The following is a 144,179-nucleotide window of genomic DNA, read 5'->3' as shown; positions in this document are numbered from 1 at the left end:
TGATGACACTCCTCATAGGTGCACAATTTTAAAACAAGACAATGATTGCAAGTGTTTGGTTTCATTCTGTTGAACCATGTTCTTTGGCCAAATTAAGTTCCAACTGTAATGGTGTGTTTGCCACAATATTGCTTGTATTTTCCCTATAAACAATGGCTTGACTTACTTTTGATATTACCCTAATAAAGTTTAAAAACTTTTGTGAAGGTTTGGTGTGGCTATTATTCATATTTAGCTACTGCAAGCCTATGACATTAAGGCAGTGTGACCGACGCTCCAGCTAACTCTTGAACTTGAAGTGAGGAAGAATGTTTCAGGCCTATCAGAGTTAGTCCTATAATCTAACAATTTTATGCTTATCCCTATACAAAATATTCTGATTGAAAATGTATGAATTAGCCTCCTTCTGTACATCTGTATAGCAGACGCAGTAGTCATCTGACTTTAAAAAAAATGCATCATGGTGTCATGGCATGCCACGGGCATATATCCATCTCTCTCTGGGGCTAGGCTTAAGCTTCTCTTCCTTTTATATAGGCAATAACTTTTTTTTAAATTAATATCATACAGTGGACACCTAAGCCTATAGGCCAATGCATGCAATGCCCTGATACATTTAGTACTCAAATCTCCAACACCATACGACATGTGAATGTTTTAGGAAGATTTTAAGATCAACATTTCTCCAAGTTTTCACCATCATTGTAAAACCCTGGATATTATTTTTGATTTGACAGTCATTTCTGAATATTAGTATGTATTTAATGTGATTAGTGATTCATTTGAAGGTAATAACAAAAAAGAATAATTGTCCCTCATTTTAAGGTTGAAGATAGCTAGGTGAGAGACTTAGTAAGCAAAAATGTCCCTCAATAAGTAGCTATCAGAAAAGTCAGTGCTAGTAAGAAAAGACGAATGGGAGTGTTCGTTCAAGAAGACAATAGACTGAAGGTAGGGAGGGGCATCACTTAGTCATACACACTGTCAATCTGTACCTACACAGTATGCTTGTTACATCCCTTTAACCTGAATCACACTGTAAGAGCCTGCAGTATAATGCCTATCTGAAGGAAGCAGCTGGTATTCAGAATGAAATACAAATTGTATTGTTGCCAGGATGGGTACTGATAAATTGCCTACAGGTGGAGAAGCTGACTTTCACAGCAGTTTGTATCAGAGGGCTGTCTACAACAGAGAGAACCAATGTTTTCTTATCAACTTCTTATCAGACCCTACTGTGCATTTCCATGTAAAAGGATCCATGAGCACCAACATGTGAAAGGAGCATAACAAATTGGATGTCAAATGAAAGCTAAGAATCTATATTTTTGGGGAAATGAAGGCATAGATACATTTTAACTATTTTCCATCTTTGAAATTAGGCATAAGTAAAGGCTTTGATTTCTGGTCAAACAGATGGAAAAGCTGTCTTAGGAAACATCTACTAGAAAAATTCTTAAAAGCTACCAGAAATACATCAGAACACAATAATGTTGACGTAAAGACTCCTGCCAACTAACATCAACACTTTTGGGGGGCGGGGGGGGGGGGGGGGGGGGCAGAAATTCTTTACCTTCTGTAAGTCTAAGAAATATTGCCTTCTGTGAAATATTGCCTTCTGTGAAATATTGCCTGGTAGACATTTCCTAAGACCCCTTGTGTAATTCCATTACCAAAAACCCACATATCTAAGATATTTTCATATTTGTCTCCCTAATGTGGAGGGAGGATAATGAAAGTTCACAGAAGTAACAAGTAATGGAAGACCTACCAATTAGTTAGCGATTTTACTGATATAATTTTTTTAATTAATTATTAAGTGGTAAAAATCTGTAAGGGATTTACTGCAGCTGAATTGGCAAAAATGGGAAATCATAAGTCACAAGCCACAGTTGTCACCTGCTAAAATCCTCCCTTCCACCGGCATAGTATTATGTTCAGCGGAAAGCTGTTTTCTTTCTCTTTCTGTCTTCTGGTGGTCAAACCAAGAATGTAACAAATCTGGACAATCCCTCCCTCCCTGTCTCTCTCTCTCTCTTCCTTTCTCTCCCGCTCTCCACTTACGGTCACCTCTCCCAGCTCTTACTGACACCTACCCATGAGTCCCCTCACTTTCCATTTGCTTTAACCAGTATCCTCACCCACTGAACACCAACCAACACTGGACTTCCATGGATGTTGAAAAGTGGTTGAAATTTGGTCAGTCCACCTTGGCCTTGATGTTAATGTCCACAGACGTACCAAATCTGAACCTATCATAGGTGTATGTTTCATAAGTTTGGATAGCACAGTAAAGTGAGTAGAACACATTAGAGTACAGTCCAGTATAGTACAGTGGTAAAGTTCAATACAGTAAAAGAGATTATAGCAAAGAAGAGTATAGTACAGTAGAGTATATTGTACTGTACTGCTATGCTCTACTTTACTGTACTCTGCTGTGCTGCACTGTCCAAACTTGAGACATTCATATCCATAATTATGCATTTCTGTGTAGTACAGATCAGGCACCCATTGATGTAATTCCGTTACCGGATGAAAACACACTTCACTTACTGTAACCAAAATAGATTTGTTCAAACTTAAGGTGTCATGTCATAGCTGACACCCCAGTCTTTCTGCAGACATCTTTAAATTGTAATTCGGGACAGATATTTAACAGAGTTTCTGAAAAACATGGTCGCATAAAAACCTGAGAGATGATCGTAATTCCTTTAACAAAGTTTGTGTCTGCACAGTTCTTCACTAAATGTGTTTTTGTACATTCTTCAGTGGACACAAGTAGTTCTTGTGCAAAGAATATGGTTTGTTCAACACTGAAATCAATGGATTTTGTTTGGCATACAGTACATTTTTAAGTGAAAAAACTGAGTCAAAGCATAATTCCATTATAGTGGAATTGCCCTACTGCAATATACTGCATCTCTCAAACAAAATACAGTGGTTGACTTGCTGCCGACCTCTGGAATGTAGTGTACTGTACTACTGGAGAACATGGCGTCCACGCTAAAGACCCTGGGTCTCATAAAATAGGCCTATACATTGGGTATCATAAGTATCATAAGGATTTTTTTTTTACGTCAAAGGGATTGAAAGTAGTGATGCACCGATATGACCTTTTTTGGCCGATACCGATATTTTCCTTGCCCCCCAAAAACGATACCGATATTTAACATTTTAGCGACCTTTTATGCATTCTAGTTCAGTTAAATAGTTAACACACACACGTCTAAGGCACTGCATCTCAGTGCAAGAGGCATAACAACAGTCCCTGGTATGAATCCAGGCTGCAACAGCCGTGACTGGGAGTCCCATAGGGCGGCGCACAATTGGCCCAGCGTCGTCTGGGCCGTCATTGCAAATAAGAATTGGTTCTTAACTGACTTGTCTAGTTAAATAAAGGTCTCTCTCTCACACACACACACACACACACACACACACACACACACACACACACCAAAAAGTTATTTTGTTGGCATTTATGTCCCCATTACCAGTAAAACATAATTAAAACCCATTTCTTTCACTTACTTGCTGTGCTGTTTCGTTGTTCATTTGTTCAGTCATTTCATTCTCAACCAGGATTTCTATGGAACGCAGTTTGGGTCTTTGCATGTCAAAAAAGATATGAAATATTTGACATGTCAAATGGTGTATGTCAAAACGATTCATTGATACGTATGCAATGATGCTGGTAAAGTTGTTTCGCGCATCTACAGTGCTGGTCATAAAAGAAAAGCTAGCTAGCTCATGGATGCAAACAGTGGCGGAAGGTAGCCTAGTGGTTAGAGCATTGGGCCAGTAACCGAAAAGGTTGCTAGATCGAATCCCCTAGCTGACAAGGTAAAAATCTGTCATTCTGCCCCTGATCAAGGCAGTTAACCCACTGTTCCTAGGCCGTCATTGCAAATAAGAATTTGTTCTTAACTGACTTGCCTAGTTAAATACATTTTAAAAAACAATGTTCTTCCCAAAAAACATAGCAAAATGACACTGTTTCAGTAGCTATAGTTAGCTAACTATATAGCTAGGCATCATCATCTAAAATAACCCTAATTTATAAGACAGTTCTTATTTGATTAATGGTGGTCGGACCCATCTATGTGAAGCTAGCTACAATAAGGATTAGCCACAATAGTGGACATTGCGGTTAGCCTTCAAAATAAGAGTATGGCATAATACTACTATTTGTATTCCTTTGCATCACTGTCAATGACAGTTTATTTTGAAGGCAAACTGCAAAATTCGCTATTGTGCCTAATCCTTATTGTAGCTAGCTTCACAACACATAACAGTCCGGTCGAGCCTCACTAGCCAGATGAAGCCAGCTGTCTGCTTATAACGTTAGCTTTGGGCAACAGGGTTAAGTAGCTGGCTAGCTATTTATTTTCATGAACTGAAGTTCAATTTCAATTGGCGAACAACAAGTGGCAACCTAGTTAATACTTACTCACAAGGACTCCTAAATCATTGCTAAGAATAATGAAAATGACCGCAGTTTCTACTGGTCATTGTTTTCAGACTGGTTGTGTTGTTGCTAGCTAGGTACCAAGCTAAAGCTAGCTAGCCCAGAAGTTGAGGTCGAACAAATTATGCTTTATTACCAACGCGGTATTGTAAACATCTTTCATGGTCGGTGTTTGCAGACTTTTTTGTACAGCTTTGACAGTGCTACTGTATCTTTTTTGACAAGACCCAAACGGCGTTCCATAGTATGCATGTCATGAAGCTAACAGCAGTGACGCTATTACTGTGTAACTCCGGTAGGGCAACATCTGAAAAATAGCGCACTTGGTAGTGTGTACCAGTGCTCGACCAGTCGGTGAAAGCCAACATCACCCATGACAGAGAACAGTTGATTGTCAAGGGCAATGCATTCCATTATCTTGGCTTTAATGGATTTCGCCTTTGAGTTGTCTCGCTGAAATTTTCTTACTCTTTCAAATGACTGCCCGACTTGTTGACTGCTCGATCCAAACAGCAGACATTGTGTGGGCTAGGTTAGGAATGCTGTGTTGCACGTGTAGCGCAAAATTTTATGTGGTGTCATTACGTCATGTTATATAGGTATGCATGGTAGCTTTGACATTCGTTTTTGACATCTGCGTTAAACTAGACATCGGGTGATACCGATGTTGCCAGTTTTAGCTAATGTCGGCCGATTCTGATATGGTCACCGATATATCGTGCATCCCTAATTTAAAGAGATTTTTTTTGTCATTGACCTACACAAAACACTCCACATTATCAAAGTGAAAAGAAAATTCATACATATTTTTACAAATTCATAAAAAAAAAGGAAAAAAGGATTCATCCCCTTTGTGAGGAGGCAGATAGCCTAGTGGTTAGAGCGTTGGGCCAGTAACCGAAAGGTTGCTGAATCGAATCCCCAAGCTAACAAAGTAAAAATCTGTCGTTCTGCCCCTGAACAAGGTAGTTAACCCACTGTACCCAGGTAGGCCGGCATTGTAAATAAAAATGTGTTCTTAATTGACTTGCCTAGGTAAATAAAGATTAAATAAAACATTTAATAAAAAAATCGTTTAGGCAAGCCTAAATTAGTTCAGGAGTAAAATGTGGCTTAACAAATTACATAAGTTACATGGACTCACTGTGTCAAATAATAGGGGTTGTGTAACGTCCTGACCAGTAAAGGGGTCATTTTGTTATTATAGTATGGTCAGGACGTGGCAGGGGTGTGTTTGATTTATGTGTCTTGGGTTTTTGGGTAATGTTCTGTTGTCTATTTCTATGTTTGAATGTCTATTTCTATGTTCAGGTTTGGTTTGGTCTTCAATTGGAAGCAGCTGTTCTTCATTGCCTCTAATTGAAGGCCATATTTAAGTAGGGTTTTTTTTGTCACTGTGTTGGTGGGTAGTTATGTTCCGTGTATAGCTGTGAGCCTTACAGGACGGTTTTTCGTCGTTGTTTATTATTTTTGTTAAGTGTTCACGTTTTTCCAAATAAATAAGGAAGATGAGCACTCACGTTCCCGCTGCGTTTTGGTCCACTTTTTACGACGCACCTGACAGAACTACCCACCAAACTAGGACCAAGCAGCGGTGATTGGAGCACCAGGGAGAGGGATGGACTTGGGGTGATGAACGACGATTCTGGGAGGACAAACTAAGGGAGCTAGAGGAGACCAGGGAGGCATCCCCCAAAATCATTTGGGGGGGGGGCACAAGGGGAGTTGGGCAGAGTCAGGATGCAGACCTGAGCCAACTCCCCGTGCTTATTATAGGGAGCGACGGATCAAGAAAGCACCGAGCTATGCGGAAATGTGCACTATATTGCCCAGAAGCATTCAAAGGCCGGTGCAATTGTTTAAAGCTCCTCAACATGGCCAGGCTATATGGAGCACTCAGCCAGGAAGGGTTGTGCAGGCTGTACGCTCCAGACCTCCAGTGAGTCTCCAGGGTCCAGTTTACCCTGTTCCTGCTCCTCGCACTAGCCCTGAGGTGCGTGTCACCAGACTGGCGCCTCCAAAGCCAGCCTCATGCATCAGGCCTCTAGTGCGCCAGCCCAGTCCAGTACGTCCTGTTCCCCGCACTCACCCTCCATTGCGCCTCCATAACCCGGTACAGCCAGTGCCTGCAGTGAGCACTCGCCCGCCAGTCCGGCGCAGCCAGAGTCGCCCGCCAGTCCGGCGCAGCCAGAGTCGCCCGCCAGTCCGGCGCAGCCAGAGTAGCCCGCCAGTCCGGCGCAGCCAGAGTAGCCCCCCAGTCCGGAGCTCCCAGAGTTGCTCCTCAGCCCAGAGCCTTCAGCGGGGGTGGACAGGTTAGGGACTAGGGCCGGAACCAGAGCCACCTCCGTAGCGGGGAGTTTGGGGAAAGGGGGGTGTTTGCACAGGAACCGTCGGTGACGGTGGCCACCCTCCCTTCATTTTTGGCCACCCTCCCTTCACCCTCCCTTTATTTTTATTGTTGGGGTCTTTTTGTTGGGGGGGGGGGGGGGGTACTGTCACGTCCTGACCAGTAAAGGGGTCATTTTGTTATTATAGTATGGTCAGGACGTGGCAGGGGTGTGTTTGATTTGTGTCTTGGGTTTTTGGGTAATGTTCTGTTTGAATGTCTATTTCTATGTTCAGGTTTGGTTTGGCCTTCAATTGGAAGCAGCTGTTCTTCGTTGCTTCTAATTGGAGGCCATATTTAAGTAAGGGGTTTTTGTCACTGTGTTGGTGGGTAATTATGTTCCGTGTATAGCTGTGAGCCTTACAGGACTGTTTTTTGTCGTTGTTTATTATTTTTGTTAAGTGTTTAGGTTTTTTCCAAATAAATAAGGAAGATGAGCATTCACGTTCCCGCTGCGTTTTGGTCCACTTTTTACGACGCACATGACAGGTTGACAATTTTTTAATGACTACCCCTTCCTCTGTCCCCCATACATACATCTGTATGATTCCTTGGTCAACCTACATGAAAATAAAGACTAGTTTACTAAAATATAGAACTATATAGTCAACTGTAGTATACTATACTACACACTAATATCCCTCGATCATGTGTAGTACTTATTGTAGAACTGACCAGTAAATACTACAGTATTATCCAAAAACAAAACACTATAAAATAAATTCTGCAAAAACCCTAATCCAACAAATCACTACACTTTTTTAAATCATTGTAAATACTACAGTATAGAAATGTAAAGACACCCTGATAATTCCCCTCCCCCATACACTTAATAGGCACTTATAGTAATTTCGAGATGAGAAAACTTGTTCAATTTAATATTAAAACGTGCTCTTTATGAAAGAATATTACAATTAGGTGAAATAAATGAATACAATATTCATCAAGTTACACTACTCAAGAGGCACCTAATTGGTGGAACTACCCAGACGCCCTTATACAGAGGGACTTACAGTTAGTGCATCCATCTTAAGATAGCTAGGTGAGACAACTGCATATCAGTCATAGTAAGCAAAACATTTTCCTCAGTAAGTAGCAACAGTATCAGCAAAGTCAGTGCTAGTAAGAAAATAAATGTGAATGTTACTTCAAGAAGACAATAGACTGAAGGTAGGGAGGGGCATCACTTAGTCATATACAGTTGAAGTTGTAAATATACATACACTTAGGATGGAGTCATTAAAACTTGTTTTTCAACCACTCCACAAATTTCTCGTTAATTAACAAACTATAGTTTTGGCAAGTCGGTTAGGACATCTACTTTGTGCATGACAAGTAATTTTTCCAACAATTGTTTACAGACAGATTATTTCACTTATAATTCACTGTATCACAAATCCAGTGGGTCAGAAGTTTACATTCACGAAGTTGACTGTGTCTTTAAACAGCTGGGAAAATTCCAGAAAATTATGTCATGGCTTTAGAAGCTTCTGATAGGCTAATTGACATAATTTGAGTCAATTGTAGGTGTACCTGTGGATGTATTTCAAGGCCTACCTTCAAACTCAGTGCCTCTTTGCTTGACATCACTGTAAAATCAATTTCCAAACGCCTGAAGGTACCACGTTCATCTGTACAAACAATAGTACGCAAGTATAAACACAAAGGGACCTCGCAGCCGTCATACGGCTCAGGAAGGAGACGCGTTGTCTCCTGGAGATGAACGTACTTTGGTGCGAAAAGTGCAAATCAATCCCAGAACAACAGCAAAGGACCTTGTGAAGATGCTGGAGGAAACAGGTACAAAAGTATCTATATCCACAGTAAAAAGAGGCCTATATCAACATAACCTGAAGGGCCGCTCAGCAAGGAAGAAGCCACTGCTCCAAAACCGCCATAAAAAAGCCAGACTATGGGTTGCAACTGCACATGGGGACAAAGATCGTAGTTTTTGGAAAAACGTCCTCTGGTCTGATGAAACAAAAATATAACTGTGTGGCCATAATGACCATCGTTATGTTTGGAGGAAAAAGGGGGAGGCTTGCAAGTCGAAGAACACCATCCCAACCGTGAAGCACGGGGGTGGCAGCATCATGTTGTGGGGGTGCTTTGCTGCAGAAGGGACTGGTGCGCTTCACAAAATAGATGGCATCATGAGGTAGGAAAATGATGTGGATATATTGAAGCGACATCTCAAGACATCAGTCTGGAAGTTAAAGCTTGGACACAAATGGGTCTTCCAAATGGACAATGACCCCAAGCATACTTCCAAAGTTGTGGCAAAATGGCTTAAGGACAACAAAGTCAAGGTATTGGAGTGGCCATCACAAAGCCCTGACCTCAATCCTAGAGAAAGTGTGTGGGCAGAACTGAAAAAGCGTGTGCGAGCAAGGAGGCCAACAAACTTGACTCAGTTACACCAGCTCTGTCAGGAGAAATGGTCAAAAATACACACAACTTATTGTGGGAAGCTTGTGGAAGGCTACCTGTAACGTTTGACCCAAGTTAAACAATTTAAATGTAATGCTACCAAATAATATTTGAGTGTATGTAAACTTCTGACCCACTGGGAATGTGATGAAAGCTGAAATAAAAAAAATTCTACTATTATTCTGACATTTCACATTCTTAAAATAAAATGGTGATCTAACTGACCTAAGACAGGGAATTTTTACTAGGATTAAATGTCAAGAATTGTGAAAAACTGAGTTCAAATGTATTTGGCTAATGTGTAGGTAAACTTCCGATTTCAACTGTACACTGTCAATCTGTACCTACACAGTATGCTTGTTATATCCCTTTAACCTGAATCACACGAAGAGCCTGCGGTATAATGCCAAACTAAAGGAAGCAGCTGGTATTCAGAATGAAATACAAATTGTATTGTTGCCGAGATAGGGACTGATAAATAGCTGACAGGTGGAGAGGCTGGGTTTCACAGCAGTTTATATGAGAGGGCTATCTACAACAGAGAGAAGCAATATTTTCCTATCAACTTCAAGACCCTACTGTAATATACTTCTCATACAGTTGTTGATTTGCTGCTGACCTCTGGAATGTACTGTACTCCTGGAGAATGAGTTCCACTCCAAAGACCCTGGGTCTTATAAGGCCCATATATAATAAGTATTCACACCCCTTGGATCTTTAAAATTGTTTGTTGTATTACAAATTGGGGTTGAAATAGATTTACTGGTCATTGATCTAAACAAAACTCCATAATGTCAAAGTGAAAAGAATTTTCTACACATTTTTACAAATGATTTGAAATTAAATAACTTAAATATAGTCGTTGCATAAGTATTCACCCCCTTTGTTTAGGTTAGGCTAAATTAGTTCAGGAGTAACATTTGGCTTAACAAATCACATAATAAGTTACATGAAATAATAGGGGTTGACAATATATTCCTCTGACCCCCATGCATAACATCTGTAAAGTCCCTCAGTCAAATACTGAATTTCAAGCACAGATTCAACTTCAAAGACCAGGGAGCTTTCCGAAAGCCTCAAAGAAGGATATTGATTGGTAGATGGGTAACAATAGCACATTAAGATATTGAATATCTCTTTAAGCATGGTCAAGCTAATGCTTATGCTATGGATAATGCAATAAACCACCCAGAAACATCAAAAAGATAGCCATCATTCTGAACTGTGCTGCAGGACAGGAAGAAAGCCGTTTTAATGGTGACATCCCTGAGCAGTTTAGTCGTTCAATGGCTGCGATGGGAGAAAACTGAGGACGGATCAACAGTAGTGACTCCACAATAATGACAAAGGGAAAAGAAGAATAGAAATATACAGAATAGAAATATTCCAAAACATACATCCTGTATGCAACAAGACACTAACGTAATACTGCAAAAAAACAAGGGAAATGAACATACTTTTTGGCAAAGCCTTATATTCGGGGCAAATCCAACACAACACATCACTGAGTAGCTGCCTCCTTATTTTCAAGCATGGTGGTGGCTGCATCATGGTATGGGCATGTGTGACGTCACCAAAGACTGGGGAGTTTTTCAGGATAAAAAGAAGTGAGGTGGAGCAAAGCACAGGCAAAATTCTAGAGGAAAACCTGTTTCAGTCTGCTTTACACCAGACACTAGGAGAGGAATTCACCTTTCAGCAAGATAATAGCATACAACACAAGGCCAAGCATACATTGGAATTGCTTACCAAGAAGACAGTGAATGTTCCTGAGTGGCCAAGTTACAGTTTTGACTTAAATCTGCTTGAAAATCTATGGCAACACTTGGAAATTGTTGTCTAGCCATGATCCCCAACACCTTTTTAAAAGAATAATGGCCAAATATTGCACAATCCAGGTTTGCAAAGCGCTTACAGATTTATACTAGAAAAGTCACAGCTGTAATAAATGCCAAATGTGTTTCTAGCATGTATTGACTCAGGGGGGTGAATACTTATCTAATCAAGGTATATTAGTGTTTTGTCTTTAATCTCTAATAAATGTTAGAAGTGTTCTTCCTGTAGATTATTGACAGAAAAGGACAATTAAATGCATTTTAATCCCACTTTGTAACAATAAAATATTAAGAAATCCAATACTTATGATACCCAATGTATATTTGTTGTTGTAGTTGAACTGTGGCGCCTACTGTGTGTTGGCCTGGAGGATATGCTGTATGTATCTAGTCAACTCCAAAGACCCTAGGTCACAAAGACCCTACAGTGGGTATTATTAAAAAAATAGTTGTGTAATTATAAAGCATATGATTGTGGTTCACCTAGATAATATGCTTTCCAAGTAGTGAACTCCAAAACATTCTGTGTTTAATTTAAAAAAATACAGTTGCTAAACTCTGGAATGTGCTGTATACAGCATAGATGGATGTTTACACCCAAATACCTATCGGCTATGATTTTCTCTGGTGTCATTATGGAATGCCTCAGGCTAGTCGAAACTGATTTCCTCTAGTCTGTTGTTTTGACAGTAGAATAAGTATAGAAAAGGTCAACTGCACTAACCTCTCACCTGTTCACACTCGTTTACAGATTGTAAAACAAAGTATACCCAATCACAAAGTCATCACAGAAACAGTTATTCTTTAACAGTCATATCATATTTGGTCATCACCAAAAGATGGACATAGCCTGTGTTAATCCTTATGTTTTATTATCTTCTGAAGAGTTCTGAAGTTATGTGCACAGAAAGCATCCCTTTAGTGCCTCTATTGTGTCCTCAATCCATAAATTGACAGCTTTGACAAGAGGTTTGCTGCTTTCAAATGCTTTACATTAAGTTTGAAAGGGCTGGCTGAATTTGCTTTGCTGTCAAGGCATCATTGATATTTCCATGGTATTTAGCCAGGTCTGTTCTTTCCTGTGTGTCATTCAGAATGGTTAATCAATACAAAAGTGTAATTTGTGCAGCTTCCAAATATGATATACAGTTAGAACTGACAATTAAAAAAGGTAATCTGTACTGAAGCACAGTAAAAGAATCTTCGAAATTGATTGATAACAATGATCAGGGGCATATTTCAGAAATGTATTTCATTATTACATGGGTTATTATTACTTTAGATGATGGCTGATGAATTTGGCACCTAGCGTCACCCTGCAAGAGTTTGTCAAATTAAAGCACAGCTGAACTCACCACTTCCAAATTCGTTGGTCGGCTGCTTATTAAGAAGAACAAGATTTGCAGCTTGGGGGTGTGGTTCGATGTGGGTGTTATATTGCAATATTATAAACTGGGTGGTTCGAGCACTGAATGCTGATTGTCTGAAAGTCGTGGTATAGCAGACCGTATACCACGGATGACAAAACATGTATTTTTTATGATCTAATTACATTGTTAACCAGTTTATAATAGCAATAAGGCACCTCACGGGTTTGTGGTATATTGCCAATATACCACAGTTAAGGGCTGAATCCAGGCACTCCGTTGCATCGCGTCTAACAGCTCTTCCCTGTGTCATTTTGCCATAGACCTCACCCCTTATTGCTTAATTATAAACCGGATAGTTTTGGTCCTGGATGGTGATTGGCTGAAACAGCATTCTGGCCGTGTGTGTGTGTATGAGACATTATACCTTGGGTATGACTTAAAACTACTTGTTTATTGTTATATTTATGTTGGTAAGCGGTTTATAATAGCAATAAGCAATGTTCCCTCTAAGCTGCGCCCATCAGCCCGTGCAGAGAAGCTCGAGATTGAACTTCTCAACTTTAGAGTTTACCATTAGTTAACACTATCAACATTTCGCTTTACTGTAGGAATTGTGATCGAATCAATGCAATATTAGTCACTTTCGAAGCAATATAACGAAACTAAATGAACTACTATGCAAGAACGCGTCGAAGTAGGATTCAATTGCATTGACAGGCACAACTCAGGCCCGTACTCTACACAGACCAGTGCACCAGTAGGCCTATATGCAAATAGACCATTGCCATATATGGATTTGTGCCATTAACTTTTAACTGGACTGTTTAACAGCATGAGAGGTTGCGATTACTATGCGCTTGTTTTTTTTTTAGATGAAAGCGAGAGCTGCATGTAGCCACGTGTGCACATTGGTTCATATTCTCAAATCAAATCACATTTTATTTGTCACATGCGCCAAATACAACAGGTGTAAACCTTACCGTGAAATGCTTACTTACAATCCCTTAATTAACTCTATTTTCTTAAAACTGCATTGTTGGTTAAGAACATATTTAATAAACTATTTTTTTAAAAAGTAACAAAATAACAATGAGGCTATATACACAGGGGGTCAGTGCTGAGTCAATGTGCGGGGGTGCAGGTTAGTCGAGGTAATTTGTACATGTAGGTAGGGGTAAAGTGACCATGTTCAGATAATAATGTGTGGGGGGGGGGGGGGGGGGGGGGGGGGGGGGGTCAATGCAAATAGTCCGGGTGGCCAGAGAGAGCAGTATGACTTGGGTGACTGGAGTCTTAGACAATTTTTTGTGCCTTCCTCTGACACTGCCTAGTATATGGGTTCTGGATGGCAGGAAGCTTGACCCCAGTGATGTACTGGGCTGTACGCACTACCCTCTGTAGCACCTTACGGTCAGATGTCATACCAGGCAGTGATGCAACCGGTCAGGATGCTCTCGATGGTGCAGCTGTATAACTTTGAGGATCTGGGGACCAATGCCAAATCTTTAGTCTCCTGAGGGAGAAAAGGCCCTCGTCGTGCCCTCTTCACGACTTTCTTGGTGTGTTTGGACCATGATAGTTTGTTGGTGATGTGGACAAACTCTCAACCCGCTGCACTACAGCCCTGTCGATGTGAATGGAGGCATGTTTGCCCTTCTTTTCCTGTAGTCCACTATCAGCTCCTTTGTCTTGCTCACATTGAGTGAGAGGTTGTTGTCCTGGCAGTGTCTCTGACCTCCTCCCTATAGGCTGTCTCATCGTTGTCGGTGATCAGGCCTACCACCATTGTGTCGTCAGCAAACTTAATAATGGTGTTGGAGTCGTGCTTGGACACGCAGTCGTGGGTGAACAGGGAGTAGAGGAGGGGACTAAGCACGCACCCCTGAGGGGCCTCCGCGTTGAGGATCAGTGTGGCAGATGTGTTGTTGACTACCCTTACGACCTGGGGGTGGCCCATCAGTAAGACCAGAGTCCAGTTGCAGAGGGAGGTGTTTAGTCCCAGGGTCCTTAACTTAGTGATGAGCTTTGTCAGCACTATGGTGTTGAACGCTGAGCTGTTGTTAATGAACAGCATTCTCACATAGGTGTTCCTTTTGTCCAGGTGGGAAAGGGCAGTGTGGAGTGCGATCTGTGGATCTGTTGTGGCGGTATGCGAATTGGAGTGGGTCTACGGTTTCCGGGATGATCATGTTGATGTGAGCCATGACCAGCCTTTCAAAGCACTTCATGGCTACCAAAGTGAGTGCTAGGCAGGTTACCTTCATTTTATTGGGCACAGGGACTATGGTGGTCTGCTTGAAACATGTGCAATGCCGGTCAAAAATGTTGGACACACCTAATATTTTATACATTGCAGAATAAAAGTGAAGACATTAAAATAATGAAATAACATATATGGAATGGTTTAGTAACCAAATAAGTGTTAAACAAATCAAAATTAATTTAATAGTTGAGATTCTTCAAAGTATCCACCCTTTGCCTTGATGAAAGCTTTGCACACTTGGCATTCTCTCAACCAGCTTCATGAGGTAGTCACCTGGAATGCATTTCAATTAACAGTTGTGCCTTGTTAATTTGTGGAATATCTTTCCTTCTAAATGCGTTTGAGCCAATCAGTTGTGTTGTGACAAGGTAGGGGTGGTACACAGAAGATAGCCGTACTTGATAAAAGACCAAGTCCATATTATGGCAAGAACAGCTCAAATAAGCAAAGCGAAGAGAGTCCATCATTACTTTAAGACATGAAGGTCAGTCAATTCAGAACATTTTAAGAACCAACAAGCGCTTTGATGAAACTGACTCTCATGAGGACCGCCACAGGAAAGGAAGACCCAGTGTTACCTCTGCTGCAGAGGATAAGTTCATTAGTTACCAGCCTCAGAAATTGCAGCCCAAATAAACGCTTTACAGAGTTCAAGTAACAGACATCTCAACATCAATTGTTTAGAGGAGACTGCGTGAATCAGGCATTCATGGTTGAATTGTTGCAAAGAAACCACTACTTAAAGGACACCAATAATAAGGAGAGTTGCTTGCTCCAAGAAACACGAGCAATGGACATTAGACAGGTGGAAATCTGTCCTTTCGTCTGATGAGTCCAAATTTGAGATGTTTGGTTGCAAAACGCCATGTCTTTGTGAGACGCAGAGTAAGTGAAAGGATGATCTCTGCATCTGTGGTTCCCACCGTGAAGCAAGGAGGTGGTGTGACGGTGCTTTGCTAGTGACACTGTCAGATTTTTTTTTACAATTAAAGGCCCACATTCTGCAGCGATACGCCATCCCATCTGGTTTGAGCTTAGTGGGACTATCATTCGTTTTTCAACAGGACAATGATCCAACACACCTCCAAGTTGTGTAAGGGCTATTTGACCAAGAAGGAGAGTGATGGAGTGCTGCATCAGTTGACCTGGCCTCCACGATCACCCAACCTCAACCCAATTGAGATGGTTTGGGATGAGTTGGACTACAGAGTGAAGGAAAATCAGCCAACAAGTGCTCAGCATATGTGGGAACTCCAAGACTATTGGAAAAGCATTCCAAATGAAGCTGGTTGAGAGAATGTGCCAAGTGTGCAAAGTTGTCATCAAGGCAAAGGATTGCTACTTTGAAGAATCTAAAATATATTTTGATTTGTTCAACACTTTTTTGGTTACTACATGATTCCATGTGTTATTTCATAGTTTTAATGTCTTCCCTATTATTCTACAATGTAGAAAATAGTAAAAATAAAGAAAAACCCTTGGTTGAGTAGGTGTGTCCAATCTTTTGACTAGTACTGTAGGTATTACAGACTCGGTCAGGGAGAGGTTGAAAATGTCAGTGAAGACATTTGCCAGTTGGTCTGCGCATGCTCTGAGTACACATCCTGGTTATCCGTCTGGCCCCGCAGCCTTGTGAATGTTGACCTGTTTAAAAGGTCTTGCTCACATCGGCTACGGAGAGCGGGATCACACAGTCGTCCGGAACATCTGGTGCTCTCATGCTTCAGTGTTGCTTGTCTGGAAACGAGCATAAAAAGGCATTTATCTCGTTAGGTAGGCTCGTGTCACTGGACAAAAACATATTTTTCTTTTGTAGCCTAATTGTTTGCAAGCCCTGCCACATCGGACTAGCATCAGAGCCGGTGTAGTAGGATTCAGTCTTAGTCCTGTATTGATGCTTTGCCTGTTTGATGGTTCGTCTGAGGGCATAGCAGGATTTCTTATAAACGTCCGGATTAGTGTCCAACTCCTTGAAAGCAGCAGCTCTAGCCTTTAGCTCGGTGCAGATGTTGCCTGTAATCCATGGCTTCTGGTTGGAATATGTCCGTAGGGTCACTGTGGGGGGGACGTCGTCAATCCACTTATTGATGAAGCCGGTGACTGAGGTGGTGTATTCCTCAATGCCATTGGATGAATCCCGGAACATATTCCAGTCTGTGCTAGAAAAACAGTCCTGTAGTGTAGCATCCACGTCATCTGACCACTTCCGTATTGAGCGAGTCACTGGTACTTCCTGCTTTAAATTTAGCTTATAAACAGGAATCAGGAGGATAGAATTGTGGTGAGATTTGCCAAATGAAGGGCGAGGGAGAGCTTTGTACGCGTCTCTGTGTGTGAAGTAAAGGTGGTCCAGAGTTTTTTTTCCTCTGATTGCACATGTGACATGCTGGTAGAAATGAGGTAAAACTGATTTAAGTTTGCCTGCATTAAAGTCCCCGGCCACTAGGAGCGCCGCTTCTAGATGAGCATTTTCTTGTTTGCTTATGGCCTTATACAGCTCGTTGAGTGTGGTCTTAGTGCCAGCATCCGTTTTTTGCTAGTTAGTGAGTTATTAGTCCAGTTATAGCTAATTTGTAGTCAGAAATGTGGGAGTGATTGCTTCCAACAAGAGCACAAAACGTGAACATTTCTAGCCAAAAATTCTTACACAGGGATACTTGAGAAATTGGTTTATAGAACAGCACATGAATAGAACACAGAAATTAGTTATAAGCACAAACATTAAAATTCCCATTACAGCGAGTCAGGTAAACAGGTAAACCTATATTATAATTAAGTCTATGATTTGATAGAGCAGTCTGACTGAGCAGTGGTCGGCAGCAGCATGCTCGTAAGCATTCATTCAAACAGCACTTTCCAGCAGCTCTTCGCAATGCTTGAAGCACAGCGCTGTTTATGACTTCAAGCCTATCAACTCCCGAGATTAGGCTGGCAATACTATAGTGCCTATAAGAACTTCCGATAGTCAAAGGTATATGAAAAACACATGGTATAGAGAAAATAGTCCTATAATTCCTATAATAACAACTACAACCTAAAACTTCTTAACTGGGAATATTGAAGACTCATGTTAAAAGGAACCACCAGCTTTCATATGTTCTCATGTTCTGCGCAAGGAACTTAAACGTTAGCTTTTTTACATGGCACATAATGCACTTTTACTTCCTTCTCCAACACTGTGTTTTTGCATTATTTAAACCAAATTGAACATGTTTCATTATTGATTTGAGACTAAATTGATTTATGTATTATATTAAGTTAAAATAAGTGGTCATTCAGTGTTGTTGTAATTGTCATTAGTACACACATGTATGTACGTACGTATATATGCACACACAAAAAAAACTATTTTGGTCCTCCAATAATCAGTATCGGCGTTGAAAAATCATAATCGGTCGACCTTTATGGCCAATACACCACACCTCCTCGGGCCTTGTTGCTTAATCGTGCCCTGGCAGTTATTGTTAAAAAAAATGAGCAGGATGGGAGACCCACGGTATAGGCGCCAACCGCACAGAGACAAAGCGTGTTTCAATAATCGTCAAAAACAAATTATTTTAACCTAAAGCATTTAATAAACACATGTATATTATGGGGAATTGGAATGAGAGGGTTACTTACACAGTGTTGGGAAAGGATCACAGCAGTGATTAAATGAGGGTATGAGGCATGAGTTGAGGTGTTCAGAGACTTGACTTCAGTGCAGGACAGGGGTTGAGGTGTTCAGAGACTTCAGTGCAGGACAGGCTCATTACGGATGGATGGATGGTGTTGGAGCACAGCTTAACTCTTCCACTAAGGGGAGGACAGGATTTGACTGGGGAGACCAAAAACCCAAAAGACCACTACACAGACAAAATATCAAAATATCTGTTAGTCCAAGGAGTAAAATCATTGATGTGTAATAATGTGATTGTGATTGACTACATACAGTAATGAGAAAATGTACAGGTCTACTCACTGGGTGGCTACTTTGTGAGATTTTTCAATGGTTGGAGAGGAAACATTCAATGAATGTGCCAGTGAATGTGTGGGCAATATGAGACGCGGCTTCAGTTAATGTCAAGAGAGAGTTGATAATGATAGTGGAGTAGAGTGGTCATCACCTCTTTACACTTTTCTGAAATTCACTGAGTAGGATGGTCCTTCCCTTCCTCCTCTGAGAAGCCTCCACTGTTGTGTATGGTTTCCTAGAAACAAGGGTGGCTCAACTTATCCCACTCCCCCTTATCACAATGTAAATAATTTAAGCATTAATAGGCCAATATTGAAACTCGGTAGAATCACCCATAATGCTCACTGACTGGACATCACAAATTACCATGGCAATTATGCATCACAATAGTAAAATGTACAGTATTTATGCAACAGTTCACTGTATCCATCACCTGCGCTGCTGCTGCACACAGCATTAGTACGCCCAAGCCGTCTGATCTTACGTAATCGCATCCTCTACAGCGTCAAGTTCCTTCTAATTGGCTTGAACAGAATGAGCCTATCCCCCAGAGCCATTGAAGACTCTTCTACATACGTTACTGTACAGCCAGAGAGAGCCTCCTTCATGTGTATTAGTGAACAGTCAAATCACTACTAGCTAATGTCCTGTTCCTTGCATCTATCAACTATATTTAAAGAAAAAGCGAGCAGGTCACACCCGGTAACTGGCTATATTATTTTACAAAGAAATCATGCTGTGACAAGGTGCTAGCATACTGAAAGACGAATCATGCTGTGACAAGACTATAGGCACTATTATTAGAATGTCATCACCACCTCCACAGTGTGAGAGTAGAGATCAATGTTAAAGACAAACTGGTTTCAATCAGTGTTCGAAAGTTATTATTCTGTAGGTCAGGACAACTCCTGTGGCGGTAAGTGATGTGAGTAGCTGAGTCATAGCCTCTGGACTGATTCAATACCGTTATTCACATACAGTTTTTACTGTTGTCAAGTTCAATGGTTCAGAAGTCTATACCTTCAGAATTGTCATGCAATTTTTTCCCCCCTTATTATCTGAGGTAATGGTGATAAGAAGTTATGGTTATGTCCCAAATGACACTCTTTCCCTTTAGGGGTGATTACTCATGAAACTAGAACAAAAAAAAAATACCTTGATATGGGGAATTTTCACTAAATGTAATCCATAGTGTTACATCTGCCCCTGCCACGCCCTCTACTTCTCATCCTGTCTCCCCCTAACCTGCCACCACTCCCCCAGTGCTCTCTCCCTCTCTGTGTATCTGATTGTGTGAGTGGAGACTGGTGTGCTGGAGTCAGAGCAGATCCCCACCAGCTCCAACCTGTTCCATAATCAAGACCTCTACAAATACTCAGCCCTGCCACTTCCATGCTGCCAGATTGTAGCCTCTGCTCAGTCAGACTGCATTTCAAGCTGTTTGTTCCTGCATAGAACTTATCTTGTGGTGCCTTCCCTAGCCTGACGCTGCATTTCTCTCCGCTACAGTTCCGTCCGCTCTGACTCTGGTCCCCGTGTCGCCAGTCCCGCATCTCGTCAGTCTTGCTTCCCTGCCCTGGACCCCCCACTCTACTGCTTCCTTGGATTCCGCTCCGGACCTGCTTACCCTGCCCCTACTCCCCTTGACCCAGCCTTAGTTCCTGGTTCCCTGCTACCCAACCGAGCTCCCCCTGGCCTGCACCCCATCTCCCCCTGCTTTTCAATAAATACCTTGGTCACCTGCTCCACCCCGCGTAACACATAGAAGGGTACTTTGGAGGAAGTGTTGATGACATTTGTATGTTAATAGAGCATAAATGAAATAATTTAAGTTGAAACGTGAGATTTTGGCCTTAACCAGACTTCCTTTAAGAATTGGTGTCATATGAAGCTTTACCACTTGTTCTGTAATATGAGTAGTGTTTTGATTTCAATTAAATTTAAAAATAAAAGTTCAAGAGTGCAACTTTTAGACTTATGATCCAATATTTAACCATTAGCAACAGAATGAAAATCGATTCAAAATGGTTGCCCTCTGCTGGCGATTTGAAGGACGTGCAATGACCAGTAAAAGGAGGGATGTTATTGTTACATTGCCTACCATGTCAATTTCTCTATAAAATGGGCCGTAACTTTCAAACTAGCAGAGATCCCACTGGAACTTTGATATGCCCGTAGAGTAGATATGTTCAACAATATATTTTTTTAAACTAGCCAAATCCAAAACTATACTGCTCAAAAAAATAAAGGGAACACTTAAACAACACATCCTAGATCTGAATGAAATAAATAATCTTATTAAATACTTTATTCTTTACATAGTTGAATGTGCTGACAACAAAATCACACAAAAATAAATCAATGGAAATCCAATCGATCAACTCATGGAGGTCTGGATTTGGAGTCACACTCAAAATTAAAGTGGAAAACCACACTACAGGCTGATTCAACTTTGATGTAATGTCCTTAAAACAAGTCAAAATGAGGCTCAGTAGTGTGTGTGGCCTCCACGTGCCTGTATGACCTCCCTACAACGCCTGGGCATGCTCCTGATGAGGTGGCGGATGGTCTCCTGAGGGATCTCCTCCCAGACCTGGACTAAAGCATCCGCCAACTCCTGGACAGTCTGTGGTGCAACCTGGCGTTGGTGGATGGAGCGAGACATGTGCTCAATTGGATTCAGGTCTGGGGAACGGGCGGGCCAGTCCATAGCATCAATGCCTTCCTCTTGCAGGAACTGCTGACACACTCCAGCCACATGAGGTCTAGCATTGTCTTGCATTAGGAGGAACCCAGGGCCAACCGCACCAGCATATGGTCTCACAAGGGGTCTGAGGATCTCATCTCGGTACCTAATGGCAGTCAGGCTACCTCTGGCTAGCACATGGAGGGCTGTGCGGCCCCCCAAAGAAATGCCACCCCACACCATGACTGACCCACCGCCAAACCGGTCATGCTGGAGGATGTTGCAGGCAGCAGAATGTTCTCCACGGCGTCTCCAGACTCTGTCACGTGCTCAGTGTGAACCTGATTTCATCTGTGAAGAGCACACGGCGCCAGTGGCACACGGCGCCAGTGGCGAATCCAGCACCCCACGGTATGGCTTGTTATACTTTTGTGTGCGTGTTTGTGAGGAAGATTTAACTTTGTTTCACAACAAAGCCACTTTCAATTTCCTTATGTTGGTGGCTTTCATCAAGGTAATTGTTGCCTGGTGTAATTTGACTAACATGACTTCTCTTTAGAGCGTGTGTCATCCGGTAGCACAACATTTCACCCTTTATAAAGCACGTTTGTCATATTCGACATAGTGGATTATGTCACATTTGACATTGGCGATTGTCACACAGTAATGCCACATTTATGAACCCTTTATTAATCATGACATAGGGTTATAGATGCTTTATAACACATGTAGTTCTTATGAAGGCATTATGAAGTCTTTATGAAGCCTTTATTAGCTGAACGTAATTTAAAGTGGGACCAGAGAATTCATAGAATGGACCTATACCTTCAGACCACTGCAATTTAGATGATCAACTTAAAACCAAAAAAAATGTTACTAACCTTTATTTTAGCAGGGAGTCCCATTGAGACCAATGCCCCTTTCCCAAGGGAGCACTGCATAAACAAAATTTAAGAAAAATGTACAACATTCAAACATACAACGTACACTGAGTGTACAAAATATTAAGAACAGGTGAACCCAGGTGAAAGCTATGATCCCTTATTGAAGTCAATTGTTACATCCACTTCAAATCAATGGAGACCGGTTAAAGAAGGATTTTTAAGCCTTGAGACATGGATTGTGTATGTGTGCCATTGAGGGTGAATTATTTAAGTGCAAAATATTTAAGTGCCTTTGAACATGGTATGGTAGCAGGTGCCAGGCGTGCCAGTTTATCAAGAAGTGCAACGCTGCTGTTTTTTTTTTTTTTTTTCACTTAACAGTTTCCCCATGTGTATCAAGAATGGTCCATCACCCAAAGGACATCCAGGCAACTTGACACAACTGTGGGAAGCAGTGCGGCGCACAATTGGCCCAGCGTTGTCCGGGTTAGGGGAGGATTTGGATTTCCTTGTCCCATCGCACTTCAGTGACTCGTTGTGGAGGGCTAGGCACCTGCAAGCTGACTTTGGTCGCCAGCTGGACGGTGTTTCCTCTGACCTAATTGGTGCAGCTGGCTTCTGGGTTACACCCTGACTACACCGCTCTCATCGCGTGCAAAATACATTTTGAAATCTATATTATTCAATTATTGCACCCACTGCGCGTGTGTGCCAATGAGCGTCTGCGTTGCCAAGGGCTAAAATAGAAGTTAGTGATATTTGTGACGCAATTCGCGCTGCAAGTCCTTCCTCTCCCATCTCCTCATTGGTTTATAGAAGCATGTACCCACGTGCCATCTCCTCATTGGTTATGCCCACGTGGGTGACTGAAAGACGAACGAGGTCGGTGGCGGTAATGCACCTAACTTATGAAAGTTGCCAATCGCAATATAAAGTCCAGAGAAGAAAAGGCCTGGAAGGAGAGATGGCTAGAAATGATTCGGTTGACCGTTGTGTGGATTAATTGTCGAACTAGAGGAACTTGTGCATTTCAGGTAAAATAACAACTCAATGTTTATATCCCAGGACCAATTAGCTAGTAACAGCAAGCTAGCTAATTTGTCAAATTAGCTAGCTTGCTAAATTGCGATAAATGTTTAATTCTTTTTCGACCTGTCCCCAAATTAATGTAATTGGTTCAGTTTGTTTTTGATATTTTAACCTGCGTGTCGTGATCGCGTTTGGTGTGGGGGTACAAAATAAATGTATGCACGATGGCGCACGTGCGCAGCCATTTTGGGGTCCGTGTTAAGCAAGCAGTGTGTCAAGAAGCAGTGCGGCTTAGCAGGGTAGTGTTTCGGAGGAGGGATGGCTCTCAACCTTTGCCTCCCCCGAGTCCGGAGGGGAGTTGCAGCGATGGGACAAAACTGTAACTACCAATTGGATATCACAATATTGGGGAGAAAGGGGGGGGGGGTACAACAACAAAGCTCTGCAGATCATTCCATACAAAGAGTGAGAGTGTCTCCTCCTTTGAAGAGGGGGATGACCGCAGCAGCTTTCCAATCTTTAGGGATCTCAGACGATACGAAAGAGGTTTGAACAGGCTAGCAATAGGGTTTCAACAATTGCGGTGGATAATTTTAGAAAGAGAGGATCCAGATTGTCTAGCCCAACTGATTTGTAGGGGTCCAGATTTTGCAGCTCTTTCAGAACATCAGCAACATGGATTTGGGTGAAGGAGAAATGGGTGAGGCTTGGGCAAGTTGCTGTGGGGGGTGCAGAGCTGTTGGCCGGAGTAGGGGTAGCCAGGTGGAAAGCATGGCCAGCTATAGAAAAATGCTTATTGAAATTCTCGATTATCGTCGATTTATCAGTGGTGACAGTGTTTCCTAGCCTCAGTGCAGTGGGCAGCTGGGAGGAGGTGCTCTTATTCTCCATGGACCTTACAGTGTCCCAGAATTTTTGGGAGTTTGTGCTACAGGATGCAAATTTCTGTTTGAAAAAGCTAGCCTTCGCTTTCCTGACTGCCTGTGTACATTGGTTCCTGACTTCCCTGAAAAGTTGCATATTGTGGGGGCTATTCGATGCTAATGCAATACGCCACAGGATGTTTTTGTGCTGGTCAAGGGAAGTCAAGTCTGGAGTGAACCAAGGGCTATATATGTTCTTAGTTCTAAATTTTTTGAATGGGGCATGCTTGTTTAAGATGGTAAGGAAAGCACTTTTAAAGAATAACCAGGCATTCTCTACTGACGGAATGAGGTCAATATCCTTCCAGGATACACGTACCAGGTCAATTAGAAAGGCCTGCTAGCTGAAGTGTTTTAGGGAGCGTTTGACTGTGATGAGGGGTGGACGTCTGACCGCGGACCCATTACGGATGCAGGCAGTGATCGCTGAGATCCTGGTTGAAGACAGCAGAGGTTAATTTAGAGGGCAGGTTGGTCAGGATGATATCTTGAGGGTGCCCGTGTTTACGGATTTAGGGTTGTACCTGGTAGGTTCCTTGATAATTTGTGTGAGATTGAGGGCATCTATTTTAGATTGTAGGATGGCCGGGGTGTTAAGCATATCCCAGTTTAGGTCACCTAACAGTACAAACTCTGAAGATAGATGGGGGGCAATTAATTCACATATGGTGTCCAGGGCACAGCTGGGGGCTGAGGGGGTCTATAACAAGAACAGTTTGTCGGGAGCTTAATGAAATGGGTTTCAATGGCCGAGGAGCCGCACCTAAGACTAAAATCACCATGTGCAATGCCAAAATAGGTCAACTTTGAAATCACCGCACTAAACTTTGAAATCATTCAAATCCAGACGGAAAATATTTACACAAGAAGCAACCTAATATCACAGTCAACTCTAGTCATTCAGTAAGTTCACCATTCTGCGATTCTCACTTTTAAACATTGCACAGTATTCAACACAATGCTCTTTATGTCATCCAAAAGTATAAAATCAAAAACAAGCAAATATAATTGTGTGGTATACACATTCCCCAAAAAAAGATAAATACACTCACTACATGACCAAAAGTATGTGGGCACCTGCTCGTCAAACATCTCATTCCAATATCATGGGCATTACTATGGAGTTGATCCCCCTTTGCTGCTACAACTGCCTCCACTCTTCTGGGAAGGCTTTCCACTAGATGTTGGAACATTGCTGCAGGGACTTGCTTCCATTCAGCCACAAGAGCATTAGTGAGGTCGAGCACTGATGTTGGGCGATTAAGCCTGGTTCGCAGTCGGCATTCCAAATTATCCCAAAGATGTTCGATGGGGTTGAGGTCAGAGCTTTGTACAGGCCAGTCAATTTCTTCCACACCAATCTCAACAAACCATTTCTGTATGGACCTCGCTTTGTACACGGGGGCATTATCATGCTGAAAGAGAAGAGGACCTCCCCCAAACTGTTGCCACAAAGTCGGAAGCACAAAAATCGTCTAGAATGTCAATGTATGCTGTAGCGTTTAGATTTCCCTTCACTGGAACTAAGAAGCCTAGTCCAAACCGAAAACAGCCCCAGACCATTATTCCTCCTTCGGTAAACTTTACAGTTGGCACTGCTTAGGGGCAGGTAGCGTTCTCCTGACATCTGCAAAACCCAGATTCGTCCATCGGACTGCCAGATGGTGAAGCATGATTCATTACTCCAGAGAACACGTTTCCACTGCTCCAAAGTCCAATCATTACACCACTCCAGCCGATGCTTGCAATGCATGGTGATCTTAGGCTTGTGTGCGGCTGCTCGGGCACGGAAACCTATTTCATGAAGCTCCCAACGAACAGTTATTGTGCTGACGTTGCTTTCAGAGGCAGTTTGGAACTCGGTAGTGAGCGTAGCAACCAAGGAAAGACCAATTTTACACACCTGTCGGTCCCGTTCTGTGAGCTTGTGTGGCCTACCACTTCGCAACTGAGCCGTTGTTGCTCCTAGACATTTCCACTTCACAATAACAGCACTTACAGTTGACCAGGGCAGCTCTAGTCGGGCAGAAATTTGACAAACTGACTTGTTGGAAAGGTGGCATCCTATGACGGTGCCACATTGAAAGTCACGGAGCTCTTCAGTAAGGCCATTCTACTACTGTACCAATGGTTGTCTATGGAGATTACATGGCTGTGTGCTCGATTTTGTACACCCGTCAGCAACGGGTATGGCTGAAATAGCCAAATCCACTCATTTGAAGTGGTGTCAAAATTTGTGGATTTGTCAATATCAGAACTTTTCAAAATGCACATAACGGTTCTTCGTTGCAAGGGTTAACCTTCCTCCAAAGGACCCTTTATGGATTCCGTTTTGTGAAAATCTCTAAAATCATGGTCTTTTTTGGTTCTAGTTTCATGAGGAATCACCCATGGTGCCTGGAGCAACACACGCTTATGCCAATATCATCTTCTATCAAGGACAGTGAAGAGTATTAAGTTTGACTCCTCAGTCCTCACTGGACTAGCAGTTATAAAATGAATTTTTCCATGTACAGTTTACAGTCAAGTGTAAATTGGTGCAGATACCTACCCATGTACTGAACTTTTAAGAAATGTGCTTTGTTATTTCTGACTATGGGGATAAAGGCTAATCTGTAGCGGCTCAGAAAGCCTTGAGTAACAGTGAACAGCGTAGCAGTTGAGGTAGACAATTCTCTCTGACACATCACCTCTGTACTCATCATCTCACTAAAGGAGTCGAAGCTGTCTCATTTCAATCCATCTTCACCTCAAATACAAGATAGAAGACGGGATTTCCACTCAACAGCAGCACGGTAAGGCTACTTGAGACTGAAACCATGCATCCTTGGCCAGTTCACACTACTCTTGGCTAAATGTCACCCAGTGTATTGTTACACATACCCACACTTTCTTGCACACACTGAAGCAACGACTCATATCTATATAGCATATACTGTATTTGGTACAGAGTATCACACTATTTTTTAAGACCACTAAGCACGTTTCCATGCAGATATGCGAGTTAAGTCATATCATTTATACAAAAATGAATGACAGCAGTGATGGATCAAGAAGTATAAATGTCAACTGATCATTTGTTCTTCACATGGTGGGATCTTTTTGTGTCGGTAAAATTCATTATGTGGGGGAAAAAGAAATCGGTGGAAACGCCATTATGCGGAAATATTGATATAATAAACATCATATAGAAGTACATTTGGAGTCACGAGATTATATATCGTGTGTGGTCATCCCACTACGATTTGGAAAACCATGCAGTTTATTAGGCTACAGTTTAAATAAATGATGAAATTCACAGGCTGGTGAAAGTGCGCGGTAACGAGTTCGATGGCGCTTTCCAAAAAAATATCGAGTTTTTTTTTTCTGGTGACATGATGATCGGTGCTTGAATGCCATTTGACGAAAACAAATATTCTCGCTCTTATCCATAATAATCAAATCCTTGACAACCCGCACAGTATCTGTGAGCTGTTGGCTAGAGCGCAGGTGCCAAGACCAGAGTAGGCACATGTTCTATTTAACGCAACAGTTTGTGACAAAACTATCAGTAGAGTTGAACATGCGATGGAAACACATTGACATTTAAGTTAATGTACTGAATAAAAATCTAAGCGAAAAAGTAGTTTGTGTGCACTACCTCGTGACCTGATTTTTATCCGCAACAAATCCATTTGGTGGAAACATAACACTGGCTTGGAAAATGCGCATATTTTCTTTATGCGGATTCTAGAATATTCATATGAAAATCTGTCTCCAATTGAATGGAAACCCAGTTACTGGTTTAAAAATACTAATCTTAAAAAAAATCTCTCCCTCTCTCTAAAGTGTAACTGATTTGAAAAACTGCCTCTTGAGGTGGCATGGGAATTTCAAATGAGGGGAAGGTAAATAGCCGAATTTTTAATACCCTAAAAAAATGAATATTTTCTACGGTCATATAGATGGAAAATATTGGATAGGAAATATTTATTCTGGCTGGCATAGCACACCAACCTAACATAAACCAATTTTTGTGCAAATGCCTCATTGTATGCAAGTAAAAGTAATTCAATATCTGTGAACTTATTGATCGTTTCGTCCCAAAAATATATTTATATGAAAATGTATTGCTTCAGGTCAACCTTTTTTTTCTGATTGAGAGTAATGCTACTTTAAATTACAGGTGAAACAAATTATACTCGTTTGGTTCGAAAACCCACGAAGCACAGCTACTAGCATGCGTCCAGAATCTTGCGGATAAAAAAAAAATACTTTACAAAGGTAATGCAATATTAGGCTACTTCTGAGAACATGCATGCGATTCATTGACAGTTGTTGACCCATGCAACAATAACGCCCAAAAATTTGAGAAAAAGCCTACCTTCTTGAGCGAGCGCTTCACTCCAATTACTTTGACAGAAGTTGAAAATAGTTATAAGCGATGCAGCTATGCAAATGTTGATGAATAAACACGCCACGAGTGGTTGTCGCAGAATAGCCTAGACGTTTTCCCAATTAAGCCAAATCGAGTTGGAGGAATTGATTATTCATTTCTGATCAAATTTAGCAAACTCAACGAGACATGCAGCTTGGCGAGGTAATTCCATATTTCTCATCTTAATGCCTCGCCTCTCAAGTCCAACTGAGCTACTGAGTTTATGGAGCTGTGTCAATCATATAAAGTCCATGGGAGCAAGTACCCACCTAACAAGCATACATGCCTAGCATAGCCTACTGTGCACGCCCTTTCCCCATACACACTCCCTCCACCCGGCACGCACGTGCACACGCACGCACTAAACCTCTCCCCTTGACAACTGAGGTGGTTCTGACACTGAATTCAGTAAGCCCTACAATAGCTATTTTTTCAATACTGTGTCAAATTGTTCAAGTTCTAACTTGCCAATTAAACTCATTCCCACAAGGGGCTGAAGCACATAAGCCCACACCATGTGGTGAATTCAATTCTCAGCTGGAATGGTGAACAAGGCTGATTCATTCATTGCTAATTCAAGGACACTATGAGAGCCAGATTCAAGTAAATCAGTATTGTCCAAAACTCAGAGCTCCACCACTGAAATACACCCTTTATTTTCACCCAGCAAACATTGCTTGATGAATGAATCATATTACCGTTGATTACAGGATGGGTTAGAGAGGGGACTTGGGGGGTAGGGAAGGCAGATGGGCAAGAACCCATGCAACATGCTAATTACACTAAAATAGATTTCACCCATTGAATTGTGTTTCCTTGCCAACTATCTATACCATGAATACTATGATCAATCTTACAGTATTTTCCTGAAATGCACAGGATCTGAATAAATCCCATGAGCGCACAAGCACACTGAATTTAAAAAATGTATTTAGCCAGGAATCTCATTTCGTAATGGGATGTAAACAGGGATGGAACCTAAGGATTTTGGGCACTGGCCAGCCGGGCTAGTAGACTGCAATTTTGACTATCCTGGGTCCAAAATCTGTGCCATTCGATATCTTAAAATACAACATTTCACTGGCTGGTGGGCTCATTGGGCACATTTTCTACATTTTCTACTACTGAAGGGCTAGCGGGCTAGCTTAATTTCCATCCCAGGATGTAAACAAATACAAAACAGATACAGTATTTCCATGTTCTTGCCCCCTCTTAGAGCAGCAAGAAGACCAAATGGAGGCTGATTGTTGCTAGATGCAATTATCTTTATGAAATTGATATTGATTGTGCTGCTGAATCTTCATTAATAAAGTCCATAGTAAATTAGATGGACAGTACACCCAAAAATAGTATTCTATCCATGTACCCACTGGGTGCACACTAGTTAAATCAACGTTATTTAAATGAAATTACATTGAACCGACGTGGAATAGACATTGAATTGACGTGTGCCCGTTGGGTATTGCTCTTCACAGACTCATTTCATCCGCAGACTAGTTCAGTGTAAAGACATTCAACAAAGTAACCACAGGTGGCCATAATTACTATTTCCAGTCCACAAGTAGTCACCCAAACGAAAGCTATTCTAAACAGGCAGGTAAAATACCAGTCTATGGATACATGACAAGCCACGGTAGGCAACCCAATTTGCAGTGTGTCCTTCTGGACATCAGTGTGAAGACAGGATATGGCCCTTGGGATGAAGAGAGTTTGACCACCCTTCCTTAAATGTTAAGAATGGCGCCGGCGGGGATGGCTGCAATTTTACGGGCTCCTAACCAACTGTGTTATTTTATTAGTTTTTTCGCATTGTTTGTAACTTATTTTGGACATAATGTTGCTGCTACCGTCTCTTATGACCGAAAATAACTTCTGGACATCAGAACAGCAATTACTCACCTCAAACTGGACAAAGATTTTTTTCTTTAACAAGACCGACGCGAAGGATAAAATGCTTTCTTGGGAATGTGCTCAAATCCCTGTAATTTGCGTGAAGAAAAGATGTAGAAAAAGAGGACGGAGGTCAGGCTGCCTTCTGAGAATTCGTAGGTGAGTGAGTAAACCTCCACTGCCATCCTTTCTTTTTTTTTATTTCACCTTTATTTAACCAGTAGGCCAGTTGAGAACAAGTTCTCATTTACAACTGCGACCTGGCCAAGGTAAAGCAAAGCGACGCAAACACAGAGTTACACATGGAATAAACAAAGGTACAGTCAATAACACAATAGAAAAGTCTATATACAGTGTGTGCAAATTAAGTAAGATTAGGGAGGTAAGGCAATATAGGCCACAGTGGCGAAATAATTACAATTTAGCAATTAAACACTGGAGTGATAGATGAGCAGAAGATGAATGTGCAAGTAGAGATACTGGGGTGCAAAGGAGCAAAAAAATAAATAACAATATGGGGATGGGGTAGTTGGGTGGGCTATTCACAGATGGGTTATGTACAGGTGCAATGATATGTAAGCTGCTCTGACAGCTGATGCTTAAAGTTAGTGAGGGAGATATGAGTCTCCAGCTTCAGTGATTTTTGCAATTCGTTCCAGTCATTGGCAGCAGAGAACTAGAGGGAAAAGCCAAAGGGGGAGTTGACTTTGGGGGTGACCAGTGAAATATACCTGCTGGAGCGCATGCTACGGGTGGGTGCTGCTATGGTGACCAGTAAGCTGAGATAAGGCGGGGCTTTACCTAGATGACCTGGAGCCAGTGGGTTTGGCGACGAATATGAAGCGAGAGCCAGCCAACGAGAGCATACAGGTCGCAGTGGTGGTGTCATAAGTTTCATCTTCTGAGGAGGAAGAAATATCAGACCAATACGCAGCGTGGTAAGTGTCCATACTTATACTTTTATTTAAACGTGAACACTGAAACAAAACAAGAAAACGAACGACAGTCCTGTAAGGTAACCTAACTATACATGGAACAACCACCCACAAACACAAGAGAAAATAAACCCACTTAAATATAGCCTCCAATTAAAGGCAACGAAGAACAGCTGCCTTCAATTGAAGGCCAAACCAAAACCCTGAACATAGAAATAGAAATACTAGAAAATCAAACATAGAAATACATAACATAGAACTAACCCAAAAAACCCAACAACACAAAACAAACACACCCCTGCCACGTCCTGACCAACTACAATAACAAAATGACCCCTTTACTGGTCAGGACGTGACAGTATCCCCCCCCAAAGGTGCAGACACCGAATGCACCTTAACCATAAGACACCAACAACAACCCACAACAACAAAAACAAAACTAAAGGGAGGGAAGGGAGGGTGGCCACCGTCACCGACGGTTCCTGTGCAAACATCCCCCCTTCCCCAATACTCCCCCCTACGGAGGTGGCTCTGGTTCCGGCCTTAGTCCCCACTCTAACCTGTCCACTCCTGCTGAAGGCTCAGGGCTGTAGCCCACCGCTGAAGGCTCTGGGCTGAGGGGCGACTCTGGCTGCCCCGGACTGGCGGGCGACTCTGGCTGCGCCGGACTGGCGGGCGACTCTGGCTGCCCCGGACTGGCGGGCGACTCTGGCTGCCCCGGACTGGCGGGCGACTCTGGCTGCCCCGGACTGGCGGGCGACTCTGGCTGCGCCGGACTGGCGGGCGACTCTGGCTGCGCCGGACTGGCGGGCGACTCTGGCTGCGCCGGACTGGCGGGCGACTCTGGCTGCGCCGGACTGGCGGGCGACTCTGGCTGCGCCGGACTGGCGGGCGACTCTGGCTGCGCCGGACTGGCGGGCCGTCGCCGGAAGCTCTAGACGGGGCACTGTTGCCGGAAGCTCTAGACATGGACTGCGCACTGAAGGCCTGATGCGTGGGACTGGCTTTGGAGGTGCCAGACTAGTGACACGCACCACAGGGCTAGTGCGAGGAGCAGGAACAGGATGTACTGGACTGGGCAGGCGCACTAAAGGCCTGGTGCGTGGGGCTGGCTTTGGAGGCGCCAGACTAGTGACACACACCACAGGGCTAGTGCGAGGAGCAGGAACAGGATGTACTGGACTGGGCAGGCGCACTAAAGGCCTGGTGCGTGGGGCTGGCTTTGGAGGCGCCAGACTAGGGACGCGCACCACAGGGCTAGTGCGAGGAGCAGGAACAGGGTAAACTGGACCCTGGAGATGCACTGGAGGTCTGGAGCATACAGCCTGCACAACCCTTCTTGGCTGAGTGCTCAACATCGCCTGGCCATACTGAGGAGCTTTTACCGATCGCACCGGCCTTTGAATGCGTCTGGGCAATACAGTGCGCATTTCCGCAAAGCTCGGTGCTTTCTCGATCCGTCGCTCCACATAATAAGCACGAGGACTTGGTTCAGGCTTATTGCCTGACTTACTCCAAAAATAACTTTTTTGGGGGTGCCTCCTCACCTCCACCTGCTTCCCCGGTAGGCGGTTGCAAAAGTCCAATAGCTGTTCCCAAGTCCGGTCAATTCTTGCCTCCAATTCCTCCAGCGACCAGGATGCCATCACCTCCCGAGCACGCCGCTTACTCCACTCCTGGTGCTGCTCCCTTCCACGCTGCTTGGTCCGTTGGTTGTTCTGTCATAAGTTTTGTCTTCTGAGGAGGAAGAAATATCGGACCAATACGCAGCGTGGTAAGTGTCCATACTTATACTTTTATTTAAACGTGAACACTGAAACAAAACAAGACCACGAACGACAGTCCTGTAAGGTAACCTAACTATACATGGACCAACCACCCACAAACACAAGAGAAAATAAACCCACTTAAATATGGCCTCCAATTAAAGGCAACAAAGCACAGCTGCCTTCAATTGAAGGCCAAACCAAAACCCTGAACATAGAAATAGAAATACTAGAAAATCTAACGTAGAAATACATAACATAGAACTAACCCCCCCAAAAAACAACAACACAAAACAAACACACCCCTGCCACGTCCTGACCAACTACAATAACAAAATGACCCCTTTACTGGTCAGGACGTGTCAGGTGAGTAGTATATGGGGCTTTGGTGACAAAACGGATGGCTTTGTGATAGACTGCATCCAATTTGCTGAGTAGAGTGTTGGAGGCTATTTTGTAAATGACATCGCCGAAGTCAAGGATCAGTAGGATAGTCAGTTTTACGAGGGTATGTTTGGCAGCATGAGTGAAGGATGCTTTGTTGCAAAATAGGAAGCCAATTCTAGATTTAATTTTGGATTGGAGATGCTTGATGTGAGTCTGAAAGGAGAGTTTACAGTCTAACCAGACACCTAGGTATTTGTAGTTGTCCACATATTCTAAGTCAGAACCATCCAGAGTAGTGATGCTAGACGGGCGGGCAGGTGCAGGCAGCGATCGGTTGAAGAGCATGCATTTAGTTTTACTTGCACTTAAGAGCAGTTGGAGGTCACAGAAGGAGAGTTGTATGGCATTGAAGCTCATCTGGAGGTTGTTAACACAGTGTCCAAAGAAGGGCCAGAAGTATACAGAATGGTGTCGTCTGCGTAGAGTTGGATCAGAGAATCACCAGCAGCAATAGCGACATCATTGATGTATACAGAGAAAAGAGTCGGCCCGAGAATTGAACCTTGTGGCACCCCCATAGAGACTGCCAGAGTTCCGGACAACAGGCCCTCCGATTTGACACACTGAACTCTGTCTGAGAAGTAGTTGGTGAACCAGGCGAGGCAGTCATTTGAGAAACCAAGGCTGTTGAATCTGCCGATATGAATGTGGTGATTGACAGAGTCGAAAGCCTTGGCCAGGTTGATGAATACGGCGGCACAGTATTGTCTTTTATCGATGGCGGTTATGATGTCGTTTAGGACCTTGAGCGTGGCTGAGGTGCACCCATGACCAGCTCGGAAACCAGATTGCAATGCGGAGAAGGTATGGTGGGATTCGAAATGGTCGGTGATCTGTATGTTAACTTGGCTTTCGAAGACTTTATAAAGGCAGGGTAGGATAGATATAGGTCTGTAACATTTTGGGTCTAGGATGTCTCCCCCTTTGAAGAGGGGGATGCCCGCGGCAGCTTTCCAATATTTCTATTGGCCAACGGACATTAAAAACTGTAATATCTTCTGTTTCACAGAGTCGTGGCTGAACGATGACACGGATAACGTAGAGCTGGCGGGATTTTCCACGCATCGGCAGGACAGAGAAGCTACGTCTGGTAAGACGAGGGGCGGGGGTGTGTATCTGTTTGCCAATAACAGCTGGTGCGTGATGTCTAATATTAAAGAAGGTATTTCTCGCCTGAGGTAAAGTAGCAGGAACCCACTTTGGTCCGTTGAAGTAGTTCCTAGCTAAGACAGTTTCTCTAGGGTTGAAAGCTCTGTCCTTTGCTCTCAGTTCACAACGTTTGACTTGACTCTCCTCTTGACGTAACACTGTATCCTTTGTGTTTGGAGGTTGGAATAGGTCGAAACTTGTATGTAGCTCTCTCTTCATGAGTGGCAAAGCCTTGGTGATTGCGTGAGGCGTGTTCCAGTAGGAGAGCAGGAAGCTGTTCAAGCGTTGGTCCAGTGTCCCAAAGATGCTTTCAAGGCATGTTTCATGGTCTATATGAAACTCTCCGCCAGCCTGTTGGTAGATGGATGATATGAGGCAGACCTGATAATCTGTACGCAATTCACCTGTAGGAACATGGCCATTTCTTGGGACACTAGCTGCGGTCTGTTTTCACTAACGAGTTGGAGTGGTGATCCGACCCGACTAAACACTTCCCCAAGCTTCTCTATGGTCTCCTGTGCAGCAGACCTTATGATGGCAACATTTGGCCTCTTGCTATGAGCATCCACGACCACAAGAAACATTCCTCTTCAAAAGGACCTGCAAAGTCAACATGTATGCGTTTCTTTACATCATCCGGCCAATCCCACTGATGAAGAGGTGCAAGTTTAGGTACGTTGCGAACCTTCTGACATGATGAACATGTTTTCGTTTTCTCCTCAATGCTTCCATCCAATCCAAGCCACCAAAAGTAGCTTAGTGCGATTTCCTTTATGCAAAGCATTCCACGATAATCTGAGTGTAGCTGTTGCAACACCGGTTTCCTCAGCAAAGGTAGAGTGATTATTTTCCTTCCCCACAGCAGACAATAAGACTGTACTGACAGCTTCAGTTCCAGAGCATCTCCTGCTGCTTTACCTTTCATGATGATGTCCATCACTTCAGATACCAGCAGGTCGTTTCTAGTGCCTCTCCGCACTTCTGTTGAAGTGACTGATGCATTTTCCACTTTCCTGAAGTAGAAGATAGATAGTGGTGGTAACCTGTAAAGATAGTGGTAACCTGGAAAGTCCATCAGCGTTGCAGTGTAGTTCTGACTTGCGTTATCCGAAAGCGGTCAGCTTCTCTGCACCGGAATGCATGATATGGGACGCAACTGCTCCACAGGCCTGGTGCCACGAAGGGGCAAAAGGGGGCAATGCCCCCTTAGTTGGAATTTTGTGCCCCCTCAGTTTTGTATCTCTATTCAGTCCCACAATCTGCCCCCTCCGTCATGCCCAACCAATTTGTCGTGTATGCTTCATTCATGCAACTCCCTTGCACGCATAATACATACAGTTGAAGTCGGAAGTTTACATACACCTTAGCCAAATACATTTAAACTCAGTTTTTCACAATTCCCGACATTTAATCCTAGAAAAAATGCCCTGTTTTAGGTCAGTTAGGATCACCACTTTATTTTAGGAATGTGAAATGTCAGAATAATAGTACAGAGAATGATTGATTTATTTCAGCTTTTATTTCTTTCATCACATTCCCAGTGGGTCAGAAGTTTATATTAACTCAATTAGTATTTGGTAGCATTGCCTTTAAATTGTTGAACTTGGGTCAAACGTTTCGGGTAGCCTTCCACAAGCTTCCCACAATAAGTTGGGTGAATTTTGTCCCATTCCTCCTGACAGAGCTGGTGTAACTGAGTCAGGTTTGTAGACCTCCTTGCCCGCACACACTTTTCAGTTCTGCCCACAAATATTCTATAGGATTGAGGTCAGGGCTTTGTGATGGCCCCTCCAATACCTTTACTTTGTTGTGCCATTCTGCCACAACTTTGGAAGTATGCTTGGGGTCATTGTTCATTTGGAAGACCCATTTGCAACCAAGCTTTAACTTCCGGACTGATCTCTTGAGATGTTGCTTCAATATATCCACATAATTTTCCTCCCTCATGATGCCATCTATTTTGTGAAGTGCACCAGTCCCTCCTGCAGCAAAGCACCCCCACAACATGATGCTGCCACCCCCGTTCCCCATGGTTGGGATGGTGTTCTTCGGCTTGCAAGCCTCCCCCTTTTTCCTCCAAACATAAAGATGGTCATTATGGCCAAACAATTCTATTTTTGTTTCATCTTGTGCATTTGTCCCCATGTGCAGTTGCAAATTGTAGTCTGGCTTTTTTTATGGCGGTTTTGGAGCAGTGGCTTCTTCCTTGCAGAGTGGCATTTCAGGTTATGTCGATATAGGAATCGTTTTACTGTGGATATAGATACTTTTGTACCTGTTTCCTCCTGCATCTTAACAAGGTCCTTTGCTGTTGTTCTGGGATTTATTTGCACTTTTCGCACCAAAGTACATTCATCTCCGAGACACATCGCATCTCCTTCCTGAGCGGTATGACGGCTGCGTGGTCCCATGGTGTTTATACTTGTGTACTATTGTTTGTACAGATGAACGTGGCACCTTCAGGCATTTGGAAATTGCTCCCAAGGATGAACCAGACTTGTGGAGGTCAACCATTTTTTTCTGAAGTCTTGGCTGAATTCTTTTGATTTTCCCATGATGTCAAGCAAAGAGGCACTGAGTTTGAAGGTAGGCCTTGAAATACATCCACAGGTACACCTCAAATTGACTCAAATTATGTCAATTAGCCTATCAGAAGCTTCTAAAGCCATGACATCATTTTCTGGAATTTTCCATGTGTCACGTCCTGACCGTAGAAAGCTGTTATTTTCTATGGTAGAGTAGGTCAGGGCGTGACAGGGGGGTTTTCTCGTTTAGTTTTTCTATGTTATGTTCTAGTTTTGTTTTTCTATGTTTGGTTTTGTTTGGGATGATCTCCAATTAGAGGCAGCTGGTCATTGTTGTCTCTAATTGGAGATCATACTTAAGTAGGTGTTTTTTCCACCTGGGTTTGTGGGAGATTGTTTTTGAGTTAGTGTATGTTTCTGAGTTAGTGTATGTTTCAACTCTACATCACGGTTTGTTGTTTTTGTTCATTCAGTTTATTGTGTATGTATTGCATAGTTTCACAGTGAAAATAAAATGTGGAACGACACACACGCTGCACTTTGGTCCGCTCCTTCCTACGACAGCCGTGACACCATGTTTAAAGGCACAGTCAACTTAGTGTGTAAACTTCTGACCGACTGGAATTGTGATACAGTGAAATAATCTGTTTGTAAACAATTGTTGGATTAATTACTTGTGTCATGCACAAAGTAGATGTCCTAACCCACTTGCAAAAACTATAGTTTGTTAATAAGAAATGTGTGGAGTGCATGTAAACTTCCGATTTCAACTGTACATCATACACATTTTACCAGTTGAAAAAAACACATTTTGATTGGCCGTCACAGTAGAAGGGCAGGGTCAATTTGACTGTACTGTGGGAAAAAACTGGCATTTTGTAGCATGTGATTCAAAGGCAGAGAGTGGCTGGAATATTCCTGCAAGGCAGATTTCAACAACTGTGAATTCTGCACAGCTTGCAAGAAATCGTATGTATTTGTCATTGATTGTGGACATTGGAATTTCTTGCTGTCAACGAGCTTCCTCTCAGGGGAACTTTGGATGCGATGGATGGCGATGTTGGATTATACACTTAGTAAAGACAAGGAACTTGCTAGTGCCTTAAGCACAATTCCCCGCAATGCCACATACACCTCATGACATCCAGAATGAAATAATGGGGCTCATGAGTGAGTTAGTCAAAGAGGAAATTGTGAAGGAGGTAGGTGATTCATGGTACACACTTAAAGTGGATGGGACTACAGACCCAACTGGGTGCGAGAACATTTCAATTGTACTCCATTACGTCGACGAAAACAATCTTGTTTGTGAGCGGCTATTGTAACTGGCAACGGGTAAAGAATGTGATGCTTTATCACTAACTAACTTGGTCCTATCAGAGCTAACAAATTTTGGCCTTAGCACCGAGAAGATTCTTGTTCAATGTTATGAGTGAGCCAGTGTGATGTCTGGTAAACATGGGGGAATGCAAAAGGTAGTGCAGGACAAGCTGAATCGGGAAGTGCTGTATGTGCATTGCTTTAACCACAGCTGCATTAAGTCATAGTGCACGCTATGTCTCTAATGTGTGTAATTCCCTTTACAAGATTCTCAGGAAACTGTGCAATATATGGGAAAGAAACTGAAACGGCTGCTTGAGCAGTGAAGGACTATTAGTGTCATTATAAAATCTCTGGATAGCATCATCCACCTGCACAGAGAAATCAAGAGTACACGCACCTACAGTACAGAGGTGCGACTTGAGGCTGTGGGCCTATTGAAAGCTGTTTCCGAGCCGAGCTTCAGATCCATTGCCTTCATGGTCCACAAAGTCCTCAGCCTGCTCGATCCCCTAACAAGTTACTTCAGGCTGAAGCAACTGATCTGTACACTGGCATCCGAGTCGTCCACAGTGCCCACAACTGTGTGGAAAAACTGAGACGTGTGTAACGGCTGTCAAATGGAGTAGACCAAGGCGCAGCATGGTTAGTGCTCATCATGTATTTATTTGATCTGAACACTGAAACAAAGAAACAAGAAACGACAGCCAAACAGTTCTGTCAGGTAAGTAATACAAAACAGAAATTAACCACCCACAAAACACAATGAGAAAACCCCTACATAAATATGGTCTCTAATCAGAGGCAATGAGATTCAGCTGCCTCCAATTAGAGACCAACCCCAAACAATTCCAACATAGAAACAGAAAAACTAGATATTCAAACATAGAAATAGAATAACATAGATCAACCCAAAAACCTCAAAACACACAAAACAAACACCCCTGCCACGCCCTGACCAAACTATCATAACCAAATGACCCCTTACTGGTCAGGACGTGACAACGTGACAGTGAGTTTGATGAGTTACGGGAGAAATACAAGCACACGGACACCCCCGCTCCAAGCAAACGGCAAAGAGTAGTGAGTAGTAATCTGAAAGAATATGTGGTCGAAACAACAAATTGGCCAGCAAGAAGAGGATAATTTTTCAGCCCTCTGGATGCTGTACTGGGAGAAATGTCAGCAAGATTTAACAAACGAAACAGCCAACTTCTTGAGGCCCTGTGTGCCTTGTACCCAGAGAATGAAACCTTTATGGATGTGGAAAAGGTGAAACCACTGCTGGACTTAATCTCAGGAGACTTTGTGGAAGCTGAGTTTACTGTTGCACTACAGTTTCTACAGACTGAAATCGCCCGATCTGGAGAAGAAAAATGGACTACGCAGAGCATTTTGGATAACTTTGGGCCTCTAACAGCAATGCCTACTGTGATGATGGCATTGAAGCTGGGATTAACATTTGGAGCATCCACAGCAACTTGCAAGAACTCTTTTTCAATATTGAAAAACATATTAAGTGAGCACAGATGGAGCATGTTGTACAGGAGGAAAGAGCAGCTGATTCAACTGGCATTTGAGTGGGATCTTACGAGCAAATTCTGTGGAGGGTGGAATGAGAGACTGCCGAGGAGGTTCAACACAGCCTCAAGGCGGCTGCAACTCTTTTGAATCTGGGTAAGAACAGGCAGCCTGGCTGGGCTTGTATTATTTTGTTATTTGCTAGCTTTTGGAAATGCATGGCAAATGTCATAAATAGGCGTAGATGTGATTTTCTTTATTGGCGTTGCTGCCAAGTCTACTGCTTGATTTCTGTGATTGGATTGGAAATGTTTGGTTTATAATATAATCAGATTGTTTTTAATGTTGTTTTATATGGTAGAAGAGGTGCTCTGCATTATATTGATGAGGGTGGGCAGACCTTGACTAATGGTTGAGTAACAATGTAGCTATAGTGTTGCCATAAACAACTCGTTGCCATAGAATACTAATTTCTCTGTTATCATACACAGCATAGTTCAACACTCTTGTGGGAAGACAGCTTGGTAGCTGCGTCAAAGCTGCATTGTACCGATAAGTCGTGGTTGTGCATTGTACATTATTGTTTCTTTTCTGCCATTGGAAATGGATTGTATTGGCATGGGAAGTGTTATTACGGTAATTAGCAACTGTTTTGCATTGCATTGATGGGTATTGTGCATGCAGCTGTGTAGCATTGTCATAACTTTCTCGAGATGGTAATGAATTGTCCATGTTTGTAAAGAGGTGCAGTAGCCTGTATTCTTGCGCAAGACAGCCGTACATGGCTGCAAATACATTGTGTGTAATTGTACTATTGATTATTATCCATCCATTGTTATCACCAAGCAAAAATAGTTGTGCCCCCTTAGTCATTTCTGATGCCCCCTTGCCGAGTTAATCCTGCCGCTGGGCCTACTACTCCAACACCATATGGACTAGCATCACAAGCTAGTTGGAAATGTATCAGTGCCGTAGAGTGTTTCCGTGGTTTTCACAAATCCTTCCTCGCATTGTTCTGTCCATTTCCATCTTTTGTCCTGACAGAGCAACTGATGCTTCATTGTTAAGCTGGGGATAAAGCGTCCATAGTAATTCGGTAACCCCAGGAAAGAACGTAGTTGGCTGACGTTCTGAGGAGCTGGGGCGTCCAAGATAGCCTTGACCTTTGACCGAGCCTTGTTAAAGCCTGTGGTGTCGATGACGTGTCCGAGGTATTCAACTGATGAGTGGAAGAATGCACATTTGTCCTTACAAACTCACAGTCCATAGTCCTTCAACCTCTGTAAGGTCGCATCCAAGTTCCGGAGATACAGGTAGCATTGTACTCCTGGCAATCCACTCAAGATCTGGTCCATCGCCCTCTGGAACAGCGCTGGCGCACCTGTGATTCCAAAAGGTAGACGACATTACCTGAAAAAACCCTTGTGTCATGACGGTCAGCAGCTCCTTTGACTTTTCATCCATGTGCATCTTTAAGTAGGCTTGGCAGAGGTCGATTTGACAGAATTTTTTACCCCCACCTAAGCCCACAAAAATGTTGTCGATGTGTGGTAGCAGATACTGCTCAGCGGACAACACAGGGTTCACTGTGACTTTAAAGTTTACACATATGCTGATTCCACCATCCTTCTTAAAGTGTGACTGCCTTTAAAAAGCAACAAATCCCTTTGGAAACGATATGAGTCAGAAACAGTTATTCTAGTCTCAATATTGACAACAAAGTGTAAATAAAGTCAGTCTAGTCTAAAATGGAGTTAGGAACATCCGTGAGTCACACCGTGTAAATGAAGGTTAGATTTTGATTTGACGAGGTCCATTTGTCTACTAACATGGGGTGAACAGCTGCAGTGATTGCTCTCTATCCAATGGCATAGACAGTGAGACAGACCTGCCCAGCAGCTCCAACTGTTTACATAAGATAATACGGTACGTTGGCCATTTTTTTTACATGAGAAATACTGCACCAAACACCTTCGTTATATGTAAAATTGCGTAACTAAAACATCCTCAGCCAAAACATCAAAATTATTTACACATTTCTTGAGTTCGATTTTGAGGAAGTGAAATAGGCTTCCGCGTCTACAGTGTCTCATGGGGGCAAACATCATTAACCAAACGCGGAATCGGTCAGGAAACACACCTCCAAGACTGAAATAAATGTTTTCTAATGAGTAACAGAAAAACGCATGTGCCAATTGGTGTGTTCAGTGGCCCTTTAAGAAATGGTACAATGGGCATCACCCATTCACTCATGCTGACCTGCTCCAGTACTTTGTCCTTGACTAGGGCGGCAGGTAGCTTAGCGCATTGGGCCAGTAACCGAAAGGTCGCTGGTTTGAATACCCAAGGTGAAAAATCTGTGAATGTGCCCTTGAGCAAGGTACTGAAAAATAATGGTAGTTTATTACATTTGTAAAGCGCTTTTCATTAGACAGAATAATAAATGCATAAAATAAAAACGGGATGGGAGGCATCCAAGTCAACCTCGACTTTTGTTCTCATAGCATATGGTACGCGTTGTGCTTTCAGGAACTTTGGTTTGGTGTCTGGCTTATTGCTAAACTTCACTGTAGTCTTTAATGCTTCCCAGCTCTCCATTAAATAATTATCCATGTTTCTTTAAGATGGAGGGTATGCCTGTGTCTTCATGTGTCATTGCATGCACTGATGGCCAGTCCAGTGTGATTTTCTCCAACCACAAACGTCCCAGTAGTGATGGATAGTCTCCTTTCACGATGTAGAGTGGCAGCTTTTCAGTTTGTCCGTTTAACTGAACTGTGACCTCAGTTATACCTCTCACGGCGACAGATTCACCTGTGTAAGTCTTTAACACGATGTGTGCTGGCTGAAGTGGAAGGTGTTTCAATGTATTTTTGTGGACTGTGTCTGAAACAAGAGCTACAGCTGCCCCGTGTCAACCTCCATATGATACTGGCTGCCCCTCTAGCAAGGGAGAAACATATTAGCCGTGCCCCCCCCCCCCAGAACCAGTCAGTATTTTCAGTGTGACTTCCTCATCTGAGTAGTTACTCACCTCTCTCAACAGCGTGAACACGTGCAATTTGTTCGATGTGGCCCTTTTACCACAGGCTCGGCAATCCATGTCCTTACACCAGCATGCAGACGGCTGATGTCCTACTTTGCCACAGCGGAAGCATGTACCTTGAATTCCCTGTCTCTGATTTTCAGTTGCAACTCGGTGCACTTTTCCTGAAGAACTCAACTCCCGAGCCTCTTTAGCAGCTAGTTCCATGGACACACTGACTTCAACAGCCTTTGCCAAGCTCAGATTACTTTGTCAATAGTCGCTTTTGTGAAGCTTCACTCTGTAGCCCACATTGTAGTCTGTCTCCAATGGTGTCATTTAGAACATCATTAAACTCAGTGCTCGGATAGTTTCTTTAAAGCAGCAGCAAACATTGTCACTGATTCTCCCTCTTCCCAATTTTTTCTGTGGAACCTTCAGGAATAACTAGTGGTTTTGGTAAAAAGTGTCCTTTCAGTATTTCCACAATATCCCCATATTGTACGTCTTATTACCTGGCCTGTCTGGCTGTAGCAGGCTGCATTGTAAATTAAATGTATTTGGCCCCATAACACAAAAATATGTAGGCACAGTTCTGTCCTCATCTATGTCATTTGCAAGAACAAAATAGTCAAACTTTTCTGTATATGAGCTCCACTGCTCAATACTTTCATCAAACTGACCAATGTTTCCAACAATTCCAGCCATTTTTCATTTCTCAATAAGCTCCTGATTGTCACTCACTTCAATATTGTCCTCAACCATGGCAATATTTTCTTCAGTCATGTGATCTTCATTCACTTACCAAACGAACGTTTCCTCCTCAAGTTCGCTCATTTAGCAGTTTTTAATTTCAAAGTTCATCTTCACATTTGAGCAAATGTCCTTTCCTTTACTCACTCTATATTCCTCCCTTTTAAATCACCTTGTTTTCCTTCTCCGAAGTCCGTCTCAAATCCTTTTTTGCAGTGACGATGCTAACTCTGTCTCTTAGCTAGCTCGACTATGCACTTGCTTCTGATAGCAAAACACTGGGCTAACATTAGCTTAGACTGTACCATGGAAGATAACAGTTTTAAAAACAACTTTTTCCGGGCAGAATAGTCACTGTAGGTTCACACATACTCTTCATCACTTTTGTTATGTTTCATGGGTTTCCTAACCACACAAAAAAATGTAATTCAATAATGATGAGACGGGAATCAGTTCAACCATTTAACTAGAAAGTGCTCATCTCAACGCATACAACCCCCATGATGCTCTGCAGCACAACTCCAATACACAACACTTGGCACTTCCAGGCAATATTCCAGGAATCTGTAATACTGTGCAGTCAGTGTCTATACGATTAGGTGTGAATATGCTTGTTAGGTGGTCTCTCGCTCTAAGTTACTCTAACTAGCCATTCAGCTACCTGCTAACCTCTGTAGTTAGCTTTGCTAGCTAGCTTGCAGGCTAACGGGATTGCAAACGGGTTAGCATAAAAATCTTATTTAACTCCAGCCAAACCCCAAAAATTGTTTTTCTAAATATTAGCTAGCTAACATTTATGAAGCCAGCAAACACGTTCCTCGCACACTAGGAACATATTCCCTCCAACGTTATAACAAAAAGGTGCAGCTTGCTCCCAAAACACAGGTTTTCTGGAGACTTGTGAGCAAAATGCTGATGAAATCGCCCACTGTATGCGTTTTTGGTAGACTGATTGTGTCCAGAACGAGGGTAAATCCACACACAATGCTTCTCTGACCTGAACACAATCAGACCTCAACGCAACTTTTGTGCATCTAGACTTTTCATCTTATTCTAATAGGAGAAGTCGCATGTAAGTGTCAAGTGTAGACATGCCCTCAGTGGCCTTGTGGTTAGAATGTCTGCCCTGATATCAGAAGGTTGGGGGTTTGATCACCAGTCATACCAAAGACTCTAAATATGGAACCTGATGCCTCTCTTGTTGGCGCTTAGCATTAAAGGCCCAATGCAACCCTTTTTATATCAATATCAAATAATTTCTGGGTAAAAATGAACTACCTTACTGTAATAGTTTTCCATTCAAATTGACAAAAAATTGCTTTTTAGCAGAAAATTTGCTAGGACTGTCTGGGCGTGATCTGAGTAGGGAAGTGAAAAATTAAAACTAGCTGTTATTGGCAGAGACGTTTGGAAGTCTTTGTTATTGGTCAATTAACCAATTTACCTCCTGATGTCACTAGGCAAGCCGAAACTCCGGCCCATGCAAACCTGCTGATTATCAGGTCCTGTGTACAGTGTTGTAGTGGAGGCTATACGCAGGTATACACCGTATACCCACTTATTTTTCAATGGGCATTGCGTCTACTCACTTCTTAAACCCCACAATGCATATCAAAGTAGTGTAGTGGAGGTATATGCTGTATCAATGAATAAGGTTGATAGAACAGATCAGGGCCCGGCTTCCCAAAAGTATCTTAAGGCTAAGTTTATCGTAAGAGCCTTCTTAGGAGCGTCATTAAATCTCAGCGCTGTTTCCCAAAACGATCGTTATTAATATTGCACTTGAAAACGCTCATAATGCCGGCCTCAGACCACTCGTAGAACAGCTAAGTGTGTGGTTAGATTCATGTTTTCCCCTCCCGCTTAATTCTATACACAGAACATATTCGCTAAACATAGAATCACATGGTTTATGCATCTCTCTGTGAAGGCTGATAACTTCAGAACAAAGTTGACTACAAATATACCGAACAAAAATATAAATGCCACATGTAATGTGTTGTTCCCATGTTTCATGAGCTTAAATAAAAGATCCCAGAAATGTTCCATGCACACAATAAGCTTATTTCTCCAAAATTTGTTTGTGAGAATTTCTTCATTGCCAAGATAATCCAGCCACCTGACAGGTGTGGCATATCAAGAAGCTGGTTAAATAGCATGATCATTACGCAGGTACAGCTTGTGCTGTCGACAGACATTCCTGCTGTTCCAGAGCTGTTGCCAGAGAATTTAATGTTCATTTCTCTACCATAAGCCGCCTCCAACGTCATTTTAGAGAATTTGGCAGTACGTCCAACCAGCCTCACAACCGCAGACCATATGTAACCACGCCAACCCAGGACATCCTCTCGGTTTCAACTGTACTGGGAAGATGGCGTTGTGTGGGTGAGCAGTTTGCTTATGTCAACATTGTGAAAAGAGTGCCCCATGGTGGCTGTGGGGTTATGGTATGAGCAGGCGTAAGCTACAGACAACGAACACAATTGCATTTTATCGATGGCAATTTGAATGCACAGAGATAATGTGACGAGATCCTGAGGCCCATTGTCGTGCCATTCATCCGCCGCCATCCCATTATGTTTCAGCATGATATTGCACAGGCCCACGTTGCAAGGATCTGTACACAATTCCTGGAAGCTGAAAATGTCCCAGTTCTTCCATGGCCTGCGTACTCACCTACATGTCACCCACTGAGCAGGTTTGGGATGCTCTGGATCAACGTGTATGACAGAGTGTTCCAGTTCCCGCCAATATTCAGCAACTTCGTACAGCCATTGAAGAGGAGTGGGACAACATTCCACAGGCCACAATCAACAGCCTGATCAACTCTATGCGAAGGAGATGTGTTGCGCTGCATGAGGCAAATGGTGGTCACACCAGATACTGACTGGTTTTCTGATCCACACCCCTACCTCTTTTTTAAGGTATCTGTGACCATTAGATGCATATCTGTATTCCCAGTCATGTGAAATCCATAGATTAGGGCCTAATTAATTAATATCAGTTGAATGATTTCCTTATATGAACTGTAACTCAGTAAAATCTTAGTAATTGTTGCAATGTCTTTGAAATGTATACAAACAAGCGATGTAGGCTATAAAAAGATACTTCAAATGAAAACCGAGATGACTGCATAAAAACAGTAGGCTATAGGCCTATTTCAATCATATTGAAATACATTTCATGTTCAATGAATTAAGTTCAATTTTACTACTTGTGGGCTACTGCCTGTAATTTGTCTCAATATATTTCATGATGTGTAGCCTAACAGGTGAGCAATAATATTCCAATAGGGTTAGGAGGTAATATCTCTCTAGGAGCTGATCCGTCATCAGTATTGTGAAATAATTCTAAAGTTATAGCAGCAATCAGCAGTTGAAACAATAACAAAGCACATCCCCGCCCCTTTTACAGTAAAAAGCTGAGGGATGGTGCTGGAGAAATTTTACCCCTCTCAAATTCATAGAGAGAACTATGGATTCAAGGACTGACCATCCATGATATAAAAATGATAGTTTAACCATGTTTTGAGGCTATATAGTGTTTGTTTACATTTACTTTCTTTACAAAAATTGGCGTAAAACAAGCTTATATTTTGGGTTCTGATGTGGTACGACAGTTGAAATAAGCTCATGAGGCATTTACACTGAGTGAACAAAACATTAGGAACACCTTCATAATATTGAGTTGCACCCCCTTTTGCCCTAAGAACAGCCTGAATGCTTGAGGGCATGGACTCTACAAGGTGTCTGTCAAAAGCATTCCACAGGGACGCTGACCCATGTTGACTCCAATGCTTCTCACAGTTGTGTCAAGTTGGCTGGATGTCTTTTGGGTGGTGGACCATTTTTGATACACACAAAAAACAGTTGAGCGTGAAAAACCCAGCAGTATTGCAGTTCTTGACACACAAATCGGTGCGCCTGGCACCTACTTCCATATCCAGTTTAAAAGCACTTACATTTTTCTCTTGCACATTCACCCTTTGAATTGTGCACACACAATCCATGTCTAAATTGTCTCAAGGCTTACAAATAGTTCTTTAACCCTGTCTCCTCCCCTTCATCTACACTGATTGAATTGGATTTAACAGGTGACATCAATAAGAGATCACCTGGACTCACCAGGTCAATCTACTGTATGCCATGGAAAGAGCATGTTTTGTACACTCAGTGTATAAGTTATATTCTTCAAGAATCAATGCATCCATATCATTAATTTACAAGTCCAAAAATAGATGTAGCAACTGCAGATTGCCTCTTTATTAAGGAAAGATTTGAATGGAGAAAACTGATCCAAGAGTAGCGCTCTCTTTCTTTTGATCATATCAGTATCGACACATGCTCCAACGACGCACTTAGCGACCGTTCTCTCTGCGTGGCATGTTACATCTTCGGCCGTTTGTAGGAAACAAGCATCGTTAAAACACTCGTAAGCAGTGTTTATCTCTATCTTAAACAGATGTTTTTTTGATGGGGATTTTTAAAATATGCTAATTCGATTCCCGAGGGGGCATCGACTCTAGGGGATAACACTCTAGGGGATAACCCTGCATCAGACTAGCTTCTTGTCCAGGGGGTGTACTTGTAAATCAAGCTATGTAACGCCAAAAACAGCCTATGGGCTGTCTAGCTCAGACAAGGCTTACTTACTGAATGCTTGTTGCTCTGTCAATCTAGGAGACCATGGTGCAGATGGAGATGAAACATCCCCCCACAGACAACAGGCTGCCAATTAAATTCAGGAATGTTTTTATTAATTGAACTGTGTCATGTAGAGCAGGTGGGCAAGACACTGCTATAAGTGACGCAGGGAGATGGATGATCGCGTTGTCATGAGTGGATGTTTTCTGGTTGATTTATTAATTATCAGATATTTTGGATGTTTGTATAATTGGGATGCAATTGTTGACTTGGCTATTCAATTTACGCAATGTGGTTGAGTTCAGATGGTTGGGTAGAGAGCATAAAGACACATTTCCATTACATTAAAAAAGGATTAAAAGCTTTCTTTCTAATTAATAAGTACTAGAATTACTATAACTTACAGCACTTTCATTAGAGCTCTTTACACAGGCCAAACTCTGGATTACGGCCTAATTACGCGTATTTGAAATGGTGAATTAATACCAAAATGGTTCATCTTTGTTTTCTTATCGATCTACACAACCTACTCCACATTTAAGTGAAAGAGAAATTACAGAAACATTTTCCCTTCACACCACAGAGTTAATACTTGGTCTAAGCACCTTTGGCAGCCATTACAGTCTTTTCTTTCCAGCAATGATTTTGCTGATAGTTGCTTTACTTAGAATGATTGTGCGTTATGTGGTGTCTTACCTAGCTACCTTATTAAAGCTGAATGCACTGACTGTAAGTCGCTCTAGGTAAGAGTGTCTGCTAAATTACCAAAATGTTAATGCAAAATGTCTATCCCATGTCCATTCCCGGAGGGATCACGTACGCATAGATCTCCTAAAAATGGATGCACTCTGTGTCCTGAAAGTCCCTTTGTAGACAGTATAAAGTGCCTTCAGAAAGTATTCACAGCTCTTCACTTTTTCCAGCCTGAATTAAAAATGTATTAAATTGTGATTATTATGGGGTCACTGGTTTACACACAATACCCCATAGCGGTCAAAGTGGAATTATGTTTTAGACATTTTTACAAATTAATACAAAATGAAAAGCTGAAATGTTTTGAGTCAATAAGTATTCGACCTCTTTGTTACGGAAAGCCTAAATAAGTTCAGGAGTAAAAATGTGCTTAACAGGTCACATAATACGTTGCATGGACTAGCATTGCAGTGCTAGAGGCGTCACTACAGACCTGGGTTCGATCCTGCTGTGTCGCAGCCGGCCGTGACTGGGAGACCCATGAGGAGGCACACAATTGGCCCAGTGTCGTCCAGGATAGGGGAGGGTTTGGCCGGCCAGGATGACCTTGTCCCATTGTGCTCTAGTGACTCTTTGTGGCGGGCCGGACCCATGCACGCTGATTTCGGTCGCCAGTGTACGATGTTTCCTCTGACACATTGGTGGGGCTGGCTTCTGGGGTAAGCAAGCAGTGTGTCAAGAAGCAGTGCGACTTGGCAGGGTTGTGTTTCGGGGGACGCATTGTTCTCGACATTCGCCTCTCCCGAATCCGTACAGGAGTTGCAGCGACGGGACAAGACCGTAACTACCAATTGGATATCATGAAAAATGGGTAAAAAGTACCACATAAAAAAATGAATGACTACATCATCTCTGCACATACAATTATCTGCTCAGTCAAGCAATGAATTTCAAACACAGATTCAACCACAAACACCAGGGAGGTTTTCCAATGCTTGCAAAGAGGTGCACCAATTGGTAGATGGGGAAAGAATTGAATATCCTTATTCATTACACTTTGGATGGTGTATGTATACACCCAGTCACTACAAAGAAGTAAACCGCTCAGGGATTTCACCATGAGACCAATTGTGACTTTAAAACAGTTACAGAGTTTAACGGCTGTGATAGAAAAAAAATGAGGATGGATCAACAACATTGTAGGTACTCTACAATACCTAATTGAGTGAAAAGAAGGAAGCAGAATAAAAAACATTCCAAAACATGCATCCTGTTTGCAACAAGTCACTAAAGCGCTAAAGTGATACTGCCAAAATGTGGCAAAGCAATTAATTTTTTGGCCTGAATACAAGCATAGTGGTGGCTGCATAATGTTATGGGTATGCTTGGAAAGGTTGTAAAGGACTGGGGACTTTTTCAGAAAAAAAAACAGAATGGAGCTAAGCACAGGCAAAATCCAAGAAAAAAAACCTTGTTCAGTCTGCTTGCCACCAGACACTGGGAGATGAATTCACCTTTCAGCAGGACAATAACACAAGGCCACATCTACACGGGAGTTGAATAACAAGAAGACAGTGAATGTTCCTCAGTGGCCGTGTTACTGTTTTGACTTAAATCTGCTTTAAAGTGAATGACAAGACCTGAAATGGTTGTCTAGCAATGATCAACAACCAATTTTGAAAAGAATAATGGGCAAATGTTGCACAATCCAGGTATGCAAAGCTCTTAGAGACTTACCCAGAAAGACATCACTGCCAAAGGTGATTCTAACATGTATTGATTCAGGGGTGTGTATACTTATCTAATCAAAAAATATTAGTGTATTTTTATTTAATTTTTTACAAATGTTAGAATTTTTCTTCCACTTTGACATTACATATTATTTTGTGTAGATCATTGACAAAAAAATTACAATTAAATATTTTTTAGTCCCACATTGTAACACAACAAAATATGGATACTTTCTGAAGGTACTGTATCTGCTAAGTAACATATACTATTATAAGTGACCCACATTTTAAAATAGTGATTGAGGTACTACAGATCCTGCATAATCTAGTACTGTATTTTAAATCCCGAAAAATTTCTGACGCGAAAGTCTACATTCTCTTCCAATTCTGTAACACTCTCACACAACATATTGATGTTAATTACTATTTTAATGGAAAAGTGCTCAACTGCATAAAAAAGGAAGAACAGTACACAACCACAACAGTGGATTCATGTGGAATAGTAGCCCGTTGTATAAAACATCTTATGGATTTCACTGGTCTCTCCTTGCTGATTTGGTTCTGGGCGCCGAGATTAGGGTTTCACTTAAGATGTTTTATGCAACTGGGCTTCTCAACCCTAAGACACCATCTGTTTAGTAGTCTGTAGCAGGGTTCTAGTGTGAGACAGACGATGCTGTCAATATGGGAGATGTATTGATGCTATATTGCTATAGGCTGCTCGGACAGCCCAGGGTTCTCACAGACTATTTGACTGATCTGGCATTGTGTCACCTCTGTCTTATGGATAGAAAGCCTGAGTCAAGCTAGGGCCCTTAAAATGGTCTCAGACTCAACAGGACACTGTGCAACTGTCCAGAGAGCATAATCAGGTGAGCTCTCAGGACAGTTATGAAAACTTTCCAACCTCTTTCTGAATGATGAATCACACTAACACTGTCTGGTGTGAAGGTGTATTGAACTGTTCTACTATAGCTAGACATCTGCCTTGTGTAAGTGATCAGGTCACCGACCTGGGTATGAAGACATGACATCTACATAACAACACCTCATACTCACAAAGCAACTTCCAACCAATCGCTCTAACAAAACCATGGTCTTGGAATGGTTGAACAAAGGAAAGTCTCAGGCAGGGTGAAGACACTGCGCAATGCTCGCTCTGGTGCTCGGCCAACCAACTAATCAAATCAAATCAAATGTATTTATATAGCCCTTCTTTCATCAGCTGATATCTCAAAGTGCTGTACAGAAACCCAGCCTAAAACCCCAAACAGCAAGCAATGCAGGTGTAGAAGCACGGTGGCTAGGAAAAACTCCCTAGAAAGGCCAAAACCTAGGAAGAAACCTAGAGAGGAACCAGGCTATGAGGGGTGGCCGGTCCTCTTCTGGCTGTGTCGGTGGAGATTATAACAGAACATGGCCAAGATGTTCAAATGTTCATAAATGACCAGCATGGTCAAATAATAATAATCACAGTAGTTGTCGAGGGTGCAACAAGTCAGCACATCAAGAGTAAATGTCAGTTGGCTTTTCATAGCCGATCATTGAGAGTATCTCTACCGCTCCTGCTGTCTCTAGAGAGTTGAAAACAGCAGGTCTGGGACAGGTAGCACGTCCGGTGAACAGGTCAGGGTTCCATAGCCGCAGGCAGAACAGTTGAAACTGGAGCAGCAGCACGGCCAGGTGGACTGGGGACAGCAAGGAGTCATCATGTCAGGTAGTCCTGAGGCATGGTCCTAGGGCTCAGGTCCTCCGAGAGAGAGAAAGAGAGAATTAGAGAGAGCATACTTAAATTCACACAGGACACTGGATAAGACAGGAGAAATACTCCAGATATAACAGACTGACCCTAGCCCCCCAACACATAAACTACTGTAGCATCAATACTGGAGGCTGAGACAGGAGGGGTCAGGAGACACTGTGGCCCCATCCGACGATACCCCCGGACAGGGCCAAACAGGAAGGATATAACCCCACTCACTTTGCCAAAGCACAGCCCCCACACCAATAGAGAGATAACTTCAACCACCAACTTACCATCCTGAGACATGGCCGAGTATAGCCGACAAAGATCTCCGCCACGGCACAACCCAAGGGGGGGGCGCCAACCCAGACAGGAAGACCACGTCACTGACTCAACCCACTCAAGGGACACACCCCTCCTAGGGACGGCATGGAAGAACACCAATAAGCCAGTGACTCAGCCCCTGTAATAGGGTTAGAGGCAGAGAATCCCAGTGGAGAGAGGGGAACCGGCCAGGCAAAGACAGTAAGTGCTGTTTGCTTAGAAATTCTAGGGACAATTAGGAGGCCTGCGTCTTGTGACCGTAGCGTACGTGTAGGTATGTACGGCAGGACCACATCGGAAAGATAGGTAGGAGCAAGCCCATGTAATGCTTTGTAGGTTAAAAACCTTGAAATCAGCCCTTGCCTTAACAGGAAGCCAGTGTAGGGAGGCTAGCACTGGAGTAATATGATCAAATTTTGGGGTTCTAGTCAGGATTCTAGCAGCCGTATTTATCACTAACTGAAGTTTATTTAGTGCTTTATCTGGGTAGCCGGAAAGTAGAGCATTGCAGTAGTCCAACCTAGAAGTAACAAAAGCATGGATTAATTTTTCTGCATCATTTGTGGACAGAAAGTTTCTGATTTTGCAATGTTACATAGATGGAAAAAAGTTGTCCTTGAAACAGTCTTGATATGTTCTTCAAAAGAGAGATCAGGGTCCAGAGTAATGCTGAGGTCCTTCACAGTTTTATTTGAGACGACTGTACAACCATCAAGATCAATTGTCAGATTCAACAGAAGTTTGAATCTGTTTCTTTGTTTCTTGGGACCTAGAACAAGCATCTCTGTTTTGTCCGAGTTTAAAAGTAGAACGTTTGCAGCCATCCACTTCCTTATGTCTGAAACACAGGCTTCTAGCGAGGGCAATTTTGGGGCTTCACCATGTTTCATTGAAATGTACAGCTGTGTGTCATCCTTATAGCAGTGAAATTTAACATTATGTTTTCGAATGACATCCCCAAGAGGTAAAATATATAGTGAAAACAATAGTGGTCCTAAAACGGAACCTTGAGGAACACCGAAATTTACAGTTGATTTGTCAGAGGACAAACCATTCACAGAGACAAACTGATATCTTTCCGACAGATAAGATCTAAACCTGGCCAGAACTTGTCCGTGTAGACCAATTTGGGTTTCCAATCCCTCCAAAAGAATGTGGTGATCGATGGTATCAAAAGCAGCACTAAGATCTAGGAGCACGAGGACAGATGCAGAGCCTTGGTCTGACATCATTAAAAGGTCATTTACCACCTTCACAAGTGCAGTGTCAGTGCTATGATGGGGTCTAAAACCAGACTGAAGCGTTTTGTATACATTGTTTGTCTTCAGGAAGGCAGTGAGTTGCTGCGCAACAGCTTTTTTTTTTAAATTCAGAGGAATGGAAGATTCGATATAGGCCGATAGTTTTTTATATTTACTGGGTCAAGGTTTGGCTTTTTCAAGAGAGGCTTTATTACTGCCACTTTTAGTGAGTTTGGAACACATCCGGTGGTTAGAGAGACGTTTATTATGTTCAACATAGGAGGGCCAAGCTAAGGAAGCAGCTCTTTCAGTAGTTTAGTTGGAATAGGGTCCAGTATGCAGCTTGAAGGTTTAGAGGCCATGATTATTTTCATCATTGTGTCAAGAGATAGAGTACTAAAACACTTTAGTGTCTCCCTTGATCCTAGGTCCTGGCAGAGTTGTGCAGACTCAGGACAACGGAGCTTTGGAGGAATACGCAGATTTAAAGAGGAGTCCGTAATTTGCTTTCTAATGATCATGATCTTTTCCTCAAAGAAGTTAATGAATTTATTACTGCTGAAGTGAAAGCCATCCTCTCTGGGGGAACTAATAGTTCTACATCTTAGCTCACACATGCACACATACAGTGAGGTCCGAAATTATTGAAACCCTTGATAAAGATTATAAAAAATTACTGTAGAAAATAAATTATTAAAATACAGCTTCAAAAAATGGGGAAGTTATATTATTTAATACTGATACCTCACCTTGCAAGGATAACGGCACTGAGCCCTTTTCTAAAATGTTTTATAAGTTAGAGAACACATTTGGAAGGATCTTAGACCATTCCTCCACACAGAATCCTTTCAGATCCTTGATATCCTTCACATGCACTTATTTATGGACTGTCCTCTTCAATTCAAACCACAGGTTTTCAATGGGTTTCAAGTCCGAAGACTGAGATGGCCATTGCAAAATGTTTATTTTGGGGCCAATTAACCATACCTTTGTGGATGTTGATGTGTGCTTGGAGTTATCCACAAGTTTCAACCTCCTGACAGAAGCAAAGAGGTTTTTTGCTAAAATGTCCTGGTACTAGGTAAAGTTCATGATGACATTAACCTTAACAAGGGCCCCCGGGCCAGTGGAAGCAAAATTGCCTCATAAAATCAAAGATCCACCACCATATTTTACAGTAGATATGGGGTTATTTTCTGTTCATGCATTCTCATTTCGAAGCCAAACCCACCACTGGTGTGCTTGCCTATCTGATCAAAGCACCAGTTCCAATCCAAGTGTCAATGCAGTTTAGCAAACTCCAGGCATGTGTTGGATGACATGAAAATAGAGCTCTTTGAAGCTCTGTCGCAATCGTTGGACCAACCAGAACAGAACCCCAATAGGATTAAGGTTTGAAACTCTTTCTGCCCTGGGGTAAAATAATATATTTCCCAGTACTTAAGTTTACTTTAGTTATTGCCTTAAAGGGACAGTGTTTAATTTGGGAGTGTTTGCCATGTTTCAGTGAACTTTATTTTGGGACATGAAGAGTTCCCAAGCTACCTGTTAAGCCTTTTGAGTTAATAAATCCCCATTTGAACAAAATCTCTTTCTCTCAGCAATTGTATTAGTATAAAATAGTTTAACTTCCCAGTTGTTTAGAGCATACAATATAGCTACATTTTATAGTCATTTTTTCCTATCTTTAACAAGGTTGTCAATCATTTCGGACCCCACGGTATGTATACACCCACGTGTGCAAGTAAGCATTTCATTGTACTGTGTACCATGTGTATCCTGTGCATATGACAAATACATTTGACTTCTATAGGGTACATCTGTTCCACTTGAGAGCAGTGGGTGTGTTTGACAATCTTAGCCTACAATCAACCTGCCATCATGGCTTAGAAATCCATTGGCTATGCTGCTTTTATCAATACTCTTAGAAAAAAAGGTGCTATCTAGAACCTAAAATGGTTATTTGGCTGTCCCCATAGGATAACCTTTTGAAGAACCCTTTTAGGTTCCAGGTAGAATAACCATTTTGGGTTCCATGTAAAAACCCTTTCCACAGAGGGTTGTACATGGGACACAAAAAGAGTTCTACCTGGAACCAGAAGGAGTTCTCCCTGGAACCAAAGGGGTTATCCTATGGGGACAGCCGAATAACCCTTTTGGAACCTTTTTTTCTAAGAGTGGTAGCCATAGCAAACAGACTCTATCTGTATAGATGTGCTTCAATGATTTCAATGCATATTCAATGCATCAATATGCTGCGCAACCATCTCAGTGCTTTGCCTTGCATTCCAGAATGTGCATCACATTCCAAGAGTTTAACGCTCCATTAAACAATGCTCCATCGAAGGGGCGTTTGACCTTCGATCAAATGTGTTATCCATTAGACTGCATTATCTGTATTTCATTTTTATTTTAGTGCTGTAGTCTAACCTTCCAATACATGCAGGCCTGACATTAGGATAGCTATGAGTCTCATGTGCGAGAAAAAAAACGATGATATTTTGGGACCAAATTAATGGTAAATTGATGAGAAATATATGAAGAAAGGTTTTTCAAGGGAAATGGCCTGGTACTGACATTTTCAGGGTTTTCAAGAATTGCTGAATTAAGGATATTCTCTGTGTTGGCTGGTTGGAAAAATGCTTCTAACATATAAAATAACAGGTGGGAACCTACTGTAGATTTGGCACCTATGTAAGCAATTGTTTATGTTTTTGTGACGGTTTATGGAATTTGAACGCTTTGGCAGCATGCCCAGTCTTTGGCAGCAGAGTCAACCCACTGGGCACACACTGGTTGAATCAACATTATTTCCATGTAATTTCAATGAAATTATGTTGAATCAACTTGGAATAGACATTGTATTGAAGTCTGTGCCCAGTGGAAAATGCCTCGTGTTATCGTGCTCTTGCTTTTGAACTTTAAATAGATTTTCCTCGATTGTCCGCTTAAAAATGACTGATCCCGGTCACTGTCATTACATCCTGCAGGGCTTTGACTTGCTAACTGTACAAAAAAATGGAGAGACACTCAGTCAATGACATTGAACAAAGGGCAAGTCTTCAGTTCCTATTGATTTTTGCCACAAAGTGGTTCTTGGCAACATATGCTTTTTGTACAATTATTTCCCATTGAAGACATGATTGAAGAAAAATAGTTTTTTGACCTCCCTGGACTGAACAATGAAAAAGGGCTGGAGAAAAAGAAAAAAAAGGGAATCCATCCATCCTGGCTCTTGAAACAGAGACAGTGTCAAGGTTGTCGTAGGAAGAAGCGGGCCAAAGTGCAGCGTGTGTGTCGTTCCACATTTTATTTACACTGTGAAACTATGCAATACATAAGCATAAATTAAGAACGAAACAACAAACCGTGACACAGACGTGAAACATACACTACTCAAAAACAATCTCCCACAAACCCAGGTGGAAAAAAACCCTACTTAAGTATGATCTACAATTAGAGACAACGAGGACCAGCTGCCTCTAATTGGAGATCATCCCAAACAAAACCCCAACATAGAAATACAAAACTAGAACCTGACAACATAGAAAAACTAAACTAGAAAACCCCCCTGTCACGCCCTGACCTACTCTACCATAGAAAATAACAGCTTTCTAAGGTCAGGACATGACAGTATCCCCCCCAAAGGTGCGGACTCTGAACGCACCAAAAAAAAAAAAAAAAAAAAAAGGAGGGTTAGGGAGGGTGACAAATGTCTATGGCGGCTCTGGTGCAGTAAGCAGAACCTTCTCATCCCATGGCTCCTCCAACAGAGGAGGCAGCTCCGGGTCGGGGCGTAACCCAACGGGATAGGAGGGGTTGAGGGTAGCTGAAGGATGGGACTAAAAACAAACAAAAGATAACTAATGTAAAATATACTGTGTCCGTAACATGTACAGTATATAGTATGTATAAACTGGAAGTAGAAGCCTAAATGTTGTTGTCTATTAGTTTACTCCAATTACGGGAGGAGTGGTAGGGTTAGGGGAAAATAATACAAAAAATACAGCACCAGTCAAAAGTTTGGACACACCTACTCATTCAAGGGTTTTTCTTCATTTTTACTATTTTCTATATTGTAGAATAATAGTGGACATCACAACTATGAAATAAAAATCATGTAGTAACCAAAAAAGGGTGGCTACTCTTTGCCTTGATGACAGCTTTGCACACACTTGGCATTCTATCAAACTGCTTAATTTGGAATGCTTTTACAACAGTCTTGAAGGAGTTCCCACATATGCTGAGCACTTGTTGGCTGCTTTTCCTTCACTCTGCGGGTCCAACTCATCCAAAACCATCTCAATTGGGTTGAGGTTGGGTGATTGTGGAGACCAGGTCATCTGATGCAGCACTCCATCACTCTCCTTCTTGGTCAAATAGCCCTTACACAGCCTGGAGGTGTGTTTTGGGTCATTGTTCTGTTGAAAAACAAATGATAGTCCCACTAAGTGCAAACCAGATAGGATGGTGTATTTCTGCAGGATGCTGTGGTAGCCATGCTGGCTATGTGTGCCTTTAATTCTAAATAAATTACTGACAGTGTCACCAGCAAAGCACCCACACACCATCACAGCTCCACACCTGATTCATTCAGTGTCCTCTGAACAGTTGATGTTGAGATGTGTCTGTTACTTGAACTCTGTAACGCATTTATTTGGTCTGCAATTTCTGAGGCTGGTAACTCTGATAAACTTATGAATGAACTTATCCTTCGCAGCAGAGGTACCTCTGGGTCTTCCTTTCCTGTGCTGGTCCTCATGAGAGCCAGTTTCATCACAGCGCTTGATGGTTTTGCAACTGCACTTAAAGAAACTTTAAAAGTTCTTGAAGTTTTCCAGAATGACTGACCTTCATGTTTTAAAGTAATGATGGACTGTCATTTCTCTTTGCTTATGTGAGCTGTTCTTGCCATAATATGGACTTGGTCTTTTACCAAATAAGGCTATCTTCTGAATACCATCCCTACCTTTTCACAACACAACTGATTGACTCAAACGCATTAAGAAGGAAAGAAATTCCACAAATTCCACACCTGTTAATTGAAATAGATTCCAGGTGACTACCTCATGAAGCTGGTTGAGAGAATGCCAAAAGTCTGCAAAGCTGTCATCAAGGCAAAGGGTGGCTACTTTAAGGAATCTATAAACTATCAAAATAAAGAAAGTTGCACACTTCATGTATAATCTCCCAGCAATTTAATGGGTATTTACCAGCATTTCGGCATCACTGTGCCTTCTTCAGGGTCAGTCTTATAAATTGAACCAATATTTTTACAGCTTATTAGCGTTCACCTAATATGTTCCCCCTGTTGATGATGCTCATTATATATTAAGGTTGAACTAATATTACATGTAACAAAAATGAAATATGAAATTATGTGAAATTGAATAAAACAATAATGTATGTTGACGCTAATATGATGTACAATATTCCATTATGTTTCTACATGATAACAATAGCGTAATATATTTCATATGCCATATACTATTTTTTAACAGTTTCACTAATTAATTTTAATTAACTTAATCATTATGACACCCCTCACCACTGTCATTGGTTACACTAATTGCACTGTGTGTCTACATAACATGGTTCAAGTATTCATGTCATTACCCTGAGGAAGGCACAGTGATGCTGAAACATTGGTAAATACCCATTAAATTGCTGGGAGATTATACATGAAGTGTGCAACTTTCTTTATTTTGATAGTTTATAGTTTATTCGCCGTTAGTCAGCACCTCCACACAAACTATTATTCTGGGTGTCACCGGCTCATGTTTTTTTATCTACTTTAAGGAATATAAAATATATTTTGATTTGTTTAAAAACAAATTGGTTACTACATTATTCCATATGTACTATTTCATAGTTTTGATGTCTTCACTATTATTCTACAATGTAGAAAATAGTAAAAGAAAAACCCTTGAATGAGTAGGTGTGTCCAAACTTTTGATTGGTACTATATATATATATGTGTGTGTGTATGTATGTGTGTGTGTGTGTGTGTGTGTAAAAAAATATATGGGGGATTGGAAATGATGCAGACAATTACATTGATGGAATCCACAATCTATTTGCAATATTAAAGCTGTTCCACCCCCCCTCAAATTATTATTATTCTTTTTAAAACAACTGGACCTTGTCTCTTCAGAAAGGGTTATTCTATTTATATGGTGCCTTCACCTTGCTTTTATTAAATTGATTTCTGGAGAAGCCTGAAAAATCACTGCGTCATTTGTGCTACACTCTGGCGGGCATACGTGCTGATCTGCCCTGAGTTCCCTCCAGATGTGAAAGTGTCTATTTATTTGAATGTATTCTATGCTTTTCTCATCTTCACATTTGAATGGCAGCTCAGCCCAGTGAATAAAATCATAATATTTTGCATATCATCATGCCTTGCCCCCTGCTCCTGGGCTCTTAGGGCCCGATTCAGAATTACTGTAGGAAATCTATTTATTTTTTACATGTTTTGATTTAAGCACTTCTCAGTAGTTGGTATACAGACTTAACATATTTTCAGGTGGGTAACAGGCTTTTCAGATGTTGTTCCCTCGCACTTGCTGAATAAATTGAATTCAACCACTGAAGCCGTCCCACTTGCTGGCCAACAAATTTTCTCATGGAGTTTTTATTCAATAGTGTTTTCAGTACATTTATCTAAAGCCATCCCTTTAAATAGGGTTTACCTTTAATTAGGATTTCCGGTAACACACTCAGCGTCATAACCATGTCATAATATGTCATAACAGCTGACATAACTTGTCTTAACCTGTCATAATATGGTCATAACACTGTCATGACCCATATATTTACATATGTTGTAGCATATATTGTGTTATTTTATGGTTGGTTATGACACCACACAAGAGTGTCAAAACCCACATTAATTCAAATATGTTTTTTCTCAGCCAAGAAGTTTTCTTTCATTTGAAAGTTTATTTATTTTGTCCCTTGTTGTGTTATAATAAATGTTTTACAGTCATGTTTTTTCATCATATTTTAAATAACTTGCAGGAAATGTAATTTATGACACTGTCATGAAGCATTATGACCATCCTGTGTCACTTTACTTCGACTAATAAAATACACTTTATGACACTGTCAAGAACCATTCTGACTATCATAATCATACAGTGCATTCGGAAAATATTCAGGCCCCTTGACTTCTTACACATTTTATTACTTTACACTCTTATTCTAAAATGTATTGAATAGTTTTTTCTCCTCATCAATCTACACACAATACCCCATAATGACAAATCAAAAAGAGGTTTTAAGAAATGTTAAATAAGTATTCAGACCCTTTACTATGAGACTCAAAATTGAACCCAGGTGCATCCTGTTCCCATTGATCATCCTTGAGATGTTTCTACAACTTGATTGGAGTCCGCCTGTGGTAAATGAAATTGATTGGACATGATTTGAAAAGGCACAAGCTTGTCTATATAAGGTCCCACAGTTGACAGTGGAAGTCAGAGCAAAACCAAGCCATGAGGTCAAAGATATTGTCCATAGAGCTCCGAGACAGGATTGTGTCGAGGCACAGATCTGGGGAAGGGTAGCAGAGCATTTCTGCAGCATTGAAGGTCCCTAAGAACACAGTGGCCTCTATCATTCTTAATTGGAAGAAGTTTGGAACCACCAAGACTCTTCCCATAGCTGGCCACCCGGCCAAACTAAGCGACCCGGTGGTCACTCTGACAGAGCTCCAGAGTTCATCTTTGGGGAAGGGAGAATCTTCCAGAAGGACAACCATCGCTGAAGCACTCCACCAATCAGGCCTTTATGGTAGAGTGGCCAGACGGAAGCCATTCCGCAGTAAAAGGCACATGACAGCCCACTTGGAGTTTGACAAAAGGCACCTAAAGGACTCTCAGACCATGAGAACCAAGATTCCCTGGTCTGATGAAACCAAGATTTAACTCCTTGGCCTGAATGCCAAGCGTCACATCCGGAGGAAACCTGGCACCATCCCTATAGTGAAGCATGGTGGTGGCAGCATCATGCTGTGGGGATGTTTTTCAGTGGCAGGGACTGGGAGACTAGTCAGGATCGAGGGAAAGATGAACAGAGCAAAGTACAGAGAGATCCTTCATGAAAACCTGCTCCAAAGTGCTCAGGACCTCAGACTGGGGCGAAGGTTCACCTTCCAACAGGGCAACGACCCTAAGCTCACAGCCAAGACAACGCAGGAGTAGCTTCGGGACAAGTCTCTGAATGTACTTGAGTGGCCCAGCCAGAGCCCTGACTTGAACCCGTTCAAACATTCCTGGAGAGACCTGAAAATAGCTGTGCAGCAACGCTCCCCATCCAACAGCGCTTCAGAAGATCCGCAAAGAAGAATGGGAGAAACTCCCCAAATAGAGATGTGTCAAGCTTGTAGGGTCATACCCAAGAAACCGCGAGGCATCAGCAACAGATCATGTTGGTAGATGCATGTCTGACATCAATTTGAGCGCAACTGCAATGATAATTTAATATGGTCAATTTCAGAAAATGTTATATAACATAAACATACTGTTGACCATTAAGTTATAGTGTAATGGAATGATAAAATAACTACCGTGGAAGGTTTTGTGGTTTTTGACACCGTTATGTAGGTGTCATAACCAGCCATAAAATAATGCAATACGTCACAACAGGTCTAATTGTATGTGTCATGAGAGTGTTATGATCAAATTATGACAAGTTATGTCAACTGTTATGACATGGTTATGACTTTGTCATAACGTTTTATGAAGCTGGGTGTCAAGTAAAGTGTTACCGAATGTTCTCGACCGACTCACTGGAATATACACTGAGTGTAATCTTTTATTTTTATTGGCCAGTCGGAGATACGGCTTTTTCTTTGCAACTCTGCCTAGAAGGCCAGCATCCCAGAGTCGCCTCTTCACTGTTGACATTGAGACTGGTGTTTTGCGGGTACTATTTAATGAAGCTGCCAGTTGAGGACTTGTGAGGTGTCTGTTTCTCAAACTAGACACTCTAATGTACTTGTCCTCTTGCTCAGTTGTGCACCGGGGCCTCCCACTCCTCTTTCTATTCTGGTTAGAGACAGTTTGCTCTGTTCTGTGAAGGGAGTAGTACACAGCGTTGTACAAGATCTTCAGTTTCTTTGCAATTTCTCGCATGGAATAGCCTTCATTTCTTACAGCAAGAATAGACTGACAAGTTTCAGAAGAAAGTTCTTTGTTTCTGCCCATTTTGAGCCTGTAATTGAACCCACAAATGCTGATGCTCCAGATACTCAACTAGTCTAAAGAAGGCCAGTTTAATTGCTTTTTTAATCAGCTGTGCTAACATAATTGCAAAAGGGTTTTCTAATGATCAATTAGCCTTTTAAAATTATAAACTTGGATTAGCTAACCCAACGTGCCATTGGAACACAGGAGTGATGGTTGCTGATAATGGGCCTCTGCAGATATGTAGATATTCCATTACAAATCAGCCGTTTCCAGCTACAATAGTCATTTACAACATTAACAATGTCTACACTGTATTTCTGATCAATTTGATGTTATTTTAATGGATAAGAAATGTGTTTTTCTTTAAAAAACAAGGCCCTTTCTAAGTGGCCCCAAACTTTTGAACGGTAGTGTATGTGGGTATAACTGACGGTGGCTACCGATAGTGGCTAATATTTAACATGACACAAATTGCAGTGAAAAGTCTAAGCATATAATTAAAACATTCTAGAAATCCTAAATCAGCTCGGTAGTTTTGGGGCTATAATGTCATTTGCAAATGGATACAGAAGTCTATAGCTTGGGTCTCCATATTTCATATCTGCAAGTTATAAGGCCAACGTTTCATTTACTGTGGAAAAGGTGATATGTTGATATGCTTCAGTTTGCTGCCATGTTACTGGTTTCACTTGTCTTCAGCGATTATAAAGGTAAAATGCACTATATATACACAAAATGTATGTGGACACCCCTTCAAATTAGTGGATTCAGCTATTTCAGCCACACGGTGTATAAAATCGAGCACACAGCCATGCAATCTACATAGACAAACATTGGCAGTAGAATGGCCTTCCTGAAGAGCTCAGTGACTTTCAACGTGGCACCTTCAAAGGATGGCACCTTTCCAACAAGTAAATTTGTCAAATTTCTGCCCTGCTGAGCTTCCCGGTCAACTGTAAGTGCTGTTATTGTGAAGTGGAAACGTCTAAAAGAGCAAAAATGGCTCAGCCGCGAAGTGGTAGGCCACACAAGCTCACAGAACGGGACCGCCGAGTGCTGAAGCACATAGCACATAAAAATCGTCTGTCCTCATTTACAACATTCACCACTGACTTCCAAACTGCCTCTGGAAGCAAAGTCAGCACAAGAAGTGTTCATAGGGAGCTTCCTGAAATTAGTTTCCATGGCCGAGCAGCCGCACACAAGCCTAAGATCACCATGTGCAATGCCAAGTGTCGGCTGGAGTGGTGTAAAGCTCGCCGCCATTGGACTCTGGAGCAGTGGAATCGCGTTCTCTGGAGTGATGGATCACGCTTCACCATCTGGCAGTCCGACGGACAAATCTAGGTTTGGCGGATAACAGGAGAACGCTACCTGCCCAAATGCATAGTGCCAACTGTAAAGTTTGATGGAGGAGGAATAATGGTCTGGGGCTGTTTTTCATGGTTCAGGCTAGGCCCCTTAGTTCCAGTGAAGGGAAATCTTAACGTTACAGCATACATTGACATTCTAGACGATTCTGTGCTTCCAACTTTTAGACAACAGTTTGAGGAAGGCCTTTTCCTGTTTCAGCATGACAATGTCCCCGTGCACTTGACTGGCCTGCACAGAGCCCTGATCTCCTCAACCCCATCGAACATCATTGGGATGTATTGGAACGCCGACTGCGAGCCAGGCCTAATCACCCAACATCAGTGCCCGACCTCACTAATGCTCTTGTGGCTAAATGGAAGCAAGTCCCCGCAGCAATGTTCCAACATCTAGTGGAGGCTGTTATAGCAGCAAAAGGGGGGGACTAGCTCCATATTAATTCCCATGATTTTGGAATGAGATGTTCGACGAGCAGGTGTCCACATACTTTTGGTCATGTGGTGTATATATAAAACAATTGTATTTATATTTACGATCCCCTTATCCAAACGGAATACTCATTTATCTAGCTCATATCAATTTGTAAATTGCAGTGTATGAAGAATGGTGTTATTTCTATCAGAGAAAAAGAAAGTAGATGTTGTTTTACTTGGAACCGACAGGTTGCTCGACCTTATTCATGGTTTCATCACGGGTAAAGGTGGTGTAATTATGAGGGAATTAAGTCAAGTTCAGAATATGGTGTACCTGTAGATACACCGTCACACCTTCATTTTTTGATCTCCCAAAACGAATAGCGTTTGAATAGCATGCTATTCTCATGCATAAGTTCAACGTCAGAATACACGTAGAGGAAGGTGCATAAGCAAAGGGAATAACATTCCATTTGGAATTGGCCCCTTATTGCACAAGTATATGTGCAGACAGACAGACAGAAAGACACCTATAAAACATCATATTGCTGTGCTGCCCTCATGTGGACATGAAGAGTTAACTGAACCATGGTTTGTGTGATTGTTATACTAGTTCAAAACTAATATACTATTTACTGTCATACAAGTCAGAAAGTATTCAGACTTTTTCCACATTTTGTTACGTTACAGCCTTATTCTAAAATGTATTAAATATTTTTTTCCCTCAACAATCTATACACAATACCCAATAATGACAAAGTGAAAACAGGTTTTTAGAAAATGTAGCAAATAAAAATAAAAAACAGAAATACCTTGTTTACATAAGTAATCAGACCCTTTGCTATGAGACTCGAAATTGAGCTCAGGTGCATCCTGTTTCCAGTGATCATCCTTGATTGGGAGGTGACCAAGAACCCGAGGCTCACTCTGGCAGTGCTCTAAAGTTCCTCTGTGGAGATGGGAGAATCTTCCAGAAGGACAACCATCTCTGCAACACTCCACCAATCAGGCCTTTATGGTAGAGTGGCCAGAATGATGCCACTCCTCAGTAAAAGGCACATGACAGTCCGCTTGGAGTTTGCTAAAAGGCACCTAAACGACTCTCAGACCATGAGAAACAAGATTCTCTGGTCTGATGAAACCAAGATTTAACTCCTTGGCCTGAATGCCAAGCGTCACGTCTGGAGTTAACCTGGCACCATCCCCACGGTAAAGCATGGTGGTGGCAGCATCATGCTGTGGGGATATATTTCAGCGGCAGGGACTGGGAGACTGGTCAGGATCAAGGGAAAGATAAACGGAGCAAGGTACAGAGAGATCCTTGATGAAAACCTGCTCCAGAGCGCTCAGTACCTCAGACTGGAAGGTTCACCTTCCAACAGGACAACGACCCTAAGCACACAGCCAAGACAACACAGGAGTGGCTTCGGGAGTCTCTGAATGTCCTTGAGTGACCCAGCCAGAGCAAGGACTTGAGCCCGATCTAACATCTCTGGAGAGACCTGAAAATCGCTGTCCAGCGACGCTCCCCATCCAACCTGACAGAGCTTGAGAGGATCTGCAAAGAAGAATGGGAGAAACTCCCCAAATACAGGTGTGCCAAGCTTGTAAACCAATAAGACTCGAGGCTGTAATCACTGCCAAAGGTTCTTCAACAAAGTACAGGGTGAAGGGTCTAAATACTTGTGTAAATGTGATATTACATTTTTGTATTTCTTAACCAGTTTTTGCTTGTTGTTATGGGGTATTGTGTGTAGATTGATGAGGGAAAAAAGTATTTAATCAATTTTAGAATAAGGCTGTAACGTAACAAAATGTGGAAAAAGTCAACGGTTCTGAATACTTTCCGAATGCACTGTATATAGCAAAAATGTTGATCATGACACTAATTATTTTCATTTTTAGTTTTGTTTTATTATCTCGCAACATAAAACAATATTGTGGGTTGTACCACATACATTATGTATTCACATAGTACACCATACAGCTACAAAGAGAGACTGAACAAAAACAAAGAAACAATTCTTTTTTTTTTTTTTACATACTGCATACTTGACATGAAAAAATAGAACCATGAACAATCTTTAAACTCAAAAAGGAATGTAGCTGCCAGATGTGATGTTTTGTTTATTTGGGACAGGATTTAAGCCTGAGCCCAGATTGAGTCCACCCTGAGCCCACCTTGAGTCCAGCTTGGAAGAGTGGGCAGATGGGGTGATCAATGAAGATCAGTACTGAGAGCAGAGTATACATCCTGATAATGTGTGTGTGTGTGTGTGTGTGTGTGTGTGTGTGTGTGTGTGTGTGTGTGTGTGTGTGTGTGTGTGTGTGTGTGTGTGTGTGTGTGTGTGTGTGTGTGTGTGTGTGTGTGTGTGTGTGTGTGGGCATGAGAGAGAGAGAGCGAGAGGGAGGAGGGAGAGAGGAGCGAAATACAAAGTATGAGATAAAAATAGAAAATATGTGAAGTGTGTATAGGTAAGGAGTTAGTGAGTGTATAAGTATGTAAGTAAATAAGTCTATGATGGAGAAACATGCAGGTTGATGTTAGTTGTCATAAGTCTTGCCCTGGAGGCAGAATTGAGCTGTTTCCGCTAGATGGGCCAGCTGAAAAGTCAAAATTGGCTATTTCATAGAAATGTTTGAAAGCAAAAAATGTTGGTCTTCAATTAAGGTAAGGGTTATGCATTAGGGTTAGCAGTGTGTTTAAGGTCAGGGTTAATGTCAGGTTTAAAATCCGATTTTATGACTTTGTGGCTGTGCAAGCTAATGAACAAACTGCAGAGCTGCCTCCAGTACATGAGTAATCTCAATAAATGCCAACCTGTGAGAAACATCTGGAGTTATATCTTAACATTCTCCCATCACCATAAAAATGTACAACATACCCAAAAGAGTCATGTATAATAGCTTCCAGCACATACACTGCACCAAGTGTTGAATTAAGATAACAGTCTGTTCACTTCAATGTAATATGATTCTTCAATCCCCATACCAGTTAAAGCGAGAATAGAGTTCCTTTTCAAGTAGCTTATGTGGACGAAGGATTAATAAAAGTTGTGTATGAACTGTGTGAGTGGTTCAATTCAACAGTTTTCTTCTTATTTTTTTATTACCTTGAACATGAATGGGAAATTCCCATTAAATCAGCACCGGAGTAGTTTCCCATCATTGAAACGGCAATATTCAAAGAAATAGTTTATCTTATCATTCTAAGAGCTCAGAAAAATATCAGTGATGTAATCATGTCACCCCCCATTTTATTCCACAGTGAAGTTAGGGAGTAGCACCATAGCATTAGCCTCCCAAAAAATGTTGTACAAATAAAAAATGTATATATATATATATATGATCAGCACCCATTATTACATAGATCATAAATATGACTGAGTCATTATAACTGTGTCGATCATGCATTGACGTTATTAAAGGGGGAGTTTGTTCTAACGGTGGGAATAGAATAGCCATATTCCCCCAGTCCCTAAATTAGTCAAAGTCCTGTTGGTCATGTCTGTGACAATCTACAACAACCAACAAAAGATATTACAAACTAAACTACCAGTTATTATCTGGTGTCTTCCATTAATACACTGTACCTTCAGTCTGGTACTACAAGTGTTATCATGGTTTTCCATTACTGTTACATCTTTTACTACTGTTAAAATCACTATCATTGATAATACCACATTAAAAACAAGTTACGGTGGTGACAACCTCTCACCTCAGTCTAACACAATGGACAAGACAGATTGCTGGGGCTACACCTCACCTCTGTCACTAGAGTTCTCTCATACAAACACTTCTGACAACTTTGATTCTGCAACTGTTTGATTCTTGTGTTAAAAAACAAGAAATACTTTGTTTCTCATTGGTTCTCAGAGTGGAATGCTAGATATCATACTCTGGCTTATAAATGGCCAGATTACTGATTAGGTCAATCTTTTCTCATGAAGGAAGGGTGGCTGGTTGGTTGCTGTCAGAGGTATCGTGTAGTACAGTACTTATGAAATCAGGACAGCAGTATTGAGTATACATCTACAGACATAACAACACATTGGAAATCACTGAGTTGTTTTCTGTTACTAAGGGCTGTCTGGCAAACTGACTGGACTAAAAAGCCTGGAATCATTTATGATTTAGTCATTATCCCTCAACAGTTAAATATTCTTACCTAAATATTTTAAATATGTACATTTTTTTATCTCTCTCGAGAAAATTTTAAAAAAAACGTTAAAAAAAATGAAGCTTCAAGTTGTCAATAATCTGTTCTCTTTTTTCTCTCAATGAAATCAAGATTAAAAGTGCTTTTATAAAATATTTTCTTCTGTATGTACAATTTCTATTAGCTATAACAAAACAAAAAAACAATAACAACAATCATCATCATTATCATGTAATAAATAATAAAAAAGTGGATTAAAATGAGTTTGTAGAGCACACGGGGAATCTGTGGACTAATTTTTATCATGTTCCTCTGACCTCAGTGGTGCCTGTGTGTGTGTTTGTAGCGTTTTGCAACCTTGACCAATGTCTCGGCAACGTTGAGGTATAGAGAGCTCTATCTCGACCACTTCATAAGCACCAAGATTTCTCATCTCAAAAGTGAGCCCCAAGCAGGCTCTGGCTCTGACACGCAAGCAATGCAGAAGCAGCCATGATTGGTGAATAAGGATTTACTGGCTCTGTCGTGACAGTGTGTGCATAGAGACAAACCTTGCTCTGCTTCAAAACGACTAACAGCACCAGGCAGAAGCAGGACTCACTGACTGAGCCCTTTGTGTGTCAACATGTGTAGGGAAAGCACCAGTGTGTTTAGGAGTGCATTTCTGTCCACACACTATTCCCATCAATGTCTCCGGTTTCAGGGTAAAGGGCTTGTGTGGCCCGTGCTGCCTGTGGTCATTGGAAGGGCCAGAATTTGGCGGCCATGCTTCGGTGGTTTAAAGCAGTAAGGCATTGCTCTGTGCTGGCTGGATGACAAGAGCTTTGTGTGTGTGTAAGTGAGAGTTGGTGTCTGTGTGTCAGTGCACCATTTTACAGGGTCACTGCTGCCCTCTTGTGCTTGAAATAGAAAGCGCTCACTAATCCCCACAGGAGCCATAGAACTGGAGGGATAGATCTCTCAACCAACACCTGAAGGAAGATGAGGACTTCTAGTGCCTGTTGTTCTCACTCTACATCTATGCTATAAGAGCACCCTTATATTCAGCATCTAGTGCCGTGAAGAAGAGATGGAGAGACTGATATCATCCCTGTAAAAGGGATAAAGATCAATGAAGCACCACAGCAGTAGAGTGAGACGGATCGGTGGGGTGAGAGTAAAATGGAGAGAGAAGAACCCTTCTCTTCACAGCAAGGCAGACAGGACAGGAGTTGGTTTAAAAAAGGCATGACTTTGGGGACGTTACTGAAAACCTTTCACTATGTGGGATGGTTCAGAGAAGTTTCTGTGGGTTTCTCTTCACTCTTTTGGTCAAAATGAATGATTCAAATGTAAAAGATGTGTATGTCATGCTTGTTGGAAAGACTGTCTTGAAGAGCCTTGCAGTGCTGAGGAAGGCCTTTCTCCAAGTACAGTTACAAACATTTCAAAAGCCCCCCAAAAAAAAGAAAAGGGCAGATTTACAGAAATATGGGAAAAAAGCAAGACAGACCCCTAGGTAAAAAAAACACAACTTAAACAAAATAATAATTAATAACAACATGAAAAAACAACCACATCAATAAACAAACAAATCAAATCAGCATCTTCATAATAATAATAATATCTGTAATAACAACATTGACAGTAACAATAACAATCGTAATAATATTGATAATAATAGTAATAATTAGGAGGATCATTAAAATTCTATGAAGAAGGAGAAGCAATGGAGTCCCTCCCGCAGTGGAGAGAGAAAGAGCACCACAGGCAGTGTGTCTGTCTGGTCCAGGGTCGGGCCCAAACTGCTGCCTGACATGAGGTAAAAAACAAACAAAACAAAAAGAGGAATCAAACCAGTAGTCCCCCTCCTTCCAGCCCAGAGCACCAGAGCGAGAAAACAGAGCAGGAGGAGGAGAAGGATGGAGAGAGACACAGGACTAAAAGAGGGGCTGAGATACTCATCTCTGTCCTGCTCAGCGCGCTCTCCCTCCACCAGCCTGTGTGTCCGTCTGTCTGTCCATCCTCACACAAAGTGGCTGTAGGGCCCAGTGAGTGTGGTAAAGGCATAGGGGGACACAGTGACCGTGGATGTGGTGTGGTGGGTGGGGGCCAACCGCGTCACTATCCCCATCACTGGCCCCTCCGTGGTCTGGCCAGGCCCCGGGCTGGCCCCTCCTGCCGTGGCCCCCAACTTGCGTTTCTTCCCAGGTTTGATGTCCTCGTAGGGCAGCCCCAGTAGTGCTGCCTCCTGCTGCCTCTCTCTAGCCCGCTCCGCCAGCATCTTCATCTTGGCCTCCCAGAGCCACTGGCCATGGCAGGGCTGGTTCATGTTCTTGTGCTGGTAGAACACCAGGGAGATGCGGGTGGGGTGAGAGCGGTCGGGCCTCTTGAGCGGCGTGGTGGCGTGCAGCTCACGCCGGGCACACTCGATCAGGATGGAACCGTGGGCGGGTGCCACCGCCACCCCTCCGATGCTGGGGTCCAGGAAGTTATGCTCGCTGTCCGACCACTGCTCTTCCTCATCCAGGTCACAACCTCTCTGGCTCTCGGCGTCGCTCGGGGTCTCGGCCCGGTTAGGGTCCCAGCAGGCCTCTGGGGCTGGAGACTGTGTACCTGCCATGGATCCTCCGAAAGACTTCCAGGCCTTCTCCTGGAGACCTAGGGGGGTCGAGCCCCGACTCTCGCCCGCTTTGGAGCATATCTTGTCGGGGAAGCCTCTGGCCGGGCTAGGGCAGTACCCAGCAGGAACCATGCCCGTGGGCCAAGCCTTAGGCTGAGGGCTGGGAGCAGGGCTGTCCCAGTGGCGGGGGGTGCCGGGGTGTGGGGAAGGAGAGGGTGACGGGGAGGGAACAGGGGAGGCCTTGGGGGTGTTGGGGCCAGGGTAAGAGTTCCACTGCTGGGGGTATGGGGAGGGCTGTTGTGGGGGATGCTGATGCTGCTGTTGGGAGTATGGAGACTGGGAAGTCTGGTGAGGTCCCTGCTGGTGGAGCTGCTGCTTGTCTGAAGTGAAGGGAGCCTCTGGGGGGCATGGTGGTTGGAGGTTGCCTTCCCAGCTGCCTGGTACCATACTCCCGTTGGGCTTGTTCCCGGGCCAGGGCCCTTCAGGCTGTGGGGCGGGGATGGGAGTGTCGGGACAGCTCTGGGTATTGCCCCCCTCGTACACTGGCACATCCATGGGCTCCTGCTTGATGACAGGGGTCACTCTGTGGGAGGGCTCTGAGGAGACTGAGGAGGGACGTGATTGGTTGTAGTCAGGCTGGTGGGGGTGTGGGTAAGCGTTGCATTGGTGTTGGTTGGCTGGGTCTCCATGCTGCTGCTCAGGGAGGCCTGGGCCTGAGTAGGAGTGTGCCAGCCTGGCCTGGAGGCTCTGAACGTCTGGCTTCTTGTCCACAGGGCCGGGGGAAGCATTGTGCCCTGCGTGATGCCAGGAGCTGTTGCGGCCCTCGTAAGTGAGCTCATGGGGGAAAAGTGTGTTAGGGTTGGGGGGAGAGTTGTAATAGCCGTAAGGCAGTGCTGAGGGTAGATTAGGGTGGTAGCCATTGACAGGGCCTGGTGGAGGTGGAAGTGGAAGTGCAGGGGGCTGGCCATTGGAAGGGGGGCCTCCCCGTGCGTAGTAGCCTGGGTGGGAGGGGTAGACGTGGTAGGGGTATTGGCACTGGTCCATTGGCTCCTTCTTTATGGTGGGCTTCACCTCCTGCTTAGGGATCGCTGTGGAGGAGAGTAGGCAGAGGAGAGAGGGGTGATAAGACATGAGATAATCACTTGCCTCTGCACAAATCTGTGTTTTTTATGGTTCACTTGGTTGGAGTTTTGCTTAGAACACCAGTAGCGGGTTTGATTCCTGAATGGGCTGCATACTGTATGCTGACTAGCTATAAGGCTTAACCCCGAGGTCAGTTTGGATTAAATATACTCTATGACCATATTATTATCGTCATATTGTAAAGTTGGCTGGAGTTTTGTTTAAAACACCTGAGTTCTGGGTTTATTATTAGCATAAAGCTCACAACACTCATGAAGCCACTCTCCCATGTTTCTAGTAGAGTTCAGGGGTCATCTCGCCTTTATTGCCGTGCTGTCTGACAGGGGAGCCAGCGTGCCGGACCTCCGTCTTGATCACCGTCTTATCCGGCGTCTCCGTGGGTGTTGGCAGCTGCTGCTTGGCCTTCTTCTTCTCCGAGGCACGGTTCTTAGCGTCCAGGCGGCGCTGGCGGCAGGACTTGGCGGGCTCGGGCAGCTTGCGGACCTCACGGCGGAAGTTGCTAAGCACCTGAATGGCGCCAGTGCGCATCTTTTGGCGCTGGCCCTCCTCGCTGCCAAACTCGTCTGTGAGGGCGGCCTTGTAGAGGGGAAGTACGTGGAGCTGCTCGTCCTCTGGGATCTCCCCCACTGTACGGTTGTCCTCTTTAGTCAGAGTGCACACCTTGGGGAGGAGGGGGGGGGGGGGGGGGGGTTAGTGTGGGACACACTGTCTGTACCATCCAAACAGTCTCTATACCACCATTTGCCCCTGCCACACATACACACATTCAAACACACACAGCAGAGCATCCATTCGATGTCCACACAAAGAGAGGGAAAGAGTGAGAAAGAAGACAGACTGAAAGCTATTTAGACAGTGACAGTGAGAGTGACAGAAAGAGAGAGAGGTAGGGCTGTGTGTCGTACCACAGTGCAGCCGTTGTAGAGGTTGTGCTGGTCCTTGTGAGCGTGGGCACAGAAATCCATGCAGGCAGTGACACCAGAGAAGGGCCGGCCCTCCTTCAGACCCAACCTGCAGTCTGGAGCCGTCACCTCATTCTGACACTGAGGGACAGGAGAGGGGACACAGCAGAGTAAGCATGGGAATACTCTACAGACTATGTCTAACACTCATATCATCCTTGAGTTTCTATTGTGTACTTTTGGGGGGAAGTATACCAAGTAATTCTCCAGGAAAGTGTAAAACTACTGAGGGACACAGGGAAGAGGATGGTTAGCATGTCAAAGGACACCATGTTACACAGACTATACATTCTGACACTGAGGGACACGGGGAAGAGGATGGTTAGCATGTCAAAGGACACCATGTTACACAGACTATACATTCTGACACTGAGGGACACAGGGGGAAGAGGATGGTTAGCATGTCAAAGGACACCATGTTACACAGACTATACATTCTGACACTGAGGGACACAGGGGGAAGAGGATGGTTAGCATGTCAAAGGACACCATGTTACACAGACTATACATTCTGACACTGAGGGACACAGGGGGAGGAGGATGGTTAGCATGTCAAAGGACACCATGTTACACAGACTATACATTCTGACACTGAGGGACACAGGGGGAGGAGGATGGTTAGCATGTCAAAGGACACCATGTTACACAGACTATACATTCTGACACTGAGGGACACAGGGGGAAGAGGATGGTTAGCATGTCAAAGGACACCATGTTACACAGACTATACATTCTGACACTGAGGGACACAGGGGGAGGAGGATGGTTAGCATGTCAAAGGACACCATGTTACACAGACTATACATTCTGACACTGAGGGACACAGGGGGAAGAGGATGGTTAGCATGTCAAAGGACACCATGTTACACAGACTATACATTCTGACACTGAGGGACACAGGGGGAGGAGGATGCCATATCCAAGAGCAACCTGTTACTGCACACAACATATCAAAAACTCATAGCATCCTGCAGCTTGTGTCGTTTACTATTGGAGGAATAGTCCACTATTTAGAGGGCTCTGGCACTATAACTTATCAGCTGCAGCTAGGTGAAAGTGGGTGTGAAGGCAGGTGTTACCTGGTTATTGTATGCCTGTGGGGCCAGCTGCTTGTACAGGGGAGCCAACTCAGTGGCCAGATCCTGGAAGTTATCCCTGAGTTGATCCTCCTGACACAGACACACACAACAGGTCAGCATAACCACATCAGTAACAGTTTTATCTTGGTGTGGTGCTGTCAATAATATAGCAGTGCTGTGAAGGTGGTATCAGAGTTGTGTGTTCCAGGAGCCCGTTCTCCACAATTAAGGTGCCACCAACCTCCTGTGAGATAGACCATAGATCTCGTGTTCCCTTACCTCTTGGGGGTGGTCTCCTGCCAGTCTGAACTTGCGGGGTGTTTTGCTGCGGGCGTACTTGCAGCCGTTAAAGTACATGCTCCAGGAGCAGCCGAAGGAGAAGGAAGCTCCACAACTGTCAGGGTCCTTGCCTTGGCACGCACACGTACGACTGCAGGCAGGCAGGCCAGGGGCGACAGAGAGCACGAACACAGTCATCAGACACTGACACAGTCATCTTCATCATTCTGGAACAGATGCCTCAGTGCATTGAATATCAGTAAAAAAAAGGATAATGAAGTGATCTGCAGTCCAGAAGTAGAACTAGAATAACATATTAACTTATTATATTATTTCAATCTACAACAGCGATTATCATGCACAGATGTTTCGGCTGAAAGCCTCCCTCAGTGTGCCATCTAAATGGCAACGCACTGCTCTGTATAGCCTCCTCAAGTTTAATGCTAATTTAACAGAAGAACATGAGCATATTCAGATAAGTGCTGTCCCTTATTCAGATGAGCCATGGGTCTGTGCTGTCCCTTATTCAGATGAGCCATGGGTCTGTGCTGTCCCTTATTCAGATGAGCCATGGGTCTGTGCTGTCCCTTATTCAGATGAGCCATGGGTCTGTGCTGTCCCTTATTCAGATGAGCCATGGGTCTGTGCTGTCACTTATTCAGATGAGCCATGGGTCTGTGCTATCCCTTATTCAGATGAGCCATGGGTCTGTGCTGTCCCTTATTCAGATGAGCCATGGGTCTGTGCTGTCCCTTATTCAGATGAGTCATGGGTCTGTGCTGTCCCTTATTCAGATGAGCCATGGGTCTGTGCTGTCACTTATTCAGATGAGCCATGGGTCTGTGCTGTCACTTATTCAGATGAGTCATGGGTCTGTGCTGTCCCTTATTCAGATGAGCCATGGGTCTGTGCTGTCACTTATTCAGATGAGCCATGGGTCTGTGCTGTCACTTATTCAGATGAGCCATGGGTCTGTGCTGTCACTTATTCAGATGAGCCATGGGTCTGTGCTGTCACTTATTCAGATGAGCCATGGGTCTGTGCTGTCACTTATTCAGATGAGCCATGGGTCTGTGCTGTCACTTACTCGTCGTTGAGTCCACAACGGCGGCTGGTGGGGTTGCCGAACTTGGTGATGGTGGCGGAGAGCTCTCGGTAGAGCTTGTCGCCTAGCGCCCGTGGCACGCCCTCCCACGCCATGATGAGGATGATGATGACAGCGTTGGGACAGTGGTGACCCGGCCGGGGACGCACCAGACACAGCAACTTCTCTGTCTCACTGCCCCGACGAATCACCTGAGATGAGGAGAGGGGGAAAGAGAGAAAGGGTGAGAAAGAGAGAGAGAGAAAGATCGACACCTGTCTTGTCTTCCCCCAGCTCCCTCCCACCTTGTGTCTATATTGTCACTAACAACCTGTCTTCTCCTCTACTCTCTCCATAGTGTCTGTTTTGAATCCATAACGCCATTAGCAGGGTGTCAGAGGGAGTGACAGAGGTGGAGAACCCCAACTGGGAGGGAGAGGGACCAGGGAGACCCTGCTGCTTTACTGTCTGTGGTTGAGACTGTGGTGCTGTGGTGTCTGAGGGGGTCATACTGTGGTGTCTGTGGGGGTGATACTGTGGTGTCTGAGGGGGTGGTACTGTGGTGTCTGGGGGGTTGAGGCTGTGGTGTCTGAGGGGGTGATACGGTGGTGTCTGTGGGGGTGATACTGTGGTGTCTGTGGGGGTGAGGTTGTGGTGTCTGTGGGGTTGAGGCTATGGTGTCTGAGGGGGTGATACAGCGGTGTCTGAGGGGGTGATACTGCGGTGTCTGAGGGGGTGATACTGCGGTGTCTGAGGGGGTGATACTGTGGTGTCTGAGGGGGTGGTACTGTGGTGTCTGAGGGGGTGGTACTGTGGTGTCTGAGGGGGTGGTACTGTGGTGTCTGAGGGGGTGGTACTGTGGTGTCTGAGGGGTCATACTGTGGTGTCTGTGGGGGTGATACTGTGGTGTCTGAGGGGGTGGTACTGTGGTGTCTGGGGGGTTGAGGCTGTGGTGTCTGAGGGGGTGATACGGTGGTGTCTGAGGGGGTGATACTGTGGTGTCTGAGGGGGTGATACGGTGGTGTCTGTGGGGGTGATACTGTGGTGTCTGACGGGGTGATACTGTGGTGTCTGAGGGGGTGGTACTGTGGGGGTGATCCTGTGGTGTCTGAGGGGGTGATACTGTGGTGTCTGAGGGGGTGATACTGTGGTGTCTGAGGGGGTGATACTGTGGGGGTGATACTGTTGTGTCTGAGGGGGTGATACTGTGGTGTCTGACGGGGTGATACTGTGGGGGTGATCCTGTGGTGTCTGAGGGGGTGATACTGTGGTGTCTGAGGGGGTGATACTGTGGTGTCTGAGGGGGGATACTGTGGTGTCTGAGGGGGGGGGATACTGTGGTGTCTGAGGGGGTGATACTGTGGTGTCTGAGGGGGTGATACTGTGGTGTCTGAGGGGGTGGTACTGTGGTGTCTGAGGGGGTGGTACTGTGGTGTCTGAGGGGGTGATACTGTGGTGTCTGAGGGGGTGATACTGTGGTGTCTGAGGGGGTGATACTGTGGGTGTGATACTGTGGCGTCTGTGGGGGTGATGCTGTGGTGCCTGTGGGGGTGATACTGTGGTGTCTGTGGGGTTGAGGCTGTGGTGTCTGAGGGGGTGATACTGTGGTGTCTGTGTGGGTTATACTGTGGTGGCTGTGGGGGTGTTACAGTGGTGGCTGTGGGGGTGGTACTGTGGTGTCTGAGGGGGTGATACTGTGGCGTCTGTGGGGGTGATACTGTGGTGTCTGTGGGGTGTTATTGTGGTGTCTGTGGGGGTGAGGCTGTGGTGTCTGAGGGGGTGATAGTGTGGTGTCTGTGGGGGTGATACTGTGGTGTCTGTGGGGGTGAGGTTGTGGTGTCTGTGGGGTGATGCTGTGGTGTCTGTGGGGGTGAGAATGTGGTGTCTGTGGGGGTGAGGCTGTGGTGTCTGTGGGGGTGAGGCTGTGGTGTCTGTGGGGGTGAGGTTGTGGTGTCTGTGGGGGTGAGGCTGTGGTGTCTGTGGGGGTGATACTGTGGTGTCTGTGGGGGTGATACTGTGGTGTCTGAGGGGGTGGTACTGTGGTGTCTGTGGGGTTGAGGCTGTGGTGTCTGGGGGGTTGAGGCTGTGGTGTCTGAGGGGGTGATACGGTGGTGTCTGAGGGGGTGATACTGTGGTGTCTGAGGGGGTGATACGGTGATGTCTGTGGGGGTGATCCTGTGGTGTCTGAGGGGGTGATCCTGTGGTGTCTGAGGGGGGGATACTGTGGTGTCTGAGGGGGGGATACTGTGGTGTCTGAGGGGGTGATACTGTGGTGTCTGAGGGGGTGATACTGTGGTGTCTGAGGGGGTGGTACTGTGGTGTCTGAGGGGGTGGTACTGTGGTGTCTGAGGGGGTGGTACTGTGGTGTCTGAGGGGGTGATACTGTGGTGTCTGAGGGGGTGATACTGTGGTGTCTGAGTGGGTGATACTGTGGGTGTGATACTGTGGCGTCTGTGGGGGTGATGCTGTGGTGCCTGTGGGGGTGGTACTGTGGTGTCTGAGGGGGTGATACTGTGGCGTCTGTGGGGGTGATACTGTGGTGTCTGTGGGGTGTTATTGTGGTGTCTGTGGGGGTGAGGCTGTGGTGTCTGAGGGGGTGATACTGTGGTGTCTGTGGGGGTGATACTGTGGTGTCTGTGGGGGTGAGGTTGTGGTGTCTGTGGGGTGATGCTGTGGTGTCTGTGGGGGTGAGAATGTGGTGTCTGTGGGGGTGAGGCTGTGGTGTCTGTGGGGGTGAGGCTGTGGTGTCTGTGGGGGTGAGGTTGTGGTGTCTGTGGGGGTGAGGTTTTGGTGTCTGTGGGGGTGAGGCTGTGGTGTCTGTGGGGGTGATACTGTGGTGTCTGTGGGGGTGAGGCTGTGGTGTCTGTGGGGGTGAGGTTGTGGTGTCTGTGGGGGTGAGGCTGGGGTGAGTCTGTGGTGCCATCTACTCTACTCTTATTCATTTTCGCATGTTTTTTTTACCTCATGGCTCTTAGTATATAGAAGAGAAAATCTTTTCTAGTCTGGTGCAGTGTCTGTTGGTTTTAAAATGCACAGACAATAAAGGTGTAACAAGTCTAATGAAACATTGTGTGATGATATGAAATAGTTTTTGGTTGCCTACACTAGTGTTTAATGTTAGCCCGACGAGGGCCAGTCTGTTTGTGCTAACATGCCAACCATTTACACTCATTTTCATGTTTGGCTTGACAATGACAACAATGGAGTTGGCAAGAGCCCAAACAGATTTGGGACCAGGCTAGTGTTGTGTAGGGTGGTTAGGCTTGGTTTGTTCTGTGAAAGGTATAGGTTCAGTTTGTTATGTATGGCTACTTGTACTCACCCACTTGGCGATGGGACATCCCTGAGAGCTCTTGCCTTCTCGGCCGGTATAGACCACCTTCTCAATACGGATAGCATCTCCCTTCTCTCCATACCTGCACAGAGAGACAGACAGCACAGTGTGAGTGTCTTACCGAACACTACAGTTTAACTGTATCGTATAGTGTTCATTATAAACTGGGTGGTTTGAGCCCTGAATGCTGATTGGCTGACCGCCATGGTATATCAGACCGTATATCACGGGTATGACAAAACATTTATTTTTACTGCTCTAATTACATTGGTAACCAGTTTAGAATAGCATAAAGGCACCTCGAGGTTTTGTGGTATATGGCCAATATACCACAGCTAAATCAAATGAAACTTTATTTGTCACATGCGCCGAATACAACAAGTGTAGTCTTTACTGTGAAATGCTTACTTACAAGCCCTTAACCAACAGTGCTGTTCAAGAAGAGTTAAGAAATATTTACCAAGTAGACAAAAATAAAAAGTAATAATAAAAAGTGACACAATAAGAATAACGAAGCTATATACAGGGGACACCGGTACCAAGTTAGTGTGTGAGGGTACAGGTTAGTTGAGGTAATTTGTACATGTAGGTGGGGTGAAGTGACTATGCATAGATAATAATTGTTCAGAACAGCCCTTAGCCGTGGTATATTGGCCATATAACACACCCCTGGTGCCTTATTGCTTAATTATAAAACTTTCACATCGTGCCTAAAAACACCCCTTAGCAGTGGTATATTCACAATATATCACACCACCTCTGGCCTTATTGCTTAATAAGCAAGTAGCCTATGTGCTTCTGCAAGACCATAATGTAAGCCTTTGGTCTCCATGAGAGTTGGACGTGTCTTGTCAAACAAAGACACCACAAGCTGGCTGACCCTGGCTGGCCAAGAGGAGTGTTCACAGGGCACCGTTGATATTCACAGAGGCATGACAGTAGCAGCCAAAGCCCAACATAATCAGACCTAAATCTGACCCTAACCATAACCCTTACTCCGAGCTGACAAAATCTGTCGTTCTGTTCCTGAGCAAGGCAGTTAACCCACTGTTCCACGGCCCCCCGCACCTCTGATTCAGAGGGGTTGGGTGGAAGACACATTTCAGTTGAATGCATTCAGTTGTACAACTGAATAGGTATCCCCCTTTCCCCTTCCCTTCAAACCTTTTAGGGTCACAGAGTGTTTCTTTGTAGTCTTAAACAAATCTACTTAGAAACAAAAGTATACACCTCACACACATTGTTATGGGCTTAAAAAAGAAGACACCTGTACCATGTCAAATATAACATATTACATTTTGAGTTTGCATCCCAATATTACATCACAGAAGACTGAAATATAACAAAATCGTTTGACATTTTGTTTAAATATTGTTTAGTAATTTTGAAATTATGAAAAATATTAATAACATTCCACCCATGAGGCCACTAGAGGGCGATTTGGTCATTTGACTGCAGGAAAGGGCTACTCCTAACCCCTACAGTAACCCTAGCAAGTGGTTGCATTTCAACAGAGTTTGTTGATATACTATCTGCTATCTAGAACCTAAGAGTGTGAGCATCTGTAGATTATATATAGGGGACTATCCAAATAAAGTGTAACCACACAAATGTGTGTTTGCTTGGTGTGTGTATGTGCCTGATTACGTTCTGGCGTGTGTCTCTCTCTCTCTACACAATGTGCAGGGGGCTGGGTTAACTACCAGCATTACTCAGATGTTCGCCCACAGCTCACCCTTTCCTCCCTGTGTATCATACATGTCATGTTGATAACGTCACCCCTGAGCGGGTCTACTATGATGGGACACATGTGGCTCTGTCCTGAATGGGAACTCATTCACCAATCACCAGCCAGTCGGAAGGAGTGGGCTCGGCCTCTATGGGGTGGGCCAATGGGGTCAGAGGTGGGTTCAGGGGTCGGGAGAAAACTATCGAGGGCTTTAGTTCTTAAGTCACCTCTCAAATACAAACAAAGAGAGATCTTCCCCTCTTCTCCTCACCCATCCCCCGCATCTGCTACCCTGCCCTCTCTCAGGATAGTGATGAGTCACTGGTCTATGGAAATAATCCTCTGTTACTATAATGGCCAGCCACTCTCGACCCCGGTCCCCTATACAACAATGTATGGGACACGCACTAAGCAGCCCTCCCCCCCATGTTTAGTCAGCAAAAACACTGATCCCAAGACATTCCAGCTGCCAATGAACTATTCCTGTTTTGTCAGTTGAGATTTTAGGGTACTGAATTGGTAAATGTGATTAAGTAGCTACTGTATGTAATGTTTCCATTCACTAGTTTCACGTTACAATACTCCTAAGAGAAAACCTAAAACCGAGTTTATCTATTTCCTAATGCAAATGTATCCCTGTTTGACTCTCTCTCAATTTCTCCCCTCTTCTTTCTCTCATCGCTCTCTACCTCTCTCCGTCTGTTCCTCTCCTCTGTCTTTTCCTCTCATCCCTTTATCTCATCTCTGCCTCTCCTCTGATTTCGCATTTCACTCATTTAGCAGACACTCTTATCCAGAGTGATTTAAGGAGCAATTAGGGTTATGTGCCTTGCTCAAGGGCACATAGACAGATTTTTCACCTAGTTGGATCTGGGATTCAAACCAGTGACCTTTCGGTTACTGGCCCAACACTTTAAACCGCTAGGCTACCTGCTGCCTCTCTCTCCTCATCTCCTCTCCTCTCCTCTCCTCTCACTGTGCCTATCCCTCTGTTCTGTCTAATCTGTTGATGCTGATAGTTCCTGTTCCTCCTATTGGATTCTGGGTCAGGGATTCCCTGGGGACAGGATCAGAGGAGTGGGGAGGGGAGAAGGGGATGGAGAAAAGGGAGAGGGGGATATACAGCAGCACTGGGGGAGAGGGAGAGAAATAAAGAGAGAGAAGGGGAGGCAGGGAGAGAGGGAGGGAGAGGGAGAGAGATAGTGATGCTAGCTCAAAGCTGTGGGAGGGTTGGATGCCAAGACAGCAGGCCAAAGCCAGCAGCTCTGGATAACCTCCTGTTCACAGGCAGAGGTGATAAGAGAGGGAGAGGAGAGAGAGGGAGAAAGAAAGGGATGGAGAGAGAGGAAGAGAAGGACAGAAAAGGAGAGATGGAGAGGAGAGGGAGAGATGGAGAGGGAAAGGGAGAGAACAGCTAACTCTGCTCCAGGAAAATCAGGAGGCTGCCATCAAGAGTTGTGTGGCTATAATCTAGGGGGCTAAAATCCCTGAACAAGCACACTACAACAGTATTCTGTAGTGTTTCCTCCACCCATCTATTCCCTAATATTTCCCCCCAGGTTAAGGCTATTTCAGTCCTTGCTCCTTTGCACTGTCTTATCTAGAGGGAAATACACTACATATACAAAAAAGTATGTGGACCCAGCACACAGCTATGCAATAAAACATTGTCAAAAGAATGGCCTTACTGAAGAGCTCAGTGACTTTCAACGTGGCACCACCTGGGTCAACTGTAAGTGCTGTTACTTTGAAGTGGAAACGTCTTGGAGCAACAAAGGCTCAGCCGCGAAGTGGTAGGCTGCACAAGCTCACAGAACAGGACCACTGAGTGCAGAAGCGCGTAAAAATTGTCTGTCCTAGTTGCAACACTTACTACCGAGTTCCAAACTGCCTCTGGAAGCAATGTCAGCACAAGAACTGTTCGTTGGGAGTTTCATGAAATTGGTTTCTATGGCCGAGCAGTCACACACAAGCCTAAGATCACCAATGCACAATGCCAAGCGTCGGCTGGAGTGGTGAAAAGCTCGCCGCCAACGGTCTCTGGAGCAGTGGAAACGCGTTCTCTGGAGTGATGAATTACGCTTCACCATCTGGCAGTCCGATGGACGAATCTGGGTTTGACGGATGCCAGGAGAAAGCTACCTGCCCCAATGCATAGTGTCAACTGTAAAGTTTGGTGGAGGAGGAATAATGGTCTGGGGCTGTTTTTCATGGTTCGGGCTAGGCCCCTTAGTTCCAGTGAAGGGAAATCTTCGCTACAGCAAGTCTGCTCCAGAAGTCTCACCTGGTCTCCATCAGCTCTCGTATGGAGGCCACAGTGGGCCCGGAGCCCAGGTGATTGTAGTACGGACCCTCATCCTTCTCCAGGACTTGCTCTGGGAAGAGGAGAGAGAGAAAATTACAAAGAGTTCACAATGCAATATATATAGATTAGTGCAGGGCTGTTCTGTGACATTGAAGGTATGAGAAGTAGTAGTGATTGCTTATTCATATCTAACAGGCCATGGAAACCAAGAGGGACCATAGATAGGTGTGACTGAAGATAGATGTAAAGCCACACACACTTCCTCTAACCTGAAACGGACTATGTTATGACTGGGGGATAGTCGGGGTGGGGGCACTACATTAGAACCAAGGCTGTTTGAGGGAGTGAATGAATCAGTGTGTGTGTGTGTGTGTGTGTGTGTGTGTGTGTGTGTGTGTGTGTGTGTGTGTGTGTGTGTGTGTGTGTGTGTGTACATGTACGTGTTTAACTCTTCTTGTGGAGACCAGAAGTCCCCACAAGAATAGTAAACAAACAAACATTTGACCAACTGAGGACATTTTGTTTGTCCCCACAAGGTCAAATGCGATTTCTAGTGGGTTTAGGGTTAAGGTTAGAATTAGGTTTAGGGTTAGGTGCTAGGGTTAGTTTTAGGATTAGGGTTAGGAGCTAGGGTTAAGGTTAGGTTTTGGGTTAAGGTTAGGGTTAAGGTTAGGGTAAAGGTAAGAGTACAGGTTAGGATTAGAGTTAGGTTTAGAGTTAAGGGTTAGGGAAAATAAGATTTTGAATGGGACTTAATTGTGTGTCCCCACAAGGGTAGCTGTAATATATTGTGTGTATGTGTGTGTGTGTGTAAACAGGGAGGCTAGAGGATGAGTGTGTGTGTGTGTATCTGGTTGAGAGGCAATGAGATCACATTCTAGTGACACAGTGCAGGGAGGAACCAAGCAAGGCGTGGTAAGAAGTAGGCAGGAAATGCTACATAGGACTACTAGCCTAAAATAGAACTGTGTGTGTGAAAATTGTTGTGTGCGAGGCAGAAATGGTTCCATTTTTGTAAGCAGCAGAGTGGAGGGAAGTGTAAAAGTATACTTGCTTCTCTGAGAGAGTAGGAGAGAGATTTGTTTAAAAAAGTATAATAAACCAATTTAATATACACCATCACAATAAATCCATGATTTATTTTAGTCAGGTCTAAAGAAACATTATGATATGAAGAAAATGTATTTCAGGAGAACAGAATATCAGTTGGCCTACTGTATGTTAGTTATCTGGCTATGCTCCATGCCATAGGCTGTAGGCTTGTTCATTTAGCTGACAAGATATGCTTATAAGTCCGCGCCATCATTTTTCTTTTATATGATTTTATAGTAAGAAGAATATAATTGAACTTCGCTGAATAAAATAGAAAGGATATTTTTCCCATTACGGAGCGAGTGCACATATGAAGTGGCTATGTTGAGTGTAAAAGTGATCATTTGAAACAGATCCTATAGGGTACGTTAGATTTAGAATTATTTGGCAACTTTAGTTGTTAATGATACAAACCTTAGAATGTCTTAGAAATCAGAACATATAGTATTTAGGCTGCATGATGTGACTATAGGCTATTGATGTTTTGATAAAGTAGCAAAAAAAGGTTGAGCTCTGTTCCATGACTCAGGCTGCACAGCTGTTCTCTCAAGTATTCATATTTTCAACCATGAGACTGTTTGCAATTTAATCTGGTGTTTACTAATATGTCAAATTAGTTTTGGATTCTAATTGGCCAAAACGGGCAGGAACAGGAGCAGGGGAAAAAAGACAAAGCATATTTTGAAAGTATTCAGACCCCTTGACTTTTTCCACATTTTGTTACATTCTATAATGTATGAATAAAAAAAATGTCTCATCAATCTACACACAATACCCCATAATGACAAAGCTAAAACAGGTTTTGAGAAATGTTTGCAAATGTATATAAAAAAAATTTGAAATACCTTATTTACATAAGTATTCAGACCCTTTGCTATGAGACTCAAAATTGAGCTCAGGTGCATCCCGTTTCCAGTGATCATCCTTGAGCTGTTTCTACAACTTGATTGGAGTCCACCTGTGGTAAATTCAATTGATTGGACATGATTTGGAAAGGCACACACCAGTCTGTATAACATCCCACAGTTGACAGTGCATGTCAGAGCAAAAACCAAGCCAGGAGGTTGAAGGAATTGTCCGGAAAGCTCCAGAGACGAGGCACGGATCTGGGGAAAGGTACCAAAAAATGTCTGCAGCATTGAAGGTCCCCAAGAACACAGTGGTTTCCATCATTCTTAAATGGAAGAAGTTTTGAACCACCAAGACTCTTCCTAGAGCTGGCGGTCCAGCAAAACTGAGCAATCGGGGGAGAAGGGCCTTTTTTCAGGGAGCTGACCAAGAACCCAATGGTCACTCTGACAGAGCTCCAGAGTTCGTCTGTGGTGATGGAAGAACCTTCCAGAAGGACAACCATCTCTGGAGCACTCCACCAATCAGGACTTTATGGTAGATAGGCCAGACGGAAGCCACTCCTCAGTAAAAAGGCACGTGACAGCCCACTTGGAGCTTGCCAAAAGGTACCTAAAAGACTCTCAGACCATAAGAAACAAGATTCTCTGGTCTGATGAAACCAAGATTTAACTCCTTGGCCTGAATGCCAAGCATCACGTCTGGAGGAAACCTGGCACCATCCCTACGGTGAGGCATGGTGGTGGCAGCATCATGTTGTGGGGATGTTTTTCAGCGGGTAGTGACTGGGAGACTAGTCAGGATCGAGGGAAAGATGAACGGAGCAAAGCACAGAGAGATCCTGCTCCAGAGCACTCAGGACCCCAGACTGGGGCGACAACCTTAAGCACACAGCCAAGACAACGCAGGAGTGGTTTCAGGACAAGTCTCTGAATGTCCTTGAGTGGCCCAGCCAGAGCCCGGACTTGAACGCGATCAAACATATCTGGAGAGACCTGAAAATAGCTGTTCAGCGACGCTCCCCATCCAACCTGACAGAGCTTGAGAGGTTCTGCAGAGAAGAATGGGAGAAACTCCCCAAATACAGGTGTGCCAAGCTTGTAGCGTCATACCCAAGAAGACTCGAGGCTGTAATCGCTGCCAAAAATGCTTCAACAAACTACTGAGTATAGGGTCTGAATACTTCTGTAAATGTGATATTTCCGGGGGGTTTTGTGGATACATTTGCAAAAAAATCGAACAACCCGTTTTTACTTTGTCATTATGGTGTATCGTGTGTAGATTGGTGAGGAAGAAAAACGATTGAATCAATTTTAGAAGAAGGCTGTAAAGTAATAAAATGTGGAAAAAGTCAAGGGGCCCGAATGCACTGTATCATCTGTATTCGCTATTTCAGGGCATGGAGGCCGCAAGCTTTTCCGCCAATCTGTTTTGTAGGCTACTTTGGTTTTATAGCGGAGCATGTGCTTAGTAGTTAAGCATTAAATATAAGAAAATGTATTTCACACCATACATCAACCACTATTTGAGGAGCATGCTCTCGCTGCCCGATGGGATATTCCGGTCAAACTCTGTATGCCATGGGCTCTCCGACCCTGTACACATGCTTAATTTTAGAAACCATGTGAAATCTGTTCGGGAAAAACACAACAAAACATACACTACATGACCAAAGGTTTGTGGACATCAGCTCATCGAACATCTTATTTCAAAATCATGCGCATTAATATGGAGTTGTTCCCCCCTTTGCTGCTACAACAGCCTCCACTCTTCTGGGAAGGCTTTCCACTAGATGTTGGAACATTGCTGCGGGGACTTGCTTCCATTCAGCCACAAGAGCATTAGTGAGGTCGGGCACTGATGTTGGGCGATTAGGCCTGGCTCGCAGTCAGCGTTCCAATTCATCCCAAAGGTGTTTGATCGGTTTGAGGAGATCAGGGCTCTGTGCAGGCTAGTCAAGTTCTTCCACACCTTTCGACAAATAATTTCTGTATGGACCTCACTTTGTGCACTGGGGCGTTGTCATGCTGGAACCGGAAAGGGTCTTTCCCAAACTTTTGCCACAAAGTTAGAAGCACAAAATCGTCTATAATGTCATTGTATGCTGTAGCGTTAAGATTTCCCTTCACTGGAACTAAGGGGCCTAGCCTGAACCACGGAAAACAGCCCCAGGCCATTATTCCTCCTTCACCAAACTTTACAGTTGGCACTATGCATTGGGGCAGGTAGCGTTCTCCTGGTATCCGCCAAGCCCAGATTTGTCCGTTGGACTGCCAGATGGTGAAGCGTGATTCATCACTCTAGAGAACGTGTTTCCACTGCTCCAGAGTCCAATGGCGGTGAGCTTTACACCACTCCAGATGAAGCTTGGCATTGCACATGGTGATCTTAGGCTTGTGTATGGCTGCTCGGCCATGGAAACCCATTTCATTAAGCTCCCAACTAACAGTTCTTGTGCTGACATTGCTTCCAGAGGCAATTTGGAACTCGGTAGTGAGTGTTGGAACTGGTCTACCACTTCGTGGCTGAGCCGTTGTTGCTCCTAGACGTTTCCACTTCACAATAACAGCAATTACAGTTGACCAGGGGAGCTCTAGCCGGGCAGAAATTTGGCAAACTGACATGTTGGAAAGGTGGCATCCTATGACGGTGAAACATTGCAAGTCACTGACCTCTTCAGTAAGGCCATTCTACTGCCAATGTTTGTCTATGGAGATTGCAAGCTGTGTGCTAAATTTTACACACCTATCAGCAACGGGTGTGCCTGAAAAAGCCAAATCCACAAATTTGAAGGGGTATCCACAAACTTTTGTATGGTATATTTACAACAGTTTAGTGTATTTAGTGTAGTTTAGTGTATTTCACTAAACTGTTGACAGCCCATCTGCGCGCTTGAGAAAGGAATAAAGGAGATCGAGAAGGAGATGGAAACTCATGGTGGTGAGATATTCTTTATCGCTAAAGGTAATCTGTCACCCATTTCATTATGAAAATATAAACAATTCCCTATTATTAGGCTACAACAGCATCGCCTAAGGCTATACGTTCTCTCCCAAACTCATGGATAGACATTTTGGAGCGTAGCATAAGCTAACCAGTCCATCCAGTATGCATAATAATACAGTCCACACTCAAAATTGTTTAATTTTGGAGTATAGGCTAGACCAAATATGTACCAAAGACATGTTAAATATGTTAAGTTTGATGTTTTTCTGCCATGCGTAATATGTGATAGGCTATGTATTGTATTACGGCACAATCATCATTTTAATTCAGATTTTTGGGGGGGAGCTTTGGCTCATAAACATGATATGCATAAGCTCTAATATGCATATGGATGTTTTGAATGAATCATCACATCAGAAAACGCTGTCCATTTCGTTGTGTTAGGCTTTGAAATAACATCCACAACAATCAGGTTTTACACTGTTTCAAACTGCTGTTGAACTTCTTTCTTTAAATTGATCATCACCGTGAGGTGTGTTTTAAAGTAAGATAGGCCTACTGTTTTGATGGTACGCTTTTGATGTGATATTCAATAGCATTTGCACTGATGTCAGTGGTTAGATGGACAATAGAGCCCTGAGTACCAGGCCATTAGGACCTGATGGTCATTAGCAAGTTGGGTTCTACCAAAGCATGTCCAGAGTGCATAAAAGGAGATTACCATGACTCAACGGTCACGCAGAATTTGACTCATGATTGCCGGAGTGGTGGTAATACGGTCAACAGCCCCAGTCAGGTTACACATGGGGTGTTTCAGTGTGGTGTTGTCAGGGGAGTGTGTAGGCTTCACTATGGAGACCCGATGTCTGGCGCCCTTGGCTTTTGGTAACAGCCTTACAGCACAGCAAGTGTTCCCTGCATCTCTCCCTAAAGGGCTTTATTGGCATGGGAAATATATGTTTACATTGACAAAGCAAATGAAATAGATAATAAACAAAAGTGAAATTAACAATTACAAATGTACAGTAAACATTACTATATTCACAAAAGTTCCAAAGGAATAGAGACATTTCAAATGCCATATTATAGGTATGTACAGTGTTGTAATGATGTGCTAATAGTTAAAGTACAAAAGGGAAAATAAATAAACGTAAATATGGGTTGTATTTATAATGGTGTTTGTTCTTCACTGGTTGCCCTTTTCTTGCTGCTGTGATAGCACATCGTGTACTCTCATGAGTGTCATGTTCTGGTCCAGTTCTGACATTTAGGTCGCCACAGACTAGTACATGTCCCTGAGCCTGGAAATGGTTGATCTCCCCCTCTATAATGGAGAAGCTGTCTTCATTAAAGTCTGGGGATTCTATTGAGGGGATATAGGTAGCACACAAGGACATTTTTCTCTGTTGACATCATTTCCTTATTCATTTCCAGCCAGATGTGAAATGTTCCTGTTATGACTAATTTAATAGAGTGAGTTAGGTCTGCTCTATACCAAATTAGCATACCCTTTGAGTCTATTCCCTGTTTCACACCTGGTCGCTTGGTGGATGGGACTACCAGCTCTCTGTAACCTAGAGGGCAACCAGTTGGTCCGTCTCCTCTATACTATGTTTCTTGTAGGATGATAATGTCTGTATTTCCAATTTCTTTGGTGAAGTCTGGGTTCCTGCTCTTTAGACCAAAGGCAGATGACCTTAGACCTTATTTATTCCAGGATGAGATGGAGAAAGTTTTGTGTTCCATAGTGTCTAGTGTTGTTTTCGTGTGGTTTAGGCTGGGACCATTACAGTAGGTGTGAGCAGAGCATGTTGAGCATCTGCTACATACCTCTTAGGTCACGGGATGGAGTTTGGGCGGGTGTACTAGTGGGGGTTGGGCCTGTTGCTCTGCTCACGGCCTGGGCATATGTGCGACTTTTATGTTGAGGTCCTTGCTGCAGGGGCGGGGGGCAGAAGGGGCATAAGACTGATCTGGGGGGCCTATATAGGGTGTTGCTAGGGTTTGTTTGGGGAGGGGTCAACTGGTTGGGGTGGGGATGTGGCTAGTGGTGCTGTGGTCTGGGTGTAGGTCCTCTTGGTGTGGATCCTGTTGGTGCAGATCCTCCAGGGGGATCACGCAGTTCTGGGAGAGTGTCTGGCTGGTCTGGGCGGGGTGTCCGTTTCTCTGTTGCTCCTATATGAGGTGCTGGGGCTGCGGTTGAGGGTGACATCCTTCAGGGTCCTGGCAAAGGTGGGGACTGCTGCCTTGTAGAGGTGGACCTGGCCATAAAGGCTGGTGGAGTGGTGGGTCAATTAAACATTTGGTTTTCAGGCACAGTCCCAGGAAATGATTGCATTCACCCGCTGTATAGTGGCAGAGTGAAATTATTTTTGTGGTAGCAGGGTGGAGATACAGTGAGGGAAAAAAGTATTTGATCCCCTGCTGATTTTGTACGTTTGCCCACTGACAAAGAAATGATCAGTCTATAATTTTAATGGTAGGGTTATTTGAACAGTGAGAGACAGAATAACAACAAAAAAATCCAGAAAAACGCATGTCAAAAATGTTAGAAATTGATTTGCATTTTAATGAGGGAAATAAGTATTTGACCCCTCTGCAAAACATGACTTAGTACTTGGTGGCAAAACCCTTGTTGGCAATCACAGAGGTCAGACTTTTCTTGTAGTTGGCCACCAGGTTTGCACACATCTCAGGAGGGATTTTGTCCCATTCCTCTTTGCAGATCTTCTCCAAGTCATTAAGGTTTCGAGGCTGACGTTTGGCAACTCGAACCTTCAGCTCCCTCCACAGATTTTCTATGGGATTAAGGTCTGGAGACTGGCTAGGCCACTCCAGGACCTTAATGTGCTTCTTCTTGAGCCACTCCTTTGTTGCCTTGGCTGTGTGTTTTGGGTCATTGTCATGCTGGAATACCCATCCACAACCCATTTTCAATGCCCTGGCTGAGGGAAGATTTGACGGTACATGGCCCCGTCCATCGTCCCTTTGATGCGGTGAAGTTGTCCTGTCCCCTTAGCAGAAAAACACCCCCAAAGTATAATGTTTCCACCTCCATGTTTGACGGTGGGGATGGTGTTCTTAGGGTCATAGGCAGCATTCCTCCTCCTCCAAACACGGCGAGTTGAGTTGATGCCAAAGAGCTCCATTTTGGTCTCATCTGACCACAACACTTTCACCCAGTTGTCCTCTGAATCACTCAGATGTTTATTGGCAAACTTCAGACGGGCATGTATATGTGCTTTCTTGAGCAGGGGGACTTTGCGGGCACTGCAGGATTTCAGTCCTTCACGGCGTAGTGTGTTACCAATTGTTTTCTTGGTGACTATGGTCCCAGCTGCCTTGAGATCATTGACAAGATCCTCCCGTGTAGTTCTGGGCTGATTCCTCACTGTTCTCATGATCATTGCAACTCCACGAGGTGAGATCTTGCATGGAGCCCCAGGCCAAGGGAGATTGACAGTTCTTTTGTATTTCTTCCATTTGCGAATAATCGCACCAAATGTTGTCACCTTCTCACCAAGCTGCTTGGCGATGGTCTTGTAGCCCATTCCAGCCTTGTGTAGGTCTACAATCTTGTCCCTGACATCCTTGGAGAGCTCTTTGGTCTTGGCCATGGTGGAGAGTTTGGAATCTGATTGATTGATTGCTTCTGTGGACAGGTGTCTTTTATACAGGTAATAAACTGAGATTAGGAGCACTCCCTTTAAGAGTGTATAAAAAACACCTGGGAGCCAGAAATCTTTCTGATTGAAAGGGGGTCAAATACTTATTTCCCTCATTAAAATGCAAATCATTTTATAAAATTTTTGACATGTGTTTTTCTGCATTTTTGTTGTTGTTATTCTGTCTCTAACTGTTCAAATAAACCTACCATTAAAATTATAGACTGATCATTACTTTGTCAGTGGGCAAACGTACAAAATCAGCAGGGGATCAAATACTTTTTTCCCTCACTGTAACCACTTATGCATTGGGGAAAATAGAAGAGGCTTTTTCAATCACTCCCTTGGGTGCTGTGGCCACACTTTCCTACTGAGCTCTCAGGTCATTTGTGCCTGTGTGTATTATAATGTGGCTGGGGGCACCTAGTCGGTCCTCTGACAGCAGCTCCAGGGGACGCCGGGTGTTCGGACACCAGAGTTTAGCCACTTGGTGTTTTGGAAAAAGTTTCCTCTCATCAACGTATTTCCCATTTGAGTCAATTAGGAGTACAATCTCTGTCTTTTGTGTGTCTTTTGGGTGTGGGGGTGTTGTCAGGAGAGCTATCCAGTGGGCTGACAGAGGGATGCCAGTTGGGGGAGTCTGCTGAGTTGGTGGATCCTTCCTTGTCTGTCCTGCTGTGGCGTTAAGGCAGTGGTCGAGGTCTAAAGTGGGCTGTTCTGTTGGCTTCTCTAGGGGGATGGCTAGCTCTCAGCTTTCTCACCTCCTCCTGCAGTGCTGCTAGCTGGGCTGTGTGTTCTGGGGGGATGCTCGTCTGGCGTGTGTGTCTGTGCTACCTAGACTGTGTGGACTAGCTCTCTGAGCTCCACCCTGTCTCCCTCCAGCTCTGTGAATTTATCCCTCTCAATGATGGAGGAGCAGTGCAGTTGTGGGACCTGGGTGTGTTCAGTGCTGGGGAGTGACTATCTTCGTCTGCAGGACAGTTTGAAGAGGTGTGATCAAACTCGCTCGGGGTGGGGGAGTCGTCACCAAGAGAACTTCTCATGCCATGCTCTCGCTTTGATTAATTCTGTCTCTAACTTCCTCTCTCTCTTCCCCACTGCGCTGAGCACACTAAACTGTTTAGAGAAACACTGGCTCTGCTTACCACTGCTGAACACTTACAAATGTTAAATTAACACACTATCAGACATTTAGACAACTGACACGGAACACTAGGAAACTTTGACAGTAGTGACTTACAGGACTACAATATATAAACATACACTGCTGTAGACTACATAAACTACTATCCAGGTCTACAGTATATCTACCACAGTACTTACTGTATATGTCAAGCTAGTCTCTGTATGTCAGAATCCGAGCAGTGGCCTAATTTTGACCAACGCACTAAATAGGAAATAGGGTGCCATTTGGGACGAAGTCAAAGAGACTGTATCCCACTCTGTCAGACATGTAGCCTAGACAGAGTGTCTGCTCTGTGCTGTCTGCCAGCCAGATCCACACAGCCACCCCACACAATGGACACAATGGCTGCCCTATTGTTACCGCTGTCTCTCTATGCACATTGCACTGTAGCTTACTGGAGAGTAGTGGCTCGGGACGCACATCCCGGCAACATACACACACCCACCCTGGCTGGCTAGCAACACACATTCTCAGACACACTCATTAGATGTCCAGCAAGAAGAGCTGGAGAAGAAGTGATTGGACCACCTGATGTACACCAAGCCTCTATACACCAAGAAAAAAGGGTTCCCACAGGAGAACCCTCTTAGGTTTCAGCTAGAACCCTTTTGAGTTCCATGTAGAACCCTCTGTTCAAAGGATTCTACATGGAACCGAATCGGGTTCTACCTGGAACCAAAAAGGGTTCTCCAAAGGGTTCTCCTATGGGGACAGCAGAATAGCCCTTTTTGGTTATAGAGAGTACCTTTTTTCTAAGAGTGTACATTGGCTGCTGTACAGCCTCAGCCTCTGCTGTACAGTATGTGAAATGTCTTCAATTAACACTAAATGTATGCGATCATAGGATACACTTCCACACTTCATCCCCTAGGTGGCAGCAACCGGGTCTAGGTGCTGAGCCAATGAACCCTCCAGAGTCTAAGCCCGGTCTAAGCCGGGGGAGGGTCTAAGCTAACATATGGAAATGTTTTAAGATGGTCATACATTTACATTTACATTTAAGTCATTTAGCAGATGCTCTTATCCAGAGCGACTTACAAATTGGTCATACCAAGGATCATTTAGCTATTTGATTTAACATTTTAAGATACCAAGGATCACATTGGCATTACTGCTATTAGCCAATAGAAACACATTGAATAACATATTCACTACAACAGGTAGTCTCAAAAAAATCTAAAGGAAGTTTATTCTGAAGTATTTTTTTTTTTACATGTAATTATCCCTTTATTTTAGGCACTGGCACTGTATACATAGGTGTGTCCAAACTAGTCAAAAGTTTGGACACCTACTCATTCCAGGGTTTTTCTTTATTTTTACTATTTTCTACATTGTAGAATAACAGTGAAGACATCAAAACTATGAAATAACATATGGAATCATGTAGTAACCACAAAAGTGTTAAACAAATCATGATATATTTTATATTTCACATTCTTCAAAGTAGCCATCCTTTGCCTTGATGACAGCTTTGCACACTCTTGGTATTCTCTCAACCAGCTTCATGTGGTAGTCACCTGGAATGCATTTCAATTAACAGGTGTGCCTTGTTAAGAGTTAGTTTGTGGAATTTCTTTCCTTCTTAATGCGTTTGAGCCAATCACTTGTGTGTGACAAGGTAGGGATGGTATACAGAAGCTATACAGCCCTATTTGGTAAAAGACCAAGTTCATATTATGGCAAGAACAGCTCAAATAAGCAAAGAGAAAGTTTGTTCATCAGAGTTACCAGCCTCAGAAATTGCAGCACAAATAAATGCTTTGCAGAGTTCAAGTAAAAGACACATCTCAACATCAACTGTTAAGAGGTGACTGCGTGAATCAGGCCTTCATGGTCGAATTGCTGCAAATAAACCACTACTAAAGGACATCAATAATAAGAAGAGACTTGCTTGGGCCAAGAAACACGAGTAATGGACATTATGTAGTGTACTTCAATAAATTATTTTAAACTGGTACCGGGGACCTTAGGAAGAGTCTTGTGAGGCTTGTGGGCATCCTAGAGCAAAACAGAGAACTCCATCATGTTCATGAGAGTCTCAGCTTTCCAGAGGGGTCATATTAGTGTAGGCCAAACCGTTCGGACGCTACAGACGATTTCGTGAGAACACCGATTTTCGGGATGTCTCACGGTCTGTCACCTTTCACCGCAGATGTGGTGGATTCAGACGCGACCCAAGCAAAAAAATATACCAAATATCTCTAGCTTAAACTGACAGATGATTTTGATGGGGATTTTTTTGTTATGTTAATTAGAATTCAACGGGGCCGCGCCTGTAGGCTAAGGGTTAAGGCTGCTGGTTTTGGTTGCCATGAGGCCTTTCGTTTGTTTTGAATCTTTAGTTTGGGCATGCCTGTTTGTAGTTTTCCATTTTGTATGTTAATTTTTGTCACCATCTGAACCAACAATAATCCGCATGGACTGGCCGACCAAGAGGTCAAGATAGACAGAGCAGGCCCTGGACCAAGGTAAGGTTGCTGTCTCCCTGGGCATCTAACACCGTCGTCAAATGCTGATTTCTCACATTAATGCACACATCAAGACCATGTACCTAGGCCTAAGACCCCTAGACATAACAAGTGCCGAAAAATCTGTAGGCTAGTTATATACTTTTATTATATTCCAAATATACCAAAAACATTTGTGTGCAGCCCAAGCCCACTCACTGGGTGTGTAAAGCCATGTGGAACTCTGCGGGGCCAACAGTGGTCTAAATGGAGCTACATTAAAACAGTTCAATACAAACACAGACACACACCACTCACCGACACAGTTGCAGGTGGGGAACTCAGCCTGGAGGTCCTTGGCGGGCATGTCTAGCAGGCTCTTAGTGGGCGTGTCCAGGTAGCGTAGTGGCGACTCCAGGAAGCCTTTTAGGGAGGGGTTAAGGGGGAATCCGTCTTTAGTGGGGGTGTCGTCCTCGCCCCCATCAGAGAATAATCCAGTGGTGGAGAGGACAGCTACGTTCCCATTGGTCTCAATCTTCATGCGTTTGGGCAGCGGGGACGGGGAGAGAGGCAGCTTGGTTGCCTGCCCCTGCTCCTCCATGGGGCTCTCAGTGGAGGGCTGTGTGGTGGAGGTTACTTTACTCATACCCCCTGACTCCTCCTTGTCCACCTCCATGTCCTGGTCTGCTGGTGGGGCTGTGGTAGGAGCTAATGGAGCAGCGCTGGAGGACTGAGTGATGGTAGTGCTGGATGGTGATGGGGGCCTGGCTTGTCCTGAGTTAACTTTGGGCTGAGACTCTGTCACCACAGGCTGGGCTGAGGCTGAGGGGGCCTGGTCCTGGGGCTGGCTCTGGATCTGAGAAGGGCAGGGCTCTGGGGCCGAGGATGAACTGTCCCCGAACTCTGCCTCAAACTGGCAGATCAGCTCCTCGAACTTGGGGTCCAGGGAACTGAGGCCTGGTATGGACTGAGAGGTGGTGGAGGTCTGAGGGGTGGAGGCCTGTGTGGCGCTGGCCTCCGCTGAGCTTGCTGGGATGTCCAGGGCTACAATGAGAGGCTGAGGGGTTAAGACGTCTGGAGTGTTTACAGACAAGGTAGAAGCAGCAACAGGGGGTGCAATAGAAGAGTTTAAAATGGATACCTGAGATTGGGCTGGGGCAGGGAGGCCTGCGGCAGCCTGAGTGGGGTTACTGAGGAGGGGGAAGGTAGGGAGAGGGAGAGAACCTGGGTGGGCGCTGGCCAGAGGCAGGGCTCCGGTAATGGTAAGGGGAGACGGTTTCAGTATGGAGATCTGTCTGTGAGGCAGGAAGATTGGCAGGGAGACCTTCTGCTTGGTCTTCTTGATGACTATCGTCTTGGGTTTGGGGCCTGGCTGGAACAGCATCCCACTCCCTGGGTGCTGCTTGAGGAGCGGAGATGTCCCCGCTGTGCTCTTCCTTCTCTTGGTCTCCTTGGGCTCCTGCTTGATGGCCACAGGGACGGGGTGGCCCTCGGGGCCCATCTGTTGGGGCCACCACTTGCGGAGGTTTTGGCAGGCCTTGGCGGGCCGCAGAGGGCAGAGGCCTGGGAGGCCGGGAGAGTTGGAGAAGAGGTTCCTCTTGTGGTGAAGGTGCTGCTGCAGCGCTGTCTGGGTGGAGTGGCGGATGGCTGCGCTGCCCGGGGATATAGGTGGACCAGGGTACCTAGGCTGCTGTTGGCCATTCATCAAGCTGTAGCAGCCCCCCATGGAGGCGCAGGCAGAGCTCTGGTACTCCCCGGAGTCTACCTCCTGCTTGACCCGAGGCATCCCTGGTTCCTGCTTGATGTGGTGGTGTGGGACGGGCAACTTGAAGGGACCGTTTATGTACTTTCCACTGGAGTCCCCCAGTAGCTGTTTGAGCTCAGACATGGGGTCGCCAGTGCTGTGGCCACCGGACGGAGGGGCGAAGCGAGGCTGCTGGGAATCTGAGTTCATCCACTGGTTCCTCTGCTCTTGGGATCCCCCAGGGCCCTGCTGCTGCTGCCACTGCTGGTGGTGAGGCAGGCGGCTGCCTGCCTGGGGCTGCCCGGGGAAGGGTGAAGTGGAGGACGGGAGAGGGGAGGTGTGGGCCGGATGGCCATGGGACTGGGGTCTGTGCTGCTGCTCCCACGACACAGGGCTCTGCTGGGGCTGGGGGTATAGTCCAGGAGGGACGGATTGTGAACGCGAGGAGGACAAAGAGGAGAGGGGGTTAGGGGAGGAGGGGACCAGGCGGGTGCCGTGCTGGAGGTGTGGAGGGGGGTGTTGGGGGTGGTGTTGAGGTTGGCTGGTGGAGGAGGTCTGGGCAGGAGGGACCACGGTCTGGGGGACAGTGGCAGACAGCTGGGTCAGGGCCTCGATGGCAATAGCCGTCTGCAGACTGACGTTCTTCTCCTTGGCGATGGAGAGGACCTGAGGGGAGCAGGGGATAGGGGCTAGGTGTTGGCCCTGTTGATGTGGGTGCAGTGGTGGACAGGAGGGAGGGTTACCTCCATTGACATGGGGTTGGGGGTGGGGGGGCTGCTGTGAGTGTGGGGGCTGTTGATGAGGCGGCGTGTCAGCGGTCATCTTGGAGCAGGGCATGTTGTTGTCCCGCCCCTCCCCTGCCTGTTTGATCCTCTTCTCCAGCCACTCCAGGTAGTCTGGGCAGTCTGGCCCATCACAGTCACAGTTGGGGGGCTTGTGGCCGTGCCGTGCCTGGCTCAGGGCATTCTGCAGGGTGTTCAGGTCCTCTGGGGGGCTAGCCTGGTTTCCTCCTTCTGGGGCTTGGAGTCTGGCTTGAGCCGCGGCCCCCTCACCAGTGCCCATCTCCTGGTTGAACTTCTCATACAGCTGGGCGGTGTGGGACTGGGGCTCAAGGTGACCTGAGGGGGGCAGGGAGCCCACACTCACGCTGGCTGAGAAGGCTACCAGATTTCGTGCTACCTCCATGTCTGCCTCATGGACAGGCTTCCCAGGAGTCCTACCACTACTGCTCCAGCCATTGCAGTGCTGCTGCTGATTGGGTTGGGTGGCTTTGAAGTGCCCAGGTACAGAGCCCTGTCCTGGGGAAACACTCCTTGACCGCTGGGGCTCCCGCTGGGGCTCCCTCTGGGGCTCCCTCTGGGGCTCCAGGCCAGCTCCACCCTCCTCATGGGTGTCCCTGGGATGCCGGCTCACCCCATTGGTCGGTTCCAGGCTCAGCAAACCGCCTTCCTCGATGCGGTCATGTGACCCAGTTTCCATCTGGCCTCCTCTTCTGGGGCCATCCACTGAACGAGCGTCCGAAACAGTCTGAGTGAGAGAGTGAGAGGACACAGGTTAGGGACAAGGAACCAGAAAAACTAAATAGGAACTTTGCATCAACATTGAATAAACAATAGCAATCAATATACAAAAAAAATATAGTTTATACATGTTTACAACTAGTTTCTTCAGTTGATCATCTTAATATAACATTATACTCAAACAAAACATTCCCAGAGAACAGACAAATAATAATGATTATGATAGGGCACTGGCTAGAAATCTCTCTCTCTGAGTGTTAAAGTCACATCATTGCACAGTAATATGCACACTACTACAGTAGTCAGACCATGTAAAGGTTTACCATCCCCCCCAAAGACACAAAGGATAATTGAAAAAGTAGTCAAACACACACAATTCAGGGCCATTATCTCAACATCTATTCTATATGAGGAAGAACAAGTGAAAGGCGAAGGAGAATGAGGTGAACTACAGCATCCATTGTATAGTGCATATCTACCATTCACTTCTATAGTTACTGGTAATAAACTTGCAACTCAACTTCTCCATTTGAATGTCAACATACTGTATATTACCAGTCTATAAATGTCAATTAGCTCTCTGTGTTGTCAACAACTGTCTACTATATTGGCCAAATGAACAGTGTTGTCTGAATCAGGTTAGCCAAGCAGGATTCCTGGTTTCTGATCCTGTGGTCCTGAAACTCCCCCCCTCAGGCCTTTATGACAAGGGACTATCTACTGTATCTACTGTACCTCTACAAGACTGCAGCATTCAACACCTGCATGTCATATCACCATAATGTAAGACTAGACACAATCAATGCATGATGTCTCAACAAATGCAATACACGTGTGAAGGATCGAGAGAGCAAAGATGTAGCAAAGAGTAGCTATTGTTAGTATATGGTTACGTTCTTGATGCCCTTTCACAAGTGTGCTTAATAAGATGATAGTAGCGACAGTCTTCGATTAGCATCCATTAGAGATAGAGCATAGTGCTGATGATCTCATCTGGGGGTTGAACCTGCTCATCCAATACATTAGCTGTGATGACATCACTGTTTACTTGACCTGCAGAAGGGAGGCTGCAACACTATGGACAGGATCTGGTCTGGCTGATGATTTTGGAGGGAAAAACTAAAAGGGACATTATGACAGTGCAACCAAAGCAGTGCTGTTGTCAAAACACTCTACACTGAGTGTATAAAACATTAAGGACACCTGCTCTTTCCGTGACATAGACTGACCAGGGGAATCCAGGTGAAATCTATGATCCCTTATTGATGTCACTTGTTAAATCCACTTCAATCAGTGTAGATGAAGGGGAGGAGACAGGTTAAAGAAGGATTTTTAAGCCTTCAGACAATTAAGACATGGATTGTGTATATGTGCCATTCAGAGGGTGAAAGGGCAAGTCAAATAATATAACTGCCTTTGAACGGGGTATGGTAGTAGGAGCCAGGCGCACTGGTTTGTGTAAAGAACTGCAACGCTGCTGGGTTTTTCACGCTCAACAGTTTCCCGTGTGTATCAAGAATGTTCCACCACCCAAAGGACATCCAGCCAACTTGACACAATCGTGGGAAACATTGGGAGTCAACATGGGCCAGCATCTCTGTGGAACGCTTTCAACACCTGTAGAGTCCATGCCCCAACATATTGAGGCAGTTTTGAGGGCAAAAGGGAAGGTGTTCCTAATGTTTGGTATACTCAGTGTACATGCTGCAGCCCTCTCAACATGACACTGACTTTAAAAAATGCAACAGATCTCTGCTTGAATCGTGTATCTGCACTGTTTCAAGCACAGTTAAAGGGATACTTTGGGATTTTGGCAATGAGAGAATGCCAAGAGTGAGCAAAGCTGTCATCAACGCAAACGGTGGCTACTTTGAAGAATCTCAAATATAACATTTGTTTAACACTTTTATGGTTACTATATGATTCCATATGTGTTATTTAATAGTTTTGATGTCTTCATTATTATTCTACAATGTAGAAAATAGTAAAAATAAAGAAAAACCCTGGAATGAGTAGGTGTGTCCAAACATTTGACTGGTACTGTATGTTCAACCACCTCTACACAGAGACACAAATCTATGTCACACTAAATATCAAAATAACCAAATAATACATTTAACATTTTTTATTTGCCTCTGAACATCTTCAAGTCTTATTCTAGAAGTTGTACCTCTACAATAGCCAAAACTAAATAAGGAAGTATTCAACATGGCACTATCTAATGGACCTGCCAGAGCAGGCAGGGCAGTGACATTGAGGCTACAGCAGGTAAGTCCTGCCCTATTGTTCAGACAGACAGACGTTAATAAAGCCTGAAGCATTGTGAGCTCAGACAGACAGAGCTCTATAAGGATTACACACAGTCATAATAATGTCCACCTCACACACATACAGTATGCTGTACACACACATGTACTACACACACATGCACGCACACACACACACAAACATTCACAGTTTACTGTACACAGATATACAGGTACACATAAAGGTAGGGTACACCATTAAACATGTCTAGAAGAGAGGAATTAGACTGGTTTGTTGTTTAAGTTATGACCCAACAGGTCTGTGTACAATGCTAGTCGGTTTACAATGCAGACTTGATCATATCTACAGTATGTTCACAGTGAGAACACAGCTCTCGTTTGTAGTTCCTATAGTTGGTTGACAGCTGAAGTAGAAAGACTGCTTTTCCCGTGGTTTGAATATATTTAAATGGGACTTTTGAAGTGTCTTATTGGACGGGCCGCTTGCTCAGGCCCTTATAATTCACCTTTTGTTCTGGGTGTCTGGTGGGGGTCCCTGGAGGGGTGGGGGGAGGACAGCCGGCCGACGATAAGTGAGAGGCCCAAGTTGGCCTACCGCAGACTGATCAGACTGAACTGAGACGGGGTTGTGAGTAACAACAGTTTGGATAACTAGTCTGTTGAATCAGCGTGGTCACTAAAATGCACAACCCACAGTCAGTCACATTGCTGCTCTTTTCTTCTTTTCACACAGTTGATACACCGACACTCTTTTTCTCTCTTAAACACATACAATAACAATTGTATCGTAGCTTTGCACGTCTCAAACCGAAACTTACAGGGATCACTGTGCAAACAATAACACGACCATAATGACAGTTCTCATAACCGGTTAACTGGGACTTTCGAGATACATTCCATTCAGCCACAAGAGCATTAGTGAGGTCGGGCACTGATGTTGGGCGATTAGGCCTGGCTCGCAACCGGTCTTCCAATTCATCCCAAAGGTGTTTGATGGGGTTGAGGTCAGGGCTCTGTGCAGGCCAGTTAAGTTCTTCCACACCAATCTCGACAAATAATTTCTGTATGGACCTCGCTTTGTGCACGGGGGCGTTGTCATGCTGAAACAGGAAAGGGCCTTCCCCAAACTGTTGCCACAAAGTTGGAAGCACAGAATCGTCTAGAATGTCATTGTATGCTGTAGCATTAAGATTTCCCTTCACTGGAATTAAGGGGCCTAGCCTGAACCACGGAAAACAGCCCCAGACCATTATTACTCCTCCACCAAATTTTACAGTTGACACTATGCATTCAGGCAGGTAGTGTTCTCCTGGCATCCGCCAAACCCAGATTCGTCCGTTGGACTGCCAGATGCTGAAGCGTGATTCATCACTTCAGAAAACACGTTTCCACTGCTCCAATGGTGGCGAGCTTTACACCACTCCAGACGACGCTTGGCATTGCGCATGGTGATCTTAGGCTTGTGTGTGACTGCTCGGCCATGGAAACCCATTTCATGAAGCTTCTGGCGAACAGTTCTTGTGCTGACGTTGCTTCCAGAGGCAGTTTGGAACTCGGTATTGAGTGTTGCAACCGAGGACAGACAATTTTTTATACGGTACGTGCTTCAGCACTCGCGGTCCCGTTCTGTGAGCTTGTGTGGCCTACCACTTCGCGGCTGAGCCGTTGTTGCTCATAGACGTTTCCACTTCACAATAATAGCACTTACAATTGACCTGGGCAGCTCTAACAGGGCAGAAATTTGACGAACTGACTTCTTGGAAAGGTGGCAGCCTATGACGGTGCCACGTTGAAAGTCACTGAGCTCTTCAGTAAGGCCCTTATACTGCCAATGTTTCTCTATGGAGGCTGCATGATTTTATACACCTGGCAACAACGGGTGTGGTTGAAATAGCCGAATCCACAAATTTTAAGTGGTGTCCACATATTTTAGTATATATAGTGTATATTTAGCCAAATGAGACTGTCACGAATACCTTCTCTCTCTTCATACACGCCGTACTACACACTGCACTATACACACTGTGGCACGCTCACACCTGCAGGTACCTACCACGGTGCATCTGACAGTGCAGACCACGTGCTCCAAAAACTATTTACAGCGTGCCAGAGCCTACTCTCTCCTGGCAGGACACTCAGTCACACACACACGGCGCTTCCATTCCAAAACATCAACACGCCAAACCAGAAGAGACTGCCTAACCTGTTAGACACCATAGTCACTGAGACTAGTCCCTTCAAACAACATGCAACTGTACCACTACACGTCCGTCCCCACATCCACCAGACCAAAACAGATGCCCTCAAGGTTGACAGCACAAAGCAAAACATTACGGAGGGAGGGGAGGAGGTGGGCATAAAGCCTGGGAGTAGACAGCTGAACATAAATCCACACATTTAGACACACTCCCTCCCTCCTTCTCCAACCCCCAACCCAAACCCCACTCCCTCCCTCCTTCTCCAACCCCCAACCCAAACCCCACTCCCTCCCAAGCTTCTCCCAACCCCACTCCCTCCCTCCTTCTCCAACCCCCAACCCAAACCCCACTCCCTCCCAAGCTTCTCCCAACCCCACTCCCTCCCTCCTTCTCCAACCCCCAACCCAAACCCTACTCCCTCCCAACCCCACTCCCTCCCTCCTTCTCCAACCCCCAACCCAAACCCCACTCCCTCCCAAGCTTCTCCCAACCCCACTCCCTCCCCCCTTCTCCTTCTCCTACCCCCAACCCAAACCCCACTCCCTCCCTCCTTCTCCTACCCCCATACCCACTCCCTCCCTCCTTCTCCTACCCCACTCTCTCACTACACCCACTCCTTCCCTCCCTTACTCCTTCTCCCACCCCACTCCCTCCCCTGCCTTGTCTCTCACAGAGAAACCGTGAAAGAGGAACCATGAGAAAAAAACAGCAAAGAGCCCCAGACAGCTCCAGTACTTACATGGGTCTAGACGTCCTGACAGTCGTAGTGGAGAAACACAGAGGGGAGAAGAGGTAAAGAGGAGCATGGAATAGTGGTGCTAGGACACTAGCAATCTGGTGGAGGCTTTTTTTTAATAGTCAGTGCGGCACACATTCACAAGAGCTGACGCGCACGCGCACACACACACACACACACACACCTCCCCCAACCAACCAACACACGCTCGCTCTCTGTCTCTTCTTACGGCCGTCGTCGCTTTCGGTTCTCTCCCTTTTCCTCTCTCATTATCCCTCTCTGATCCTTCCTTTCTCTAACGCTCACAGTCTGGTTCTCCTTGCAGCCCCCACCTTCCCCTCTCTCTCTCTCCCTCTGCTCCTCTACCTCTCGCTCAGTCAGTCTCTTTCTCCCTCTCCTCCCCCTCTCTCTTCTGTGTGTGCAGAGTGAGAGGCCATTTTCTGAGGCACAGTGGGCACGTAAGAGGGAATGGAGGAGGGTGCAGCTAGCGGCGAGAGAGAGAGAGGGGGGGGGTTGGAGGCTAGTGGCAGCCCTAGAAACAGCAGCACATTGCAGCAGAGCTGTTACCAGGCAATGCTCTCTCTCTCTCACACACACAAACCCTTATTGAAAACTAACACTTTGAATACATAACAGTGTGTTTCATAAAACATGATGTTATATGTTTTAGTCTATCTAGTAACGTCTAATCATTTGGATATCATCGAGCGGAGCGGTTTTTGAGGATGGAGGTGATGGAAGCCGCTAGACGCAGGCGAATGCCAATCTCAGCAGCCCTCTCTGGACATTAACAGGAACATTGAAAAAAATGAAAGAAAAACATCATAAGAATCTCTGTAGGTGGTTTGAATCTGATCAATTCAGACTCCTCTTTCTCCTGCGAGACAAGCTGTACTTCCATCTTTAGGTCTGTTTCAGTCATAGTCCATTGGCCGCCACAAAGCCGATGACCATCTCTCTGTTTGTTTCTCTGCCTTTTACCACAACTATGTTAATAATAACTATTTATTTATTTCTCTACAGGTCTGTTACCTTCACCGCCGGCAGATGTGTCGCTCACTGTGAGGTAATACCGGAGGAAGAGGAGCAGTCTAGGACTTGTGAAGGCGAGACAATGCACAGCGAGTCTCGCACATACCAGAGGATAGAGATGGCTTGAGATGACTTTAAAAATGTGCCAATACGTTTTACACTCAAGCCTTTCTAATGCCTTTCATTTCCTGATTCATACACGTGAAAGACGAAGAGAATGGAGGATTGAATGTGATTGAGAGAGAGGGATAAAGACTTGAGGACTAGAGGCTGGGGAACAGGACAAGCAGCGGTCGGCGACAGTTTGGCAACATACTAACCACAGGGATAAAGGAAGCTAGAGAGACAGTAGAGAGGAGAGGAACATAGAGGGGAGAATAAGGAGAGAAGTTGAGCTACAGAAATGCAACACTCACACACACATAACAACCAAGTAAGTTGTCTTATTCATGTGACTTCGGCTCTAGCAAAAGAGTAAACCATGGATAAGAGAAGGAAGAGGGAACAGAGATCGAGCGGCTTGTCGCTTGACAGAGAACGTCCGCAGTGACATGGTGGTACTAGAGACGTCGACAAACAGCAACATCATTTGCACCAAAGCCTAAGAGGACAGAAAGGATTCCGGCGTCTCTCCTTCTCCATGGCGTGGCTGCTTTCCCTCTCCTTCCAGTCGGCCGGGTTGGTCTTTCAGTCTCACTCGGTTCCTCCAATGTTTTTCCAACGTTATCCCCTCACCATTGCTCAGCTTTAGCACCATCGTCGCTGGCTCGCTCCACTTGTTCATGCTACCCCTCTGACCACCCTTCTCTGCACCTTCTCTTCTCTCTGTCCTCACTCTCTCCTTCAGCAGCACTGCTAGAAGTTTGGAATCGGATTTATGGAAGAGGGGGAAAAAACATGGCCGACGTCTCTTCTCTCCTCCATACAGATGAGATCGTTGTCAGCTCCTGCGCAGTTTCGTTCTCTTATTATCCCTCACTGAGCATGCTCTGCGCTGCGCACTTGCTGGATTAACTTGAGTAACCTCTCCCTCGATCTCTCTCTTTCGCTCTCTTTTTTCGCTCCCGTTTTCTCTCTCTCTAGTTCGGTTTCTGTCCCTTCCTTTGCTTTCCTTCACTCCAGGTTCATCGCAGACAGTGTCTCTCCAACCCTTTCTGAGGCTTTTACTCTCTGGCCCTGTTGTTCACAGTCTTCCACCAGCGCTGTCTGGCACACACTCACACACACACACACTCACACACACAACCCAAAGACAAACACGGCACAACCCAAGCCGGTGCCTAGTAAAGGGAAGTTTGTTATGTCACATGCCCAGGAAGCACCAATGAGAGAGAGAGAGGGCAAGTGGGCGTGAGAGCTAGTGAAAGCATGTAGTTATGACATAGCTGTTACATCATCAGAATCTCACAACCTCGCTCCCACCCTGCCCACCCGCTGCACAGGCTGGGCGGATGTGTCATATGACAGTGTGTAGACCCCCCCTTCCCCCATCACACAGACACACACACACTCTCATTCATCCACCCTCCTGACTATGCTCGCTCTCTCCCCCAGTACAGTGACACAGCATTTCTTGCGCTTAGAGCGAACTTAACCCTCTCCATTCTCTAGAATAACACACACTCTCGTTGGCTTCGAGCAGATGAGCATGTAAAACAACAACAAAATAAGCAAACTGTGTGCCACCGCGTACCACTCGCCAGTTTTTAGAACCATAAATGCTACATTATTTGACATTTGAATATGAATTCACAATATGAATTTGATTAGCCAAACCTATTTCTAAAAAGCTGTTCTCGCTATGTCATATAGACAGTTCTCCCGTAGGAAAAAAGTTGGGAGTTCGGTGAAATAATCGTGATGCTTTTAAGCAACTAGTTGGCCACAAAATACAGCAGATGCATCTACTAATAGCAGTCTACACTCCAATTCTCCTGTCAGAACTATACTGTTTTTTTATTCATTTATTTCCAAAAAAAAGTAAGCAAACATAATCAATGTTTGTTACGGTAACCCTGAGGTAATTTTAGGTTAGTGCTACTGTTTTGTGATAGGCCGCCTGGGAAGAGCAGACCAGCAGCCATCATACCTCAGACAACAGACCTACTTATCTAGTATGGCAAGACCGCCACCTCCCTGATGAGCCCTATAGGCCCTGGTAGTCACCTCAGTACGCCAGAGTCACTTCAAAATTGAAGGCCATGTCCAGACTGTATTGTGGACCCATAAAGGGCTGTTTTCTGGACACAGATTAAAGAATTTCCATTGAGTTTGTTTCTAGTCCAAGACTAGGCTTAATCTGTGTTCACCAGTGGTGCGTATTCATGGATGCCAAGGGAAGCCAGGCTTCCCATAAAGTAACACACTCCTCCCCTCCAGCTTCCCCAGTGATTTTACCCACGCACCCTTACTGGTGTCCGGTAAACCAGCCGTTTATGTGTAGGATGGGGACAAACTAACATCCAGTCTTTTCAAAGTGAAATGTAAATAACACAGTTGAAATATTATGGGGTATTGTGTGTAGATGATTTTGATTTGTTAGTATCCCCATTAGCCCAAGCCAATGGCGACAGCTAGTTTTACTGGCATCCGACAATGAAAAATGACATTACAGACAAAATAATTTACAATTGACATGAATTTAAAAACATGAACATGTAGTGTGCGTGCATCTATCAGTTCCACATACATGTCAGTACATTACACACAACAAGTAGGTCACTTGGGGGAGAGGTGTTGTGCCGTAATGTATTTTTGTATTTATTTTTTATGAAACCAGGTTTGCTGTTCATTTGCGCTATATATGATGGAAGGGAGTTCCATGCACTAATGGCTCTGTATAATACTGTACATTTCCTTGAATTTTTGCTGGACCTGGGGACTGTGAAAAGACCCCTGATGGCATGTCTGGTGGGGTAAGTGTGTGTGTCAGTGCTGTGTGTAAGTTGACTATGCAAACAATTTGTTTCTTAGAAAAACAAGAAGTGACGCAGTCAGTCTTTCCTTAACTCTTCGCCAAGAGAGACTGGCATGCATAGTATTAGATGAGTGAGAAAAAGTATCAATATAATCCATTTTGTATTCAGGCTGTAACACAACATAATGTGGAATAAGTTAAGGGGTATGAATACTTTCTGAAGGCCCTCTGTGTTCTCCTAAAGCCCTAACAGACATAACAACCTTGTTTACTCTCTAATCACAAAGCACACAACTAGCACATAGACGACTTTCAAGGACTTAACAGAAAATAGAAAAGTGAGCGCTCTGCTCTCAAAGCAATACAGGGTAGTTCCATAGCAACAAATGATAAACTGACGCCCTAGTGAATAATAACAACACAGGTGCTGGTTTGATGAGACACCTAAAGGTGAATGTGATGATTCCAAAAACAGAAGGACAATTCAACACGTACAGTAGGATTACTCTATTTGAACATGAGGTGCGTGGTGTGTGGTATCTCAGAAATGAAATGAACTTAGTCAGACAATCATCAGGAGGTGTGATTCAACATCTCAACTCCTCCATCTCTGTCTCTCTCCATCTCTCACTCTTCCACACACACACGCACAAAGCAGAGTATTGGCCTTGTAGGAGTGCTGACAGTATAGAGAAGTGGAGCTGTGTTCACATTTTTACCATGACTACGAGCCTGACTCATCTTCTCATCCAACTATTCACCCACACTGACAAGAAAACAACACACACACACACGTATGTACCTACTTTACCAAGACCAGTGGAGGCTGGTGGGAGGAGCTGTAGGAGGATGGGCTCATTGTAATGGCTGGAATGGAATAAACGGAACGGAGTCAAACGTGGTTTCCATATGCTTGGTGTGTTTGATACCGTTCCATTTATTCCATTCCAGCCATTACAATGAGCCCATCCTCCTACAGCTCCTCCCACCAGCCTCCACTGATCAAGACAGGTGGGGTGAATCTCAACGATGTAAATGACAAAACCTGACAAACAGAGCATATGATTTATTTGTACAGGGTACGGAGGAGCCCAGCTCTCCGTGTAGAAGATGGCAGGTGTAAGACATCAGGTATCCCTAGCAGATGATGCAAGGACTATGCAGTATACAGTGCATATCTTCTTATGAGGAACACAGCCTAGGTCATCAATAGATGACAGAGTCCAGACGCCCAAATCAGATCATTGCTCTGTGTTCCTGACAGAACAGGCTCCAACCCCCACCCTAATGTCTTCCTGTCACTCCCTGACCCACATTACCACATTACACACCCTCCTCCCCTCCAGCCTCATACCATCAAGGTCATCTGTTCTGACACACATGCTCCATGTGGCACACACACACACACACACACACACACACACACACACACACACACACACACACACACACAGACATGCATAAGCACACAGGCAGAGAAACAAACACAGGCAAACACACTAAGGGTCACACAAACAGGGGAACACACGCAAATTAACATTTAGAGGATTGTTCCTCTATCTGTACACAGAAGAGTGAATACTGCAGAGTACAGGCTGGCTGGCTGGCTTGTGTAACACATTGGATTGTGCTCTCACTCACACACACACAGTGACAGAGGGTCAGTGGGTGCATTGGTGAGGATGAATGGTGAGTGGGACTGAAAGTGTAGCATAGAAAACAGAATAACAAAAATATCTGAGAATCTATCCTCATCCATCTTTCTGCTCACTAGTTCTGTTTTTCCTTTCTTTCTTTTGTTGATCCCTCTCTGCCAGTGATTTCACTATTCCTCTGTCTCCCTCCCTCCCTTTTTTACTCTGACCCTGTCCTCTCCTCTGTGTTGTCCCTGACCCTGTCCTCTCCTCTGTGTTGTCCCTGACCCTGTCCTCTCCTCTGTGTTGTCCCTGACCCTGTCCTCTCCTCTGTGTTGTCCCTGACCCTGTCCTCTCCTCTGTGTTGTCCCTGACCCTGTCCTCTCCTCTGTGTTGTCTCTGACCCTGTCCTCTCCTCTCCTCTGTGTTGTCTCTGACCCTGTCCTCTCCTCTGTGTTGTCTCTGACCCTGTCCTCTCCTCTGTGTTGTCTCTGACCCTGTCCTCTCCTCTGTGTTGTCTCTGATCCTGTCCTCTCCTCTGTGTTGTCCCTGACCCTGTCCTCTCCTCTGTGTTGTCCCTGACCCTGTCCTCTCCTCTGTGTTGTCCCTGACCCTGTCCTCTCCTCTGTGTTGTCCCTGACCCTGTCCTCTCCTCTGTGTTGTCCCTGACCCTGTCCTCTCCTCTGTGTTGTCCCTGACCCTGTCCTCTCCTCTGTGTTGTCTCTGACCCTGTCCTCTCCTCTGTGTTGTCTCTGACCCTGTCCTCTCCTCTGTGTTGTCTCTGACCCTGTCCTCTCCTCTGTGTTGTCTCTGACCCTGTCCTCTCCTCTGTGTTGTCTCTGACCCTGTCCTCTCCTCTGTGTTGTCCCTGACCCTGTCCTCTCCTCTGTGTTGTCCCTGACCCTGTCCTCTCCTCTGTGTTGTCCCTGACCCTGTCCTCTCCTCTGTGTTGTCTCTGACCCTGTCCTCTCCTCTGTGTTGTCCCTGACCCTGTCCTCTCCTCTGTGTTGTCCCTGACCCTGTCCTCTCCTCTGTGTTGTCCCTGACCCTGTCCTCTCCTCTGTGTTGTCTCTGACCCTGTCCTCTCCTCTGTGTTGTCTCTGACCCTGTCCTCTCCTCTGTGTTGTCCCTGACCCTGTCCTCTCCTCTCCTCTGTGTTGTCCCTGACCCTGTCCTCTCCTCTGTGTTGTCTCTGACCCTGTCCTCTCCTCTGTGTTGTCTCTGACCCTGTCCTCTCCTCTGTGTTGTCTCTGATCCTGTCCTCTCCTCTGTGTTGTCCCTGACCCTGTCCTCTCCTCTGTGTTGTCCCTGACCCTGTCCTCTCCTCTGTGTTGTCTCTGACCCTGTCCTCTCCTCTGTGTTGTCTCTGACCCTGTCCTCTCCTCTGTGTTGTCTCTGACCCTGTCCTCTCCTCTGTGTTGTCCCTGACCCTGTCCTCTCCTCTGTGTTGTCTCTGACCCTGTCCCCTCCTTTGTGTTGTCCCTGACCTGTGGGCTCCTCCTCTGCTCTAGGCAGGAACAGAAATGGGCAGAGAGGGACAGAGAGGGACACAGAGAGAGGGACACAGAGAGAGGGACACAGAGAGAGGGACACAGAGAGATGTAGGATGGCGGTGTAGGTTATCCACCTGACTCTGCCCTCCCTGACACGAGGCATGTGCAAGTCAGCACGCGCACACACAGCCCACCTGGGGGTGTGAGGTCTGCCTGCCTGCCCCACTCCACCACTCCTCAGAAAGGGAGAGAGGAGAGGAGGGATGAGGAAGGAGAGGAGGGACGAGGAAGGAGAGGAGGGATGAGGAAGGAGAGGGGAGGGAGAGGCCAGGGTGGAGCCACCAAAAACACTCCAGCACCAAGAGAGGGGGAGGAAAGTGAAGAAGGAATAGTGTTTTTAAAAGAGTGGTCTTTGTGGGAAAGACTTGGGACTGAATGGAAAATAGAGGGAAATATGAGGAGGCAAGGAACGGGTGGAGGGAAGAGGGTGGAGAGAAGAGGGTGGAGAGAAGAGGGTGGAGAGAAGAGGGTGGAGAGAAGAGGGTGGAGGGAAGAGGGTGGAGAGAAGAGGGTGGAGGGAAGAGGGTGGAGGGAAGAGGGTGGAGGGAAGAGGGTGGAGAGAAGAGGGTGGAGAGATGGGGGGAAGAAAAGGTGAAAGGGTTTAAAGTAGTGAACAAAAGGAGGAAATAATACCCTTACAAACAGTTCAAATACTGTATTTGACAAACAGTGGAATGGATAGCAGATGATGTCACTGTAGTTAGATGAAGTCATACTGTTTAAATCCCACAATAGCACTTTCTTTCAGTTGGAATACTTTCAGTTGGATTACTTTGGGTAGGAATCTGACCAAGACCCATACATCAAAGACAGACAACAAACAGTAGGCTACAGCAGTACAGTGAGGGAAAATATTAGAAAATAATACAACTATGGTGCAACAACTTAACACCAATGGGGGTGAGCTACAGAGAGAGAGAGAGAGAGAGAGAGAGAGAGAGAGAGAGAGAGAGAAGTGGGAGAGAGTACTAGAGAGAGGAAGGTGAGAGAACTAGAGAGAGAGAGGGGTGGGAGAGAGCTAGAGAGAGGGGAGAGAGTGAGAGAGAGAAGGGAGAGGGAGCTAGAGAGAGAGAAGGGAGAGGGAGCTAGAGAGAGAGAGAGAGAGAGAGAGAGAGAGAGAGAGAGAAGGGAGAGGGAGCTAGAGAGAGAGAGAGAGAGAGAGAGAGAAGGGAGAGGGAGCTAGAGAGAGAGAGAGAGAGAAGGGAGAGGGAGCTAGAGAGAGAGAGAGAGAGAGAGAGAGAGAAGGGAGAGGGAGCTAGAGAGAGAGAAGGGAGAGGGAGCTAGAGAGAGAGAAGGGAGAGGGAGCTAGAGAGAGAGAAGGGAGAGGGAGCTAGAGAGAGAGAAGGGAGAGGGAGCTAGAGAGAGAGAAGGGAGAGGGAGCTAGAGAGAGAGAAGGGAGAGGGAGCTAGAGAGAGAGAAGGGAGAGGGAGCTAGAGAGAGAGAAGGGAGAGGGAGCTAGAGAGACAGAGAGAAGGGAGAGGGAGCTAGAGAGAGAGAAGGGAGAGGGAGCTAGAGAGACAGAGAGAAGTGGGAGAGAGAGAGAAATATAAATATATAGAGAGGGAGTTAAAGGGGAAGAATAGAGAGAGAACCTTCCCCTGCACAGTGGCATGTTGCCAGCCTTGTCTCTCCCAGGAGTCAGGCTAAGATTAGCTCCCCATATGTTCAAGTCAGGCGTAGCCCGTTTTAAAGGGCCAACGCTCGCCTTGCCTGTAGCACTGCAGAGAACACACCATCCATCCCTGTGCTCTGTCATGCTTTACATCAACCACTACATACCATACATATCCAATAACCACGACGTTTGTTGTAAAATATCTAACGTTTTCCAGACAAATTGTATTGTCTATATACCAAGCTTGTAGCCTTGCAGATTGTATCCATGTGTTTAAAACGTTTCCATAGAATCATGAACAATAGACATGTCACTTTTGGAGCTGCAACACACCAGACAAGACACCAAGCAACACACCAGGCATGATACCAAGCAACACCCCAGGCATGATACCAAGCAACACACCAGACATGACACAAAGCAACACACCAGGCATGACACCAAGCAACACACCAGGCATGATACCAAGCAACACACCAGGCATGATTCCAAGCAACACACCAGACATGCCTCCAAGCAACACACCAGACATGCCTCCAAGCAACACACCAGACATCCCTCCAAGCAACACACCAGACATGCCTCCAAGCAACACACCAGACATGCCTCCAAGCAACACACCAGACATGCCTCCAAGCAACACACCAGACATGCCTCCAAGCAACACACCAGACATGCCACCAAGCACCACACCAGACATGCCGCCAAGCAACACACCTGCAACACACCAGACATGACACCAAGCACCACACCAGCAACACACCAGACATGCCCCCAAGCAACACACCAGACATGCCTCCAAGCAACACACCAGACATGTCTCCAAGCAACACACCAGACATGTCCCCAAGCAACACACCAGACATGACTCCAAGCAACACACCAGACATGCCTCCAAGCAACACACCAGACATGACTCCAAACAACACACCAGACATGCCCTCCAAGCAACACACCAGACATGCCTTCCAAGCAACACACCAGACACGACTCCAAGCAACACACCAGACATGACCCCAAACAACACACCAGACATGCCTCCAAGCAACACACCAGACATGACTCCAAACAACACACCAGACATGCCTCCAAGCAACACACCAGACATGACTCCAAACAACACACCAGACATGACTCCAAACAACACACCAGACATGCCTCCAAGCAACACACCAGACATGACTCCAAACAACACACCAGACATGCCTTCCAAGCAACACACCAGACATGCCTCCAAGCAACACACCAGACATGCCTCCAAGTAACACACCAGACTTGACCCCAACCAGCACACATCAGACATGATTCCAAGCAACACACCAGACATGACACCAAGCAACACACCAGACATGCCTCCAAGCAACACACCAGACATGACCCCAAACAACACGCCAGACATGCCTCCAAGCAACACACCAGACATGCCTCCAAGCAACACACCAGACATGCCTCCAAGTAACACACCAGACATGCCTCCAATATTGTACCATGAAAAGTCAAAACAAAGCTACAGGGATACGTTCTAAATCGTGACGTGTGTAATCATGGTTTGGCAGGATTCATGACAGTACTGAACACAAACAGTTCCCAGTCTGAGAGGGAGAGTAGCAAGCAGAGGGGTGAGTTAAACACATGCCACTACAGCCTCTTCCTCCTCCTCCTCCTTCTCTTCCTCCATTCATTTTTCGTTAACTGCAGCAGGCACTGCTGGCCCTCAGCCATTCTGTACTCCAGGAGAAACCAGACACTGGCCAGCAGGGGCAAGAGCCACAACACTACAACCATGCTTCAGGGCACCGTAAACTTAGGCCAAGCCATGGGTCCTCAGTCAGCCCCACAGACGGGTCCGATGAGGGGGAAGAGACACCACTGGCAGGAGCGTCCATTATAGAGCATTCATTAGAGCAGAAACATGCAACAGGGATGCTGATGATACTCAATCCCTTCTTGACGTTTGAGTGGTCCCTGTAGACTGCATCAGGGGAGGAGACTGAGTTGGTGAATACAGAACATGAGTCAAAATGTCATTTAGGTTCCCACTGAGGCTCAATATGTTTCATGCACATCTTGGTTGAGGAGTATTATGGGGTGACAGACACTTGATTTCAAGTGGTATTCATACAGGTTTTATTGATAATTAAAGAATATGACGTAACCAATGGAAATACAACCAAAAGGAATAGTTGTTCTTCGTGCTCTACAGATCCGTTCCTAAGAACTGTTTTGTACAGAAGACAGGTGCATTATGATTCTTCATTGAAAGCCCTGACATTTGTTCTCTACATGTGGGCAGTCTGTTCAAAACTCCACCTTCTCAATCCAACAAACAGTCCATGGCCTATTGCCACCAGGCATCAGTTGACAGTGATAGGTCCAAGAAAACAAGCTGAATAGAATAGCTATCCTGAAACACCTCACGCTTCCTGTAAATACTACATACACACCGCTCCCCCGCACACACGCAACCCATCTCAACACATGACCATCCTAGAGGGAGGGAGAGCTATTACAGGGTTAAAATTACAGCCATGATGTCATCTGCCACTCACTGTTGCCCCAGAAACGAGGTCACTGCTAACCCTTTCTAATCAAGGGAGGGGATTCCGCAACATGGCACCATATTCCATATATAGTGCACTACTTTTGACCATGGCCCATAGGGTGCCACTTGGAACACACCCTGGTTAAACCAAACCTGCTAGCACTGTACTTTCCATCTGTAGTCAGAAACACAATGACTCAGTGTCTTTGTTCCATCCACCTTTCCGGTTTACAGTCTACGTGTATTTGCGCATGGTGCAGGTGCACATTTGATGAATGTGCACCTGCATTTGAAGAGAAATCACACCAGCGCAGTCTGTGGTAACTAACATTGCTCTAGCATTTCCTGAAAAGCTACTACAAAGTGTTAGAACCATACTACAAAGCCCAGTATAACCCTTCTAGAATGTATACATTGTATAGAATGTATACATGTATACATTGTATGCGTATATTTCTATATCGTATGTATATACAATGTAGAATTAAAGAGTGAAAAGCAGATTTTTATAGAGTATGCTGAAGTGATTCTTCAACAGGAGGATGTTTGTATGGATGGTGTGAGCCGGCCTTGACTATTTTCCAGAATGACGTTTTAGCATTTGTGGCAAAAATCCCATTCAAGTCATGGGACCGATATTAGCATTTTTCGCACATCATGTCCAAATCATCCAAAAATATCTCAAATTGATTGCGAAGCTCACCAAAGTCACGTATAGATGATTTGAACATGCGCGAACAATGCTAATTACGGCCCCATGACTTGAATGGGAATTGTGTCACAAATGTTAAAATGTTAACATTTGGAAACACTGCCAGACACTGCCAAATAAACTAAACCCAAGCATGGATTGCGGTCATACCTTGTACATAGACTGCTTACAGGGTAAGGAAACCAATTTGTCATTTTGTAATTTGGGTGAACTATGTCTTTAATCAGGACAACAGATGGTGGCCAAGAGCCTTAGCTGATAAGAATGTAGCCTATCAGCAAACCTGCGGAAGTTCACTGAGGTCAAAACTAACATGACAACCATTTCTCTGACTGTCTGAACATGTCTAACTGAAACCGTGAAGACAGTCAGTTCAACAAGAGAAGCCTACATCTAAATTCTGCCCAAAATAAAGTGACTATACAGAGTGTACAGAGCTATACATGTCAAAACTCAACATTGACAGGCTAACAATGACAGAATGCTCCAAAAACAGACACGTGTCAGAATATTGGACATTGATCAGCTTTGCCAGTCTCCTGCTATAAACAGACTGCCAGTTCAGGAACAGCACGGACAGATTCTTCTGTCTGAAACCGTAGCAGAGATTCACTCCGTATATAAACACACAAGCGTGCCACGACTTGGTAGACCAGGGAACAGCAGCCTGCCAGCGCTTAGAGGCCACGTGCTACAGGTTACTACACACACACACACACACACACACACACACACACACACACACACACACACACACACACACACACACACACACACAGCCAGACAAACACATGCTCATGCGTGCCTGTGTGACCCACTAACTTTTAGCTCGGCTGACTTCAGAACTCTGAGAGGAGGGCCCGCCCCCTGTCTCCTGAGCGTACGGTTCCTCCTCCTCTCCTCTCCTCTCCTCCTTCTCCTCCTCTTCCTTCTCCTCCTCCTCTCGCTGGCCACCTTTCTCAGCACATGCCTGACTCTGCCGCCAATCGCCACCCAGCCCGGGACGCTTTAAAACCCGACCCAGCCTTAACGCCAGCCACTTAATCACAACATCCTAGTGCACAACGCAGCCGTCAGAAAGCCTGAACGCTGAACTAGCAGCCATGCAGCGAGCTAGAGGGGGAAGAGAACTAACTACACACTGCACTACAGTATGTGTTGGTTTGCACGCCTGATTTTAAACACCTCTCCTCTATGACACAGAGCTCAGACAACTCTGAACACAAACCAAACATGGGCACCAGCGTGAGCGCCAACAGACAGATGCCATGGGCACGACAGTGGATGTCTATTTACTGTCTGTCTGTCTGTAGATCAGGGGCTAGTGTAAAGCTCACTAATAAGATGCATAAACATGAACATGTGCTTAAAAAAGCTGCAGCACTATATAGCCTACCTCCCTTCCCAATGTATGGAAACCTACTACTCTAAACCTACTAAACTACTCTTCTTTATTTTAAACCAACAACACCGAGACAACAAAACAGACAAGGGACATCCCAGACAGATGAGAGACCAGATGAGAGACCAGATGAGAGACCAGATGAGAGACCAGCAGGAACACAAGGACTGAAGCTCTCCAATCAACCTAATAACAAAGAAATAGAGCAGATATTACACCCACCAGCTCTGTCTATCTGCCCCAGGTCGAATCTCTCTTACCTCTGTTGCCAGACTGGCCTTTACAAACCAGGCTTTACTGTTGTCCTCAATATGTCCCACCTTTCCAGCCATTCAAAACAGGTAGAAAGAGAAAGGGAGAGAGAGGAGGGAGGGAGGGAGGGAGGGAGGGAGGGAGGGAGAGAGGGGGGAGAATAACAATCAATAGAATAATATGAGCTTTTTTAAAGAGGTGTCAATCCACACGACTGCCTAAAGAATATTTATATTCATTCATCTTTACCTATATAATCCCATTCTCATATTCTCCCCTCCTGACAGAAAACAACCCTAACACATCACTTCTATTTGTCTTCAAATGCCAAGCTGGTGCTTCCCCACTGCTATGAGCAAGAGTAAGAGAGTGAGAGAGCAAGGATTCTGTTTTAATGATAAAATTATGTAATGCATCGTGAAAGAGGATATTGTTTAGCTACTGTATGTGCCTTTAAATATCACCATGACCTCATATCAATTTAATATTTCAGGTAAATGGTCATGCATTATTACATCTTCATAATCCATATACAGTTATATTCATGTATAGATTACTGTCAATAAGAGAATAAAAGCAACGTTCAGACACTGCAATGGGGTTGTTACATTTACAGTAACAGCAGTAATCATTTAAGTAATGAAACAATAGCAGCAGTTTACATTTGTCCCCCTAACCCTACCCCCATCTAGCTGTTTAGAGTGCCGGCAGTGTTTTGTCTCCAGCTAACCCTCCTGGTCTCTCCGCCCCCCTCTACTCTATCTCAAATATACCCCCCTCCAGGGCCAGGTCAGGCATTCTGCCTGGTAATTAATATTTACCCAGTGAGCCAATCTGCCTTGGTGTGCTTCTCTCTCTCTCTCCGTCGGCTGGCCGTATCCCCATCAGAAGACTCAAGCTTCCTCTCGTCTAACCCCTACTATCACTCTCTCTCTCTCGTCTTTGCTCCAATCCATTCAGGAAGCCATCTTGTGTTTTAAATCCTGTTTTACTTCAGCCCAAGTACAAACACACATTCTCTCTGTCCCTCCCTCTCTCTCTCGCTCGTTCCCCTACACCAATAGGTCTACCGCGCACACACACGGGAGAGGATTTTTTTTTAAAGCCAGCCTCTGTGATCGCTTTCACTGCTGCACTACACACTACCTCCTCCCACTCCCTCTTTAATCTTTTAACCCCCCTCCTCCCTCTGTCTTTCCAGCGAGTAAAGCTAACTGCATTTGTGTTGTGAAAACTCCCCCCTACCCCTTCTTCAATCATACACTCGCATGAAAACACACACACACACAACCGGCGAGACGTCACGCTACACATAGCACACAAAGAGAGTCAAGCAACCAATCAGCAGCCATCCTGAGCTCTGCTGCTAGGGTGAAAGAAAGAGAGAGAGAGAGAGAGAGAGAGAGAGAGAGAGAGAGAGAGAGAGAGAGAGAGAGAGAGAGAGAGAGAGAGAGAGAGAGAGAGAGAGAGAGAGAGAGAGAGAGAGAGAGAGAGAGAGAGATGGAAGGTGGACTGGGGGATGGGACCTCTCTATGGCTGTCAATTATCTCCTGGAGCTCGCCTTTCCTAAACAATGACTCTGGTATGTGGTATCACTGAAGACCATCTGTGTCAGGGCTGCCTGCAATAACTGGACTGGACTACACAGTGCAGAGTGCGCATGCACACACACACACACACACACACACACACACACACACACACACACACACACACACACACACACACACACACACACACACACACACACACACTCCCTGTGTAGCAGGGAACAGACACTTACACAGCACCACAGCCATTTAAACATGCTGACTCAACATCCACATACACAGACAGTGTAATGTAGCAAACACTGGTCATTGACAAAAGTTAAGATGAAATTAAAGAAAAAACATTGATTATTTTGTATCATTCTGATAGACAAAATAACCCCCAAGGTTATACAATAAAAGTGCTCCCCCTCCATTCTGCAGAGGAGTTTCTCTTTTAGGAACCTGACCCTGCGAGACCAATACACCGATCATATCTAGGAGGTCTGTGGGGGAAGTGTTTTGCTTATGTCAGTTTAAAGGGAGAGAGATGTCCTGCTAGTACCGTCTCAGACCCAGGTAAAAGGTTCATATGCTCTCTGTTTAGTTTTTACTGACACTAGTAATGGGTCTGTGAATGCCAGTGAACTATTGGCATGAGCAGAGTTGTATCTAGGGTATAAGTTTCTTATACTTCCCAATCAGAGTGCCAGGCAACAGATGCTACGATATACTGTATATGGGCTTACCTGGATATAGTGTTGCTGTATAGTGTCAACATTTCTTTCTTTTTTTACAAGTGACAATTCTTTGTTGAAAAAGCACAAATCACCAAAACAGAATGACGAAAGAGAGAGTAGGAAACGGAAAAAAATGGCAAAGAGAAAAATTACTGAAAAAGAAAGGGTAAAAGTAAAACGGAGTGAACAAGTTCATGTTGAGAACAGACAGAGAGAAAGAGAGAGAGAGAGAGAAAGAGAGAGAAAGAGAGAGAAAGAGCGGGACTGGAGTGGTAGTAAAGCAGTCAGTCAGTGAGTAACACAGCGTTTGTAATGTCTGTTTGAGCCACAGCCTCTCATATGGATGGTGTGTGAAATCCCCTGCTCTGACGTCACTCACTGGAGACGCCCGCTGCCGCGTGTGTGAGAGTGTGTGTGTGTGTGAGAGAGAGTCTGAGAGTGTGAGTGAGTGTGTCATGTCTTCTCTCGCTCTTCCCCCCCCGGGCGCTTGAGGGCGCCAAGCTGCCCTGAATCACGCACTCCTGCCATCTATTACGCACACCTGCCTTCCCTCGTCAAGCGCATCAGCGATATTGGACCTCACCTGGACTCATTCATCACCTGTTTATTTCCTCCCCTATATTTGTCAGTTCCCCTGCTCTGTTCCCTGCTGCTGCATTCATTGTTTTTGTCTTTGTTACCCTTGTGCTGACGCTGTTCCTGTCTCGTTCCATGTCCGTTCCTTATTAAATGTTTGACTCCCCGTACCTGCTTCGTCTCTCCAGCGTCATCCCATGTGACAGACTGTGCGTGTGGGGGACAGCGAGAGCAGATGCGCAGCGTGGCTGTGATATGGGTGGTGACCGACCAACATCATCATGCATCTGACAGCGTGCCATGGCTTTCTTGTGTGTCTGTGGCACGCGGGAGAGCATGCTCTCCCTCTGCAGCGCTTACATTAATCGAGTGTTAAAAATAGATCTATAATAAAGTCTGTTAGACATGCGACTCTGAGTCGAGACTAATGCAGAAGTGTGTGGACTACTCAGTCTCACGTAATGTACCGTATATCTCCAACCCATCTCAACACTCAGTACTGACTGAGCTGGTCACACTACACCTGGCAACCCCAGATGGCCCTCACCAATTCTTTACACACACACACATGTAAAATCCCATCTGCTCAATGACATTACTGTAATCCTGATATAAAAAAACAAGCCCCCCCCATAACTAAATCTCAGCGTATTCCCACGTACCCTGTCAGTCAGTCTCCCTCACCCCCACTCACACAAATGACAGTGCCTGGTAACACAGGCCTCACCGTCCTCCCTATTAACCCTGCTTATACCAGACTGAACAAATTAAACAAGAATGAGTGGTGTTCAGTCTGGTGTAAACAGGTTACCAACCCCCGAACACTCTCCTCACTCACCCAGACATGTGACAACCCACCTCCACACCCCTCTAGACTGAGGAACAGAATCAGGGGGAGGGAGACTCATTGCAACCACTTCAATGATGAGTTGTAAATATCTACAATTCAAAGGAGGGAGGGTGGGGGGGGTGGCCGGCTGTAATTACAACACTATTAACAGTAATATTTCAGGTCTGACTCCATCCACCCTGTCCTCTCATGTGACCATGCCTCTGGTCTCCAGAGCCTCTGGTTAATCCCTAATAACAACCACTCCCCTCCCTCTGCAACAACACACACACCACTGGCTGTCACCCATCAATACATTGGACTAAGAGAAGTGTGATCGCTCCTGTCATATGTACTCACACAGCTTACAGCTTATTAGGCCTGGTTCACAGTCGGGTATGTGATCAAAACCTGCCACATGGTTACTGTAAGAAGATGTCTTCTAAGTGACTTACTTTTGAAAAAAATGTTTAACTTGGCTTAATACAGGCTAAATAAAAGAGGCAGTAGACCTACAAAACACCATATACATCTTTAAATATGGAGTAATGTACAGTTGAAGTCGGAAGTGAACATACACTTAGGTCGGAGTCATTAAAACTCGTTTTTCAACCACTGCACACATTTCTTGTTAACAAACTATAGTTTTGGCAAGTTGGTTAGGACATCTACTTTGTGCATGACACAAGTCATTTTTCCAACAATTGTTTAGACAGATTATTTCACGTATAATTCACTGTATCACAATTCCAGTGGGTCAGAAGTTTACATACACTAAGTTGACTGTGCCTTTAAACAGCTGGGAAAATTCCAGAAAATTATGTCATGGCTTTAGAAGCTTCTAATGGGCTAATTGACATAATTTGAGTCAATTGGAGGTGTACCTGTGGATGTATTTCAAGGTCTACCTTCAATCTCAGTGCCTCTTTTCTTGACATCATGGAAAAATCTAAAGAAATCAGCCAAGACCTCAGAAAAATAACTGTAGACCTCCACAAGTCTGGTTCATCCTTGGGAGCAATTTCCAAATGCCTGAAGATACCACATTCATCTGTACAAACAATAGTACGCAAGTATAAACACCATGGGACCACACAGTCGTCATACCGCTCAGGAAGGAGACGCGTTCTGTCTCCTGGAGATGAACGTACTTTGGTGCGAAAAGTGCAAATCAATCCTAGAACAACAGCAAAGGACCTTGTGAAGATGCTGGAGTAAACAGGTACAAAAGTATCTATATCCACAGTAAAACGAGTCCTATATCGACATAACCTGAAAGGCCGCTCAGCAAGGAAGAAGCCACTGCTCCAAAACCGCCATAAAAAAGCCAGACTAAGGTTTGCAACTGCAAATGGGGACAAAGATCGTACTTTTTGGAGAAATGTCCTCTGGTCTGATGAAACAAAAATAGAACTGTTTGGCCATAATGACCATCGTTATGTTTGGAGGAAAAAGGGGAAGGCTGCAAGCCGAAGAACACCATCCCAACCGTGAAGGACGGGGGTGGCAGCATCATGTTGTGGGGGTGTTTTGCTGCAGGAGGGACTGGTGCACTTCACAAAATAGATGGCATCATGTGGGAGGAAAATTATGTGGATATATTGAAGCAACATCTGAAGACATCGGTCAGGAAGTTAAAGCTTGGTCGCAAATGGGTCTTCCAAATGGACAATGACCCCAAGCATAACTCCAAAGTTGTGTCAAAATGGCTTAAGGAAAACAAGGTCAAGGTATTGGAGTGGCCATCAAAGCCCTGACCTCAATCCTATAGAATATTTGTGGGCAGAACTGAAAAAGCATGTGCGAGCAAGGAGGCCTACAAACCTGACTCAGTTACACCAGCTCTGTCAGGAGGAATGGGCCAAAATTCACCCAATTTAAAGGCAATGCTACCAAATACTAATTGAGTGTATGTAAACTTCTGACCCACTGGGAATGTGATGAAAGAAATAAAAAAGCTGAAATAAATCATTCTCTACTATTATTCTGACATTTCACATTCTTAAAATAAAGTGGTGATACTAACTAACCTAAGACAGGGATTTTTTAATAGGATTAAATGTCAGGAATTGTGAAAAACTGAGTTTGAATGTATTTGGCTAAGGTGTATGTAAACTTCCGACTTAAACTGTATATAGGCTAAAGTAGTCTTGCGTGGCCATCCTTCCAAATGATATGCCTGGTCTCCCGAGGCTTTGGCAATAAGGGTGTAAACACCATGAGATGTGTGGCCAGCTCTCATCTGGAGAGGACAATGATGGATGGAGATATAAAATAAATCTATTATTATTTATTGCTCTTTTCATACAGAATCTCAAAGTCGCTTATAAAAAAAACAAAAAATTAATTTAAAAAATTCAGCGAGCTAGTAGTTGATGGGAGATGGCCTTCCACAGCCAGATCATGATGCAGTTCAGTACAGGAGTAGCGTGAGTGGAGGTGTTGACGATGGTTTAGCCAGGGAGGGAGAAACATCAGACAGGCAGGCCCGGAGCTTTTCATCAGGCACCTCTGTCTCTGAAGTTCACAGCTAGTACTTCTCCTCTGTAGGAAGGCTGGAACATCCACTACCAAAAGTGTAGCACGCACTTGTGATGCTTCGGCAGCTATAAGCGCCTGAGAGACCACCACACCTCGACAGTAATCTGTAAGTGTCCTACGAGGCGAGCCTCTGTCATCCCCTCACACAGTCCACATCCTTCCAGAAACAGGGGCAGGTGGAATAAAAAGCCAGTGCTATGTTGATCAAGTGTTGATGCATCATTCGAATTAGATTGGTCAGCTAGCTAGCCAAGCCAAGCAAACAGACTTCCCATCATCAGTCCTGCAACTCCATGGGTCACCACCAGATATTTTAGCTCAACCTTCAACAGGTTTTCACCCCCCACAATTTTTATTTTATTTTAAATGCAACAAAAAACCCACTTAAAACTAACAAAAATATGTACAATATTTACAGAGCTCTCTGCCAAGGCTTCCTCATGGCTCCATGGCAACCACGGATCTCAAACGAGATGATGGGATGTGGTTGCCAAGGCGATGGGGACTCAGAGAAGACAGAGGTGAGGGGGATGGGAGCTGTTCAACCTCTGTGCTCAATACAGTTCACCTAAAGAGCACAGCTACAGCCTCTTCTCTGTCCATCCTACTCATGGCTAGCCATTACAATCTTATACTGTAAATACAGTCCGCGTATTAGCATGGCCCATACAAACACCCACCGCCCACACACTCTATCCCTGTGTGTTAGGTGTGTTGAGTGACGGGGGAGGGGATTCTCAGGTTCAGACAGACAGACAGACATTATTAGTCACACATCACCTATAACTCTGATATCTCTAATCACACTGTTACCAGGGTGCAATGGTTTGCTTCTAGGAGAAAATCACCATCAATATACAGGTAACTACCAAAATAAAGGAAATACTCCTGAATTTGCATAAAAATGACCAATTGGCCATTATTTTGTTTACCATGGCTAGAAGAAGAGATCTCAGTAACTTTGAAAGAGGGGTCTCAAAGGACCATAGGGGGTTTAAAGTGTGTGTGTGTCTCAGTCACCAGATCTCAACCCAATTGAACACTTATGGGAGATTCTGGAGCGGCACCTGAGACAGCGTTTTCTACCACCAACCAACAATTGTTTTTTTTATTGAAGAATAATGGTATCACATTCGTCCAATAGAGTTCCAGACACTTGTAGAATCTATGCCAAGACGCATTGAAGCTGTTTTGGTGGCTTGTGGTGGCCCAACACCCTATTAAGACACTTTATGTTGGTGTATCCTTTATTTTGGCAGTTACATGTATATACACTGTTAATTTGTGGGTCTAACTTATAATTAGATCTACAAAGCTAAAAATACAGATACAGTATAAGACAGAAACAGACAGATACAGATCAGTATTAATGGTTAATATAACTGATTTAGGACAAACATTAGTCTGGATCAGACCCTAGCTAGGCCTACTCCAGGTTGAACAGAGGTAGAGTTCCCCTACGAGGTCACTGGTCTAATCTATGGTGGCCATAAACATTCTACTTCTAACAACAATGGGACTGAGTGAAAACCTCTGGCATAGGATCATATATCCAGTCCATAAACACTAGCTGGGCTGCTTCTGTATTCCTCTCTGAGACAGATAGAAGAGGTCATCATGAGTATCATGTTAGATATAGCTGGGTGCTTCTACAATGTTGGTCCCTGAATATACAGTTACTGTAAGTCAGGGGTGTCAAAGTCATTCCATGGAGGGCCATGTGTCTGCAGGTTTTAGTTTTTGTCCTTTCAATTAAGACCTAGACAACCAGGTGAGGGGAGTTCCTTACTAATTAGTGACCTTAATTAATCAATGAAGTACAAGGGTGGAACAAAAACCTGCAGACACTCGGCCATCCCTGGAATGACTTTGACAAGTGCTGTAAGTGAATGCAGGATGATAAATTAGGATAAATCCATGAATTGAAGTCATTCCCACTAAAGCAGGACTACTGAAATGTCTGGGTTACAAGTTACAACTCCTCTCCATGACCCTCATCTTAAATATGACCACATTTGAGGTCTAGGTAACCAATCACAGACTGGGAAAGTGACCGTGTGAAAACAAAGAGGACAGAGTGACAGAGCAGGGGAGGGCAGTCCAGGAGGTAAGCCAAGATTTCCTGTGATTGACTGAACCTCTTCCCCCCTCCTCAGATCTTTTCTTCTGTCCCCAAGGCTATAGGCTACCATCTCGAAAATGTTGTTCATGTCTCTGTGTACAGCCCCCCTCCCCTTTCTTAAACTCAAACAGAGAGGGAAGAAGGGAGGAAAGAGTAGATGAGCAGCAGCCTCTTTCCTGTGGCCTTGCCTAGCCAGTTCAGTTTTTCCTGAGTCCTTCCTCCTCACTGCTGACTATTTATTTACATTCTTCCTGTCCTCCTGCCTCTTAGCCCCATCCCCATCCTGTGTACTCACCCCCCCCCCCTCCTCTCTCCGGGGCCCTGGTTCTAAGGTCAACCCCCACACCCTCCCTCCACCGTTGCACTGACCCTAAGGTCAACCCCCACACCCTCCCTCCACCGTTGCACTGACCCTAAGGTCAACCCCCACCCTGATCCTACCTTTTAACCCCATCCCCCGTCCTGCGTACGCACCGCACAAACACCCTCCCCCCTCCTCCCTATGTGACCCTGGTCCTAAGGCCAACCACCACACCCTCCCCCCTCCTCCCTCTGTGACCCTGGGCCTAAGGTCAACACCACACCCTCCCCCCTCCTCCCTCCCTGGCCCAAAGGTCAACCCTCACTCTGAGTGCCAGTGCGGGGCCTCAGGAGTCAGGGGAGAAAACGCAGAGGGAGCTAGAAGGAATTCTACACTGCTGCTGTTTGTTGAATGGAAGGAGGTACCAAACACAACCCTCATCTTCATTATTCCACAAACAGAGCTAATGGAGACAGTTGGGGTGGTTGCTTACATTGGCACAAAACCTCAGTACTTGGCCAAACCAAAATGTAATGTATTAAGCTTTCTAGAAGTCAAAATCTTCTACAATACATGTATATCTAGTTTTTTTTATGTCTACACACGCACATTGCCACAGGCACACACACTTCAGTGGACATCTCATCTGTTTCCCTGACCTTTAATGACAAACCGCTGGTCAAACAGGCTGGAAATCTACTGAGTAATTATGACTGGTTTACAACTGTCACGCCCTGACCTTAGAGTAGAGGTCGACCGATTATGATTTTTCAACGCCGATACCGATTATTGGAGGACCCAAAAAAAAACTGATACCGATTAATCGGACAATTCTTTCATTTTTTTATTTGTAATAATGACAATTACAACAATACTGAATGAACACTTATTTTAACTTAATATAATACATAAATACTATCAATTTAGCCTCAAATAAATAATGAAACATGTTCAATTTGGTTTAAATAATGCAAAAACAAAGTGTTGGAGAAGAAAGTAAAAGTGCAATATGTGCCATGTAAAAAAGCTAACGTTTAAGTTCCTTGCTCAGAACATGAGAACATATGAAAGCTGGTGGTTCCTTTTAACATGAGTCTTCAATATTCCCAGGTAAGAAGCTTTAGGTTGTAGTTATTATAGGAATTATAGGACTATTTCTCTCTATACGATTTGTATTTCATATACCTTTGACTATTGGATGTTCTTATAGGCACTTTAGTATTGCCAATGTAACAGTATAGCTTCCGTCCCTCTCCTCGCTCCTACATGGGCTCGAACCAGGAACACATCGACAACAGCCACCCTCGAAGCAGCGTTACCCATGTAGAGCAAGGGGAACAATCACTCCCAAGTCTCAGAGCGAGTGACGTTTGAAACGCTATTAGCGCGCACCCGCTAACTAGCTAGCCATTTCACATGGGTTACACCAGCCTAATCTCGGGGGTTGATAGGCTTGAAGTCATAAACAGCGCAATGCTTGAAGAATTGCGAAGAGCTACTGGCAAAACGCACGAAGGTGCTGTTTGAATGAATGCTTACGAGTCTGCTGCTGCCTACCATCGCTCAGTCAGACTGCTCTATCAAATATCAAATCATAGACTTAATTAAAACATAATAACACACAGAAATACGAGCCTTCGGTCATTAATATAGTCGAATCCGGAAACTAGCATTTCGAAAACTAAACGTTTATTATTTCAGTGAAATACGGAACCGTTCCATATTTTATCTAACGGGTGGCATTCCTATGTCTAAATATTGCTGTTACATTGCACAACCTTCAATGTTATGTCATAATTATGTACAATTCTGGCAAATTAATTACGGCCTTTGTTAGGAATAAATGGACTTCACACAGTTCGCAATGAGCCAGGCGGCCCATACTGCTGTATATACCCTGACTGCTTGCACGGAACGCAAGAGAAGTGACACAAATTCATGTTAGCAGGCAATATTAACTAAATATGCAGGTTTAAAAATATATACTTGTGTATTGATTTTAAAGAAAGGCATTGATGCTTATGGTTAGGTACATTGGTGCAACGACAGTGCTTTTTTTCGCAAATGCGCTTGTTAAATCATCACCCGTTTGTCGAAGTAGGCTGTGATTCGATGAGAAATTCACAGGCACTGCATCGATTATATGTAACACAGGACACGTTAGATAAACTAGTAATATCATCAACCATGTGTAGTTAACTAGTGATTATGTTAAGATTGATACTTTTTTATAAGATAAGTTTAATGCTAGCTAGCAACTTACCTTGGCTTCTTGCTGCCCTCGCGTAACAGGTAGTCAGCGTGCCATGCAGGCTCCTTGTGGAGTGCAATGTAAGGCAGGCGGTTAGAGTGTTGGACTAGTAACCGGAAGGTTGCAAAAACGAATCCCCGAATCCCCCCTGAACAAGGCAGTTAACCCCCGTTCCTAGGCCGTCATTGAAAATAAGTATGTGTTCTTAATCTGACTTGCCTAGTTAAATAAAGGTGTAAAAAAAAGAAGAAAAAATATTTTTTTAAATTACAAAATTACAAAAAAATAATACAATTACAAAGAAATTAAAATTAAAATAAATCGGCAAATCGGTGGCCAAAAATAACGATTACCGATTGTTATGAAAACTTGAAATCGGCCCTAATTAATCGGCCATTCTGATTAGTCGGTCGACCTCTACCTTAGAGAGCCTTTTTATTTCTCTATTTGGTTAGGTCAGAGTGTGATTTGGGTGAGCATTCTAGTTTTTCTATTTCTTTGTTTGCCGGGTATGGTTCCCAATCAGCGGCAGCTGTCTATCGATGTCTCTGATTGGGGATCATACTTAGGCAGCCTTTTTCCCACCTTAGTTTGTGGGATCTTGTTTTTGGTACTGTGCTGTATGCCCTACTGAACATTACGTTTTTGTTTGTATTTGTTTTGTTTCGGTGTTCCTTTAATAAATGAAAATGTTCGCCTACTACGCTGCACCTTGGTCCAATCCTTCCATCGACGAGCGTAACAACAACGTCTGTCTGGGACAAGGACAGGTCCACTAGTTGCTCAACAACTTAGCTTGAATTTAGTATACGTTGTCCATTCAGACTTGTTATTTGGCGCACACCAGAGGTCCTACCTCCCCCATTGTTTTGTACTAAACAATGACAATGGTAGAGCCTGGGTACCAGTCTGTTGAGCTAACATTCCACTCCTTGTACTCTGTGTCATATGCCAAAGATGTTTAGAGTGGCAAGGAGTGGAATGATAGCTCAACAGACTGGTAGAGACTAACAATGGTAAGCTGTTCCTAGGTAAACATAGGTGAGTTTATGGATAGGTAAGATGAGGTGTATGTGTCATTTGGGTGGACTATTCCCATTGCCAGGCCTTGGGGTGCTGGCCGTCCAGACCTGACAACTAAATAATGTCCAGGGTGGATCCAGACAGGGGCTTTAACATCAGTTTGTTGTGACTTAGGTGGTCTGATGAAAACCTAAGACAGCCAGCTACATGCACTTTAAAATCTGTCTTTGTCAAACTCAAAAAGGAAAGTTAGCTGTTTTAAAATGAATGTGATTAATCAGTTATGGAACACAAATACCATCCTTCTCTGCTGTGGTTCGTCCACATATGGCCATTATCTGTATACAAAACTCAACCTAAACTGTTAAATTGATATGGATCATGACATTTACATTTTAGGGCCCTATATCTTAGAGAGACATTTTCTAGTAAAGATTTACAACTTCAATTTCCCTCAAACAGCTCCAAACAGTCTCACACTGACCTAGGAGAAACAGCCACTGGGAATATATCAGGAAAATGTGTGTTAGAAGTTTGGTCAGTCATTTACACTCACCTCCCAGTCCTTCTGTCCCTTCATCTTCAGCTGCTCACATTTACGCAGCTTACAGATCTGCTTCCCAATCTTACGGTTCATACAGTTGCTGCAGGTGCCACAGTTCTCCTTCTGCATACAGGGGCCACACACGCCGCACCGCCTCCTCTTCTTTCCCTGGGGGCCCGCGAGGGCCTCTCCATGGGTAGGGGGCCCGAGGGAGAAGATAACCCCCTGCTGGTGCTCAGTCTGGATATACTTGTAGTGAGGTGACAGGGGCAATCCCGGGCCCTCCATGGCTTTCCCTGGGCCCCGCAGAAAGATCTGGGTCGCGGTCTCGTCACCATCCAGGGAGAATTCATAGATGTCCTGGATGTGTGGGGGGCCAGGCCCTCCCTTAGCCCTGTGCATGCTGACAGACAGTCCAGCCTAAAGCCTAGCTGCACTGTCCTGGTGGCAATGTGAGGGATAAAAACAGCACAGCAACAGAGTAGTGTAGTCTAATGGTCTGGAGTTGGGGAGGTAGATGTTGTAAGAGCTGAGAAGGGCTAATGACTATGTTAGTCCATCCTGTCCTGTCAGTCTCCTGGTTGGGCTGCTGGATGAGATAGGTCATTGGTGATAGGGCATGTTTCCCAACTACCCAGCGGGATGGACAGGAGTCAGCCATAACCACAACAGGGGAGCAGGTGTCAGAGGAGCCATGGTCTGGTCTCACCTGTCCAGCAGTAGCCTACCTGGGTGCTTTCTGAAAGTGGGAATAGACGGCATGGGAAAGAAAGATGGAAAAGAACAGTTAGACCTACTTACAATGAACAATTTAAATGTGTCTGTTCATAGCTGTGGGAAGATGTTTTGAGTTGGGGGTGCTGGGGGGGAGAAAAAAATAATTCATCTATAATCACATTTGCTGATGGTATACAGTTGAGCAGAATCATTTTGGAGATTTCCATACAATGGATTTTTTGTTGTTGCATGGTCTGGGAAAAACATTTGCCTTTTTTAAACGCATTTCTACATCCATAGCAGAATATTTGTATATATCATACAAATGGCCAAATGCAGGCTACTGTGCAACTCGCTAACCAGGTAAGATGCAATTTAAAAAACATTTTTTTCTTCTCGTATTTATAATCATTATTATAATCATAATCCTTATTATTGTATATCATTGTAGGCCTATTTATTAATCTAAACCAGTTCTGGAAATATGCAAAACATGTTTAGTTCCATTCTGTTGAGGCATTTTCATTGGCTAAATGAAGTTCGATATGTCTTTTCAATTGTGAGCTACGTATTTAGTTTCAGATAGGCCTTTTATTAGCCTATTGCTGTCATTTGTTGGGTATGGTAGGCACTAGCTTTTCTAGGTAATTGCTGCAATCTAACTTTTGTGAAGGTTTAAACTAGTTCACAAGTGTTTTGTTTAATTCTGTTGAGCCATTTTCTTTGCCAAATAAAGTTCCAACTGTAATGTTGTGTTTGCAGCGATATAATATCCTGCTTGTAGTTTCCTTATAAACAACGGCTTGATTTACTTTTGATATTACCCTAACACAATTTAGAAACTTTTCTGAAGGTTCGGTGTGGTGTGGCTATTAGCCTATTATACCGATGAACTACGCGACCGTTCAAAAGTTTGGGGTCACTTAGAAATGTTCTTGTTTTTGAAAGAAAAGCTAATTTTTTGTTACATTAAATGAACATCAAATTGATGAGAAATACAGTGTAGACATTGTTAATGTTGTAAATGACTATTGTAGCTGGAAACGGCTGATTTATGGAATATCTACATAGGCGTACAGAGGCCCATTTTCAGCAACCTCCTGTGTTCCAATGGCACGTTGTGTTAGCTAATTCAAGTTTATCATTTTAAAAGGCTAATTGATCATTAGAAAACCCTTTTGCAAAAACTGTTGTCCTGATTAAAGAAGCAAGAAAACTGGCCTTCTTTAGACTAGTTGAGTATCTGGAGCATCAGCATTTGTGGGTTCGATTACAGGGTCAAAATGACCAGAAACAAATAACTTTCTTCTGAAACTCATCAGTCTATTCTTGCTCTGATAAATGAAGGCTATTCCGTGCGAGAAATTGCCAAGAAACTGAAGATCTTGTACAACACTGTGTACTATTCCCTTCACAGAACAGAGCAAACTGTCTCTAACCAGAATAGAAGTATGAATGGGAGGCCCCGGTGCACAACTGAGGACAAGTACATTAGTGTCTAGTTTGAGAAACAGACACCTCACAAGTCCTCAACTGGCAGCTTCATTAAATAGTACCCGCAAAACACCAGTCTCAACGTCAACAGTGAAGAGGCGACTCCGGGATGCTGTCCTTCTAGGCAGAGTTGCAAAGAAAAAGCCATATCTCAGACTGGCCAATAAAAAGAAAAGATTAAGATGGGCAAAAGAACACAGACACTGGGCAGAGGAACTCTGCCTAGAAGGCCAGCATCCCGGAGTCGCCTCTTCACTGTTGACGTTGAGACTGGTGTTTTGCGGGTTACTATTTAATGAAGCTGCCAGTTGAGGACTTGTGAGGCGTCTGTTTCTCAAAGTAAAACACGTAATAATAAAACAAATAGTAAATACACAATGAGTAACGCTAACTTGGCTATATACTCGGGGTACCAGTACTAAGTTGATGTGCAGTGGTACGAGGTAATTGAGGTATATATGTACATATAACTAGGAATAAAGTGATAGATAATAAAAAATAGCAGCAGCGTATGTGATGAGTCCCAAAATAAGTTAGTGCAAAAAGGGTCAATGCAGATAATCCGGGTAGCTATTTGGTTAACTAACCGATTTGCCAAAACTACAGTTTGATAACAAGAAATTTGTGGAGTGGTTGAAAAACGAGTTTTAATGACTCCAACCTAAGTGTATGTAAACTTCCGACTTCAACTGTATATTTAGCAGTCTTATGGCTTGGGGGTAGAAGCTGTTCAGGGTCCTGTTGGTTCCAGACTTGGTTCATCGCTACCACTTACTGTGTGGTAGCAGAGAGAATAGTCTATGACTTGGGTGGCTGGAGTCTGAACATTTTTAGGGTCCTTCTCTGACACTGCCCGGTATAGAGGTCCTGGATGGCAGGGTGCTCGGTCCCAGTGAAGTACTGGGCCGTACGCAGTACCCTCTGTAGTGCCTTGTTGTTGGATACCAAGCAGTTACTATACCAAGCGGTGATGCAGCCATTCAAGATGCTCTCAAATGGTGCAGCTGTATAATTTTCTGAGGATCTGAGTGCTCATGCCAAATTATTTTAACCTCCTGTGGAGGAAGAGACGTTGTGGTTCCCTCTTCACGACTGTGTTGGTGTGTGTGGACCATGATAGATCCTTAGTGATGTGGACACCATGGAACTTGAAGCTCTCGACATGCTCCACTACAGCTCCGTCGATGTGAATGGGGGCGTGCTCGGCCCTCCGTTTCCTGTTGTCCACAATCAGCTCCTTTGTCTTGCTGATGTTGAGGGAGCGGTAGTTGTCCTGGCACCACACAGCCAGGTCTCTGACCTCCTCCCTATAGGCTGTCTCATCGTCGTCAGTGATCAGGCCTTACACAGTCATGTAGTCGGCAAACTTAATGATCGTGTTGGAGTCGTGTGCGACCAGGCAGTCATGGGTGAACAGGAGGGGAGTACAGGAGGGGACTAAGCACGCACCCCTGTGGTCATCTGTACTTTGTTGAAGCACCTTTGGCAGCTATTACAGCCTGGCGTCTTCTTGGGTATGACACCACAAGCTTGGCACAACTATATTTGGGGAGTTTTTCCCATTCTTCTCAAGCTCTGTCAGGTTGGATGGGGAGCGTCGCTGCACAGCTATTTTCAGGTCTCTCCAGAGATGTTAGATAGTGTTCAAGTCCGGGCTCTGGCTGGGACACTCAAGGACATTCAGAGACTTGTTTCGATGCCACTCCTGCGTTGTCTTTGCTGTGTGCTTAGGGTCATTGTCCTGTTGGAAAGTGAACTTTCGCCCCAGTCTGAGGTCCTGAGCGCTCTGGAGCAGGTTTTCATCAAGGATCTCTCTGTACTTCGCTCTGTTTGTCTTTCCCTTGATGCTGACTAATCTCCCAGTCCCTGCTGCTGAAAAACATCTCCACAGCATGATGCTGCCACCACCATGCTTCACCATAGGGATGGTGCCAGGTTTCCTCCAAAAGTGATACTTTGCATTCAAGCCAAATAGTTCAATCTTAGTTTCATCAGACCAGAGAATCTTGTTTCTCATGGTATGAGAGTTCTTTATGTGTCTTTTGGCAAACTCCAAAAGGGCTGTCATGTGCCTTTTACTGAGGAGTGGCTTCCCTCTGGCCTATCTACCATAAAGGCCTGATTGGTGGAGTGCTGCAGTAATGGCTGCCCTTCTGGAATGTTCTCTTATCTCCACAGAGGAACTCTGGAGCTCTATCAGAGTGACCATCTGGTTCTTGGTCACCTCCCTGACCAAGGCCCTTCTCCCCTGATTGCTCACTTTGGCTGGGCGGGCAGCTTGGTGGTTCCAAACTTCTTTCATTTAGGAATGATTGAGGCCACTGTGTTCTTGGGGACATTCAATGCTTCAAAAAAAGGTGCTACCCTTCCCCAGATCTGTGCCTCACACAATCCTGTCTCGGAGCTCTACGGACAATTCCTTCGACCTCATGGCTTGGTTTTCTCTCTGACATGCATTGTCAACTGTGGGACCTTATATAGACAGGTGTGTGCCTTTCCAAATCATGTCCAGTCAATTGAATTTACACCAGGTGGACTCCAATCAAGTTGTAGAAACATCTCAATGATGATCAATAGAAACAGGATGCACCTGAGCTTGTCACACCCTGGTCTGTTTCACCTGTCTTTGTGATTGTCTCCACCCCACTCCAGGTGTCACCCATCTTCTCCATTATCATGTGTATTTATACCTGTGTTCTCTATTTGTCTGTTGCCAGTTTGTTTTGTTTTGTCAAGCCTACCAGCCTTTTCTCCTCTGTTCCTGTCTCTCGATTGTTCCTGTTTTCTATTTTTCCCGGTATTGACATGTTCTACCTGCCCTGACCGTGTCTACCTTTGCCCCACCTATCTGGATTACTGACCCCTGCCTGCCCTTGACCTGTCTTTTGCCTGCCCCTGTTGGAATAATAAACTGTTGTTACTTCGACATTGTCTGCATCAGTGTCTTACCTCAAACGTGATAGAGCTCAATTTCGAGTCTCATAGCAAAGTGTCTGAATAACTATGTAAATAAGGTATTTCTGTTTTTTTTTATAACAATTTGCAAGAATGTCTAAACCTGTTTTCCCTTTGTCATTATGGGGTATTTTGTGCAGATTGATGAGAGGGGGGGAAATTATTTGATCCATTTTAGAATAAGGCTGTAACAAAACGTGTAAAAGGGGAAGTGGTCTGAATACTCTCCGAGTGCACTGTCTTTGGCACGCATGCTGCCCAAATTGTGGTCTTCCCAAGAAGTGCTTGTAATAACTTTATCCACAGCTCTACATTTTTTTTGAAGCTATTGATCCTCTGCAGCTAAATTATGCTCTCTGGTGTAGTATTTTGAATTATTGTATTTATGTCTGTTCAGACAGGAGTAATATCATTCTGGGCGGGGAAAAAATGTATAGCCTAATTTTGCCAAGATTATTTCAATTTATCAGGGGTGCTGCAGCACACCTTCTTCCGGCAGCTTTGTGTCTGTTCCATTTAGGCCTATAAACTCTGGGAAAATATGACACGCCATAATAACAAAACAAACTCACCTGTCATTTCCCCCAACAAACCTTAATCAACAACTGCTTTACTGGGAAAGACATGAATCTCACCTAATGACAGATATTAGTAGTCTAGACCTGTAATTTGAAATGGCTGGGGATGCCAGACAGATATGCTCATGGGTCGATATGGGAATATGAGGAGTTCTATAATGGCGAGTCCTCCCATGAGGAGGCTTTCTTTGCCCTCTCTCTATGAATGAGAAAGGGGGTCTCGTTGAACCCGCGACGGTGCTCTTTGTTCCGCAGTCAGACTCCAGTCAGCCGTCAATAAACTGCAATGTTGTTTTAACTGTGTCGATAAACCCGCGGTAGGCAACTTGTTTCTCCGTGGCAGTAGCATTACGCTCATGTTGAATCACTGCTGTAGCAGGCGGCTGTGCATATAAAAAGACACTGAAATATGTATAATGAGACTTTCTAATTGAATGAGCTCGAACGACTGATATAGCTTAGTTATTATTAGGCTCACTAATATACTGAATACTGTCAACGTGTCTGAAATTCGTATGAAAATGCTTTTTATCCTTCGTAAAACGTAAAAGTATCAGTTGTGCAAATCGCCCTGGAGAACAGAACATTTTATTTCTTACTTTACTACTGCAATATTGTCAATCATCCCAAACATTGTTTTTAAAGTCGTTATTTTTGCTACTTACTTTCTTCGTAGTCTTGCGCAGAATCAGTCAGATGCAATGGAACGTTTCCACAAAGTAACAAGCTCCGCTTCCCACATAAGCACGTGGCTTATTCAGCAATTTATAACCTGTCCTTTAACTGGCCGCTAAACCACCGCTGCACCAGACTGTTACAGTCCCGTTATTACTTAACTATAAAACCATTTTTATATAGTTTACAGATGTGTCAGGTTAAAGGGGTGGAGGGGGAAAAACATCAAATAAGGAAGCCCCCCCCTAGACTTTCAAAACATCACCCCAGGAAGCAAAATAGACAAGAACAATGATTAAAGGATAAAAGTGAGAAAAACATCTAATACAACAATACACAATTAGATGGGATCATAACATTTACATAAACCCTATTATCTGTCAGAACACGTTAGAAATCTGTTAGGGAATGTGTGAAGTCACTAATAATGGGGTTTATCAGTGGCCACAATGTGTATTTGACTAATTGCTTTACTGGTGAGAAACTACTTACTTTCACTGGGCGAAATAGCCTACACGTCTAGATTTCTTTTGACAACAAGCTCCTAGGCTGTTAGAAAGGCTGATGGTCATTGAAAGTAAAGTAAATAGAGAAATTTAGGATACATACCACGTTTGAGGGTGGTTCTTTAAATGGTTCGACTTTTCACCTTAGATAACGTTTTTTTTAAGTGAGGGGGGGGAAAAAACAGCAAAAACTCCCTCTTCAAAAACTTAGCAAAAGTCTACATACTAATTTTGAAATGTTATTCGAAGGTGAATTATAATAATGTGAAAAGTTATTAAAAATTGCAATGGACAAGTAATTTAAACAGCAACTCAACTCCCAGAATAAAAACAATAAACAACCAATAACCCAATAAGTGATCAGAAGAAGAAGAAAAAAATCGCGATTGTCTTACATTTATTTAAAGACTTTTTCACGTATGAGTCGTCGAAAGTCTGAGGTCTGGTTAGAGTTAAAAGACGAAGAGGAGGAGGAAGAGAAGAAAACGTTGTGTTGATGTTAAAGTGATCAGCAAATTCCGGAATGGAGTTCGATAAACGCAGTGGAACCACAGGGTTAACTCTTCGACCCCTGGGACAACGTCCTTCTCATCTCAGACAGGACACTTTTTTTTGCGTTTTACACAAGCCTTCAATAGAATTCAAACATCAAATGTACAATTATAAATTATGGCATTACTTTTCAGATGCTAAGTTAACACATATCAGATGGGCTATGTCCTCCTGATCAATTTTATGAAAATGTTATTACAATAAAAATAAGTATTGGCCATGATGGCATTATCCATAGATGGCCTAGCATTAGTAATTGGCGTTAGCCATGTCTTAATGTTAAGACAGAAGAATTTGAGAGTAATGTTCATTCTAGCCTATGCAGGAATGAAAGTCGATTTAATTTCTCACTGGTACGGGACACCCAAGTGTGCGCACGCATTTTTTTAATACTCCAAAAATGACAGGGTCGCCTACTCTGCTGACACTGAAAAACAGAGCAATACAAACTATGTTGACTGATCCATCTAATCGGCTTACAAAAAGGGGAGACACAAATACAACATGACGTCCATATAACCTGGAGGAGGAAATTATTGTCCAAAAACAAACAAAAGTGGCACTGGCCCAATGATAAAGACAGTCAATATGCACACTCACCCGGATATGGCGGAAGTCTCAGCTGGTGCCAATAGGCTACTGTTCGCTCAATTAAGTTAAGAATTTTGATAACTGAAAGACAGATTGGAGTCTTTTCATTGTCATCGCTTTACAGCAATAGCCGTTTGCTTTCCAAACAGTTTTTCCGCGATTGTATTTTTAAATATTGTGATATGCCTGGTTGGGTCTCTCTGCTTTTCACCGACAGTCGCAATTTAACAATCATCTATTTGTTAATTGCAGCGCGCGCTGTCTAAATGACGGGCCCTTCCGACTGTAGGCTATCCAATATAAAACAATCCGCCATTAAATGACGGGCCCTTCCGACTGTAGGCTATCCAATATAAAACAATCCGCCATTAAATGACGGGCCCTTCCGACTGTAGGCTATCCAATATAAAACAATCCGCCATTAAATGACGGGCCCTTCCGACTGTAGGCTATCCAATATAAAACAATCCGCCATTAAATGACGGGCCCTTCCGACTGTAGGCTATCCAATATAAAACAATCCACTACTTTTTTTAAATTATCCTTTGAGGCCAAATCATGCTGTATGGGGTAGTAGCCTATTTTTAATGATTTATATTTATTTCTATACAGACAGGACTAAGCTAATTAGGATATATAATTTTGACAATTTACTTTAGGGAAAGCCTTACGGACACGCTGCCTATGGCTTTTAATGTGCAATAAACACAACCAGTCATGTTTTCATCTGATTGTCAAACAAGCACTTAACATAGGCGCTCCTCCTGTAGGCTACCTGCGCGCATTCGTTCACTCACAAAATCATTTCAGCATCCAAACTCCAACAGTGCACTGTGCACCCACAATTTGATGATTAGAAAGAGACATCTGTTACAAAACACCTACGTGTAGTGTATTGAAATTCTGAAATTGTCATTAGGTCTACACTTGTAGCCTGAATAGATGCATCCACTGTTGTCCACGCACGCCTCCGTGTCAGCCACTCTTCCCTGCCTTGACAAAATGTAAGTGTTCTCAAACCACAACGCAATTTGGAGCGTATACCACCCGGCTTCCAGTCAATTCACTAATTTGTCATGCTGCTGACATGCAGTAATGTTAAATAATGGTGCAATAGCCTACATTTGTTTGGGCATGTTGTATTAATTGGGATAGGCTCACGTTTTACCGGTACGGCATACCCCCACTATTTATTTAACCTGGAGGCAGTACCTGACCATACCGCCTTACTTTCACCCCTGAGCCTATGATATTGGGTAGAAAAGAAACGGATCCCATAACATTCGTTTCCCATTTTTGATGATACTGTACTTCAAGATCATTGTATTGAAATTAAGTGAAACTAAAAAGGATGGCATGAACCTTTAATCAAACCTCCCATACATCATCAGAAATGGGTTCTTACAGTGGGGGAAGAAAGTATTTGATCCCCTGCTGATTTTGTTCGTTTGCCCACTGACAAAGAAAGGATCAGTCTATAATTTTAATGGTAGGTTTATTTGAACAGTGAGAGACAGAAAGAATAACAAAAATATCCTGAAAAACGCATGTCAGAAATGTTATAAATTGATTTGCATTTTAATGAGGGAAATAAGTATTTGACCCCCTCTCAATCAGAAAGATGTCTGGCTCCCAGGTGTCTTTTATACAGGTAACGAGCTGAGATTAGGACACTCTTAAAGGGAGTGCTCCTAACCGCAGCTTGTTACCTGTAAAAAAGACACCTGTCCACAGAAGCAATCAATCAATCAGATTCCAAACTCTCCACCATGGCCAAGACCAAAGAGCTCTCCAAGGATGTCAAGGACAAGATTGTAGACCTACACAAGGCTGGAATGGGCCACAAGACCATCGCCAAGCAGCTTGGTGAGAAGGTGACAACATTTGGTGTGATTATTCGCAAATGGAAGAAACACAAAAGAACTGTCAATATCCCTCGGCCTGGGGCTCCATGCAATATCTCACCTCGTGGAGTTGCAATGATCATGAGAACGGTGAGGAATCAGCCCAGAACTACACGGGAGGATCTTGTCAATGATCTCAAGGCAGATGGGACCATAGTCACCAAGAAAACAATTGGTAACACACTACGCCGTGAAGGACTGAAATCCTGCAGCGCCCGCAAGGTCCCCCTGCTCAAGAAAGCACATATAGATGCCCGTCTGAAGTTTGCCAATGAACATCTGAATGACTCAGAGGACAACTGGTGAAAGTGTTGTGGTCAGATGAGACCAAAATGGAGCTCTTTGACATCAACTCAACTCGCCGTGTTTTGAGGAGGAGGAATGCTGCCTATGACCCCAAGAACACCATCTCCACCGTCAAACATGGAGGTGGAAACATTATGCTTTGGGGGTGTTTTTCTGCTAAGGGGACAGGACAACTTCACCGCATCAAAGGGACGATGGACGGGGCCATGTACCGTCAAATCTTGGGTGAGAACCTCCTTCCCTCAGCCAGGGCATTGAAAATGGGTCGTGGATGGGTATTCCAGCATGACAATGACCCAAAACACACGGCCACGGCAACAAAGGAGTGGCTCAAGAAGAAGCACATTAAGGTCCTGGAGTGGCCTAGCCAGTCTCCAGACCTGAATCCCATAGAAAATCTGTGGAGGGAGCTCAAGGTTCGAGTTGCCAAACGTCAGCCTCGAAACCTTAATGACTTGGAGAAGATCTGCAAAGAGGAGTGGGACAAAATCCCTCCTGAGATGTGTGCAAACCTGGTGGCCAACTACAAGAAACGTCTGACCTCTGTGATTGCCAACAAGGGTTTTGCCACCAAGTACTAAGTCATGTTTTGCAGAGGGGTCAAATACTTATTTCCCTCATTAAAATGCAAATCATTTTATAACATTTTTGACATGCGATTTTCTGGATTTTCTTGTTTTTATTCTGTCTCTCACTGTTCAAATAAACCTTCTATTAAAATTATAGACTGATCACTTCTTTGTAAGTGGGCAAATGTACAAAATCAGCAGGGGATCAAATACTTTTTTCCCCCACTGTATAATACTCAAGATGATTTTTAGACAGAAATGTGTTTGTTGTTACAAACATGTAGACAAATTAGGTTATTTTAGTTAGTACAACCAGATGTACACTACATTGATTTGTGGTTTCCTAGTATCTATCCGAGGGGAACACAATGGACTGGATAATTCAATGTATATCATATCACTTCTTAAGTCTTTAATGTCATAGCATTGTAAAACTACATTCCAATTCATTTGACAAACACACAAACAAAACAAACAAAAGCTTTCAACCCGAACCTTGAACATTCTTGATAGGGAAACCCAACCAACCGTGCCATCAAACTGCAGTATGGAGAACTTATAGAAAACATACCTACACAGAGGAAAGCCAGGCCACTGTGAGTAACAGCTTCAATAACATCATGTTTCATGTTATTGGTCTTCATGATGCTCAAGCCTCTGTAGAATTCACTCTAGAGTAATAAAGATACATTTGAGCTGCATGATATGAGCTGGGTTATTCAGCATGCGATTTGGTGCTCGTATCAGGATTATATCATTGTTGAATAAATAAGAATTTAAAAAAAGGTCATCAGGAGGGATTAAGGTGGATAAAACATCAGGTAGGCCACAGCAAGGTGCTCGACCTGACGCCTTACATGATATAGAAAAACAGTGGCATACTGTGTCAACCTCATCCTACAAACCACTAGATTGTATTTGAGAATGACATGGTTATGCCTACAGTATTAACTGTTGACAGAACAATAGGCATGGTAGTGAATGATTCAGGCGGAGGAATTTCATGTCGCATTCGCAAACAGTGCGTGACTCCAGAGTTGATAACAGAGAGACACAGAAATACATTTGGTTTGGAGGATCAAAGAGAGAAATTCAGAAAACAGGGAGCATTGGAATAAGTAAAGGGAGAAAATAGCAAGGGAATAAAGAATTTGGAATATATGTAATATAGGCAGAGCCAGGAACTTTTCCAGTCCTGCCCATATGACCTGACCAGAAGAAACTCTGGGATCCCACTAGATAACACAACCACAAAGTCAGATTCTAAGTCAAAATTGATGGGGGAAAAAATATTTTTGGTCTTAATTTAAGGTTAGGGTAAGGCATAAGGTTAGCAGTGTGGTTAAGGTTAAAATCAGATTTTAAGAGGATTAATTGTAGAAATGGGCGAGGCTTAGCCATAATTTCTATTTTGCCCTGTTTATCAAAAGTGTCAGAAAAAAACTTGTCAATAATCAACTGACTGGTTTTTCTTGATGTTTATATTATTCTCTCTGGTATGCAATCTGGTTTCCGCTCAGATTATGGATGTGTCACTGCAACCTTAAAGGTCCTCAAAGCTTTCTTAGTGTCCAACAAGCTTTCTCTACCCTTAACCTGGTTTTGAACACCTCCAAAACAAAGGTGATGTGGTTTGGTAAGACGATTGCCCCTCACCCCACAGGTGTTACTACCTCTGAGGGTTTAGAGCTTGAAGTAGTCACCTCATACAAGTACTTGGGAGTATGGCTAGATGGTACACTGTCCTTCTCTCAGCACATATCAAAGGTGCAGGCTAAAGTTACATTTCCTCTATCGTAATCGCTCCTCTTTCACCCCAGCTGCCAAACTAACCCTGATTTAGATGACCATCCTACCCATGCTAGATTACTGAGACATCATTTATAGATCGGCAGGTAATGGTGCTCTCGAGCGGCTAGACGTTCTTTACCATTCAGCCATCAGATTTGCCACCAATGCTCCTTATAGGACACATCACTGCGCTCTACACTCCTCTGTAAACTGGTCCTCTCTGTATACCCGTCGCAAGACCCACTGGTTGATGCTTATTTATAAAACCCGCTTAGGCTTCACTCCCCCTTATCTGAGATATCTACTGCAGCCCTCATCCTCCACATACAACACCCGTTCTGCCAGTCACATTCTGTTAAAGGTCCCCAAAGAACACACATACCTGGGTCGCTCGTCTTTTCAGTTCGCTGCAGCAAGCGACTGGAACGAGCTGCAACAAAACACTCAAACTGGACAGTTTTATCTCAATCTCTTCATTCAAAGACTCAATCATGGACCCTCTTACTGACAGTTGTGGATGCTTTGTATGATATATTGTTGTCTCTTCCTTCTTGACCTTTGTGCTGTTGACTTTGCCCAATGTTTGTACCATGTTGTGCTGCTACCATGTGTTGCTGCCATGTTGTGTTGTCATGTTTTGCTGTTATGTTGTTTTAGGTCTCTTTTTATGTAATGTTGTGTCCCTTTTGTTGTCATGTGTGTTTTGTCCTATATTTATATTGTATTTATTTTTTTAATCCCAGGCCCCCGTCCCCGCAGGAGGCCTTTTACCTTTT

The 144,179-nt window shown here is 44.3% G+C and overlaps 1 protein-coding gene across 4 annotated transcripts; it reads right to left on the bottom strand.

Moving 5' to 3' along the window:
* Positions 1 to 67,216: 67,216 nt before the first annotated feature.
* LOC115200351 (methylcytosine dioxygenase TET3) lies at positions 67,217 to 131,092 on the bottom strand. Of its 4 annotated transcripts, XM_029763346.1 has the most exons (11): positions 119,131 to 119,469; positions 118,318 to 118,377; positions 96,504 to 99,456; positions 83,980 to 84,070; positions 79,955 to 80,048; positions 76,636 to 76,844; positions 75,549 to 75,699; positions 75,270 to 75,359; positions 74,134 to 74,271; positions 73,528 to 73,888; positions 67,217 to 73,173 (listed from the first exon to the last, which is right to left on the bottom strand). In XM_029763346.1, exons 3-11 carry the CDS (start codon positions 99,406 to 99,408, stop codon positions 71,489 to 71,491), a joined length of 5,724 nt encoding a protein of 1,907 aa, XP_029619206.1. In that variant the 5' UTR covers positions 99,409 to 99,456; positions 118,318 to 118,377; positions 119,131 to 119,469; the 3' UTR covers positions 67,217 to 71,488. The 4 variants fall into 4 exon arrangements, with proteins under 4 accessions (XP_029619206.1, XP_029619204.1, XP_029619207.1 ...); XM_029763344.1 differs by lacking the exons at positions 118,318 to 118,377; positions 119,131 to 119,469 and adding an exon at positions 130,778 to 131,092; XM_029763347.1 differs by lacking the exons at positions 118,318 to 118,377; positions 119,131 to 119,469 and adding an exon at positions 104,654 to 107,109.
* Between the last annotated feature and the right edge of the window lie 13,087 nt (positions 131,093 to 144,179).

Source organism: Salmo trutta, chromosome 9 (assembly GCF_901001165.1).
Source record: "Salmo trutta chromosome 9, fSalTru1.1, whole genome shotgun sequence".
In the NCBI taxonomy this organism is placed as follows: domain Eukaryota; kingdom Metazoa; phylum Chordata; class Actinopteri; order Salmoniformes; family Salmonidae; genus Salmo; species Salmo trutta.
This window is presented reverse-complemented; position numbering and strand designations above follow the sequence as displayed.

Coding starts and splice junctions, on each gene's coding strand:
- LOC115200351 (XM_029763344.1), bottom strand. CDS start 131,053: ATGGAGGGCCCGGGATTGCCCCTGTCACCTCACTACAAGTATATCCAG. Junction 76,845..79,954: donor GATGTCCCATCGCCAAGTGG/GTGAGTACAAGT, acceptor TCCTCATCTCAG/GTGATTCGTCGGGGCAGTGA. Junction 73,174..73,527: donor CAGACAGCACGGCAATAAAG/GCGAGATGACCC, acceptor TCTCCTCCACAG/CGATCCCTAAGCAGGAGGTG.